A 144179-nucleotide genomic window follows, 5' to 3' on the forward strand; every position below is an offset into this window, starting at 1 on the left:
TGGTTACAGGGACACAATCCGGTGCTGGATTGGAAACCTATGTCTGTGACTAGTTGGGGTTGTCAAGGGGTACATAATGACGTTCCTTTGATGTCAATTTCCTCTTCCCCCTCTTCTGAAGTTCCTGAGTTTTTGTCGGATTTCCAGGATGTATTTGATGAGCCCAAGTCCAGTTCCCTTCCTCCACATAGGGACTGTGATTGTGCTATTAACTTGATTCCTGGCTGTAAGTTCCCTAAGGGCCGACTTTTCAATCTGTCTCTGCCAGAGCATGCCGCCATGCGGAGTTATGTTAAGGAGTCTTTGGAGAAGGGGCATATTCGGCCGTCTTCATCACCATTGGGAGCGGGATTCTTTTTTGTTGCCAAGAAGGATGGCTCCTTGAGACCCTGTATTGATTATCGCCTTCTTAGTAAGATCACGGTCAAATTCCAATACCCTTTACCTTTGCTTTCTGATTTGTTTGCTCGGATCAAGGGGGCTAGTTGGTTTACTAAGATTGACCTTCGAGGGGCATATAATCTTGTTCGTATTAAACAGGGTGACGAATGGAAAACTGCATTTAATACGCCCGAAGGCCATTTTGAATACCTTGTGATGCCTTTCGGGCTCTCTAATGCTCCTTCTGTATTTCAGTCCTTCATGCATTATATTTTCCGCAATTATCTTGATAAATTCATGATTGTGTATTTGGATGATATTTTGATTTTTTCCGATGATTGGGAGTCTCATGTGAAGCAGGTCAGGATGGTATTCCAGATCCTTCGTGATAATGCTTTATTTGTGAAGGGGTCTAAGTGCCTATTTGGAGTTCAGAAGGTCTCTTTTTTGGGTTTTATTTTTTCTCCCTCATCTATAGAAATGGATCCTGTTAAGGTCCAAGCCATTCATGACTGGATTCAACCCACATCTGTGAAGAGTCTTCAGAAATGTTTGGGCTTTGCTAATTTTTATCGCCGTTTCATTGCCAACTTTTCCAGTGTGCTCCAGTGTGCTCCAGTGTGTTCCAGTGTGCTTTTCCAGCTCGGCTGTGTTTCCTCTATTGACCTGCTTTGTTATTTTGCCTATTTCGTTTTTTTATTTGAACGATTTGACGAAGAAAGGCGCTGATGTGACGAATTGGTCCTCTGCGGCTGTTGAGGCCTTTCAGGAGCTTAAACGCCGATTTACTTCTGCCCCTGTGTTGCGTCAGCCGGATGTTTCTCTTCCTTTTCAGGTTGAGGTTGACGCTTCTGAGATTGGGGCAGGGGCCGTTTTGTCTCAGAGGAGTTCTGATGGTTCTTTGATGAAACCGTGTGCTTTTTTTTCCAGAAAGTTTTCGCTTGCGGAGCCCAATTATGATGTCGGCAATTGGGAGTTGTTGGCCATGAAGTGGGCATTTGAGGAGTGGCGACATTGGCTTGAGGGAGCCAAGCACCGCATTGTGGTCTTGACCGATCATAAGAATCTGATTTACCTCGAGTCGGCCAAGCGGTTGAACCCTAGACAGGCTCGATGGTCCCTGTTTTTCTCCCGTTTTGATTTTGTGGTCTCGTATCTTCCGGGATCTAAGAATGTTAAGGCTGATGCCCTCTCTAGGAGTTTTTTGCCTGATTCTCCTTGAGTCCTTGAGCCGGTTGGCATTCTTAGGGAAGGGGTGATTCTTTCTGCCATCTCCCCTGATTTACGGCGGGTGCTTCAGGAATTTCAGGCTGATAAACCTGACCACTGTCCTGTGGGGAAGCTGTTTGTTCCTGATAGATTGACAAGTAAGGTAATTTCTGAGGTTCATTGTTTGGTGTTGGCTGGTCATCCTGGGATTTTTGGGTACCAGAGATTTAGTTGCTAGGTCCTTTTGGTGGCCTTCCTTGTCGCGGGATGTGCGTTCTTTTGTGCAGTCCTGTGGGACTTGTGCCCGGGCGAAGCCTTGCTGTTCCCGCGCTAGTGGGTTGCTTTTGCCTTTGCCGGTCCCTGAGAGGCCCTGGACGCATATTTCCATGGATTTTATTTCGGATCTTCTTGTTTCCCAGAAAATGTCTGTTATCTGGGTGGTTTGTGACCGGTTCTCTAAAATGGTCCATTTGGTACCTTTGCCTAAATTGCCTTCCTCCTCTGATTTGGTTCCATTGTTTTTTCAGCATGTGATTCGTTCGTTTGCATGGCATTCCGGAGAATATTGTGTCTGACAGAGGTTCCCAGTTTGTTTCTAGGTTTTGGCGGGCCTTTTGTGCTAGGATGGGCATTGATTTGTCTTTTTCTTCGGCATTTCATCCTCAGACAAATGGCCAAACTGAGTGAACTAATCAGACCTTGGAAACCTATTTGAGATGCTTTGTGTCTGCTGACCAGGATGATTGGGTGGCTTTCTTGCCGTTGGCCGAGTTTGCCCTTAATATCGGGCTAGTTCGGCTACTTTGGTTTCGCCTTTCTTTTGTAATTTTGGTTTTCATCCTCGTTTTTCTTCGGGGCAGGTTGAGCCGTCTGATTGTCCAGGTGTGGATTCTGTAATGGACAGGTTACAGCAGATTTGGACTCATGTGGTAGACAATTTGACGTTGTCTCAGGAAAAGGCTCAACGTTTTGCTAACCACCGTCGGAGTGTTGGTCCCCGGCTTCGGGTGGGGGATTTAGTCTGGTTATCTTCTCGTCATGTTCCTATGAAGGTTTCTTCCCCTAAGTTCAAGCCTCGGTTTATTGGTCCATATAAGATTTCTGAGATTATCAATCCGGTATCTTTTCGTTTGGCCCTTCCAGCCTCTTTTGCCATCCATAATGTTTTCCATAGATCTTTGTTGCGGAGATATGTGGTGCCCGTTGTTCCCTCTGTTGATCCTCCTGCCCCGGTGTTGGTTGATGGGGAGTTGGAATATGTGGTGGAGAAAATTTTGGATTCTCGTTTTTCGAGGCGGAGGCTTCAGTATCTTGTCAAGTGGAAGGGTTATGGCCAGGAGGATAATTCTTGGGTTGTTGCCTCCGATGTCCATGCCGTCGATTTGGTTCGTGCTTTTCACTTGGCTCGTCCTGATCGGCCTGTGGGCTCTGGTGAGGGTTCGGTGACTCCTCCTCAAGGGGGGGGTACTTTTGTGAATTCCGCTCTTGGGCTCCCTCCGGTGGTTTTTTAGTGGTACTGCTGCTCCTTGGATTTAGTAGTCAGCAGCTGCTTCCACTGATTGTCTTTCTGGCTCGGCTATTTAGCCTGGTTCCATCCTTCAGCCTGTGCCAGTTGTCAATGGTTCCTGGTTGGATTCACATCTCTGCTTGGATTTCCCTGATATTCTGACCAGTTCAGCAAAGATAAGTCCTTGCTTTGTTCTTTTGCAGTCCACTTGTTGTGGACTTAATCTTTCTGTACTTTCTATGTTTTTTCTAGTCCAGCTTGTCAGTATGGATTTATTCAGTTAAGCTGGAAGCTCTGGGAAGCAGATTTACCCTCCACACCTATAGTCAGGTGTGGAGATTTTTGTAAACTCTGTGGTGGATTTTTCTAGTTTTTAATACTGACCGCACAGTATTCTGTCCTGTTCTTTTTATCTAGCTAGACTGTCCTCCTTTGCTACATCCTGGTTTCATTCTGCATATGTCATTTCCCTCTTCACTCACAGTCAATATTTGTGGGGGGCTGTCCTATCCTTTGGGGATTTTCTCTGAGGCAAGATAGCTTTCCTGTTTCTATCTTTAGGGGTAATTAGTTCTCCGGCGGTGACGAGGTGTCTAGGGAGTGACAGGAACATCCCACAGCTACTTCTAGTGTTGTGATAAGCTCAGGAACTGCGGTCAGTACAGGTACCACCTCCTCCAGAGCACGTCCCATGTTGCTCCTAAACCACCAGCTCATAACAGAAGACGTATGCCTTCACCTATCAGATCAGCAAAGATGAGACACCCTTCACGCGCAGAGTTCTTTCTTTCGTGAATAGTCTATACCAGTGATTTTCAACCAGTGTTCCGCGGCACACTAGCCGCGACACATGGTCGGGTGTGCCGCGGGGAAAGTTCCTCAAACGATGGTGCCCCCTTTGTTTTGTTCCCCGGCAATGCGCAGCGATGCGCAGTCATGGAATAACACATGCGCCAGCTTTGAACGCTCGCGCGACTTAATGACGTCACCGAGGCTGGCGCGTCATCCTGAGAACGGAGAGACTCTCGCCTTTGCCCGCCGCCAAGGTAATGCCCGCCAATAATGCTGTGTATAATCATTAAGTCAGCAACAGCTCATTAACAGTTAATCAGCTGTTGCTGACTATATGAGCTTTTGCCTGAGTATATGAACTGTTGGCAGAATACTCAGCATATGAGCTGGTACTTTTAGTACCTGGCAGAGGTCCTTTAAGTGTGGCAGATAATGTAATACTCTTCTATTTTAGTGTGTGGCTGCGCACACTATCTCAGCAGTGATGGAGAAGTATTTGAGAATGGAAAAGGCAAATGCCGAACAGGACCCTGGACACAATTCTAACGCAGATGAAGGCCCTAGTATGAGAGGTCGACAAAAGAAAAAAGACAAGACGGTGAGCTCAAGGCAATTCAGTGAAAGCTATCTTTCATTTGGATTTACTTTCACTGGGGATGCGACAGCACCAACACCACTGTGCTTGGTGTGTGGTGAGAAGCTATCCAATAGCGCCATGGTGCCAAGCAAGCTTAAACGCCATCTCCAAACGAAACACCCTTCCGTTCAAAACAAGCCGATGGAGTATTTTGTACGCTTACGTACAAACAATGAGAAAGGGGCAACTTTTTTGAGAAAAAGCACAAAGGTAAATGAGAGAGCCCTCAAAGCTAGCTACATTGTTGCTGAACTCATAGCTAAATCAAAAAAGTCACACACTGTGGCAGAAACATTGAGGCTGTGTGCACACGTAGCATATTTTTCGTGTTTTTTTCGCTATAAAAACGCTATAAAAAAGCGAAAAAAACGCTACCATTAAGCATCCTATGTAACAGAATGCATTCCGCATTTTTTGTGCACATGCTGCATTTTTTTCCTGAGCAGAATCGCATTCCAGAAAAAAACGCAGCATGTTCATTAAAATTGCGGAATCGTGGCGATACTGCAGCCATAGGAGTGCATTGATCTGCTTACTTCCCGCACGGGGCTGTGCACACCATGCGGGAAGCAAGCAGATTATATGCGGTTGGTACCCAGGGTGGAGGAGAGGAGACTCTCCTCCACGGACTGGGCACCATATAATTGGTTAAAAATAAAAGAATTAAAATAAAAAATAGCGATATACTCACCTTCGATGTCCCCCGCAGTCTTCCGGCCTCTCCGCTGCACACTGCCGCTTCGGTTCCTATAGCTGCTGGGCGGTGAAGGACCTGCGATGACGTCACGGTCTTGTGATTGGTCGCGAGACCGCATGTGACCGGTCACATGACCAATCACAACCGTGACGTCATCACAGGCCCTTCACCGCACAACAGCTATAGGAACGGACGCCGCTGAGGTCTGCAGGTGAGTATAACCATGTTTTTTAATTTTTTAATTATTTTTAAACATTCTATCTTTTACTATAGATGCGGCATAGGCAGCATCTGTCAGTCAGTTTTCCAAGTGATGCTACAGATCGCTTGGAAAACTCTAGCATTCTGCAAGCTAATTATGCTTGCAAAACGCTAGTTTTCTGCGGGTATATGCATGCTAATTCTGCATGCGATATACCCGCGGCAGGAGGCGCAGAATTGCCGCGGAAATTTCCGCGGCAATTCTGCAACGTGTGAACTTAGCCTAATACTGCCAGCTTGTAAAGCTATTGTAAATGAGATGCTTGGCCCTGACGCAGCCAGAGATAGCTAAAGTGCCTCTCTCTGATAACATAATTGCCAGACGGATTGATGACATGTCTGCGGATATTGAAACAGTTGTTTTGGAAAAGGTGCGGATCAGTAAGAAATTTGCCTTGCAACTTGATGAGTCGACGGATATCAGTGGACATTGTCAGCTGTTGGCCAATGTGCGTTTTGTGGATGGAGAAGCCATTAGAGAAAACTTCCTATTTTGCAAGGCACTGCCAGAAAAATCAACAGGAGAGGTAATATTCCAGGTCACATCGGAATATCTTGATAAAAGTGGGCTTACATGGGAAAACTGCACAGGTGTCTGCACTGATGGAGCCGCAGCCATGGTCGGGCGCATCAAAGGCTTTGTAAGTAGGGTTAAAGAAAGAAACCCAGATGTTCTTGTTACCCACTGTTTCTTGCACCGTGAGGCCCTCGTTGCAAAGACCTTACCAGCAGATCTAGCTCCCGTGTTGGATGATGTTGTGCGCATAGTGAACTTTGTGAAGACGCGACCTTTGAGATGTCGCTTATTTGCATCTTTGTGTACAGAAATGGGAGCGGAACATAAAATCTTATTGCTCCACACGGAGGTCAGGTGGCTGTCACGCGGCAAAGTGCTGGCCCGTGTGTATGAGTTGCGAGAGGAACTTAAAATATTTCTGACAAACGAGAGGTCCGATTATTCAAAGCTGCTTGCAAGTGATGAGTGGTGTGCAAAGCTGGCATACCTGGCTGATATATTTCAATATCTGAATGAACTAAACACACGGATGCAAGGCCGAAATGAAAACCTGCTTACAAGCACTGATAAAATGAACGGATTCCGTTTTAAAGTTGCAGCTCTGGCAGCAACATGTGCAGGGTGGCAACCTTCAGATGTTCCCGCTCACCGAGAAACTGCACGATGACAACACTGCTGCAATGTGCGAGGTGATTGGCAGACATTTGAAAACTCTTGAGGAGAAGTTATCGTTTTATTTCTCTTCATCCTTCACAGAATGCCTTGACTGGGTTAGGGACCCATACAGCTCATTATCCGTTGCTGGAAAGGACATGACTTTAAAGGAGCAAGAGGAACTCATTGAACTGAAGCAAGATCGCGGTTTAAAGCTAAAGTTTGCTGATCTTCCTTTGGACAGTTTTTGGTTATCTGTTGCCAAGGAGTTCCCCATTCTGGCCAACAAAGCTATTTTGACATTGCTCCCATTTTCGACCACATATCTATGTGAGCTGGGCTTCTCAAGCTTGACTGCGATAAAAACTAAAAACAGGGAGAGACTGAGAACTGTTGAGGAAGAGCTTCGTGTGTGTCTTTCCACCATTACTGCCAGGATATCCCTTTTGTGTTTATCGAAACAGGCCCAGGTTTCACACTGAGTGAGTATAAATACATTTAGAATCTATATTATTAACTATATGTAGAATATGTACTGTTTTAGTGTCATTTTGTGCCATTTTGGTTGGTGGTGTGCCCCGGGATTTTTTAAGTATAAAAAGTGTGCCGCGGCTCAAAAAAGGTTGAAAATCACTGGTCTATACCAGAGGTCCCCAACCTTTTTTGCACCAGGGACCGGCTTTAAGCAAGACCAGTTTTCCATGGCCCGGTGGGGGTGGGGCAGGGGCGGGGCTTTGGTCATATGGGGGTGGGGTTATGGAGGGATGGAGCTTAGTGCATACTTATCATATAATTATGACATTTATAATGAGATTGTGATTCAACTTACCATAGGTTCAGAATGAGTGGGAGCACCATGCTTGTTTCCCTGGTGCTCTGCACCATTATTGCCCCATAGCTGTGCCATATAGTGCTCTGCACCATTATTGCCCCATAGCTGTGCCATACAGTGCTCTGCACCGTTTATTATTGCCCCATAGCTGTGCCATACAGTGCTCTGCACCGTTCATAATTGCCCCATAGCTGTGCCATATAGTGCTCTGCACCGTTCATAATTGCCCCATAGCTGTGCCATACAGTGCTCTGCACCATTATTGCCCCATAGCTGTGCCATACAGTGCTCTGCACCATTATTGCCCCATAGCTGTGCCATACAGTGCTCTGCACCATTATTGCCCCATAGCTGTGCCACACAGTGCTCTGCACCATTATTGCCCCATAGCTGTGCCATACAGTGCTCTGCACCATTATTGCCCCATAGCTGTGCCATACAGTGCTCTGCACCATTATTGCCCCATAGCTGTGCCATATAGTGCTCTGCACCGTTCATTATTGCCCCATAGCTGTGCTGCTGCTGCTGCTGCAATAAAAATAATAAAACACATACTCACCTGTCTTGCTTGCAGCTCCTCGGCGCCATCTTCCCGGCGTCTCTCCGCACTGACTGATCAGGCAGAGGGCGGCGCGCACACTATATGCGTCATCGCGCCCTCTGCCTGAACAGTCAGAGCGGAGAGACGCCTGGAAGATGGAGACAGCGCCCGGCGTGTGGAACGCGGACAGGTGAATATGTAATACTTACCTGCTCCCGGTGTCCCGCTCCTTCCCCCGGACAGCTGGTCTTCGGTGCCGCAGCCTCTTCCTCTGTCAGCGGTCACCGGCACCGTCATTAGAGGAATGAATTATGCGGCTCCGCCCCTATGGGAGGTGGAGCAGCCTATTCATTTCTCTAATGAGCGGTCCCACGTGACCGCTGAACAGGGGCGCCGCGGACCGGCTGAAAAACCCCAACGGCCCGGTCCTGGTCCGCGGACCGGCGGTTGGGGACCTCTGGTCTATACGACCCCCTGGGGTTTGTAGCTCCAGTAACAATCCAAGGAAGAATTATGCTAAGAGGCTTCACTCAAGAGACGTCTGATTGGTATGATCCACTCCCAGCAGGAAAAGCAGACCTGTGGGCAGAGCGGAGGAAGTCCCTCGAAGCCTTGACTGACCTTCATGTGAAACTACCGTATGCTCCTGTGCCATCCACAGAAATCAAAACACAAAGACTTTGTATCTTCTGTGATGCATCAGTCAAAGCGATCGCAGCAGTAGCGTACCTCAAAACTATAGACGTTAACGAACAGAGCCACATCAGGTTCGTTAAGAGCCAGACAAAATTGGTGCCACTCCGCTAACACAAGATACCAAGATTGGAACTCTGTGTTGCTGTTCTCACAGTTGAGTTGGCTGAGCTTATTTCAGATGAGATGAATCTGGAGATCAAAGATGCAGAGTTCTACACCGATAGCAAGGTGGTACTGGGATACTGTATATCTGCAACGAAATGTGACACTGCTATGCCTACATCACCAACTGGGTACTGAGGATAAGATCCACCTGCCCTAATCAGTGGCACTACGTACCTACTCTCCACAATCCTGTCCAAGCCCTTTCCCAGCAAAGATGGGAAAGTGCGCAAAGTAGAGGTCAGAGTGGTCAAGCTTGGGGAGAACAAACTGTTCCTCAAGCCAGTTACTGAACTTGTGTTGTTCAACAAAGGAACCAAATAGTGGCATCCATTGACGCCAAGCGGGGAGTGTTCTGCCCATTTATGAGCAGCAGTTAAATATTCATAGTGTAGTACCAGTTACAACCCTTAGAGGTCATTAGTTACCCATTTATCCTGTTTTCTGCATACATTAGTATTTCTCCTTTAAAAGAGCAGTGTGTTCTGGTTAGAACTGCCCCCTTAGCTTCCCGGGGAAAAGAAGATATGCATACATCTTTCTCAGGCTTTCTTAGTAATGCACATGTGTTCCTGGCTCTCACTCCTTTCAATCACTCCTCCTATCCAGCGGATCCTGGTGAGAGTTGTAATGCAGTCATGTGTGTGTGTTAGAATCTGTGTATATGAGCCTTATGCAGCCTCCGTATAGCATATTGTGAAGTGAGATATATTGTGCTCTGTATTCTCCAATTTAGTGATAATGCTCTTTGCTCTGCATATAGATGCATTTCTGTATGGAGTAGGGCAGTGCTAGTAGCATTTCTGTATTATGCACCCTGTATCATTCTTTGCTGTAATGTCCCAGTTACTGATATAATTGCACCCTGTTATCATGCTGTTGTTGCTGTGATGTGCCAGTACTGATACGCTGTTTATTCTTTGCAGTTTTTACCAATATCCTCCAATATTATCATCCACCATTATCGTTCACATCACGATCTCAATAAATATAGACTTAAGAATCCATACAGTATGTTTACTGGGAAGTGGAAGAGGGTTTAGCTGTATGCTGGAATCCACACTGCATCATACATGGAGGAAGGCAGAACAGAGGCTGTGGCTCATAGATTTAGCAACTGACTGCAAAGATAGAGGTTGTGAGGGACTGGAGAAGAAGAGAATTGTTTATTTAATTTCGTGTACAAAGAGATGTCGGCCTAGCTCCACGAGGAGGAGCTATGGATCAATAACGTTGCACAGAAAGATGAGAGTGAGTAGGAGTCGGGACAACGCCGGGACAGTGGGACTGACCCCTCAAATTTGAACATTCCTGCTAAATATGGGATGGTTGAGAGCTATGGTCTAAACTTTTACACTGATGAGGGTCACTTTGTCACTGGGGGTCATGAGCTCCAGTGTTACCAGATTTGCAAGAGAGATCAGTCTGCTGCAGTAACTCACACGGTTGCCTGAGAGATCGACCTCAGAGACAATACAGAAACCTGCACTGAACTAATCAACAATGAGTCTGGTTACAGCACATCATGTGTTGTATATATAGCATGGAATAAATAATTAATATACGGTATATGTTCTGTACCTAGGTTCAGGGTTGATCAGTCCAGTGCATATAACATTGTATTATATGTGAACAAAGTATACCAAATGTAGTATACAGGAGAATACATGACTGGTATATGATATACTGTGACTAAAGACATCTGATACATGTATCGTCAAGCCAGCAGATCTGCCGTAGTCATGTTTGAGGAAAGGACACCGATCCTATAGCACTGTAGCGATAACCTCAGCACAGGCAAATAGAAACAAAAAGGATTTTGCTGCAAATGTGTTTTTATTTTAAATCTGGTACCAAATTGAAGGGACAGATATAGTCCAACTTTTGGCCTCTGGTGGGTCTTTATCTTGATAGATGCTTGTGAGGATTTTTATTGTACAGATACAGATGCAGCAATAACACAATTCAGGTGCAGGGATAGAGAAAATGGTGAGGCGACAAGAACATATCATTTCGACCCTCACAGGTGTCGAAGAAAAAACAAGGCACGAGAGATGTATTCCATAATAGAAACTAGAAATAAAATTACAAATAAACTACTGATAAAATTACAAACAAAAAAGCAGAATACAAGTATACACATGGTAAAAAACAATAGACTTACAAAATTACGAGAAACAAAGTAATGATGATTCAAAGCTTAATTGTACTCAAGTATAGGTCTGGAATAAGCCATCTAAAGGTCTGGAATAAGCCATAGGAGCCATCAAATAACATTGCATGGCAAAACAAAAAAAGGGCAAAAAATTGCAATCCCTTAATCCCTTTTTGTCCTTGGACGGAATAGTATGTCCGAGGACAGAACCCCCGCTTTGATGCGGGCTCTGGCGGTGATGTGGACATTGTCCATTTTGTTCACAGCATATTACAGGTCGTAACCTGCATATTGGTGCGTTTTCACACCATGTTTTCTATTTCATTTCCTGTAAGACCACTCATGTGGTATATGTAATCTTTTGCCCCTGTAAATTTTTCTATATAGGGAAAACAATACGCCTGCTATATGTTAGATTCAGACAGCACTATAATTCTGTCACTACGGGTAAAGGCGTACCACGCTTGATAAACCATATGTATCAGGGACGGTCACTGGGGTAATCCAGGGGTTCTAACCTTGGCTGGCATAGAAAAAGTAACGCTGCCCCCGAAGGGTGGCGATCTGCATAATTTGCTACTCAGAAGAGAAACCCGGTGGATAATGCGTACAAGGGTGCTGGACTCCACTGGTGTAAATGAAAGGGTGGAAATGTCCGTATTTCTCTAAGATCAGTTTTCTGAAAATGAGTTTCTACTTGGGTTTATTGTTTTTAATTTTAATAATATGTATAATACTCTTTTAATGTGTTGTTTTTGAGATATGCATTGTTTTGTCTTGTGTATCAGGGAAATCATGAGGGGAGGAGCTTACCTTCACACAGGATTTTAATCCACCGGCATTTCCCTTTGTTGTGTGACTCGTTGAAGCGCACTTGGTGAAATGATCATCGTCATTTCTGCACTGCTGTTCCCATTCTTCCACAGAAGATGCTTCAATAAAGTCTGAAAAATTAGCCTGGTGAGTACCATAAGTCTGTCTATATTTGATATTGAAGCCATGTCTTACCACATCTGATTGTTGATTTGTCACTTGTGATTCAATCTCTGATGTGTTGGGTTGTCTCACCCACATATAATAGACCACATGGTCAATTTCACCACAAAACTGGACTCGCAGGTGTAATAGCCCTTGATTGGATAGGACTTACCTGTCCTGGGGTGGACGACCATCTCAGAGAATTAGTGTCGTTTGAACAGGAAGAACAATTGAGGCAGGGTAATGTGCCCCGTCTTGGTGTACTCAGGAATTGTTGGGTTGTTTTTTTAAGAGTGCCACCAATGTCAGCCATGATAAGGTCATCCCTGATGTTATGAGGTCTCCTGTTGCACATAATTGAATGAGATTTAAAGGCTTCAATGGAAGGATAAGCCTTAGTTAGGAGGGGCCAGTGTCTACGGATGGTGGAGTGAATTTTGGACATGAAAGGGTTATGAGTATGTACAAAAGGAATGCTGTCATGAATCCCCAATGGCTAGGGATAGCACAGGACAAGCAAAGTATAATAAATATCGGACGAGCTCTAGGGTGATGGAACCTGGGCTGACCGCTGCCCTACGCCTGACAAACGCAACTAGAGATAGCCAGGGAGCGTGCCTACGTTGGTTCTAGATGCCACGCACCAGCCTAAGAGCTAACTAGTACTGCAGAGAAAACAAAGACCTCACTTGCCTCCAGAGGAATTAACCCCAAAGGTATAGTTGCCCCCCACATGCATTGACGGTGAAATGAGAGGAAGGCACACACATAGAGATGATGTATATAGCTTTAGCAAATAGAGGCCCGCTGAAAACTAGAAAGCAGAATGACACAAAAGGGGACTGAGCGGTCAGCAAAAAACCCTAATCAAAAAACCATCCTGAGATTACAAGAACCCATGTGCCAACTCATGGCACATGGGGAGAACCTCAGTCCACTAGAGCAACCAGCTAACATAGAGACATTCTAAGCAAGCTGGACAAAAAACCAAACAACTGAAAATCAGCACTTAGCTTATCCTGAAAGATCTGGGAGCAGGTAGGCAGGAACCAAACAGAGCACATCTGAACACATTGATAGCCGGCAAGGGAAATGACAGAAAGGCCAGGTAAAATAGGAAACACCCAGCCTCTGATGGACAGGTGGAAACCAAAGGCCGCAACCCACCAAAGTCACCCAGTACCAGCAGTAACCACCAGAGGGAGCCCACCAACAGAATCCACAACAGTACCCCCCCCCCCTTGAGGAGGGGTCACCGAACCCTCACGAGAACCCCCAGGGCGATCAGGGTGAGCTCTATGGAAGGCGCAGACCAAATCAGTCGCATGAACATCGGAGGCGACCACCCAGGAATTATCCTCCTGACCATAACCCTTCCACTTAACCAAATACTGGAGTTTGCGTCTGGAAACACGAGAATCCAAGATCTTTTCAACAACATACTCCAATTCTCCCTCCACCAGCACCGGAGCAGGAGGCTCGACCGAAGGAACAACGGGCACCTCATACCTCCGCAACAACGACCGATGGAACACATTATGAATAGCAAACGATGCTGGGAGATCCAAACGGAAAGATACAGGGTTAAGAATCTCCGAGATCCTATAAGGACCGATGAACCGAGGCTTGAACTTAGGAGAAGAGACCTTCATAGGGACAAAACGAGAAGACAACCACACCAAGTCCCCAACAAGAAGTCGGGGACCCACGCGGCGACGGCGATTAGCAAACTGCTGAGTCTTCTCCTGAGATAACTTCAAATTGTCCACCACCTGATTCCAAATCTGATGTAACCTGTCCACCACCACGTCCACTCCAGGACAATCCGAAGATTCCCCCTGACCAGAGGAAAAACGAGGATGAAACCCCGAATTACAAAAAAAAGGAGAGACCAACGTGGCAGAACTAGCCCGATTATTAAGAGCAAATTCGGCCAGTGGCAAAAAAGCAACCCAGTCATCCTGATCAGCAGAAACAAAACACCTCAAATAAGTTTCCAAGGTCTGATTAGTTCGCTCCGTCTGGCCATTCGTCTGAGGATGAAATGCAGACGAGAAAGACAAATCAATGCCCATCTTGGCACAAAACGTCCGCCAAAATCTAGACACAAACTGGGATCCCCTGTCAGAAACGATATTCTCCGGAATCCCATGCAAACGAACCACGTTCTGAAAAAACAAAGGAACCAACTCAGAGGAGGAGGGCAATTTAGGCAAGGGCACCAAATGAACCATCTTAGAAAAGCGGTCACACACAACCCAGATAACGGACATTTTCTGTGAAACCGGGAGATCAGAAATAAAATCCATGGAAATGTGCGTCCAAGGCCTCTTCGGGATGGGCAATGATAACAACAACCCACTAGCCCGTGAACAGCAAAGCTTAGCTCGAGCACACACTTCACAAGACTGCACAAAGGTACGCACATCCCTAGACAAGGAAGGCCACCAAAAAGACCTGGCCACCAAGTCTCTTGTACCAAATATTCCAGGATGACCAGCCAACACAGAAGAATGGACCTCGGAGATGACTCTACTGGTCCAATCATCCGGAACAAACAGTCTTTCTGGTGGACATCGATCCGGTTTATCCACCTGAAACTCCTGCAATGCGCGTCGCAAGTCTGGGGATACGGCGGACAATATTACCCCATCCCTAAGGATACCAGCAGGCCCAGTGTCTCCAGGAGAGTCAGGCACAAAACTCCTGGAAAGAGCATCTGCCTTCACATTCTTTGAACCTGGCAGGTATGAAACCACAAAATTGAAACGAGAAAAAAATAACGACCAACGAGCCTGTCTAGGATTCAAACGCCTGGCAGACTCAAGGTAAATGAGATTCTTGTGATCAGTCAAGACCACCACACGATGTTTAGCACCCTCAAGCCAATGACGCCACTCCTCAAATGCCCACTTCATGGCCAAAAGCTCCCGATTACCCACATCATAATTGCGCTCGGCGGGCAAGAATTTTCTAGAGAAGAAAGCACATGGCTTCATCACCGAGCCATTAGAACTTCTCTGTGACAAAACCGCCCCCGCTCCAATCTCGGAGGCATCAACCTCCACCTGAAAAGGAAGTGAAACATCTGGTTGACACAACACAGGAGCAGAAGAAAACCGGCGCTTAAGTTCCCGAAAGGCCTCCACGGCCGCAGGAGACCAATCAGCAACATCAGCACCCTTTTTAGTCAAATCAGTCAAAGGTTTAACAATACTGGAAAAATTAGCAATGAACCGACGATAAAAATTAGCAAACCCCAAGAACTTTTGAAGGCTCTTAACAGATGTAGGTTGTGTCCAGTCACAAATAGCCTGAACCTTAACGGGATCCATCTCAATAGTAGAAGGAGAAAAAATGTACCCCAAAAAAGAAATCTTCTGGACTCCGAAGAGACACTTTGAGCCCTTCACAAACAGAGAATTGGCCCGCAAAACCTGAAACACCTTCCTGACCTGTAGAACATGAGACTCCCAGTCATCAGAAAACACCAAAATATCATCCAAATACACAATCATAAACTTATCCAGATATTCACGGAAAATATTGTGCATAAAGGACTGAAAGACTGACGGAGCATTGGAGAGTCCAAAAGGCATTACCAAATACTCAAAATGGCCCTCAGGCGTATTAAATGCGGTTTTCCACTCATCACCCTGTTTTATCCGCACCAGATTATACGCCCCACGAAGATCTATTTTAGTGAACCACCTAGCCCCCTTAATGCGAGCAAACAAATCAGTAAATAATGGCAATGGATACTGGTATTTGACTGTAATCTTATTCAGAAGGCGATAATCTATACAAGGCCTCAGGGAACCATCTTTTTTTGCCACGAAAAAAAAACCTGCTCCCAGAGGGGACGAAGATGGACGAATATGTCCCTTTTCCAAGGACTCCTTAATATAATTCCGCATAGCAGTATGCTCTGGCAGTGACAGATTAAATAAACGACCCTTAGGGAACTTACTGCCAGGAATCAATTCTATAGCACAGTCACACTCTCTATGAGGAGGGAGCGAATTGAGCTTAGGCTCCTCAAAAACATCCCTATAATCCGACAAAAACGCAGGGATCTCCGAAGGAGTAGATGAAGCGATAGAAATCGGAGGTGCATCATCATGAACCCCCTGACATCCCCAGCTTAGCACAGACATTGTTTTCCAGTCCAGGACAGGATTATGAGTTTGTAACCATGGCAGACCAAGCACTAGTACATCATGTAAATTATACAGTACAAGGAAGCGAATCACCTCCTGATGAACGGGAGTAATGCGCATGGTCACTTGTGTCCAATACTGCGGTTTATTCATAGCCAATGGTGTAGAATCAATTCCCTTCAGAGGAATAGGAACTTCCAGAGGCTCTAGACTAAAACCGCAGCGTTTAGCAAATGACCAATCCATAAGACTCAGGGCAGCGCCTGAATCCACATAGGCATCGACGGAAATGGAAGACAGTGAAAAAATCAAAGTCACAGACAAAATGAACTTAGACTGCAGAGTATCAATGGCAAAAGATTTATCAACCCTTTTTGTGCGTTTAGAGCATGCTGATATAACATGAGCTGAATCACCACAATAAAAACACAATCCATTTTTCCGCCTATAATTTTGCCGTTCACTTCTGGACTGAATTCTATCACATTGCATAGTCTCAGGTGCCTGTTCAGAAGACACCGCCAACTGGTGCACGGGTTTGCGCTCCCGTAAACGCCGATCAATCTGAATGGCCATAGCCATAGACTCATTCAGACCTGTAGGCGCAGGGAACCCCACCATAATATCCTTAATGGCCTCAGAAAGACCATTTCTGAAGTTTGCAGCCAGGGCGCACTCATTCCACTGAGTAAGCACCGACCATTTCCGAAATTTCTGACAATATATTTCCGCTTCATCATGCCCCTGAGAGAGGGCTAATAAAGCCTTTTCAGCCTGAATCTCTAGGTTAGGTTCCTCATAGAGCAATCCCAATGCCAGAAAAAACGCATCCACACTGAGCAACGCAGGATCCCCTGGTGCCAATGCAAATGCCCAATTCTGAGGGTCGCCCCGTAGGAACGATATAACAATCTTGACCTGTTGAGCAGGGTCTCCAGAGGAGCGAGATTTCAAAGAGAGAAACAATTTACAATTGTTCCTGAAATTCAGGAAGGTAGATCTATCTCCAGAAAAAAACTCTGGAATAGGAATTCTAGGTTCAGACATGGGAGTGTGAACAACGAAATCCTGTATGTTTTGAACCTTTGCTGCGAGATTACTCAGGCTGGAAGCCAAACTCTGGACATCCATGATAAACAGCTAAGATCAGAGCCATTCAAGGGTTAAGAGGAGGTAAGAAGCAGCTAGACAGCAATTAAGGGCTAGGCAGCAAAACTCTGAAGGGAAAAAAAAAAAAAAAAATTTCCCTTGAACACTTCTTTTTCTCCTGCTTCAGCCCAAACAATTAACACTTTGTGGGCCGGCTATACTGTCATGAATCCCCAATGGCTAGGGATAGCACAGGACAAGCAAAGTATAATAAATATCGGACGAGCTCTAGGGTGATGGAACCTGGGCTGACCGCTGCCCTACGCCTGACAAACGCAACTAGAGATAGCCAGGGAGCGTGCCTACGTTGGTTCTAGACGCCACGCACCAGCCTAAGAGCTAACTAGTACTGCAGAGAAAACAAAGACCTCACTTGCCTCCAGAGGAATTAACCCCAAAGGTATAGTTGCCCCCCACATGTATTGACAGTGAAATGAGAGGAAGGCACACACATAGAGATGATGTATATAGCTTTAGCAAATAGAGGCCCGCTGAAAACTAGAAAGCAGAATGACACAAAAGGGGACTGAGCGGTCAGCAAAAAACCCTAATCAAAAAACCATCCTGAGATTACAAGAACCCATGTGCCAACTCATGGCACATGGGGAGAACCTCAGTCCACTAGAGCAACCAGCTAACATAGAGACATTCTAAGCAAGCTGGACAAAAAACCAAACAACTGAAAATCAGCACTTAGCTTATCCTGAAAGATCTGGGAGCAGGTAGGCAGGAACCAAACAGAGCACATCTGAACACATTGATAGCCGGCAAGGGAAATGACAGAAAGGCCAGGTAAAATAGGAAACACCCAGCCTCTGATGGACAGGTGGAAACCAAAGGCCGCAACCCACCAAAGTCACCCAGTACCAGCAGTAACCACCAGAGGGAGCCCACCAACAGAATCCACAACAGAATGCGTTCAGGTTTGTGCGTGGGAGGGTCTGGGGGTGGTGGATTCAATGCCCTCTGTGTCTCGGTTTTGAGTAGATCAGGTGGGTAGTGCCTTGCGCCATATAGCTAGCACGCCCCCTGAGGAAGGAAGCCCAGCGCTTCCGAAACGCGCGTCGGGGAGGGCTGAGTTCCACACGTGCTTGGTTCACATACCTCCGGGTAGGTAACGCTGACATGCGGTCACTATACTCTAGCTATACTGCGCATTTCCGCTTGTGATATGGTTTTAGCATATACGGTTACCATACTTTAGCTATATGGCGCATTTGCGCTTGTGATGTGTTCGCAGCATATGTGGTTCCTCATCTGCGATGTGTTTTTTCACCACCCACTTCTGTCATGCACCTGCTTTGTACTTTGGTATATGTGGTTTTAATCAATAAAGATATTCTGATTTTTCATTAGTTTGTGCTATTCATGGACTTTTTTCCACCAATTTGTTTGTGGTTCTATAAAATATACCTGGTGGAGCTGTCTTTACACGATGCACACTTCCGTTGTTAAGTCCATTTTGTGTGATCCAGAAGGGGTAGAATCAGATGAAAACCTTGTGTTGCATTCAGGAGTGCGGGCTGCAGGCACTGCCCCGGCCGGTGGCAGAAAATCCCGCACTCGTTACTTCCGTACAGTCTGTCAACGCTGCTGGGCTGAGCCGCTAGATACTCTGCTTGCTGCAGGACCTTCCGTGACGTCACGGTCACGTGATTACTCACGTGACAGCCTAAGGAAAGTATAGTGGGCCAATTCCTACGCGTTTCGGAGCTAAACGTGCTCCTTCATCAGGGTTGTAGATATATATATACCAACATCTGCAGTGTTTAAGAAGGAAAAAATGATTGTATACATGCAGCTCCTCAAAGTGACTCATGTACGTGTTTGCATATGCCGCTGCCACATTCGAACCCATTTCGGTCCCGCGGGTCTGTAGATAAAATCGCTCACAGAAAAGGAAAAAGATTTCTTGAAGAACCAGGGTTAATAGGCAATAGAGTTGTATTGAGTTGGGAATCAGATTAGACCTTGTTAAAAGTTCAGATGTAGTCAATATTCCTTTTTTTTATGAATGATAGAGGTATAGAGGTTATTGACATCTAGGGTAGCTAATAGGCTATCTGGAGGGACAGAACCCTGGTTTCTGATGTTGCTCAGGATATGGTTTGTGTCAAGAAGGTAAGAATGGCTTGTTTTGGTTGAGTGTACAAATTTTTTCCAGATAGATAAATAGTGGTGAAAGAATGGAGTCGGTAGAGGCCACGATCGGGCGTCCGGGGGGATATGTGAGAGATTTTTGTATCTATGGGAGAATTTAAAAGATGGGCGTGATGGGGTACTGGTTGGAAAGAAAGGTGGGTGTCTGTTGATTGCCTGTCTCACCAAGGGGGTAATGTTGCGGTGTGTAGTATAGAAACCCAAGGTCTGCTCATGGATGTATTTTTTCACATCTCTATTAATGAGGTCTATGAAGTCCTCAGTGGCATGGTAAGTTTGGGGAGGGTTAAAAGAACTGGTATTGCGTAGGCCCAGCCAAGTGATAGAAATCTCTGGAATAGAGGTGCCCCAAGTTGAGGGTTCTCTATTGGTAGAGGTCCATTCCTGAAGACCAAAGTTAATTTTGAGTCCAATGGTCTAGGAGAATCGTTCCGAGTCCCGTTCTAACTGAAAAAAATTTCAGTTAGGGGTGGGCAGAATGTCAATCCTTTCTGAAATATCCCCAACTCGGTAGGTGAGAGAGTGTGACTGGAAATATTCACCACCAGGGTTGGTTCCTTACCTGGGATATTGTGGCCATTCTTGCTTTGGGATTGGCAGGTGGGTCTGCTTGTGACAGTCCTCCCTGTCTGAAACCTCTCCGCTGTTTGCCTGAAAAGGACGTCTGGGGCCATGTCCAATGGATGTATCGCTTTCTGAGCTGTAGGAGTCCTGGTGTTGTTGTCTGGTGTTGGAGTGCCAGAATCTTGATCCGGACGACTCGTTCCATTGATAGACATGGTTGTTGGCGTAATCCTCTAAATACTGCACCACTCAAGGTACTCAAAACCACATTCAAGAAGTTTATTAACCCTTCAGGTGCTTCACAGGAATTAATGGAATGTGGAAGGAAAGAATAAACATTTCGCAAGGGTAACAGGAGAAAATGGAGAATACATTTTGCTTTGCAATTACTCCTGAGCATGCCAGTACCCCATATGTGGGGGAAATCTACTGTTTGGGCACACGACAGGGCTCGGAAGGGAAGGAGCGCCATTTGACTTTTTGAATGTAAAATATGCTGGAATAATTAGCGGTTGCCATGTCGCATTTGGAGAGCCCCTGATGTGCCTAAACAGTGGAACCTCCACACAAGTGACACCATTTTGAAAACTAGACCCCTTAAGGAACTTATCTAGATGTGCATTAAGCACCTTGAACCCACATCTGCTTCACAGAAGTTTATAACGTAGAGCCTTGGAAATAAAAAAGGAACATTTTCCCCAAATAAATCATTTTAGCTCCATATTTTGCATTTTCATAAGGGTAAAAGGTGAAAATGCTCCATACAATTTATTGTGCAATTTCTCCTGAGCATGCCGATACCCCACGTGTGGTAATACTACTGTTTGGGCGCATGGCAGGGCTTGGAAGGGAAGGAGCGCCATTTGACTTTTGGAATGCAAAATTGGCTGGAATCGATAGCGGAAACCATGTTGCTTTTGGAGAGCCCATGACGTGCCTAAACAGTGGAAATACTATTTTGGAAACTAGACTCCTAAATAAATTTATCTAGATGTCTGGTGAGCACTTTGAACCTCCAGGTGCTTCACAGAATTTTATATTGAGCCGTCAAAATAACAAAAAAACATTTTTACCACAAAAATGGTATTTTAGCTCCCACTTTTACCCATACCCATTATGTGGTGGAAAACTACTGTCTGGGAGCACGGCAGGGCATGAAAGGGAAGGAGTGCCATATTACAGTGCAGGTTTTGCTGCATTGGTTTGAGGGGGCCATGTCACATTAGCAGAGCCCCTGAGGTGCCAGAACAGCAGAAACCCCAGTAAGTGACCCCATTTTACAAACTACAATTCTCAATGAGTTCAGCTAGGGGTGCAGTGATCATATTGACACCACAAGTGTGTCACAGAATTTGATACCTTTGGGCAGTGAAGAAAAAATAATTACATTTTTACCACAACAAAAATGTTTTTTTTACATTTTCACACTGAGAAATGGGAACCAATGGTGCCAAAATGTGTTATAGAATTTCTTCTGAACTTGGCAATACCCCATATCTGGCTGTACAGTACTGCTTAGCCACACAGCAAGACTCTGGAGGGCGCGCTATTTGACTCTTGGAGAACAAATTATTATAGAATAGTTTCCAGACTCTATATAAAGAGCCCCTAAATGCCAGAAAAGCAGAATCCCCCCTCCAGTTACCCCAGTTTGGAAATTACACCCCTTTAGGAATTTATCTACAAGTGTAGTGATGATTTTGACTCCAGAAGTATTTTCCAGAAACAGGCACTAGTGGATGTTGCCGAGTGAAAAATGCAAACTGCCGTTGTAGTGACCAGTAAGGTGCAGTCACCAGTACGTTGTGCCCAGCCCGTGCTTCAGGATACATGCACCCATAAATTAGGTGGGCTCTCATCACTACTGAAATGCCAAACATGTGGATGATATATGTGGTTTAGGTACACTGTGGAGATCAGAAGAGAGGATGGTGTAACGGGGTCTACCGTGCTGGAGTACCTCTTTCAGTATCACCCCGTGTTTCAGGAGGTCCACTCTGCTTTAGCTGGAGTCTGAATGAAGGACGCTGGCTGGAATTCCTTGGTTATATGGACGCATATAAAAGATCACTACTTCTCCACGTATTTCCAGTGTGACCACACTTTACTCACAGGACACAGAATATATCACACAGATACAGGGGGCAGGCCAATTGAAAAGCGGCAGGCCAGACATACATTACAATAGCCTGCTGATATTTACTGTGGGAATTACAAAGGTGGGAGAGGTCAGAAGGGGGATATCTTGGTCCCTCTGCCCAGGGGCACAGCCTGTGGGCTGATGCATCTCACATGGAACCTATTATACATACATATAACTGCACAACATATTCTGGGTACTGGGGGTTCCGTAACAGGTGGCATTTGAATTTGGGAGAACAGAATTTCTTTTTGCGGGTGAGAAGCCATTTCACTTTTCCAGAGCCTTTGTGTTACCAGTAAAGTGGAAGATGACGGACCTGAGTGAGGACTTGCGGAGCTTCCGTCTGAATCTCTTATTTCAAAGATTTACATGGAAACCCCAGTGTAACTGCTCAGCGCAGCATGTGGGATAAATGTGCGCCGAGCCTTACTGCGATCTTTGGGAGGCAGAATGAAAAAATCAACAGCATGTGAAGAATTGGTTTTATTTATTTTTACGCCGTTCCTCGTGCAATATAAGTGATTAGGTGACTTTATTCTTCGGGTCAGTGTGATTACAGAGATACCAGATTTATATTGGCCTTTTTTTGGCTGCTGGGCTAATGTCACACACTAAAAGACGCTTTTAATTGCGAAAACAATTGCATCACTATGTTTTGTGAGCTATAATTTTTCCATATTTCCGCCGACAGAGTCATGTGACTTTAGATAATTTTTTACGTTTTGCCGCTTTTTTTTACAATAAAAAGTATTTTATAGAAAAAATTATTGTTTTTGCATCGCTTTATTCTGAAAGCTATACCTTTTTTGTTTTTCCGCTGTTGGAGCTGTATGGCAGCTTGTTTTTTGTGGGACAAGATGACGTTTTCATCATTTTTATTTTGATCTGACTTTTTGATTGCGTTTTATTCTACTTTTTGTTTGGTGGCATGATGAAAAAGCAAAAGTTTTTGCGCCGTTCTTTTTCAGTGTGCAAACAAGTGTGACCGTTTTATACGTTGGCTCGTTCCGGATGCGGTGATACCAAATATGTGTCCTTTTTTGGTATATATATATATATATATATATATATATATATATATATATATATGTATATATATATTGTAAGGGTTGTACTCGCTCAGGTGCGCCGGCTGAAACTCAGGAGGCACGTTCCAATAAAAGTTCACAGGGTTTATTGCTTCATAAACTACATAAAACATAAAACAAATAGCCTTTAGCCAGGGGCGGATTATATTAGGGTCAATCTGGGCGGTAGCCCAGGGCCCAGCGGTGTGGGGGGGCCCTCGGCTACCGCTCAGATTGCCCGCCACCAGTCAGGGCATTACTGCTCTGACTGGCGTATGGGCCCGGTGGGCAGAGAGGGGGCCTGCATCGGGCCCCGTCTGATCTGCTCACCAGGCCCCTACTGGCGCTGCGGCAGTTTCACCTATTGACGTGCGTGGGCAAGCCCGCACGTCAATAGTTAACAACAGCCGCCAGCCAATTTGAGGCTGGCAGGTGAAGTCGGCCGCAGGCGCAGCTCACACGTTGCCGGCGTCTGACGTCATTGTCAGTCACTGGCGAGTGCGTGCTGCTGGAGGGAGCTCGTCGCTGGAGCGCACAGGTCAGGTGAGGAGAACTCGCTTTTTTTTTTCTTTTTTTTTTGCTAACGGCAATCCGGGGGCCCCGGGCGGGCCAGAATGCTGGACACACTGGGGCAGATTGCTGGACACACTGGGGGCAAAGCTGGAGACAATGGGGCAGATTGCTGGAGTCGGACACACTGAGGGCAATGCTGGAGACACTGGGGCAGACTGCTGGACACACTGGGGGAAATGCTGGACACACTGGGGCAGATTGCTGGTGGACACACTGTCTTGGGGGCAATGCTGGAGACACTGGGGCAGATTGCTGGACACACTGTCTGGGGCAATGCTGGACACACTGGGGCAGATTGCTGGTGGACACACTGTCTGGGGGCAATGCTGGACACACTGGGGCAGATTGCTGGTGGACACACTGGGGGCAATACTGGACACACTGGGGCAGATTGCTAGACACACTGTCTGGGGGCAATGGTGGACACACTGGGGCAGATTGCTGGACACACTGTCTGGGGGCAATGTTGCACACACTGGGGCAGATTGCTGGACACACTGTCTGGGGGCAATGCTGGACACACTGGAGCAGATTTCTGGACACACTGGGGGCAATATGCTGGAGTCAGACACTGAGGCAGATTGCTGGACACGCTGGGGCAATATGCTGGACATACTGGGGCAGATTGCTGGACACACTGGGGGCAGGACTGGAGGCATGGGCAGAAAGTAGATACAGGGCATGATTGGAGACACGGGGCAGAATGAAAGACATGGGGCAGGATTGGATCATGGGGCAGGATGGATACGATGGAGACAGACGGGGCAGGCTGGGGAGATCATATGGGGTAGTATGGATACTCATGAGGGCAGGATGCGAGAACATATGGCTAGAGCCAGGAATGAGATAAACGGGGCCAGGATGGGGATTATTATTACCATAGGGGCTAATTAAGGGATATTATTACTGCAGTGATGTATTTTTTTTTTTGAGTATACTGTTTTAAATGGGGGGCGGTCCTGTTACTGTGCAGAGTGACGCTATATCGCCTTTTTTTCTTCATGTGGTGTAATGTAGGAGTTGTGAAAAATTAAGTAATGTGTTCTGCAAGCGGAGCTTGAGATAACTGTGTTATTTCCTGCAGAAACCAGTCCTGGCTGGATGAAATGATGGCGGTCTGTGCTGGATGAAAGATGAAGGACTTCACCTAGAGACATCACTGGTGAGTGAGTGTTACCTAAAGGACCTCCAAGGTGGTATTTTCCGAAATACTGCCTGTACCACGTGCCACGCCAGAGATGCAATGGGAGATTAGGGAGGTTAATAAGTGGCTCAAGAATTGGTGTAGGAAGGAGGGGTTTGGGTTCCTGCAGAACTGGGCCGACTTCTCAGTTGGCTACAGGCTCTACGCTAGGGACGGGCTGCACCTCAATGGGGAAGGTGCAGCTGTGCTGGGGGAGAAAATGGCTAGAAGGTTGGAGGAGTGTTTAAACTAGGGATTGGGGGGGAGGGTATTCAATTTATAGGAGGGGAAGATAGTGCAGATAGAGACCTGGGCACAAATAAGGAAGTTGGGGGTGGCAGTGGCATGGGGGGTGGGGTTAGAACAGTTAATAATTTAAGAAAGAATAGAGGTACAGAGAGGAACATAAAGTGCATGTATACTAATGCCAGAAGCCTCACCAACAAAATGGATGAATTAGAACTAATGTTGTTGGAGCATAATTATGACATGGTGGGGATATCTGAGACGTGGCTGGATGAGAGCCATGACTGGGTTGTTAACTTGCAGGGCTATAGCCTTTTCAGAAATGACCGTACAGATAAGCGAGGGGGTGGGGTGTGTCTATATGTAAAATCGTCCTTAAAACCCATCCTGCGTGATAATATAGGTGAATTTAATGAAAATGTAGAGTCCCTGTGGGTGGAGATAAGGGGAGGGGGAAAAAATAATAAATTACTGATAGGGGTTTGTTATAAATCTCCAAAAATAATGGAATCAATGGAGAATATCCTCGTAAAGCAAATAGATGAAGCTGCGACTCAAGGAGAAGTCATTATTATGGGGGACTTCAACTACCCTGAAATAGATTGGGGAACAGAAACCTGCAGTTCCAGCAAAGGTAATCGGTTTTTGACAACTATGAGAGACAATTACCTTTCACAACTGGTTCAGGACCCAACAAGGAGGGGGGCACTGCTAGACCTAATATTAACCAACAGGCCAGACCACATATCAAATCACAAATCACAATCACAAAATAATAAGTTTTCATGTATCCTTTAATAAGATGTGTAATAGAGGGGTTACACGGACACTAAACTTCAGGAAGGCAAATTTCCAACGAATGAGAGATGATCTTGGTGCAATTAACTGGGACGATATCCTGAGACATAAAAATACACAAAGAAAATGGGAGACGTTTATTAGCATCCTGGATAGGACCTGTGCACAGTATATACCATATGGGAATAAACATACTAGAAATAGGAGGAAACCAATATCGCTATATAGAGCTGTAAGGGGCGCAATAAGGGACAAAAAGAAAGCATTTAGAGAATTAAAGGAAGTAGGTAGTGAGGATACATTAAATAAATACAAAAAATTAAATAAATTCTGTAAAAAGCAAATCAAGGCAGCAAAGATTGAGACAGAGAGACTCATTGCCAGAGAGAGTAAAAATAATCCCAAAATATTCTTTAACTACATAAATAGTAAGAAACTAAAAAATGATAGTGTTGGCCCCCTTAAAAATAGTCTGGGTGAAATGGTGGATGAGGATGAGGAAAAAGCCAATCTGCTAAATGACTTTTTTTCATCAGTATTTACAAAAGAAAATCCCATGGCAGACAAAATGACTAGTGATAAAAATTCCCAATTAAATGTCACCTGCTTAACCCAGCAAGAAGTAAGGCGGCGTCTAAAAATCACTAAAATTGACAAATCTCCGGGCCCGGATGGGATACACCCTCGAGTACAGTAAAGGCCGGAGCAAGCCGTACCCCCTCCCCCCACGGCGTAGGCGAAGGCCTGCATGACAATGGGGGGGAGTGGGGTAGGTAAGGGGTTAATGAAAGGGGAGGGAAGGTTTAGTGGCTGAGGATTTATGGGAGTTTGGGGGGTGGGTCCATTCACTTCCCGCACTTTTGAATCGAGAGCAGTGGAGAGCAGTCATACCTGCTATGTCTGGCGTGGATTCTATCCTTGAGTCCCTCAGGGCGGCTGCAGCGTCGCATCCCCCCGGGTGGTTGCAGGCGCAGGTGGCCCGGATCATGTCGGACGGTGCGGGGCCGTCCGGCGCTGCAGCGCCGCTGGAGCGGCGTTCTCGGAGGACGCGGCTCCCCGGTCCCGGCCTGGGAGGAATCCAACTGCCAGTCGGGGCTCAGCGGCGGCTGGCAGGCCTGCACCCCGCAGTGCAGCGGGGGCGGGGCTTCGGCGCGCCGGACAGCGTGCTGGGCCTGGTGGAGCGGGAGGCCGCAGCGGTGAGGCTCCAGCCGCGCGGCCTGCCTCGGCCTCATCTGGGAGCGTGGGGGCTTCTGGCGGCGACATCAGAGCGGGCGGCCCACGGCAGGACGGATTCGGGCCGGCTCCATCTTCAGCGGCAGGTACCTCTCCTGCGTCAGGTCGGCAGGACGGCGTACTGGCGGTGGCGGCTGGCGCTGGAGTAGATCTGAGCTGGTGTGCTGCCAGCTCATCCACGCAGGCACCAGTCTCCTCGGGCAGACAGAGTCTGGCACCTTTATCCGCGGTGCCTGTATCTGGACAGGGCACCTCTGAAGACCTCCTGGGATCTCATCAGCGGTCGGATTCGGGCGGATTGTTCATGGACGCGGTGAGCCGGGGACGCTTGGATGCCAGCACTTCGGCTGGGGGGCCTACAGATCCCTCGCAGCCCGGTGAGTATATGTCTGTGTCGGGTCTGTGTACTCCTACTTTGGCATCGCCAGCTTTTGCGGGTAGTCAGGGGCTTGGTAGTGTTGAGAGGGTGGCAGGCGATGCCGGTTCTGCGGGGGTTCGTGAGCTTTTGGGTAGCGTGCAGGGTTTGTTATCTAGACTAGAGCAGGGTATGTCCGCTCAGAGACATTTAGGGGCTTGGTCGAGCCCGCTGGTGGGGGCTTTTGGGGCAGTGGAGGCTCCAGTGGTGGTTCCTGGGCCGATATCGGTTTCAGTGCAGACGGAGAAGGAAAAAGAGTGTAGGGTGCATTTAGATGACAGGGCTCACGGCGAAGTTTACGTGTGTTTTGAGGGCCCCCTAGGGGCGCATCTTAAGAAGGAAGTTAAGGAAAAGATTGCGAAGGACGAATATGTCGAAATATTTTCCTTACTTCCGTTAGAGAAATTTAACTTAGATAAGAAAAAGAAGGATGAGGGTAAGAAGGAAGATGAGGAAAAGCGGCGGTGGCGCTTGATTCCTCAGACGTTTGCTAACTGGCTGCAGGCCTTCGCCATTTTGGCTAGTGTGATTGAAGAGAAGGCACCTGAGAATCGCTCAGGTCTGTTCTGTTACTTGGATTCTATCCATGAAGCTTATAGGGTGTATGGCGGTCAGGCGTGGCTCAGGTACGATGAGCAGTTCAGACAGAGGAAAGCGGTTCGGCCGGCAATTCGCTGGGATCAGAAAGATATCGGACTTTGGTTGCGGGTGATGGCGCAGTACAAGTTCGGTCATCCCTTTCAAGGAGGGGCCGGTGGGTCCGGCCAGGGTTTTCAGTCCGGGGCCTCAGGGTCCTCAGGTTCCTCTAGCCAGGCAGGGGGTCAAAAGTTGGGTGTTTGCTGGCAGTTTAACGAAGGCCAGTGTAGATTCGGGGTCAATTGTAAGTTTAAACACTTGTGTTCCCACTGTAGCGGCTCCTCACATGGGGCTGCGAAATGTTTCAAGAAGGGTAGAGGAAAGTCAGGAGCCGGTAATACCCATGGGGGTGACACCGGTGATGTGGGAAAAGATGGTCCCTTATCTAAATAGATATCCAGATAGGGAAAAAGCGGGGTTACTGTTATCAGGTTTTCAGGAAGGTTTTGTTATTCCGGCCCCTTCGTTTGAGGTCCCTTGTGTTAGGAAGAATTTGCGGTCGGCTTTGTTGCATGGTAATGTGGTTTCTGAAAAATTGCGCAAGGAGGTTGCTTTGGGGCGGATGGCGGGCCCGTTTGAGTTACCGCCTTTTGGGGATTTGGTGGTTTCCCCTTTAGGAGTTGTGCCCAAAAAGGAAGAAGGGAAATTTCGTTTGATTCAGCATCTGTCGTATCCTAGAGGTATGTCGGTTAATGACGGCATTGACCCCGGACTTTGCTCGGTGGTTTACGCGTCTTTTGATTTGGCGGTGGAATGGGTTCAGAAAGCCGGAAGAGGGGCTCTGCTAGCTAAGACAGATATTGAATCCGCCTTTCGTTTGTTGCCGGTTCATCCAGATAGCGTTCGGCTGCTTGGTTGTTTTTGGGAGGATCGCTTTTTTGTTGATAGGTGTTTACCCATGGGGTGTTCGCTTTCTTGTGCGTTGTTTGAGGCGTTTAGCTCCTTTTTGGAGTGGGTGGTTCGTGACGTTTCGGGTTGTGATTCTGTCATTCATTATTTGGATGATTTTTTGTGCGTCGGCCCGGCTGGGTCGGACTGTTGCAGGAAGATTTTGAGAGCAATAGAACTCGTGGCGCATCGTTTTGGAGTGCCGTTGGCTCCGGGTAAAACTGAGGGCCCGAGTACGTGCTTGTCTTTTCTTGGTATCGTAATTGATACCATTCAGTGGGAGTTCAGGTTGCCCATTGACAAAGTGGTGGCTTTGCGGGAGGAGGTGCTGCGGGCTCGTCGGTTGCGGAAGTTGTCATTGAGGGAGTTGCAGTCGCTCCTTGGTAAGCTGAATTTCGCCTGTCGAGTTATGCCTATGGGCAGAGTTTTTTCTAGGCGGTTGGCTATGGCTACGGCTGGAGTTCGTGCTCCTCATCATTTTGTGCGGTTGTCGGCTGACCATAAGGACGATCTGACTGTGTGGAGTTGTTTTTTGGAGAGCTACAATGGCCGGTCGTTGTTTCAGGAGGGGGTGGTTGACAATGAGTCGTTGGAATTGTTTACTGATGCGGCCGGGGGGTCAGGTTTCGGTGCGTATTTTCAGGGACAATGGTGCGCGGCACAGTGGCCGACTTCATGGATTTCTGCCGGTTTGGTTCGGAATATCGCACTTTTGGAAATTTTTCCTATTTTGGTGGCGGTGCATTTGTGGCAACAGGTTTTTCGAAACAGGCGTGTTCGTTTCTATTGTGACAACATGGGGGTGGTTTGTGCGATAAATAATTTGTCGGCTTCGTCGCCCCCCGTGGTGCGTGTGTTGAGACAGCTGGTTTTATCGTGTTTGAGGTTGAACGCGCATGTAACGGCGACACATGTTCCTGGGGCTAATAATTCCATTGCCGACTCTCTCTCTCGTTCACAGTTCGAACGTTTTCGGTCACTGGTTCCAGATGCGGAGGCCGCGGGGTTGGAATGCCCTGCAGAACTTTGGCTTGTGGTGTTCGAGACGCGGAGGCATTGATCAAGTCGTCGTTGGCTCCTAGAACATGGGAGGCTTACAAGGCTATTTGGCTGGAGTGGGTGGAGTTGTTGCGGGCTGTCGGTTGTGGGCCGAGCGAGCAGGAGCAGACTGGGGTGTTGTTGTCCTGGTTGAGTCGTGGAGCTGCAGAGGGCTGGTCTCCTGCTAAGGTGTCTCGTGTTATGTCGGGTTTGGCATTCGGTTTTAAATTATGTGGTCAATTGGATTTAACTAAGGTTTTTCTGGTGAAACAAGCGGTGAAGGGTTTTCGGCGGCGGCCGCGGCGCATTGATGCCAGACGTCCCGTGTCTTTCAGCTTGTTGGAAAGGTTGGGCGGGGTTTTGCCTTCGGTTTGTGTGTCGGGGTTTGAATTGCGTTTATTTCGGCTAGCTTTTTCTTTAGCCTTTTTTGGGGCTTTTCGAGTGGGTGAGTTGGTTTCACCTAGCAAGAATGTGATGGGAGGTTTGTTGGCTCGTGATGTGTTTTTATCGGCAGGGTCGGTCGAGTTGTGGTTGCGGCGGTCTAAGTCCGATCAGGAAGGGAGGGGTAGCAGGATTGTGTTAGGTGCTGTTCCAGGCTCGGTGATGTGCCCTGTCGCCTGTTTAGCGAATTTTTGGGAATTGCTGCCTAGTCGTGATCGGTCGTTGTTATGCCACAGGGACGGTTCCTCGTTGTCCCGGTATCAATTTACGGCGATTTTTAGAAAGACGATTGGGTTGCTGGGCCTGGAGGTAGGCGGGTTCGCTCCTCACTCTTTCAGGATTGGGGCGGCGACTGAAGCGGCGTTGGGGGGCCTTGGGGTTCCGGTAATTCAGCGCATTGGCAGGTGGCGCTCTGATAGATATCGGAGCTACGTGCGCCCGTAAACGGAGGTGTGTCTTTGGAAGGTGGGTGGCTTGATGTCTGTTGTTTTTGGTCGTGTTGCTTTGATTTTCGTGTTGTGTTTTTCAGGTTCCTCGCCGCTGTTGGTGTGGATTTTCGGCCATTCATACGTCCATTGGGGAGCGCAGCGGGCTGACTTGCGGAACGATGGGCGGCAACTGGGTTTCGGTCGCGAGGTGGCGGTAATACGTTGGTTGGGTTTTAGGGGATTGACTTGGCGTAGAGTTTTAAAAGAAATTACCGATAGTGTTCGCCTGGACAGGGCTCCGGATGTTTTAGTATTGCACGTCGGGGGTAATGACTTGGGTGCCCGACCTTTTCGGGACTTGATAAAGGATATCAAGCAGGATTGTCTGCGTTTGTGGGTATTGTACCCCGGGTTGACTGTTATTTGGTCAGATATCGTGCCGCGCAAGCGATGGAGGAATATGAGGTCCTTGGACAGGTTGAATAAAGCCCGGATAAAGGTCAATCGGGCGGTATCGGGTTTTGTGGTCAGGAATGGAGGCGTGGCGGTTCGGCATTTTGAACTGGAGAAAGGGGAAGGGGCCTTTTGGTTGGCTGATGGGGTCCATTTGAATGCGGTGGGTATGGATTTTTGGGCCCTCGCTATTCAGGAGGGCATTGAACGGGCTATATTTTTTCGGAGTGGTGGGGTCTCGGGCCTTTGAGGTGTTCAAAGGGCCTCTCGTTGTGGCGGCTGGGGGGAGTCCTGGGAGTTGGTAATAAATTGGTTTGGGGATCCATTTTGGCTTATGGCTCCTCTGTTTTGGTGTTGGTGTCTTTTGAATCTGGTGAATGGTGGTTGGGGAGTTCCGGCAGGGGTGGCCGGATCTCCTGGGATTTTTTACCGTGAACAGGGAACCCTTGGGTGGGTTTTTTGGTGCTCCCGAGCCAGGGTTTTGAACGGCTGGGAGTAAAGTTGGTGTTACGTACGTTCACGGTATGGGTTGTCAATCACCAGATTCTTGGGGCTCCGAGGACTCCTTCTAGTCTTTAAAAATGTTATGATTGCTTTGTATTTATGTATTTATTGTTAATGTTTAATAAATAAGGCTACTGTGGCCTATATCATTCCAAAGAATTAATGATGTTGTGTCTTTATTGTTATAGGAATGATAATTGGGGGCCACGGTGGGAGAAGAGGTGGGTGGGGGTGGGTCTTGTCCTATAAGACTACCCCGTCGACGATACCAGGGTCAAGTAAAGGCCGGAGCAAGCCGTACCCCCTCCCCCCACGGCGTAGGCGAAGGCCTGCATGACAATGGGGGGGAGTGGGGTAGGTAAGGGGTTAATGAAAGGGGAGGGAAGGTTTAGTGGCTGAGGATTTATGGGAGTTTGGGGGGTGGGTCCATTCACTTCCCGCACTTTTGAATCGAGAGCAGTCCCGCCCTCCCGCCCTATTGTTGTTTTTCTGTTTTTTATAAAAAAAAAAAAAAAAAAATAATAATAAAGAAGAGATGGTTGTGTTATGTTTCTGTCCATTTATTGCAAGGGTGTTTTACTTTGGGTCATTGTGGCCGTGGCGGCTGGGGGGAGTCCTGGGAGTTGGTAATAAATTGGTTTGGGGATCCATTTTGGCTTATGGCTCCTCTGTTTTGGTGTTGGTGTCTTTTGAATCTGGTGAATGGTGGTTGGGGAGTTCCGGCAGGGGTGGCCGGATCTCCTGGGATTTTTTACCGTGAACAGGGAACCCTTGGGTGGGTTTTTTGGTGCTCCCGAGCCAGGGTTTTGAACGGCTGGGAGTAAAGTTGGTGTTACGTACGTTCACGGTATGGGTTGTCAATCACCAGATTCTTGGGGCTCCGAGGACTCCTTCTAGTCTTTAAAAATGTTATGATTGCTTTGTATTTATGTATTTATTGTTAATGTTTAATAAATAAGGCTACTGTGGCCTATATCATTCCAAAGAATTAATGATGTTGTGTCTTTATTGTTATAGGAATGATAATTGGGGGCCACGGTGGGAGAAGAGGTGGGTGGGGGTGGGTCTTGTCCTATAAGACTACCCCGTCGACGATACCAGGGTCATGCAGGAATTAAGTACAGTCAATGATAGACCATTATTTTTAATCTTTAAAGACTCCATAATAACAGGGTCTGTACCACAGGACTGTCGTATGGCAAATGTGGTGCCAATATTCAAAAAGGGGACAAAAACTGAACTCGGTAATTATAGGCCAGTAAGCTTAACCTCTACTGTGGGTAAAATCCTGGAGGGCATTCTAAGAGATGCTATACTGGAGTATCTGAAGAGGAATAACCTCATGACCCAGTATCAGCACGGGTTTACTAGGGACCATTCATGTCAGACTAATTTGATCAGCTTCTATCAAGAGGTAAGTTCCGGACTGGACCAAGGGAACCCAGTGGATGTAGTGTATATGGACTTTTCAAAAGCTTTTGATACGGTGCCACACAAAAGGTTGTTACATAAAATCAGAATAATGGGGATAGGGGAAAATATGTGTAAGTGGATTGAGAGCTGGCTCAGGGATAGGAAACAAAAGGTAGTTATTAATGGAGCACACTCGGACTGGGTCGCGGTTAGCAGTGGGGTACTACAGGGGTCAGTATTGGGCCCTCTTCTTTTTTTTTTGTTTCAATAAATTTTTATTTCAATTTCAAAAATAACACAACGTCACAATATACTCCCAACATGGGGGTTCTGGAAGCACAAAGAGCTGTGCTTATATCAACCAGTAAATATTATAGCAAAAATAGGACATTTATGCATTTTAGTTTTAGACAAGACAAAGACAAGACAGAAACATAAGGGTAAGTACGTTAGGGTTGGAGCACTATAAGGGTACCGTCACACATTGAAATTTTCATCGCTGCGACGGCACGATTCGTGACGTCGCAGCGATCGTATGGTTATCGCTCCAGCGTCGTAGACTGCGGTCACACGTTGCAATCACCCAAAAAAGAAGTCTAGCACTCAACTTCAGTAAACGTGAAAAACGTTTTATTTTGTAGCACTCGAAACGTTTCAGTCCTAACATGGACTTTCATCAGTCACGTGCCAGTGTGGGCCTGTGGGGCTCGGCAAAAAATAAGGAGATGGAGGCAATATGCCAGTATATAGCAGAGGAACCCTATGAGGCACAAATAGGGAGAATGGTAACCGCTTAGTTGTGGTATTAAAGGTCATGGATGACAAAATCACGGGTGGAATGTAGCACCTGTGGGCGGAGGTAGTGCCGATGAGAGGGAGAGGGGTGCTTCCATCAGACGCGGTATCCGCCGCTTGTCTCGTTGCAATCACGGCGCTGGAGCGATGCCGAAGTCCCCGGGTAACCAGGGTAAACATCGGGTAACTAAGCGCAGGGCCGCGCTTAGTAACCCGATGTTTACCCTGGTTACCAGCGTAAACGTAAAAAAACAAACAGTACATACTCACCCGTCGGTGTCCATCAGGTCCCTTGCTGTCTGCTTCCTGCTCTGAGTGCAGCCGTACAGTGAGAGCAGAGCGCAGCACCGCTGTGATCTGCTCTCACTTTCCGGCCGGCACTCAGAGCAGGAAGCAGACGGCAAGGGACCTGATGGACACCGACGGGTGAGTATGTACTGTTTGTTTTTTTACGTTTACGCTTGTAACCAGGGTAAACATCGGGTTACTAAGCGCGGCCCTGCGCTTAGTTACCCGATGTTTACCCTGGTTACAAGCGAAGACATCGCTGGATCGCTGTCACACACAACGATCCAGCGATGTCAGCGGGTGATCAAGCGACGAAAGAAAGTTCCAAACGATCTGCTACGACGTACGATTCTCAGCAGGGTGTCTGATCGCAGTAGCGTGTCAGACACAGCGATATCGTAACGATATCGCTAGAACGTCACGAATCGTAACGTCGTAGCGATGGAAATTTCAATGTGTGACAGTACCCTAAGTACACTTTAATGTAATTTTCCTTCATACTAATAGGCCTAGACCATTGCCGACCATGACTAATGTTTTGTTTACAACTCACTGAATGAGAAGAGAGGAAGAGAGAAAATAGAGAAAAAAAAAAAAGGGGGAGGGGTGCAGTAATTCAATCCATCTAGGGGTCACTAAAGGATGCTTCAGGGAGAAAGTGTAAGAGCAAGCGTCATTTGATCTCCAGGATTTAAGTCTAACCATGGGGACCATATTTGAAAAAAGGAGTTCCAGCTGTCAGTTCTCGTTGCTTGAATACGTTCATACATCATGATAGTGTTCATTCTATCTTTAACCTGGGATATTGAGAGCGAGGAAGTCTTCCACTTTGATGCTATGTGTATTTTGGTCGCCATTCCCATCATATTTATCAGCCTATATAAATTTTTGGAAACCCCCGGTGGTTTCAGTCCGAGCAGAAACGTCAGCGGGTTCAGTGGTATCTCTTTTCCATACATCCTATCAGCCAGTAATTTCACCTCCCGCCACAGACTCACCACCACCGGGCATGTCCACCACATGTGTCCCATGTCACCAGGAGCATCACAGCCCCTAAATACTTGTCTGATATCTGAGGGTAAATGGCATGTAGCCTCGTGGGTACCTGATATGTTCTGTGAAGTACCTTGAGGGAAGATTCAAGCATAGACACCTGATGGGAACCCTTTGATAAAGTGTCACAGCAGCGTTGCCATTCCTCCAAAGATATTTCAAACCCCAGGTCTTCCTCCCATTGCCGCATGAATCTAAGTTTTTTTTCTTCTTGTGTAGTGGCAAAGGAAGAATACAGTAAAGAAATTACCCCCCTCCCCAAGGGGTCGTTTGAACATTATTGCTCAAATCCAGTTAGCCTGAAAGGGACTTTACCTGGCACACTCGTCTTGACAAAATCAAAGATTTGATTCATGCGAAACATTTCTCTAATTGGGGGTCCATGTTTTTGGATAAATTCCTTTCTGGACAAGGCGACATTAAATGGGGAGCAAAGGTGTTTTATTGTAACTAGGCCTTTCAATATCCACCAGGAGAAGGGTCGTGGGTCGAGTCCTGGGGGAAACATTGCATTGTTGAATAACGAATTTAGTGGTGTGTTTTTGATTTGCAGCTTAGTCTTAAATCTCTCCTTTCTCCAGAGGAGCAGTGATTGGGCTGCAAAAGGTGCTATAATAGAGATATGTTGTGGGAGTTTCGCTTCAGTCCACAACAAACCTGAGAGAGAGTAGGGTTTTAATAAGTATGACTCCAGGTGGACCCATCTAGGCCTATCTACTGTTGTGCATACTCTGGTCAGCTGGGCAGATTTAAAGTAGTTTATGAAGTTAGGCAGAGAAAATCCTCCTTTTTTCCTGCTCATGAACATAATTTGTTGTTTAATCCTTGTTTTTTTCCTTTGCCAAATGAATTTAGAGATCGTGGAGTGTATGTCGCGCAAAACCCCGGAGGGTATTGATATAGGGAGGGAGCGGAATAGATATAGAAACCTTGGAAGGGAGACCATTTTAATAGCATTTATTCTTCCTAACCAAGATAGTGATAGCGATGACCAATTAGATAGATCCCTTTGAAAATTCTTTATCAGGGGGGCATAGTTCCATTTATATAACGTAGATTTATTGGTTGTAAGGTTAATCCCCAAATATTTTAAGTAATGTTCTTTTTTCTCAAAGCCGAATTGTGACACTAAGTGTGACTGCATTTCTTCTGATGTATTCATGAACAGGGCTTCCGATTTTTCAATGTTAATTTTGAGTCCTGATACTATCTCGAAGTCATAAAGTAGTGAAAATAAATTTGGGAGGGTGGTATGGGGATTGGTGAGGGACAAAAGTAAGTCGTCAGCAAATAAACTGACTTTATACTGTTCTCCTAAGTTAGTTGGACCTAATATGTCGGGGTTATTTCTTATGGCTTCAGCCAAAGGCTCCATCGCTAGTGCAAATAGAGCTGGCGAAAGTGGGCATCCCTGTCTGGTTCCTCTCATTATATTTATCGGTGTGGGATGTAAGGATCGGAGCTTAAGATATGCGGTTGGTTTATCATATAATAAAGTTAAGCAGTTGATCAATTTACGGGGTAGGCCGAACGCTGACAGTATCCTAAGGCTTTTTCTATGTCCAATGCTAAAAGCATAGTAGACTGCTGGGAATTAGTTGCTGAATGTATTATATTTAAGTTTCTTCTTATGTTGTCTGGTCCTTGTCTCCTCGGTATGAAGCCTACTTGGTCTCTATGTATGAGAGAGGGGAGCACTCTATTAATTCTGTCTGTAATGATAGATGTAAATATTTTTAAATCGACGTTGAGTAATGAAATGGGTCTATAATTTTTAGTTAGTTGGTGATCTTTTTTTGGTTTGGGGATCACTGCAACATGCGCTACATAGAATTCCGGGGGCATTTGAGTTCCGTTTAATAAAGCGTTACAGAATTTTGTAATATGCGGTATGAGAATTTCTTTAAATTTTTTATAATATGGTGCTGTAAGACCATCAGGTCCTGGTGCTTTGTCAGTTTTCAATTTTTGAATTGTATTCTTTACTTCTTCGTTTGTTATCTCTGATTGTAATAGATGGGAGGAGGATTCGTGTATCCTAGGGAGTGATAGGTGTTGCAGGAAAGACTGCAGAAGATGTGGTGGCGGGGGTTTGGGAGGAGAGTACAATTTTTGGTAGAAGTTATGAAACTCTCTATAAATAGCTTCAGGATGAGCAGAAATGCTGCCATCGTTACCTTTGATAGAGTATATAGTATTTAACCCCTTCACCCCAAAGCCTGTTTTCACCTAAGTGACACGGCCAATTTTTACAATTCTGACCACTGTCACTTTATGAGGTCATAACTCTGAAACGCTTCAACGGATCCTGGTGATTCTGACATTGTTTTCTCGTGACATATTGTACTTTATGATAGTGGTAAAACTTCTTCGATATGACTTGCATTTATTTGTGAAAAAAACAGAAATTTGTCAAAAATTATGAAAATTTTGCAATTTTCAAATTTTTCGTTTTTATGCCCTTAAATTAGAGAGTTATATCACATAATATAGTTAATAAACAACATTTCCCACATGTCTGCTTTACATCAGCACAATTTTGGAAACATAATTTTTTTTTGTTAGGGAGTTATAAGGGTTAAAAGTTGACCAGCGATTTCTCATTTTTGCAACAAAATTTGCAAAACCATTTTTTTTACGGACCACCTCACACTTGAAGTGACTTTGAGGGGTCTATATGACAGAAAATGCCCAAAAGTTACACCATTCTAAAAACTGCACCCCTCAAGGTACTCAAAACCACATTCAAAAAGTTTATTAACACTTCAGGTGCTTCACAGGAATTTTTGGAATGTTTAAAAAAAATTGAACATTTAACTTTTTTTTCACAAAATTTTTACTTCAGATCCAATTTGTTTTATTTTACCAAGGGTAACAGGAGAAATTGGACCAAAAAAGTCGTTGTACAATTTGTCCTGAGTACGCCGATACCCCACATGTTGGGGTAAACCATTGATTGGGCACATGGCAGAGCTCGGAAGGGAAGGAGCGCCATTTGACTTTTCAATGCAAAATTGGCTGGAATTGAGATCGGAACCATGTCGTGTTTGGAGAGCCCCTGATGTGCCTAAACAGTGGAAACCCCCACAAGTGACACCATTTTGGAAAGTAGACCCTCTAAGGAACTAATCTAGATGTGTGGTTAGCACTTTGAACCTCCAAGTGCTTCACAGAAGTTTATAATGTAGAGCCGTAAAAAAAAATTCATATTAATTTTCACAAAAAATGATCTTTTTGCCCCAAATTTTTTATTTTTCCAAGGGTAGCAGGATAAATTGGACCCCAAAAGTTGTTGTGCAATTTGTCCTGAGTACGCTGATACTTCATATATGGGGATAAACCACTGTTTGGGAGCATGGCAGAGCTCGGAAGGGAAGGAGCGCCATTTGACTTTTCAATGCAAAATTGGCTGGAATTGAGATCGGAACCCATGTCGTGTTTGGAGAGCCCCTGACGTGCCTAAACAGTGGAAAACCCCACAAGTGACACCATTTTGGAAAGAAGACCCCCTAAGGAACTTATCTAGATGTGTGGTGAGTAGTGTTGAGCATTCCGATACCGCAAGTATCGGCCGATACTTGCGGGTATCGGAATTCCGATACCGAGATCCGATACTTTTGTGGTATCGGGTATCGGTATCGAAACAACATTAATGTGTAAAATAAAGAATTAAAATTAAAAATATTGCTATACTCACCTCTCCGACGCAGCCTGGACCTCACCGAGGGAACCGGCAGCATTGTTCGCTTAAAATGCGCGCTTTTACTTCCTTCCGTGACGTCACGGCTTGTGATTGGTCACGTGCCGCCCATGTGGCCGCGACGCGACCAATCACAGCAAGCCGTGACGTAATTTTCAGGTCCTCAATGCCTAATTCTAGTGAGTATAGCAATATTTTTTATTTTAATTCTTTATTTTACACATTAATATGGATCCCAGGGCCTGAAGGAGAGTTTCCTCTCCTTCAGACCCTGGGAACCATCAGGAATACCGTCCGATACTTGAGTCCCATTGACTTGTATTGGTATCGGGTATCGGTATCGGATTAGATCCGATACTTTGCCGGTATCGGCCGATACTTTCCGATACCGATACTTTCAAGTATCGGACGGTATCGCTCAACACTAGTGGTGAGCACTTTTAACCCCCAATTGTTTCACTAAAGTTTAGAATGTAGCGCTGTGAAAATTAAAAAATCAATTTTTCTTTCCACAAAATGAGGTTTTAGCCCGCAATTTTTTTTTTCCCAAGGGTAACAGGAGAAATTGGACCACAAAAGTTATTGTCCAATTTGTCCAGAGTACGCTGATACCCCATACATTGGGGGGAACCACTGTTTGGGCGCACGGCAGAGCTCGGAAGGGAAGGAGCGCCGTTTGAAATGCAGACTTAGATGGATTGGTCTGCAGGTGTCATGTTGCATTTGCAGAGCCCCTGATGTACCTAAACAGTAGAAACCCCCCACAAGTGACCCCATATTGGAAACTAGACCCCCCACGGAACTTATCTAGATGTGTTGTGAGAACTTTGAACCAACAAGTGTTTCACTACAGTTTATCACGCAGAGCCGTGAAAATAAAAAATATATTTTTTTCCACGAAAATTATATTTTAGCCCCCACGTTTTTATTTTCCCAAGGGTAACAGGACAAATTGGACCCCAAAAGTTGTTGTCCAACTTGTCCTGAGAACGCTGATACCCCATATGTTGGGGGGAACCACTGTTTGGGCGCACAGGAGAACTCGGAAGGGAAGGAGCACTGTTTTAGTTTTTCAAAGCAGAATTGGCTGGAATTGAGATCAGATGCCATGTCGCGTTTGGAGAGCCCCTGATGTGCCTAAACAGTGAAAACTCCCCAATTCTAACTGAAACCCTAACCCCAACCCTAACCCCAGCCCTACCCCTAGCCCTAACCCCAACCCTAACCCTAGCCCTAACCCTAGTCCTAACCCTAGCGCTACTTTCACACTAGCGTTTTTTTGCATACGTCGCAATGCGTAGTTTTGGCGAAAAAACGCATCCTGCAAAGTCATCTGCAGGATGCGTTTTTTCCCCATAGACTAACATTAGCGACGCACTGCGACGTATTGACACACGTCGCAACCGTCGTGTGACGGTTGCGTCGTGTTGTGGCGGACCGCCGGCAGCAAAAAACGTTACTTGTAACTTTTTTTGTGCCGACGGTCCACCATTTCCAACCGCGCATGCGCGGCTGGAACTCCGCCCCCACCTCCCCGCATCTCACAATGGGGCAGCGGATGCATGGAAAAACAGCATCCGCTGCCCCCGTTGTGCGGCGCTTGCACAGTATGCGTCGGTACGTCGGGCCGACGCAGCGCGACGGCCCCGTACTGACGTTAGTGTGAAAGTAGCCTAACGGGAAAATGGAAATAAATATATTTTTTAAAATTTTATTATTTTTCCCTAACTAATGGGGTGATGAAGGGGGGTTTGATTTACTTTTATAGCGTTTTTTGGGCGGATTTTTATGGTTGGCAGCCATCACACACTAAAAGACACTTTTTATTGCAAAAAATAGTTTTTGCATCACCACATTTTGAGAGCTATAATTTTTCCATATTTTGGTCCACAGAGTCATGTGAGATCTTGTTTTTTGCGGGACGAGTTGACGTTTTTATTGGTACCATTTTCGGGTACATGACATTTTTTGATCACTTTTTATTCCGATTTTTGGGAGGCGGAATGAACAAAAACCAGCAATTCCTGAAATTCTTTTAGGGGGGGCGTTTATACCGTTCCACATTTGGTAAAAAGGATAAAGCAGTTTTATTCTTCGGGTCAGTACGATTACAGCGATACCTCATTTATGTAATTTTTTTATGTTTTGGCACTTTTACACAATAAAAACTATTTTATATAAAAAAATAATTGTTTTTGCATCGCTTTATTCTGAGGACTATAACTTTTTTATTTTTCTGCTGATGATGCTGTATGGCGGCTTTTTTTTTGCGGGACAAGATGACGTGACATGTGGAAAATTTTTTTTTTTACTTTTTTACTTTGTCCCGGGGGGGACATCACAGATCGGTGATCTGACAGTGTGCACAGCACTCTGTCAGATCACCGATCTGACAGGCACATTGCAGAGGCTTGCCGGCGCCTGCTATGAGGAATTCTCAGCAGACGCCGGCAAGCAGGGTCATCTCATGACCCGGAATGAGTCCCGCGGCCGTCTTGGATCCGGGGACTCCTTCCAGGTCATCGCGTTGCTCCGGTGGGAGAGCGCAGGGAGCCCCCGTCCCTGTGCGATCCCCCTCTATGCCGCCGTCACTATTGACATCAGAGGGGTTAAGTGCCCGCGATCGGCGATAGCGCCGATCGTGGGCATTGCTGCGGGGTGTCAGCTGTCATATACAGCTGACACCCGCACTCGATCACCGCGGCGCTCAGCGCGAGACCGCGGTGATCGATGCGCCGTACTAGTACTGCTGCTGGCACAAATGCAGTGCCGGCAGCGCAGTACTAGTACGGCGCATGTCGCGAAGGGGGTTAAAGTTTCTTTTTGACGCAATTGGCGTGCTAGTAATTTACTTGGTTTGTTTGCTTGCCTATAAAAAGAGGCTTTTGTCCATGCCAGGGCACGTTCTGTTCTATGAGTAAGGACAGCATTTAAGTGGAGTTTGACACTCTGTATCTGCTTAGTCAGATACCGTGAAGGGAGTTGTTGATTTGCTTGTTCAAGGTTTAGTAACTTATATTCTAATTTAGTTTGAAGCTCTGATCTATTTTTTTTTTTAATTGATGCTAGTTTGATTAGGGTGCCAGTGATATATTTTTTATGCGCTTGCCATATATTTCCCGGGGATGATTCCTCATTTACATTAGTTTGAAAATAAGTCTTAAGATCTTCACTGACTTTAGTAACGATCTCTGGGTCCGTCAAAAGTGATTCATTCAGTCGCCATCTAAATAGCTTTGATGAATTTATATTGAACTTAAATACTGAAAGGACCGCGTCGTGGTCTGACCAAGAGGATAGAATGTGGCGAGATAGCAAAACCCCTGGTAACGTGTTGGCCGTTGCTATTTGCATATCTATTCTCGAGTAGGTTTTATGAACATTAGAAAAAAAAGTGTATCCTTTCGCATTATCATTTATCTCTCTCCATACATCAACTAGTCTGTATTCGCTCATCAATCTACTTATCTTTCGTCTATCCCTCCTAGTAATATCCGATCGTTTTGTTGCTGTGCAGTCTAAGGGTACCGTCACACAGTGGCATTTTTATCGCTACGACGGCACGATTCGTGACGTTGTAGCGATATCGTTACGATCTCGCAGTGTCTGACACGCTACTGCGATCAGGCACCCTGCTGAGAATCGTACGTCGTAGCACATCGTTTCAAACTTTCTTTCGTCGCTTGATCACCCGCTGACATCGCTGGATCGTTGTGTGTGACAGCGATCCAGCGATGTGTTCGCTGGTAACCAGGGTAAACATCGGGTAACTAAGCGCAGGGCCGCGCTTAGTAACCCGATGTTTACCGTGGTTACCAGCATAAAAGTAAAAAAAAACAAACCGTACATACTCACCATCTGATGCCCGTCAGGTCCCTTGCCGTCTGCTTCCTGCTCTGACTGAATCCGGCCGTACAGTGAGAGCAGATCACAGCGGCGACGTCACCGCTGTGATCTGCTCTCACTTTCCGGCCGGCAGACAGTCAGAGAGGAAAGCAGACGGCAAGGGACCTGACGGGCATCAGATAGTGAGTATGTACGGTTTGTTTTTTTTTACTTTTACGCTGGTAACCACGGTAAACATCGGGTTACTAAGCGCGGCCCTGCGCTTAGTTACCCGATGTTTACCCTGGTTACCCGGGGACTTCGGCATCGCTCCAGCGCCGTGATTGCACAGTGTGACCGCAGTCTACGACGCTGGAGCGATAATCATACGATCGCTGCGACGTCACGGATCGTGCCGTCGTAGCGATGTAAATGGTACTGTGTGACGGTACCCTAAGGTTGGGTTTAGGGTGAAGTTGAAGTCGCCACACCAGATTAAATGTTGGTAAGGTACCACCGATATCTTAGATAGTATTAATTTAAATACAGTTGTTTGGGTTGTAGCGGGCATATAGCTATTTATTATGCAAATGTTTTGTCCTTGTAAATTACCTTGTAGGATTATGAATCTGCCATCGGGATCCACAATAATATTGTCGATCTGAAATGCTAAACTATTTTTAAGAAGTATAGCTACTCCTCTAGTTTTGTGCTCCCAGGTTGCTAGGTAGTAACGAGAATAACCAGGATCAAAGTATTTAGGGCTAGAAGTATTGGAGAAATGAGTTTCCTGCAGGCATATAATGTCTGGCTTATGTTTGTGATAGTCTATAAATGCTTTTCTACGCTTCATGGGTGAGTTGAATCCATGTACGTTATGAGATATAATTCTACACATTGTTACATATTACATTACCGCTAGTCGTCAGTGTTCGGCAATTTTGATGCACCATTTTGTCTGAAAGTCGGTTCCAGTCCAGGTAGAATAGTGGGGTACATTCAAGTCTGTGGAAAAACATAAGGGTATGGACAATACAGGGGGAGACAATTATACAATACAAATAACATTTAAACAGTTGGGTTAGATACCCTTTCAAGGTGATGCTCCGGGGCACCATAATAAAAGGAGTCCCGGAAATCATCCCAGTCAGGCAACATGCGTTGAGTCCCAACAGCCTGACCCTTGCTAAATATTACCCTTTTCAAATGAAAAGTTAAAATAATGAAGCAGTCTAATAGTGAACTAAATGGGTAAGTCTTATACTGCTTAGGGTTCACGGCTATACTCAACTAACCACAGCAATTCAATGCTGCTGATAAACAACTGCAGGTGCAAGTTATTGATTTAGAGCACTAATACTGTGCATCTGCGGTTCCTTGTGTAGAAATCTTTTCAATACGGGCTTATACCAAGTTCAAGTGATCCGTGTGTTCTGGCTCCTGGTTCTGGGGGTCTGAACCCACTCTCTCTGTGGACGTGTTCGCCGCTGCGGTAGGGGTGGCACGACCTCCGTAATAGGAATTCCAGCACGTTCAAGGGCTTTTTTCCCCTCCTCCAGAGATCGACATACAAACGACTCATTATTGTGAGGAAATAATAAAGAAGCCGGGAATCCCCATCGGTATTTGGTATGCATCGCTTCGCTTGTAATGCGGTGGTGATTGGTTTTAGTGACCTTCTCCTGGTAAGTGTAGCAGGAGACAGGTCTGCAAACAGCCGCACTGAATTCGGTAGTCCAGGTAAAGATGTCAATTCTCTAGTTGCTGCCAAAATTAGGTCCCTCGATTCTTCATAGTGTATTTTGAGCACCACGTCTCTGGGGAGCTCTGTTGCTCTTGATCTGCCCAAGGCTCTGTGGATCCTTGTGATATGAAGTAGTGCAGGATCGGTTTCTGGGAGTAGCGTTCTGAACAGCGCCGCTGCTGTATCTTTAAGGGCTACTGTGGACTCTGGGAGTCCTCTAATGCGTATGTTACTTATTATTATTATTATTATTTATTGTTATAGCGCCATTTATTCCATGGCGCTTTACAAGTGAGGAGGGGTATAAATAAAAAAACAAGTACAATAATCTTAAACAATACAAGTCATAACTGGTACAGGAGGAGTGAGGACCCTGCCCGCGAAGGCTCACAATCTACAAGGGATGGGTGAGAATACAGTAGGTGAGGATAGAGCTGATCGTGCAGCGGTTGGTTGATCGGTGGTTACTGCAGGTTGTAGGCTTGTCGGAAGAGGTGGGTCTTCAGATTCTTTTTGAAGATTACTTCTACGAGAACGATTCTCGTAATCCTCACATTTAATTTCTAAGTCCACTATGCGTTCAGCCGCTGTTTCCATTTTGTCTTCCAGACTGGAGGTGCGTTGTAGTATATCCTGCAGCTGCGTAGTGACATTATGCATTGCAGATTTCAGTTCTGAACGAAATGTTTCCTGCAGAGTTTTAATTAGCGTTGCCGTGGGGACAATTGCTTCACCTGCGACGCTGGGATCCTCTGTCTCTGTTCCGCTGGACACCGCTGTGTGTGAGGCAGAGGGAAAAGCTGTTGCGGCGGCCATCTTGCCCACGCTGCTGTTCATGAGGAGCTCTTCTATTGCGCGGTTTGCTGTCTGGCTCGCACTCCTGTTGTGAATTTGGATTCTGGGCTCCCCCGGTGGCCGCTTGTGGAATTGGACTTGTCATCCTCTTTCCTGTTTCACCTGGTTCCATCAGTAGTGGGTGTCGCTATTTAAGCTCATTTCTCTGGTGGTTTCTTGCCGGTCAACAATGTTATCTGATGCCTCTCAGTGCTTGTTCCTGCTTCTAGACTACTACTAGATAAGTTGGACTTTTGTCCTTGTTTTGTTTTGCCTATTTGTTCCAGTTCACAGCTGAAGTTTTGTTACTGTGTCTGGAAAGCTCTCGTTGATCAGGGATTGCTACTCTGGCGTTATGAGTTAATGCCAGAGTTTAAGGTAATCTCTGGATGGTGTTTTGTTAGTGTTTTTCTGCTGACCATGAAAGTATACTATCTGTCTTCTGCTATCTAGTAAGCGGACCTCAAATTTGCTAAGACTATTTTCCTGCTGCGTTTGTTGTTTCATCTGAACTCACCGTCATTATATGTGGGGGGCTACTGTCTTCTTTGGAATATTTCTCTAGAGGTGAGCCAGGTCTTATATTTCCCTCTGCTAGCTATTTAGGTCTTAGGCCAGAGCTGGGCATCTAGCGATAAATAGGAAATGCTACCTGGCTATTTCTAGTTGCGCGGCAGGCTTAGTTCATGGTCAGTATAGTTCCATCTTCCGAGAGCTTGTCCCTCTATAGGCTTGCTATGATCTCTGCCTGCAGAGATCATGACAGTTTGACCGGCCAATAAAGTGTTAAAGACCCAGGTTTAGAAAGGAGAGTTATAAGAAGTCTGCTGGAATTTTTTTTTTTTTTTTTTTTCCTCCAGTCTGCCTTGCTGCAGTCTTTTTTCTCTCTCTCCTCCTAATCTCTGTATGCTCTGTGTGCACCTGACAATAATGGATCTCCAGAGTGTAACTGCGGGTTTGAATAATCTCGTCACGAAAGTACAAAATTTACAAGATTTTGTGGTACATGCTCCGGTATCTGAGCCGAGAATTCCTTTGCCGGAGTTCTTCACAGGGAATAGAGCTAGCTTCCAGAATTTCCGAAATAATTGTAAGCTTTATTTGTCCCTGAAGTCTCGTTCAGCTGGAGACCCTGCTCAGCAGGTTAGGATTGTGATTTCCTTGCTCAGGGGTGACCCTCAAGATTGGGCCTTCTCATTGCCAGCAGGGGATCCTGCGTTACGCGATGTGGATGCGTTTTTTCTGGCCTTGGGCTTGCTTTATGAGGAACCTCATTTGGAACTTCAGGCAGAAAAAACTTTGATGGCACTATCTCAGGGGCAAGACGAAGCTGAAGTTTTCTGCCAAAAATTCCGTAAATGGTCTGTGCTTACTCAGTGGAATGAGTGCGCCTTGGCGGCAACTTTCAGAGAAGGTCTCTCTGATGCCATTAAGGATGTTATGGTGGGGTTCCCTTTGCCTGCAGGTCTGAATGAGTCCATGACAATGGCTATTCAGATTGATAGGCGTCTGCGGGAGCGCAAACCGGTGCACCATCTGGCGGTGTCTATGGAAAAGACGCCAGAAAGTATGCAGTGTGATAGAATTCTGTCCAGGAGCGAGCGACAGAATTTTAGACGGAAGAATGGATTGTGTTTCTATTGTGGGGATTCTACTCATGTTATATCGGCATGCTCTAGGCGTACAAAGAAGCTTGATAAGTCTGTTTCCATTGGCACCATTCAGTCTAAGTTTATTTTGTCTGTAACCCTGATTTGCTCTTTGTCATCCATTGCCACGGACGCCTATGTTGACTCTGGCGCCGCTCTGAGTCTTATGGATTGGTCCTTTGCCAATCGTTGTGGTTTTGATTTAGAGCCTTTGGAGACTCTTATTCCTCTGAAGGGGATTGACTCCACCCCATTGGCTAATAATAAACCACAATACTGGACACAAGTAACCATGCGTATCAATCCGGATCACCAGGAGATTATTCGTTTCCTGGTGCTGTATAATTTACATGACGATTTGGTACTGGGATTGCCATGGTTGCAGTCTCACAACCCAGTCTTGGACTGGAGAGCAATGTCTGTGTTGAGCTGGGGATGTAAGGGTATTCATGGGGACGTACCTTTGGTTTCTATTTCGTCGTCCATTCCCTCTGAAGTCCCTGAGTTCCTCTCTGATTATCAAGACGTCTTTGACGAACCCAAGCTTGGGTCGTTACCTCCGCACCGTGAGTGCGATTGTGCCATAGATTTGATACCGGGTTGTAAATATCCAAAGGGTCGTTTGTTTAATTTGTCTGTGCCGGAACATGCTGCTATGCGGGAATATATAAAGGAGTCTTTGGAAAAGGGACATATTCGTCCATCTTCTTCTCCCTTGGGAGCTGGGTTTTTCTTTGTCTCAAAAAAAGACGGCTCTTTGAGACCATGTATTGATTATCGGCTTCTGAATAAAATCACTGTTAAGTATCAATACCCATTGCCATTGCTTACTGATTTGTTTGCTCGTATAGAGGGTGCTAAGTGGTTCTCTAAAATTGATCTTCGTGGGGCGTATAATTTGGTGCGGATCAGGCAGGGGGATGAGTGGAAGACCGCATTTAATACGCCCGAGGGCCACTTTGAGTATTTGGTCATGCCTTTTGGTCTTTCTAATGCCCCTTCAGTTTTCCAGTCTTTTATGCATGATATTTTCCGCGATTTTCTGGATAAATTTATGATAATATATCTGGATGATATTCTGATTTTTTCTGATGACTGGGACTCTCATGTCCAGCAGGTCAGGAGAGTTTTTCAGGTTCTGCGGTCTAATTCTTTATGTGTGAAGGGGTCTAAGTGCGTTTTTGGGGTTCAGAAAATTTCCTTTTTGGGGTATATTTTTTCTCCCTCTTCCATTGAGATGGATCCCGTCAAGGTGCAAGCTATTTGTGACTGGACTCAGCCCTCCTCTCTTAAGGGTCTTCAGAGATTTTTGGGCTTTGCCAACTTTTACCGCCGATTTATTGCTGGTTTTTCGGATGTCGTTAAACCACTGACTGATTTGACCAGACAAGGCGCTGATGTTGCTAATTGGTCCCCTCATGCTGTAGAGGCCTTTCAGGAGCTTAAGCGCCGTTTTGCCTCTGCCCCTGTGTTGCGTCAGCCTGATGTGAATCTGCCTTTTCAGGTTGAGGTTGACGCTTCGGAGATCGGAGCTGGGGCAGTGTTGTCGCAGAAAGGTTCCGACTGCTCCGTCATTAGGCCTTGTGCCTTCTTTTCTCGCAAATTTTCGCCCGCAGAGCGGAATTATGATGTTGGGAATCGGGAGCTTTTGGCCATGAAGTGGGCGTTTGAGGAGTGGCGCCATTGGCTCGAGGGGGCTAGGCATCAGGTGGTGGTATTGACTGACCACAAAAATTTGATTTATCTTGAGACTGCCAGACGCCTGAATCCTAGACAGGCGCGCTGGTCTTTATTTTTTTCTCGCTTTAATTTTGTGGTGTCATACCTACCGGGTTCTAAGAATGTTAAGGCAGATGCCCTTTCTAGGAGTTTTGACCCGGACTCTCCTGGTAATTCTGAACCCACAGGTATCCTTAGGGAGGGAGTAATTTTGTCGGCCGTTTCTCCTGATCTGCGGCGGTCCTTGCAAGAGTTTCAGGCGGATAGACCGGATCGTTGTCCGCCTGATAGACTGTTTGTTCCGGATGATTGGACCAGCAGAGTCATCTCTGAGGTACATTCTTCTGCATTGGCAGGTCATCCCGGAATTTTTGGTACCAGGGATTTGGTGGCAAGATCCTTCTGGTGGCCTTCCCTGTCACGAGATGTGCGAGTCTTTGTGCAGTCATGTGACGTTTGTGCTCGGGCCAAGTCTTGTAGTTCTCGGGCTAGCGGACTGCTGTTGCCCTTGCCTATTCCTAAGAGGCCTTGGACACACATCTCGATGGATTTTATTTCAGATCTGCCTGTTTCCCAGAAGATGTCTGTCATCTGGGTGGTCTGTGACCGTTTCTCTAAAATGGTCCATTTGGTTCCTCTGCCCAAGTTGCCTTCTTCTTCTGAGTTGGTTCCTCTGTTTTTTCAGAATGTTGTCCGATTGCACGGTATTCCTGAGAATATTGTTTCTGACAGAGGTACCCAATTTGTGTCTAGATTTTGGCGGGCATTCTGTGCTAGGATGGGCATAGATTTGTCTTTTTCATCTGCTTTTCACCCTCAGACTAATGGCCAGACCGAGCGGACTAATCAGACCCTTGAGACATATCTGAGGTGTTTTGTCTCTGCTGACCAGGATGATTGGGTTGCTTTTTTGCCATTGGCAGAGTTCGCCCTCAATAATCGGGCCAGTTCTTCCACCTTGGTGTCCCCGTTTTTCTGTAATTCGGGGTTTCACCCTCGATTTTCCTCCGGTCAGGTGGAATCCTCGGATTGTCCTGGAGTGGATGCGGTGGTGGAGAGATTGCATCACATCTGGGGGCAGGTTATGGACAATTTGAAGTTGTCCCAGGAGAAGACTCAGCGTTTTGCCAACCGTCATCGTCGTGTTGGTTCTCGGCTTTGTGTTGGAGATTTAGTGTGGTTGTCTTCTCGTTTTGTCCCTATGAGGGTCTCTTCTCCTAAGTTTAAACCTCGGTTCATCGGCCCTTATAGAATATTGGAGATTCTTAATCCTGTTTCTTTCCGTTTGGACCTCCCTGCGTCCTTTTCCATTCATAACGTTTTTCATCGGTCGTTATTGCGCAGGTATGAGGTACCTGTTGTACCTTCAGTTGAGCCTCCTGCTCCGGTGTTGGTTGAGGGTGAGTTGGAGTACGTTGTGGAGAAAATTTTGGACTCTCGTGTTTCCAGACGGAGACTCCAGTATCTGGTTAACTGGAAGGGTTACGGCCAGGAGGATAATTCTTGGGTCAATGCATCTGATGTTCATGCTTCTGATCTTGTTCGTGCCTTCCATAGGGCTCATCCTGGTCGCCCTGGTGGATCTGGTGAGGGTTCGGTGCCCCCTCCTTGAGGGGGGGGTACTGTTGTGAATTTGGATTCTGGGCTCCCCCGGTGGCCGCTTGTGGAATTGGACTTGTCATCCTCTTTCCTGTTTCACCTGGTTCCATCAGTAGTGGGTGTCGCTATTTAAGCTCATTTCTCTGGTGGTTTCTTGCCGGTCAACAATGTTATCTGATGCCTCTCAGTGCTTGTTCCTGCTTCTAGACTACTACTAGATAAGTTGGACTTTTGTCCTTGTTTTGTTTTGCCTATTTGTTCCAGTTCACAGCTGAAGTTTTGTTACTGTGTCTGGAAAGCTCTCGTTGATCAGGGATTGCTACTCTGGCGTTATGAGTTAATGCCAGAGTTTAAGGTAATCTCTGGATGGTGTTTTGTTAGTGTTTTTCTGCTGACCATGAAAGTATACTATCTGTCTTCTGCTATCTAGTAAGCGGACCTCAAATTTGCTAAGACTATTTTCCTGCTGCGTTTGTTGTTTCATCTGAACTCACCGTCATTATATGTGGGGGGCTACTGTCTTCTTTGGAATATTTCTCTAGAGGTGAGCCAGGTCTTATATTTCCCTCTGCTAGCTATTTAGGTCTTAGGCCAGAGCTGGGCATCTAGCGATAAATAGGAAATGCTACCTGGCTATTTCTAGTTGCGCGGCAGGCTTAGTTCATGGTCAGTATAGTTCCATCTTCCGAGAGCTTGTCCCTCTATAGGCTTGCTATGATCTCTGCCTGCAGAGATCATGACACACTCCCCTTCTTCGGCATATTCGTCCCTGCAGCTCTCGGTAGTGAGTACTTGCCGTGCCAATGGTTTTCGCCGTGGTTTCGGTGCTTTTTAGGGTGTTAGTGGCTATTTGGGAAGCGGAGCTCAGCCTGCCATGTCCGACTCGGCTAAGGTCCGCGCATGCGCGCGGTGCCCTCTTCTTTTTAACATATTTATTAATGACCTTGTAGGGGCATTCAGAGTAGAATTTCAATATTTGCAGATGACACTAAACTCTGCAGGGTAATCAAAACAGGGGAGGACAATTTTATATTACAGGATGATTTATGTAAACTAGAAGCTTGGGCTGATAAATGGCAAATGAGCTTTAATGGGGATAAATGTAAGGTCATGCACTTGGGTAGAAGTAATAAGATGTGCTTAATTCTAAAACTCTGGGCAAAACCGTCAATGAAAAAGACCTGGGTGTCATGATCTCTGCAGGCAGAGATCACAGCAAGCCTATAGAGGGACAAGCTCTCGGAAGATGGAACTATACTGACCATGAACTAAGCCTGCCGCGCAACTAGAAATAGCCAGGTAGCATTTCCTATTTATAGCTAGATGCCCAGCTCTGGCCTAAGACCTAAATAGCTAGCAGAGGGAAATATAAGACCTGGCTCACCTCTAGAGAAATATTCCAAAGAAGACAGTAGCCCCCCACATATAATGACGATGAGTTCAGATGAAACAACAAACGCAGCAGGAAAATAGTCTTAGCAAATTTGAGGTCCGCTTACTAGATAGCAGAAGACAGATAGTATACTTTCATGGTCAGCAGAAAAACACTAACAAAACACCATCCAGAGATTACCTTAAACTCTGGCATTAACTCATAACGCCAGAGTAGCAATCCCTGATCAACGAGAGCTTTCCAGACACAGTAACAAAACTTCAGCTGTGAACTGGAACAAATAGGCAAAACAAAACATGGACAAAAGTCCAACTTATCTAGTAGTAGTCTAGAAGCAGGAACAAGCACTGAGAGGCATCAGATAACATTGTTGACCGGCAAGAAACCACCAGAGAAATGAGCTTAAATAGCGACACCCACTACTGATGGAACCAGGTGAAACAGGAAAGAGGATGACAAGTCCAATTCCACAAGCGGCCACCGGGGGAGCCCAAAATCCAAATTCACAACAGTACCCCCCCCTCAAGGAGGGGGCACCGAACCCTCACCAGATCCACCAGGGCGACCAGGATGAGCCCTATGGAAGGCACGAACAAGATCAGAAGCATGAACATCAGATGCATTGACCCAAGAATTATCCTCCTGGCCGTAACCCTTCCAGTTGACCAGATACTGGAGTCTCCGTCTGGAAACACGAGAGTCCAAAATTTTCTCCACAACGTACTCCAACTCACCCTCAACCAACACCGGAGCAGGAGGCTCAACTGAAGGTACCACAGGTACCTCATACCTGCGCAATAACGACCGATGAAAAACGTTATGAATGGAAAAGGACGCAGGGAGGTCCAAACGGAAAGAAACAGGATTAAGAATCTCCAATATTCTATAAGGGCCGATGAACCGAGGTTTAAACTTAGGAGAAGAGACCCTCATAGGGACAAAACGAGAAGACAACCACACCAAATCTCCAACACAAAGCCGAGAACCAACACGACGATGACGGTTGGCAAAACGCTGAGTCTTCTCCTGGGACAACTTCAAATTGTCCATAACCTGCCCCCAGATGTGATGCAATCTGTCCACCACCGCATCCACTCCAGGACAATCCGAGGATTCCACCTGACCGGAGGAAAATCGAGGGTGAAACCCCGAATTACAGAAAAACGGGGACACCAAGGTGGAAGAGCTGGCCCGATTATTGAGGGCGAACTCTGCCAAAGGCAAAAAAGCAACCCAATCATCCTGGTCAGCAGAGACAAAACACCTCAGATATGTCTCCAGGGTCTGATTAGTCCGCTCGGTCTGGCCATTAGTCTGAGGGTGAAAAGCAGATGAAAAAGACAAATCTATGCCCATCCTAGCACAGAATGCCCGCCAAAATCTAGACACAAATTGGGTACCTCTGTCAGAAACAATATTCTCAGGAATACCGTGCAATCGGACAACATTCTGAAAAAACAGAGGAACCAACTCAGAAGAAGAAGGCAACTTGGGCAGAGGAACCAAATGGACCATTTTAGAGAAACGGTCACAGACCACCCAGATGACAGACATCTTCTGGGAAACAGGCAGATCTGAAATAAAATCCATCGAGATGTGTGTCCAAGGCCTCTTAGGAATAGGCAAGGGCAACAGCAGTCCGCTAGCCCGAGAACTACAAGACTTGGCCCGAGCACAAACGTCACATGACTGCACAAAGAGTCGCACATCTCGTGACAGGGAAGGCCACCAGAAGGATCTTGCCACCAAATCCCTGGTACCAAAAATTCCAGGATGACCTGCCAATGCAGAAGAATGTACCTCAGAGATGACTCTGCTGGTCCAATCATCCGGAACAAACAGTCTATCAGGCGGACAACGATCCGGTCTATCTGCCTGAAACTCTTGCAAGGACCGCCGCAGATCAGGAGAAACGGCCGACAAAATTACTCCCTCCCTAAGGATACCTGTGGGTTCAGAATTACCAGGAGAGTCCGGGTCAAAACTCCTAGAAAGGGCATCTGCCTTAACATTCTTAGAACCCGGTAGGTATGACACCACAAAATTAAAGCGAGAAAAAAATAAAGACCAGCGCGCCTGTCTAGGATTCAGGCGTCTGGCAGTCTCAAGATAAATCAAATTTTTGTGGTCAGTCAATACCACCACCTGATGCCTAGCCCCCTCGAGCCAATGGCGCCACACCTCAAACGCCCACTTCATGGCCAAAAGCTCCCGATTCCCAACATCATAATTCCGCTCTGCGGGCGAAAATTTGCGAGAAAAGAAGGCACAAGGTCTAATGACGGAGCAGTCGGAACCTTTCTGCGACAACACTGCCCCAGCTCCGATCTCCGAAGCGTCAACCTCAACCTGAAAAGGCAGATTCACATCAGGCTGACGCAACACAGGGGCAGAGGCAAAACGGCGCTTAAGCTCCTGAAAGGCCTCTACAGCATGAGGGGACCAATTAGCAACATCAGCGCCTTGTCTGGTCAAATCAGTCAGTGGTTTAACGACATCCGAAAAACCAGCAATAAATCGGCGGTAAAAGTTGGCAAAGCCCAAAAATCTCTGAAGACCCTTAAGAGAGGAGGGCTGAGTCCAGTCACAAATAGCTTGCACCTTGACGGGATCCATCTCAATGGAAGAGGGAGAAAAAATATACCCCAAAAAGGAAATTTTCTGGACCCCAAAAACGCACTTAGACCCCTTCACACATAAAGAATTAGACCGCAGAACCTGAAAAACTCTCCTGACCTGCTGGACATGAGAGTCCCAGTCATCAGAAAAAATCAGAATATCATCCAGATATATTATCATAAATTTATCCAGAAAATCGCGGAAAATATCATGCATAAAAGACTGGAAAACTGAAGGGGCATTAGAAAGACCAAAAGGCATGACCAAATACTCAAAGTGGCCCTCGGGCGTATTAAATGCGGTCTTCCACTCATCCCCCTGCCTGATCCGCACCAAATTATACGCCCCACGAAGATCAATTTTAGAGAACCACTTAGCACCCTCTATACGAGCAAACAAATCAGTAAGCAATGGCAATGGGTATTGATACTTAACAGTGATCTTATTCAGAAGCCGATAATCAATACATGGTCTCAAAGAGCCGTCTTTTTTTGAGACAAAGAAAAACCCAGCTCCCAAGGGAGAAGAAGATGGACGAATATGTCCCTTTTCCAAAGACTCCTTTATATATTCCCGCATAGCAGCATGTTCCGGCACAGACAGATTAAACAAACGACCCTTGGGATATTTACAACCCGGTATCAAATCTATGGCACAATCGCACTCACGGTGCGGAGGTAACGACCCAAGCTTGGGTTCGTCAAAGACGTCTTGATAATCAGAGAGGAACTCAGGGACTTCAGAGGGAATGGACGACGAAATAGAAACCAAAGGTAAGTCCCCATGAATACCCTTACATCCCCAGCTCAACACAGACATTGCTCTCCAGTCCAAGACTGGGTTGTGAGACTGCAACCATGGCAATCCCAGTACCAAATCGTCATGTAAATTATACAGCACCAGGAAACGAATAATCTCCTGGTGATCCGGATTGATACGCATGGTTACTTGTGTCCAGTATTGTGGTTTATTATTAGCCAATGGGGTGGAGTCAATCCCCTTCAGAGGAATAAGAGTCTCCAAAGGCTCTAAATCAAAACCACAACGATTGGCAAAGGACCAATCCATAAGACTCAGAGCGGCGCCAGAGTCAACATAGGCGTCCGTGGCAATGGATGACAAAGAGCAAATCAGGGTTACAGACAAAATAAACTTAGACTGAATGGTGCCAATGGAAACAGACTTATCAAGCTTCTTTGTACGCCTAGAGCATGCTGATATAACATGAGTAGAATCCCCACAATAGAAACACAATCCATTCTTCCGTCTAAAATTCTGTCGCTCGCTCCTGGACAGAATTCTATCACACTGCATACTTTCTGGCGTCTTTTCCATAGACACCGCCAGATGGTGCACCGGTTTGCGCTCCCGCAAACGCCTATCAATCTGAATAGCCATTGTCATGGACTCATTCAGACCTGCAGGCACAGGGAACCCCACCATAACATCCTTAACGGCATCAGAGAGACCTTCTCTGAAAGTTGCCGCCAAGGCGCACTCATTCCACTGAGTAAGCACAGACCATTTACGGAATTTTTGGCAGAAAACTTCAGCTTCGTCTTGCCCCTGAGATAGTGCCATCAAAGTTTTTTCTGCCTGAAGTTCCAAATGAGGTTCCTCATAAAGCAAGCCCAAGGCCAGAAAAAACGCATCCACATCGCGTAACGCAGGATCCCCTGCTGGCAATGAGAAGGCCCAATCTTGAGGGTCACCCCTGAGCAAGGAAATCACAATCCTAACCTGCTGAGCAGGGTCTCCAGCTGAACGAGACTTCAGGGACAAATAAAGCTTACAATTATTTCGGAAATTCTGGAAGCTAGCTCTATTCCCTGTGAAGAACTCCGGCAAAGGAATTCTCGGCTCAGATACCGGAGCATGTACCACAAAATCTTGTAAATTTTGTACTTTCGTGATGAGATTATTCAAACCCGCAGTTACACTCTGGAGATCCATTATTGTCAGGTGCACACAGAGCATACAGAGATTAGGAGGAGAGAGAGAAAAAAGACTGCAGCAAGGCAGAGTGGAGGAAAAAAAAAAAAAATTCCAGCAGACTTCTTATAACTCTCCTTTCTCAACCTGGGTTTTTAACACTTTAGGGGCCGGTCAAACTGTCATGATCTCTGCAGGCAGAGATCACAGCAAGCCTATAGAGGGACAAGCTCTCGGAAGATGGAACTATACTGACCATGAACTAAGCCTGCCGCGCAACTAGAAATAGCCAGGTAGCATTTCCTATTTATAGCTAGATGCCCAGCTCTGGCCTAAGACCTAAATAGCTAGCAGAGGGAAATATAAGACCTGGCTCACCTCTAGAGAAATATTCCAAAGAAGACAGTAGCCCCCCACATATAATGACGATGAGTTCAGATGAAACAACAAACGCAGCAGGAAAATAGTCTTAGCAAATTTGAGGTCCGCTTACTAGATAGCAGAAGACAGATAGTATACTTTCATGGTCAGCAGAAAAACACTAACAAAACACCATCCAGAGATTACCTTAAACTCTGGCATTAACTCATAACGCCAGAGTAGCAATCCCTGATCAACGAGAGCTTTCCAGACACAGTAACAAAACTTCAGCTGTGAACTGGAACAAATAGGCAAAACAAAACATGGACAAAAGTCCAACTTATCTAGTAGTAGTCTAGAAGCAGGAACAAGCACTGAGAGGCATCAGATAACATTGTTGACCGGCAAGAAACCACCAGAGAAATGAGCTTAAATAGCGACACCCACTACTGATGGAACCAGGTGAAACAGGAAAGAGGATGACAAGTCCAATTCCACAAGCGGCCACCGGGGGAGCCCAAAATCCAAATTCACAACACCTGGGTGTATGGGTGGATGACAAACTCATATTCAGTGGCCAGTGTCAGGCAGCTGCTACAAAGGCAAATAAAATAATGGGATTCATTAAAAGAGGCATAGATGCTCATGAGGAGAACATAATTTTACCTCTATACAAGTCACTAGTTCGACCACACTTAGAATACTGTTTACAGTTCTGGTCTCCGGTGTATAAGAAAGACGTAGCTGAACTAGAGCGGGTGCAGAGAAGAGCGACCAAGGTTATTAGAGGACTGGGGGGTCTGCAATACCAAGATAGGTTATTACACTTGGGGCTATTTAGTTTGGAAAAACGAAGGCTAAGGGGTGATCTTACGTTAATGTATAAATATATGAGGGGACAGTACAAAGACCTTTCTGATGATCTTTTTAATCATAGACCTGAGACAGGGACAAGGGGGCATCCTCTACGTCTTGAGGAAAAAAGGTTTAAGCATAATAGCAGACGTGGATTCTTTACTGTAAGAGCAGTGAGACTATGGAACTCTCTGCCGTATGATGTTGTAATGAGTGATTCATTACTTAAATTTAAGAGGGGACTGGATACCTTTCTGGAAAAGTATAATGTTACAGGGTATATACACTAGATTCGCCTTGATAGGGCGTTGATCCAGGGAACTAGTCTGATTGCCGTATGTGGAGTGGGGAAGGAATTTTTTTCCCCAAGGTGGAGCTTACTCTGTGCCACATGGGTTTTTTTTGCCTTCCTGTGGATCAACATGTTAGGGCATGTTAGGTTAGGCTATGGGTTGAACTAGATGGACTTAAAGTCTTCCTTCAACCTTAATAACTATGTAACTATGTATAGATAAAAAGAAAAGGAACAGCACACTTTCTACTTATCTTCGGGTGCACGGCCCCCAGGATACTAGTCCATATATCCAGGTTAGTTAATAATTAGAAAAAACGAGGCAGCACTCCATCTTTGCAGTGTTTAGACGTGCAGGATTTTAATCAACCCACTGGTCTGGGCGACGTTTCGGCTCAGACTGAGCCTTTCTCAAGCAATGGGTGTTACAAACAGGTATCAATTTATAGTACTCCCAATAATAATTATAGCCAAAGAGAATATGTAAATCATACAGTAAGTACTTCATATATTGTGCAGATCCAAGTACATGTGCAGATCAGTTCATAGTCATGAACCGATATTATAAGGTGCTTATATATAAAGTGCACTGTGCTCTGTGCTCATATTATTTCACATTTAAAATCCCCATATTCGGTTCCCTTTTCAGAATGTATCCAGCTAATACAACTTCATATTTCTTATGTACATACTTGGACGGTGATGAGCTCATGTGCCGCATGTAGGACGCCATTCCCCGTATTCAGCGTCTGCTAGTACCTCCTGCGCATGTCCAAGCGCGTCATTGGTATAGTTACTGCGCATGTCAAGATACACACTGGAAGTAGTGGATTGCCGACCAATTAGACATTGTAACTCTTGCGCTTAAGCGTCTAATACCTCCGTATCATGGCGCTGCGCTTGTGTAAAAACACTAATAATAATCATCTTACTTGTGGCATACTATTTTGGCCATATATTGGACTTAGTGCCCATACGGATCCATTGTATCTGTGATCTATTCAGTCACCTGCACACTATCCTATGTATTTTATACATTACTTGTGCTGGGGCATATTTTGGAGATATCTATATTTCAATATTTCAATTACCTTTATATGGGTGTTTTACACTACCCTGTCAACCCGGACAACACCTTTTTCAGGCTGTTTCCGGGCGCCACATAGCGTCCAGATGTCCCCGCTAGCCCCTCCGGGTCAACAGTTACAGACCGGACAGCTAAAAGGTAGTACAACCCTATCTACTCATTCCTCATAAATCCAGCCCCAACATAATCAAGCAATAGAATTAATGTGAAAAAATTATTGAGATATTTTGTATTGAGAAAACAATGGAAATCCTCCAAGGCCCTTTGAGTACCTGTCCATAGGAGGAAGACGTCGTCTATGTATCTCCACCACGCCAAAACATGTTGGAAGTGGTGGGACACATAGACGAAGTCCTCCTCCAGCACCTCCATTACCAAATTAGCATATGCGGGGGCCATATTGGCCCCCATTGCAGTTCCACGTTTTTGCGCAAAAAACATATCCCCAAAAAGAAAATAGTTACGTTTTAATATTATTTCCAACAACCTTAATAAAAAGGTCCTGCCTTCTGCTGTAAATTTTGCCATATCCAATTTCTTATCCACCGCCCGTAACCCCCTATCATGGTCAATAGATGTATACAGGGATACTACGTCAAAAGACGCTAAAATAATAATAATGGTTTACTTGGAAATTTATTTCCTTGATTTTAATATATTTTTTATTGGTTCCCTATATTTTAACTGTTTTAGGTACTGCTCATTATGTGGGAGAACATGGTCGCAAGAGGACGGAGAATTTTGACATGAAATTAACTGATAATAAATTCATAAAAAAGATCTTCAGAGAATTAAAAAAATTTATTTAAAAATTTATTTAAAAATTTATTTAGATATGGTGGATTGCTGACACAATTTATTGATATGAAATAAAAAAAATTTTCACATTAATTCTATTGCTTGATTATGTTGGGGCTGGATTTATGAGGAATGAGTAGATAGGGTTGTACTACCTTTTAGCTGTCCGGTCTGTAACTGTTGACCCGGAGGGGCTAGCGGGGACATCTGGACGCTATGTAGCGCCCGGAAACAGCCTGAAAAAGGTGTTGTCCGGGTTGACAGGGTAGTGTAAAACACCCATATAAAGGTAATTGAAATATTGAAATATAGATATCTCCAAAATATGCCCCAGCACAAGTAATGTATAAAATACATAGGATAGTGTGCAGGTGACTGAATAGATCACAGATACAATGGATCCGTATGGGCACTAAGTCCAATATATGGCCAAAATAGTATGCCACAAGTAAGATGATTATTATTAGTGTTTTTACACAAGCGCAGCGCCATGATACGGAGGTATTAGACGCTTAAGCGCAAGAGTTACAATGTCTAATTGGTCGGCAATCCACTACTTCCAGTGTGTATCTTGACATGCGCAGTAACTATACCAATGACGCGCTTGGACATGCGCAGTAGGTACTAGCAGACGCTGAATACGGGGAATGGCGTCCTACATGCGGCACATGAGCTCATCACCGTCCAAGTATGTACATAAGAAATATGAAGTTGTATTAGCTGGATACATTCTGAAAAGGGAACCGAATATGGGGATTTTAAATGTGAAATAATATGAGCACAGAGCACAGTGCACTTTATATATAAGCACCTTATAATATCGGTTCATGACTATGAACTGATCTGCACATGTACTTGGATCTGCACAATATATGAAGTACTTACTGTATGATTTACATATTCTCTTTGGCTATAATTATTATTGGGAGTACTATAAATTGATACCTGTTTGTAACACCCATTGCTTGAGAAAGGCTCAGTCTGAGCCGAAACGTCGCCCAGACCAGTGGGTTGATTAAAATCCTGCACGTCTAAACACTGCAAAGATGGAGTGCTGCCTCGTTTATGTAACTATGTAACTATACACTGTATACTATATACAGAGGTCCTGTGTATAATGTCACCAGTGATCGCTGTATAACCTCTACACAGACACTGCATACTAAGTACAGATCTCCTGTGAATACTGGCACTTATGGTGATAGTATTGTGGTTTTTTTTTATTACTGATCAGTATTGTAGTATTCAGTCACTATGTGGTGGTAATATGTGGTCTGGAAATGGTGTAGCGGTATTTGTTCCTTGTATGTGACATTATTCGATCACTGTGGCTTTAATATGTGGTCTGGTCATGGTGCGGTGGTACTTGTTCCTTGTATTTGATATTGGTCATTTTAAAAATTGAAAAATAAATCATAATATACCTAAATTGTATTGCATATTTTAACAAATATTTAATAGGTTACAGTAGAGTAGGGCCCGGCCAAAAGTGTCTACCGTGTTATGGTGGCGGCTTACAAAATCTTTGTAACATGACACACATGACCCCGTCGCATGACCCCGTCACATAACCCCGTCATATGACCGGGGGGGGCCCACAGTGTCTGAACAGCCCGGGGCCCTGGCTACCCATAATCCACCCCTGCCTTTAGCTCAGGAAAAGAAAATACAAGTGTTCAGTCCTTCAGGCTCAGTCCTGGAGCCTTAACACACTGTGGGGCTTTCACCTCCACACACACCTCCTGTGTTAAGCATTAGCCTTTATTTTATAGATCTAACCACACCCAAAAACCTATCACATGATTAGACATGTGGTTGTGACACACCACAGGTCCTGAAACACAAATAGATGGGTATGGTTATGCCCCTTACCCAGGGGTGAGGTATATGGGTAGCCAGGCGCTCCCATCTCTCATAGCTACCCGTAACCAGGACCCAAGTATACTAAACAATTCCTTATTGCTTTATGTGCATTAAAGAAAACACTCCGGGTTACATCACAGCAACAAGCCACCTATGTGACACATACCTCCCGTCGACTATACAACCTTTAGCCACGCTACAATATATATATATATATAGAGAGAGAGAGAGAGAGAGAGAGTCCACAAAGTCAGAGGCAGCACACCATTGCAAATGAGTTCAAAAAGTGTTCAAGTTTAATAGCCCATCATGGCGACGTTTCAGCTCATGGAGAGCCTTTCTCAAGCAAGGTAATGGTGTACAAACATGGTATTTATCATACAGACAATTGAAGCATACTTAATAGTATTTGTGCAAAAAGGTTATAACAGCTCATGAGAGACAGTTTACATAAAGTGCAAATAGTGGCCAAAGATAAGTGCAAGTGTAATAAAGTGCAGTGCAATAATATACAAACATAAGATAACACACAGTAAACGATTCAATGTTAATTAGCAATCTACACTCAGCTGTATTTCATGAATCATTTCATGGCTCACCCCATCCTGCAATCACATATGCATGCCGAATACGGGGTGAGCCTTTTTGCACAAATACTATTAAGTATGCTTCAATTGTCTGTATGATAAATACCATGTTTGTACACCATTACCTTGCTTGAGAAAGGCTCTCCATGAGCTGAAATGTCGCCATGATGGGCTATCAAACTTGAACACTTTTTGAACTCATTTGCAATGGTGTGCTGCCTCTGACTTTTTGGACTCTCATTATAAGGTTTGGTACATGCCCAAGGGGCGTTGCACCCAGAATTTGTTTTTTCTGTGCTGCTCTCACTTTTTGCTATATATATATATATATATATATATATATATATATATATATATATATATATATATACACCAAAACAGGGAACTATTTGGGTGGATGAGTGGACCATCTTACCTAGGAGGCCTGGCACCCATTGGTGAGCATTGTGCTGTTCCAATTTTTCTATCTATATATCTATATCTATATCTATATATCTATCTATATATAAAAACTTGGAGGCTAAAAAATCTTTTTTGTGGAAACATTTTTTTTTTTATTTTCACAACTCTGCATTATAAACGTCTGTGAAGCACTTGGGCATTCAAAGTTCTCACCACACATCTAGATAAGTTCCTTGGGGGCTCTAGTTTCCAAAATGGGGTCACTTGTGGGGGGTTTCTACTGTTTAGGTACATCAGGGTCTCTGCAAACGCAACATAATGCCCGCAGACCTTTCTATCAAAGTCTGCATTCCAAAATGGCATTCCTTCCCTTCCGAGCTCTGCCATGCGCTCAAACAGTGGTCCCCCCCCACACATGGGGTATCAGCGTACACAGGACAAATTGGACAACAACTTTTGGGGTCCAATTTCTCTTGTTACCCTTGTCAAAATAAAAATTTGGGGGCTTAAAAATCTTTTTTGTGGAAAAAAATGTTTAATTTTATTTTCACGACTCTGCATTATAAACTTCTGTGTGAAGCACTTGGGCATTCAAAGTTCTCACCACACATCTAGATAAGTTCCTTGAGGGATCTAGTTTCCAAAATGGGGTCACTTGTGGGGGGTTTCTACTGTTTAGGTACATCGGGGGCTCTGCAAACCCAACATAACGCCCGCAGACCATTCTATCAAAGTCTGCATTCCAAAACGGCGCTCCTTCCCTTCCGAGCTCTGCCGTGCACCCAAACAGTGGTCCTTCCCCACACATGGGGTATCAGTGTACTCAGGACAAATTGGACAACAACTATTGGGGTCCAATTTCTCTTGTACCCTTGTGAAAATAAAAACTTGGGGGCTAAAAAATCTTTTTTGTGGAAAAAAAAAATATTTTTTATTTTCACGACTCTGCATTATAGACTGTGAAGCAGTTGGGCTTTCAAAGTTCTCACCACACATCTAGATAAGTTCCTTGGGGGGTCTAGTTTCCAAAATGGGGTCACTTTTGGGGGGTTTTCTACTGTTTAGGTACATCAGGGGCTCTGCAAACGCAACATAACGCCCGCAGACCATTCTATCAAAGTCTGCATTCCAAAACGGCGCTCCGTCCCTTCCGAGCTCTGCCATGCGCCCAAACAGTGGTTTACCCCAACATATGGGATATCAGCCTACTCAGCATAAATTGAACAATAAATTTTGGGGTCCAATTTCTCCTGTTACCCTTGAGAAAATAAAAAATTGCAGGCTAAAAAAATCATTTTTGAGAAAAAAAAAAAGGATTTTTTATTTTCACGGCTCTATTTTATAAATTTCTGTGAAGCACTTGGGGGTTTAAAGTGCTCACCACACATCTAGATAAGTTCCTTAAGTGGTCTTGTTTCCAAAATGGGGTCATTTGTGGGGGGTTTCTACTGTTTAGGCACATCAGGGGCTCTCCAAACGCGACATGGCGTCCGATCTCAATTCTAGCCAATTCTACATCGAAAAAGTAAAATGGCACTCCTTCTCTTCCAAGCTCTGCAGTGCGCCCAAACAGTGGTTTACCCCCACATATTGGGTATCAATGTACTCAGGAGAAATTGCACAACAACTTTTGTGGTCTAATTTCTCCTGTTACCCTTGTGAAAATAAAAATTTGGGGGCAAAAAGATCATTTTTGTAGAAAAAATGCGATTTTTTATTTTCACGGCTCTACGTTATAAACTTCTGAGAAGCACCTGGGGGTTTAAAGTGCTCACCACACATCTAGTTAAGTTCCTTAAGGGGTCTAGTTTCCAAAATGGGGTCACTTGTGGGGGGTTTCCACTGTTTAGGCACATCAGGGGCTCTCCAAACAAGACATGGCGTCCAATCTCAATTCCAGCCAATTCTGCATTGAAAAAGTAAAACGGCACTCCTTCTCTTCCAAGCTCTGTGGTGCGCCCAAACAGTGGTTTACCCCCACATATGGGGCATCAACCTACTCAGGAGAAATTGCACAACAACTTTGGTGGTCTAATTTCTCCTGTTACCCTTGTGAAAATAAGAATTTGTGGGCGAAAAGATCATTTTTGTGTAAACAAATGCGATTTTTTATTTTCACGGCTCTACTTTATAAACTTCTGTGAAGAACTTGGGGGCTCAAAGTGCTCCCCACACATCTAGATAAGTTCCTTAAGGGGTCTAGTTTGCAAAATGGTGTCACTTGTGGGGGGTTTCCACTGTTTAGGCACATCAGGGGCTCTCTAAACGTGACATGGCATCCGATCTCAATTCCAGCCAATTCTGCATTGAAAAAGTCAAACGGCGCTCCTTCTCTTTCAAGCTCTGCGGTGCGCCCAAACAGTGGTTTACCCCCACATATGGGGTATCGGCGTATTCAGGAGAAATTGCTCAACAACATTTATGGTTAAATTTCTGTTTTTACACTTGTGAAAATAAAAAAAATTGTTCTGAAGTAAAATGTTTGCAAAAAAAATTTAAATGTTCATTTTTGCCTTCCACATTGTTTCAGTTCCTGTGAAGCACGTAAAGGGTTAATAAACTTCTTGAATGTGGTTTTGAGCACCTTGAGGGGTGCAGTTTTTAGAATGGTGTCACACTCGGTTATTTTCTATCATATAGACCCCTCAAAATGACTTCAAATGTGATGTGGTCCCTAAAAAAAATGGTGTTGTAAAAATGAGAAATTTCTGGTCAACTTTTAACCCTTATAACTCCCTAACAAAAAAAATTTTGTTTCCAAAATTGTGCTGATGTAAAGTAGACATGTGGGAAATGTTATTTCTTAACTATTTTTTGTGACATATCTCTCTGATTTAAGGGCATAAAAATAAAAAGTTTGAAAATTGCAACATTTTTATTTTTTTTGCCATATTTCCATTTTTTTCATAAATAATCGCAAGTAATATCGAAGAAATGTTACCACTAACATGAAGTACAATATGTCACGAAAAAACAGTCTCAGAATCAGCAAGATCTGTTGAAGCGTTCCAGAGTTATAACCTCATAAAGTGACAGTGGTCAGAATTGTAAAAATTGGCCTGGTCATTAAAGGGCACCTGTCACCCCCAAAATGGCTGGTGAGGTAAGCTCACCGGCATCAGGGGCTTATCTACAGCATTCTGTAATGCTGTAGATAAGCCGCCGATGTTACCTGAAAGAGGAGAAAAAGACGTTAGATTATACTCACCCAGGGGCGGTCCCGCTCTGGTCCGCGTCCGACGGGTGTCTCCGGTCCGCTCCGGCGCCTCCCATCTTCGTTCCATGACGTCCTCTTCGGGTCTTCGCGCCGCGGCTCCGGCGCAGGCGTACTTTGTCTGCCCTATTGAGGGCAGAGCAAAGTACTGCATTGCGCAGGCGCCGGGCCTCTCTGACCTTTCCGGCGCCTGCGCACTGCAGTACTTTGCTCTGCCCTCAACAGGGCAGACAAAGTACGCCTGCGCCGGAGCCACGGCGTAAAGACCCGAAGAGGACGCCATGGAATGAAGATGGGAGGCGCCGGAGCGGACCGGAGACACCCATCGGACGCGGACCAGAGCGGGACCGCCCCTGGGTGAGTATAATCTAACGTCTTTTTCTCCTCTTTCAGGTAACATTGGGGGCTTATCTACAGCATTACAGAATACTGTAGATAAGCCCCTGATGCCGGTGAGCTTACCTCACCAGCCATTTTGGGGGTGACAGGTTCCCTTTAAGTACCAAATTGGCCTGGTCATTAAGTACCAAACTGGCTCAGTCACTAAGGGGTTAAACACTGCAGATGTTGGTGTATATATATATATATATATATATATATATATATATATATCGATGATATCTTTTGCATCTGGCATGGTCCACTTGACTCTCTCAATGACTTTTTTTACGGTCCTCAATTCCATCTGACCCAAACTACAATTCACACTCAACCACAGTAGCCATAGGAACCCATTCCTAGATACACTAGTGTACATGGACCGTCAAGCCACCTTTCAACAGATCTCTACACTAAACCCACCAACCGTAATAGTTTCCTCCTGTATTCTAGTTGCCATCCCAAATCCACTAGGAACAGCCTACCATGGTCCCAATACCAAAGAGTAGCCAGGATCATCAGTGACAAAACCATCTTGCCTACCCACCTGATTTACTCAAAACCGAGACACAGAAGGCATTGAATCCACCACCCACGGACCCTCCCACACAAAAACCTGAGCGCACTCCTTTTTTACATACTCATCACCCTTTCATGTCCAAAATTCATTCCTCCATCCGTAGACACTGGCCCCTCCTAACTAAGGCTTATCCATCCATTGAAGCCTTTAAATCTCAGGCAATTATGTGCGACAGGAGACCTCATAACATCAGGAATGACCTTATCAGGGCTGATATTGGTGGCATTCTTTAAATAAACAAACAAAAAATTCCTGACTACACCAAGAGGGGGCACATTTGCCTGCCTCAATTGTACTGCTTTTTCAAACGTCATTAATTCTCTGAGATGGTCGTCCACCCCAGGACAGGTAAGTCCTATCCAATCAAAAGCTATTACACCTGCAAGTCCAGTTTTGTGGTTTATGTGGTGAAATGTCCATGTGGTCTATTATATGTGGGGGAGATAACCCAACACATCAGAGATAGAATCGCAAGTCACAAATCCACAATCAGATGTGGTAAGACATGGTTTCCCTTACCATTCTATTTCTCTAATGCCAGGCATACTATCTCACATCTCAGATTTCAAATCATCGAACAGATACCAAGGCCACGACGTGGTGAGAACCATATCAAGATCCTTCAACAAAGAGATTCCTTTTTGGATACATACCCTACAGACACTTTCCCCCAAATGTTTGAACCGCAAACTCAATTTGTTGATCTAATCTCTCATTTTCTTCACAAAGTAGGGTGCCTCTATCCATATTACCTTGCAACCCTCCATTCAGGTGAGTAGTTCCCCTTTCCCGTTTCCCCTTTCCCTCTTACCCCCCTGCTTCCCTTCCTTCTCTCCTCTCCTTGTTTTGTCGTTACCTCTCTTTGATCCCTTTGTTTCTACCCCATGGACCCAGGTAATCCAGGGCTCCATGACTCTATATACATATTACTCTGCTTATTTTTCCTATGAGCACTAAATCCCCTTTCCTACAACAGGTGTCCTTTGCAATCAGAATATCCTTTATACCATTCCGTGAACCTTGCCAACAGGTAATATGGGCTACATGTTTCCCTACCTAATTTAAACATATCCAGTCACACTGATCCTGATAGTTTCTTGTACCCCTTTCCCTTTAAGGGATTGTATTTTTTGCCCTCTTTTGTTTTGCCATGCAATGTTACTTGATGGCTCCTATGGCTTATTCCAGACCTTTAGGTGGCTTATTCCAGACCTATACATACCGTATATACTCGAGTATAAGCCGACCCGAGTATAAGCCGTCCCCCCTAATTTTGCCACAAAAAACTGGGAAAACTTATTGACTCGAGTATAAGCCTAGGGTGGAAAATGCAGCAGCTACCGGTAAATGTCAAAAATAAAAATAGATACCAATAAAAGTAAAATTAATTGAGACATCAGTAGGTTAAGTGTTTTTGAATATCCATATTGAATCAGGAGACCCATATAATGCTCCATACAGTTCATGATGGGCCCCATAAGATGCTCCATACAAAATATGCCCCATATAATGCTGCATAAAGGTTGATGGTCCCATAAGATGCTCTGCACATTATACCCCAAGAGATACTCCACACATTATGCCCCATAAGATGCTCCATACATTATGGAAAAAAACACCAGAACACAGGCAGGGATGCTTACCTGTTCAAGGCCTCCAACAATTGCACTACCCAGGGTGCACCAGGCCCAAATGAAGATAGCGAAAACACAGGTGCAAATAATACCGATGCAGCCAACCTACAATCAGGAATTGGCTGCTTGGAGCACCCGTGCAAAAAAATAGTCTGTATGTGGCATGTTCACACAGGTAAGCATCCCTGCCTGTGTTCTGGTGTTTTTTTGTTTAGTTTAGTGGAGGGTTTCCTCCAATGGTGTTTTTTTTTAGATTAGGACTGCCAAGATACAAGGACCCTTGACGTGGGTTGGCAGCTTCAATATTGTGGCCATAATATCAACCAATACCTTGCATACATTGTTATGTTTTTGGTGCACTGTACAATTTTCCAGGGTGCGCCTGGGCCCTAGATGGCTCTGTACACTGTGGCCTCTGTTCACACAGGTTGCATCATGGTTAGCCCGCTATATATATGGCGTCATTAATAGGCTTTTCACCATATACTTTGCATTCCTGTGTGAACATGCCACATACAGACTATTTTTTTGCACGGGTGCTCCAAGCAGCCAATTCCTGATTGTAGGTTGGCTGCATCGGTATTATTTGCACCTGTGTTTTCGCTATCTTCATTTGGGCCTGGTGCACCCTGGGTAGTGCAATTGTTGGAGGCCTTGAACAGGTAAGCATCCCTGCCTGTGTTCTGGTGTTTTTTTGTTTAGTTTAGTGGAGGGTTTCCTCCAATGGTGTGTTTTTTTTCCATACATTATGGCCCCATACGATGCTCCATACATTATGGCCCCATACGATGCTCCACACATTGTGGCCCCATAAGATGCTCCATACATTATGGCCCCATAAGATACTCCATACATTGTGGCCCCATATGATGCTCCATACATTGTGGCCCCATGAGATGCTCCATACATTATGGCCCCATACGATGCTCCATACATTATGGCCCCATACGATGCTCCATACATTGTGGCCCCATATGATGCTCCATACATTGTGGCCCCATATGATGCTCCAAACATTGTGGCCCCATATGATGCTCCATACATTGTGGCCCCATATGATGCTCCATACATTGTGGCCCCATATGATGCTCCATACATTATGGCGCCATACGATACTCCATACATTGTGGCCCCATAAGATGCTCCACACACTTGCCCCATATGCTGTTGCTGCGATTAAAATAAAAAAAATCACATACTCACCTCTCTTCGCTCAGGCCCCCGGCACTTGCGATAGTCACCTTCCTCGTTCCACGTGCCGCTCTGTCTTCCATCCTTTGCACTGACTGTTCAGGCAGAGGGCGGCACGCACACTAATCGCGTCATCGCGCCCTCTGACCTAAACAGTAAGTGCAGAGGATGGCAGACAGAGCAGCGCGCAGCGGTGGAATGAGAAAGGTGACTATCGCGCAATGCTCACCTCCCACGATATACTCACCTGCTCCCAGCGCGGTACCTGGCAGCGTCTCACCGTCAGATGGTCTTCGGAAGCCGGCGGCATCTTCCTATGTTCAGCTGTTACATACCGCTCATTAAAGTAATGAATATGCGTCCATATTCATTACTTTAATGAGCAGTACCACGTGACCACTGAACACAGGAAGAGCTGCCTGGAGACCATCGGACATGCAGGAACCGCGCCAGGAGCAGGTGAGTATGTTACCGCGCCGCTTCCCCGCCAACTCCCCCCCCTGCTGACAATGACTCGAGTATAAGCTGAGAGGGTCACTTTCAGCCCAAAAAAGTGAGCTGAATATCTAGGCTTATACTCGAGTATATACGGTAACTAAAATTAAGCTTTGACTCATCATTACTTTGCTTCTTGTAATCTTGTATTTTATTTATCTGTTTTTTTTTGTTTGTAATTTTATCTGTAGTTTATTTGTAATTTTATTTGTAGCTTCTATTATGGAATTGGTCTCTCATACCTTGTTTTTTCTTTAACAGAGACTATATGAATAAGACCCTGTGAGGGTCGAAACGTTATGTTCTTGTTGCCTCACCATTTTCTCTATCCCTGCACCTGAATTGTGTTATTGCTGTATCTGTATGTGTACAATAAAATTTTCTCAAGCCTCTATTAATAGTATGCGGTGATTGAACATTCCTCTACTACGGGGATTGCCATCTCACTTCACCTGCACCATGGAACTCTCCAGGCAAGAGTGCTCACCACTAGCGTTGAGCGAAACGGATCGGACAAATTCAAAAATCGCCGACTTTCGGCAAAGTCGGGTTTCATGAAACCCAACCCGATCCTAGTGTGGGATCGGCCATGAGGTCGGCGATCTTTGCGCCAAAGTCGCATTTCGTATGACGCGTTCAGCGCCATTTCTCAGCCAATGAAGGAGGACGCAGAGTGTGGGCAGCGTGATGACATAGGTCTCGGTCCCCACCATCTTAGAGAAGGGCATGACAGTGATTGGCTTGCTTTCTGTGGCGTCACAGGGGCTATAAAGGGGCGTGCACGCCGACCGCCATCTTACTTCTGCCGATCTCAGCATTGGGAGAGGTTGCTGCAGCTTCGTCAGAAGAAGGGATATAGTTAGGGAGGGAAGATTAACCCCCAAACCGCTTGTGCTGTAGTGATTTCCACTGTCCAACACCACCTTTTTTTGCAGGGACAGTGGAGGCTATTTTTTTGTGCATCAGCTCTGTAGCTTATTAGGCTGCCTTATAAGGCTCCCTGATAGCTGCTGTGCAAACCAACTGCTTTTTTAAAAGCAAAAATCCTGTTGCTGCTTTCTGCAGTTATTTTGTTTATTTGTCCACACTTTTGTGTGCAGCAGTCCTTTTTGTTGCTGCCATACTTGTCCTGAGATCATTGTAGGGAGATTAAAATTGTACTACAGTCCTTGGATTTTTTCAGATATCTTCCAGCCACTTTCTGCCACTTACATTGTGTTGTGTTACACACTGGGCCTGAGTTGTGGTGCAGTCTCCCCCCCAAAAAAGGGAGATTCAAATTGTCACAAAGTGGATATATGTCAGTTCTGTTAGTTTGTCGTATATCAGCCAGCCACGTTCTGCCACTTACATTGTGTTGTGTTATACACTGGGCCTGAGTTGTGGTGCAGTCTCCCCCCAAAAAAGGAGATTCAAATTGTCACAAACTGGATATACGTCAGTTCTGTTAGTTTGTCGTATATCAGCCAGCTACGTTCTGCCACTTACATTGTGTTGTGTTATACACTGGGCCTGAGTTGTGGTGCAGTCTCCCCCCCAAAAAAAGGTTGTTTCAAATTGTCACAAGGTGGATATACATCAGTTCTGTTAAGGCCCCGTCTCACATAGCGAGATCGCTAGCGAGATCGCTGCTGAGTCACAAGTTTTGTGACGCAACAGCGACCTCAGTAGCGATCTCGCTATGTGTGACACGTACCAGGGACCAGGCCCCTGCTGTGAGATCGCTGGTCGTGTCGGAATGGCCTGGGCCGTTTTTTGGTCGTTGAGGTCCCGCTGACATCGCTGAATCGGTGTGTGTGACACCGATCCAGCGATGTCTTCACTGGTAACCAGGGTAAACATCGGGTTACTAAGCGCAGGGCCGCGCTTAGTAACCCGATGTTTACCCTGGTTACCAGCGTAAATGTAAAAAAAAAAAAACAGTACATACTCACCATCTGATGTCCGTCAGGTCCCTTGCCGTCTGCTTCCCACACTGACTGAGCGCCGCAAAGTGAAAGTACAGCACAGCGGTGACGTCACCGCTGCGCTCTGCTCTCACTGTACGGCGGCACTCAGTCAGAGCGGGAAGCAGACGGCAAGGGACCTGACGGACATCAGATGGTGAGTATGTACTGTTTGTTTTTTTTGGTAACCAGGGTAAACATCGTGTTACTAAGCGCGGCCCTGCGCTTAGTAACCCGATGTTTACCCTGGTTACCCGGGTGCTGCAGGGGGACTTCGGCATCGTTGAAGACAGTTTCAACGATGCCGAAGTCGTTCCCCTGATCGTTGGTCGCTGGAGAGAGCTGTCTGTGTGACAGCTCCCCAGCGACCACACAGTGACTTACCAACGATCACGGCCAGGTCGTATCGCTGGTCGTGATCGTTGGTAAATCGCTATGTGTGACGGGGCCTTTAGTTTGTCGTATATCAGCCAGTCACGTTCTGCCACTTACATTGTGTTGTGTTATACACTGGGCCTGAGTTTTGGTTCAGTCTCCCCAAAATAAAAAGGGAGATTTAAATTCTCAACAAGTTTATATACACCTTCTACCTTGTTTTACAGTACCATATAACGGTTGTTATTTTGGTTACATTTTCCCAACAATGAGGAAGTCTGGTGGAAGAGGCCGTGGGCGGTCGTTGCCAGCTGGTACTGATGTTGGTGGTGGAGCATCTGGTGGTAGTGGGAAAAGCAAAATAGCACCTAAGGCTGGAGGTGTTGAGCCAGCGTCATCATCTGGCTACACAAGGCCTCGAAGGCTCCCTTACCTTGGAGTAGGAAAACCGCTTTTAAAGCCGGAGCAGCAGGAAAAAGTTTTGGCTTTCCTTGCTGACTCAGCCTCTAGCTCTTTCGCCTCCTCTTCAGAAAGTTCAAAATATAAAAGCAGCGAGTCGTCAGTGGATGCTCCCGGTCAGGAACAAGACGTTTCCTTGTGTCCGTCACCCAAACCAAAAGTGAAGGATGCGTCAGGCGACACCACAGGTTACTCCATGGAGCTCTTTACACATACCGTGCCTGGGTTAGAAAGGGAAATTGTTAACTGCCCATTACAAGATGAATCGGACATGGAGTGCACTGATGCACAGCCACAGCTAGATTATTATGCTGTTTCATTGACTCAGATCACTACATTGCCCTCGCAGTGTACTGAGCCAGAATCTGACCCTGATGAGACTATGGTGCCCCGTCACGAATGATATAGTACCTTACACGGTGACACAGAAAAAGGTGCACATGACATTGAAGAGGAAGTGATAGATGACCCAGTTGTTGACCCAGATTGGCAGCCATTGGGGGAAGAGGGTGCCGCTGCCAGTAGCTCAGAAGCGGAGGAGGTTGATCCGCAGCAGCCATCTACATCGCAACAGCTGTCATCTGGCAGGCCCGTATCAGGCCAAAAACGTGTGTCAAAAACAAAAACAGTTTTAGGACAGCGAGGCCATTCGGTGAAAATAGCACAGCGTGCAATGCCTGAAAAGGTATTCGATAGTAGGAAGAGTGCAGTGTGGCAATTTTTTAACCAAGATCTGAATGATCAGTCAAAAGTTATCTGTAAGAAATGCTCAAAGACCTTTAGCAGAGGGAAGAATCTTCAAAATTTAAATACAACGTGCATGCGTAGACATTTAACCAGCATGTACTTGCAAGCCTGGACTAACTACCAAACGTCACGTACCATTGGTGCTTCCCTCACTGTAAGCCCACTGGTTAGGACACCACCAGCAGCAAATGTGGAGGTATCGTTGCAACGCCAAAGCAGTCAGGGAATCACAAGGTTATTGGTAGGAAACACTGTATGTAGGCCAACATCAAGAATACCATCACCAACCCTCTCTCAATCCGCCATGTCCACCACCACCACCACCGCTAGTTCCACCATATGCAGCTCTCCAGTCCAGCTCACCCTACAAGAGACCCTCATTAGGAAAAGAAAGTACTCCTCCTCTCATCCGCGTAAACAGGGTTTGAACGCCCACATTGCTAGACTAATCTCGTTAGAGATGATGCCCTACCGGCTGGTTGAAAGCGAAGCTTTCAAAGACCTGATGGCCTACGCAGTACCACGCTATGACCTACCCAGTCGGCACTTCTTTGCGAGAAAAGCCATCCCAGCCCTCCACCAGCATGTCAAAGACCGCATTGTCCATGCACTGAGGCAATCAGTCAGTGGAAAGGTGCACCTCACAAAAGATGCATGGACCAGTAGGCATGGCCAGGGACGTTACGTGTCCATCACGGCGCACTGGGTTAATGTGGTGGATGCAGGGTCCACAGGGGACAGCCATAGTGGGACAGTTCTGCCTAGCCCATGGTCTAGGAAACAATTGGCTGCAGGCGTTCGCCACCCCTCCTCCTCCTCCTCCTCCAGAAGCAAAAAAATCGTCCACAGAGTGCAGTCACACGACCACTCCATCCGCAGCTGCCAGTGTTGCACACGAGGTGTCCCATTATCGAACAGCTAGTGGTAAGCGTCAGCAGGCTGTGTTACAAATGAAGTGTTTGGGCGACAACAGACACATCGCGGAAATACTGGCCGAGTACTTGCAGCAAGAAACTCAGTCATGGCTGGGCAGTGTACATCTTGAGGCAGGCAAGGTAGTCTATGATAACGGAAGGAATTTTATGGCTGCCATAACCCTTTCAGAACTGAAACACATACCTTGCCTGGCTCACACCTTGAACCTGGTGGTGCAGTGCTTCCTGAAAAATTATTTGGGGTTACCAGCCCTGCTCCTGAAGGTGCGGAGACTTTGCTCGCACATCCGCCGGTCGCCCGTACACTCCAGCCGTATGCTGAACCATCAGTGATCGCTGAATCTTCCCCAGCACCACCTAATAATCGATGTTGCAACAAGGTGGAACTCCACACTGCACATGCTTCAGAGGCTGTGCGAAAAGAGGCGTGCTGTAATTTATTTGTGGTAGGATACACATTTACGGGCAGGCACTTGGATGGCAGACATGGAGTTGTCTGGTATGCAGTGGTCGAAGCTACAAGACCTCTGTCAAGTCCTTCAGTGTTTTGAGGAATGCGCACGGCTGGTAAGTGCAGACGACGCCATCATAAGCATGAGCATCCCACTAATGCGTAAGCTGATGCAAAGTTTGACGCACATTAAGGAGCAGGCGTCTGCAGCCGAAGAGGAGGGAAGCCTTGATGACAGTCAGCCATTGTTAGCTCAGGGAACTCTCCTGGACAAGGTGGCAGATGAAGAGGAGGAGGATGATGGGGATGAATATTTATGGAAGGAGGATGCTTCTCAGGGGGCAATAGAAACTGGTGGCGTTGCAAGGTCAGGTACAGGGTTTTTGCGGGACACAAATGATGTTGATTTGCAAGAAAGTGCTCCTCAACCCAGCACAAGCAGTGAATTGACACCTGGAACATTGGCCCACATGGCTAAGTATGCCTTGCGTATCCTAAAAAAGGACCCCCGCATTATCAAAATGAAGACCTTTGAGGATTAGTGGTTGGCCTGCCTCCTGGATTCACAATATAAAGGAAAATTACAAAATATCATGCCACATGAGAACCTTGAGCAAATATTGGCTACCAAACAAGCAACTCTTGGAGACCGTTTGGTTCAGGCATTCCCAGCACACAGCGGCGGTGATGGTTCTCACACGAGCCATAGTGGGCAACATGGCAGAGGTGTTAGAGGTGCACAAATCCGAAGTGGCGTTGGACAGAGGGGTTTTATGACCAGGTTGTGAAGTGATTTCGCAACGACCGCTGACACGACAGGTACTGCTGCATCGATTCAAAGTGACAGGAGACAGCATTTTTCCAGTATGGTTATGAACTACTTTTCCGCCCTTATCGATGTTCTCCCTCACTGGTCATTCCCATTTGATTACTGGGCATCTAAAATAGACACCTGGCCTGAATTGGCAGAATATGCATTACAGGAGCTTGCATGCCCTGCTGCTAGTGTGTTATCAGAAAGAGTACTCAGTGCTGCTGGTTCAATACTGACCGAAAAAAGTACACGTCTGGCTACCCGAAATGTTGATGATCTAACCTTCATGAAAAATGAACCAATCATGGGCGCATGCGCGGACTCCGGCAGTGACGGACATGTTGTGCTGAGCTCCGCCGCCCGACAGACCCCACTCAACCCGTTTTAGCGACCAGAGCACGGTAAAAGTTTCACCGTCGGGGACAATATACCTCAGAGATCGGGGAAGCTCGTGATGCCGATGAAGGGTATCGCAGCACAGTCGGCGGGCCGCACTATTACGGACCTCTTCATGAGAGATACTCCTTCCAAAATGGCCGCCGCAACAAATCCATCAACAGCCTCTGCAGCGCTTAGCGATGGTGACAGAGCGGGACGACATCTCCACGCACACTGAAGCGGTGATATCAACCGCAGCCCTTACGAGGTCCCTGCAGGAAACCTTTTGGGAGGAACTTACCTCGGCCATGCAAAGCATTTCATCTCAGCTGCAGGATATTGCGCAACGCACTAACAACCTAGAAGGTTAGAAGGTTGGAGGAGTGTTTAAACTAGGAGTGTTTAAACTAGGGATTGGGGGGGAGGGTATTCATTTTATAGGAGGGGAAGATAGTGCAGATAGAGACCTGGGCACAAATAAGGAAGTTGGGGGTGGCGGTGGCATGGGGGTGGGGTTAGAACAGTTAGTAATTTAAGAAAGAATAGAGGTACAGAGAGTAACATCAAGTGCATGTATACTAATGCCAGAAGCCTCGCCAACAAAATGGATGAATTAGAACTAATGTTGTTGGAGCATAATTATGACATGGTGGGGATATCTGAGACGTGGCTGGATGAGAGCCATGACTGGGCTGTTAACTTGCAGGGCTATAGCCTGTTCAGAAATGACCGTACAGATAAGCGAGGAGGAGGGGTGTGTCTATATGTAAAATTTTCCTTAAAACCCATCCTGCGTGATAATATAGGTGAATTTAATGAAAATGTAGAGTCCCTGTGGGTGGAGATAAGGGGAGGGGGAAAAAATAATAAATTACTGATAGGGATTTGTTATAAATCTCCAAAAATAATGGAAGCAATGGAGAATATCCTCGTAAAGCAAATAGATGAAGCTGCGACTCAAGGAGAAGTCATTATTATGGGGGACTTCAACTACCCTGAAATAGATTGGGGAACAGAAAACTGCAGTTCCAGCAAAGGTAATCGGTTTTTGACAACTATGAGAGACAATTACCTTTCACAACTGGTTCAGGACCCAACAAGGAGGGGGGCACTGCTAGACCTAATATTAACCAACAGGCCAGACCGCATATCAAATATAAGGGTTGGGGGTCACTTGGGGAATAGTGATCACAAAATAATAAGTTTTCATGTAACCTTTAATAAGATGGGTAGTGGGGGGGTGACAAGGACACTAAACTTCAGGAGGGCAAATTTCCAACGGATGAGAGAGGATCTTGGTGCAATTAACTGGGACGATATCCTGAGACACAAAAATACACAAAGAAAATGGGAGACGTTTATTAGCATCCTGGATAGGACCTGTGCACAGTATATACCGTATGGGAATAAACATACTAGAAATAGGAGGAAACCAATATGGCTAAATAGAGCTGTAAGGGGCGCAATAAGGGACAAAAAGAAAGCATTTAGAGAATTAAAGGAAGTAGGTAGTGAGGAGGCATTAAATAAATACAAAAAATTTAATAAATTCTGTAAAAAGCAAATCAAGGCAGCAAAGATTGAGACAGAGAGACTCATTGCCAGAGAGAGTAAAAATAATCCCAAAATATTCTTTAACTATATAAATAGTAAGAAACTAAAAAATGACAGTGTTGGCCCCCTTAAAAATAATCTGGGGGAAATGGTGGATGAGGATGAGGAAAAAGCCAATATGCTAAATGACTTTTTTTCATCAGTATTTACAAAAGAAAATCCCTTGGCAGACAAAATGACTAGTGATAAAAATTCCCCATTAAATGTCACCTGCTTAACCCAGCAGGAAGTACAGCGGCGTCTAAAAATAACTAAAATTGACAAATCTCCGGGCCCTAATGGGATACACCCCCGAGTACTGCAGGAACTAAGTACAGTCATTGATAGACCATTATTTTTAATCTTTAAAGACTCCATAATAACAGGGTCTGTACCACAGGACTGGCGTATAGCAAATGTGGTGCCAATATTCAAAAAAGGGGCAAAAACTGAACTCGGTAATTATAGGCCAGTAAGCTTAACCTCTACTGTGGGTAAAATCCTGGAGGGCATTCTAAGGGATACTATACTGGAGTATCTGAAGAGGAATAACCTTATGACCCAGTATCAGCACGGGTTTACTAGGGACCGTTCATGTCAGACTAATTTGATCAGCTTCTATGAAGAGGTAAGTTCCGGACTGGACCAAGGGAACCCAGTGGACGTAGTGTATATGGACTTTTCCAAAGCTTTTGATACGGTGCCACACAAAAGGTTGTTACATAAAATGAGAGTAATGGGGATAGGGGAAAATATGTGTAAGTGGGTTGAGAGCTGGCTCAGGGATAGGAAACAAAGGGTGGTTATTAATGGATGGAGCACACTCGGACTGGGTTGCGGTTAGCAGTGGGGTACCACAGGGGTCAGTATTGGGCCCTCTTCTTTTTAACATATTTATTAATGACCTTGTAGGGGGCATTCAGAGTAGAATTTCAATATTAGCAGATGACACTAAACTCTGCAGCGTAATCAATACAGGGGAGGACAATTTTATATTACAGGATGATTTATGTAAACTAGAAGCTTGGGCTGATAAATGGCAAATGAGCTTTAATGGGGATAAATGTAAGGTCATGCACTTGGGTAGAAGTAATAAGATGTATAACTATGTGCTTAATTCTAAAACTCTGGGCAAAACCATCAATGAAAAAGACCTGGGTGTATGGGTGGATGACAAACTCATATTCAGTGGCCAGTGTCAGGCAGCTGCTACAAAGGCAAATAAAATAATGGGATGTATTAAAAGAGGCATAGATGCTCATGAGGAGAACATAATTTTACCTCTATACAAGTCACTAGTTCAACCACACTTAGAATACTGTGCACAGTTCTGGTCTCCGGTGTATAAGAAAGACATAGCTGAACTGGAGCGGGTGCAGAGAAGAGCGACCAAGGTTATTAGAGGACTGGGGGGTCTGCAATACCAAGATAGGTTATTACACTTGGGGCTATTTAGTTTGGAAAAACGAAGACTAAGGGGTGATCTTATTTTAATGTATAAATATATGAGGGGACAGTACAAAGACCTTTCTGATGATCTTTTTAATCATAGACCTGAGACAGGAACAAGGGGGCATCCTCTACGTCTGGAGGAAAGAAGGTTTAAGCATAATAACAGACGCGGATTCTTTACTGTAAGAGCAGTGAGACTATGGAACTCTCTGCCGTATGATGTTGTAATGAGTGATTCATTAATTAAATTTAAGAGGGGACTGGATACCTTTCTGGAAAAGTATAATGTTACAGAGTATATACACTAGATTCCTTGATAAGGCGTTGATCCAGGGAACTAGTCTGATTGCCGTATGTGGAGTCGGGAAGGAATTTTTTTCCCCATGGTGGAGTTACTCTTTGCCACATGGGTTTTTTTTGCCTTCCTCTGGATCACATGTTAGGGCATGTTAGGTTAGGCTATGGGTTGAACTAGATGGACTTACAGTCTTCCTTCAACCTTAATAACTATGTAACTATGTAACTATGTAACCTGGAGGAGAAAATGGACGTTCTCTCAGATGCACTGGAGGAGGACCAGGAGACCGTTAGGCTTCATACAGATCGTATTGCTGAGCTTGAACTAAGATGCGAGGACTACGAGAATAGATCTCGAAGGAGCAACATACGGATACGAGGGCTTCCTGAACATGTTGTTGCTCTTAAAGATACAGCGACAGCCCTCTTTGTGGCCCTACTACCGGATTTGGACCCGAATTTGCTCCATATCACCAGAATACACAGGGCTCTGGGTAAGCCACGATCTAATGATATGCCCAGAGATGTAATACTAAAGATGCACTACGAAGAGACTCGTGATCAGATCCTACTGGCAGCTAGAGACCACCCTATTTTACCTGGCCTACCAGACTCAGTACACATCTATGCTGACATTGCGCCCACCACACTAGCCAGAAGAAGGGCCCTCAGATCGATCACGGCTTCCTTGCAGGCAGCCCAAGTTAAATACAGGTGGGGCTTTCCGTTCGCCCTTATTTTCACATTTAAATCTCAAATGTATATTTGCTGGTCCCTGGAAGAAGGAACTCAGGCCCTGAATAAAGCCGGGATCCCACTTTCTACTGAAATCTCTTCCCTCCCACAGACAAAACCCAGACCAGCAAGAGAATGGAAGAACTCCCCTAGGACAAGAAGCCAAAATACTCGGGTCACCTGACTTGCATAGTCTATGATTTAGCTTACTTAGAATGTTCTGCGCATTGTCAGGCATTGTTGTCGGGCCAGTAAACTGTTTTGCCCTGTTCCGAAACTAGGTTACCTACCAAATATCGAATGCAACTAAGTTTTCTAACAGTTAATGCTCGGTCTATTTACAGTTGATTTAATTGTTACTATCTTATCATGCACTCCCTTTCCTATCCCCCTCTTCCCCCTCCTCACTTTCCCCCCTCCCTTCCTTCTTCCCCCTCTAACCCCTCCCCTTTTTTTTCCCTTCTTTCTTTCTATCTCCTTCCTCCTATAATGTCAACCCTACTTAGTTTAAGGGTTGGGGTTCTCGGGGTTGCAACATGCTGCCCAACCTTGGCGAAATTTGGTATTCCACCTAATATGGGATTCCAGATCGCCGTTCCTCATGGGCTCATAGCCCTTTTGAAAATTTATTCTATGTTACTTGTCGACGTCTTTCCCCTGTTTGTCTCTATCCTTTTGTCTTCCCATAGAGATTGTTACTGTGATGGTGAATGTGTGGGGCGAGGTTGGGAGGAGAACGCTGAATCGCCTTTTATTAGCAATATTCACTTAATCAAACATGTGTAGAGTTCTCTCTCACAATGTGCGGGGATTTAACTCACCTTTAAAACGTAAGAAAGCCTTCCTCGACTATCGGAAACACAATCCAGATATAATCTGCCTCCAGGAAACCCATTTTACCAATTCCTCTCACCCCAAATACCTTGATACCCATTACTCGAAATTTTTCCTTTCAACTTGGGACCGCAAACCGAGAGGCGTGGCTATTCTTATTAAAAATAACTTCCCATTCCAACCTGTTAGTACGTACTCAGATCCTGAGGGCAGGTTCATCATCCTGTTGGGAACCATGCAGGGTTTAAATATATGCATTGTTAATAGCTATCTACCTGCTGTTGCTCAAACCTATGTTTTACGTTTAATCTTATCAAAGCTTGCTTCGCTCACATATCATCACCTTGTATGGTGTGGTGACTTTAATCTTACCTTAAACCCGCCACTTGACAGCAGCTCACAGAAACGATCAGACTTATTGAAAACTGACAGGAAAAAAATTCTCCAAATGCTGAAGGAAAATTGTTTGGCGGATGTCTGGAGAGAACTAAATGGTCCCCAGAGGGGATATACATATTTCTCCTCTGCACAAAAGTCCTACTCCAGAATAGACATGCACCTTACCTCTTCCAAAACACTCCCTTCGGTCCTTTATTCCCGACATATAATATCATCCTGGTCAGACCACGATGCCGTCCTATCCGTGTTTAACTTTAATACTACCACTTCAAGGCTGTTTAAGTGGAGAATGAACGAGTCCCTTCTAACGGACCCATCCATTATATCTACAGTAAAAGATGAGCTAAACCTATATTTCCAAACTAACAATACTAATGAAGTGTCTCCTTGAACGGTGTGGATGGCACATAAAAAATTCATAACTGGGTCATTGATCAAAATTGCTTCTAATAAGAAAAAGCAAAGGTCTGAACTGCAATTGCGACTAGAAAATAAGCTCTCAAAATTAGAACAGGCAAACCAAAATCTCTCATCACTTTATTTAATTAAGCAAATCCGTGAAACTAAGTTACAACTTAATACTATTTTAACAAATAGATCAGAAAGGGCTTTGACATGGACTAAATCTACCTTCCACAAATACGCTAACAAACTAAGCAGCATGCTGGCCTGCAAACTCAGAAATAGAGAGCTTTTGAATAATGTCTCCTCCATTAAAGACCCAACAGGTCGAATTACCGCCCATCCGGATGTTATCTATAAAACGTTCCAACAATACTACCAAAACCTCTACTCTCTTCCGCAACTCCCATCCCCGTTACGCCTCCAGAACTTTCTTAAAGACCTGACACTCCCTAGGATACCGGACGCGGACATTGAGCAACTCCAACTGCCAATTAATTCGGATGAAATAAAAGCAATAATTAAAAATTAAAAAAAAAATAAAGCCCCTGGGCCTGATGGGCTCACAGCGCTATATTACAAAAAATTTGGCATACTCATACCTCATATACAAAGTTTCTGTAACGCTCTATTAACCGGAGCTCAAATGCCATCTGAATTTTATACTGCCCATGTAACTGTAATTCCAAAACCGAAGAAAGATCACCTCTACCCCAAAAATTACAGGCCCATCACATTGTTAAACGTAGATTTAAAAATATTTACTTCCATTATCACGGTCAGACTAAATAAAATACTACCCGCTTTAATCCACCGAGATCAGGTAGGTTTTATTCCCAAAAGGCAGGGCCCTGACAATATCAGGAGGAACCTTAATTTAATACATTTAGCTAATCATTCTAACCAACCCCTGCTTCTACTAGCACTTGATATAGAGAAGGCCTTTGACTCAGTCTCTTGGTCCTATCTATTCGAAGTCCTCTCTGAGTTTGGTTTTCCGGGCAGTATTGTCTCGTGCCTTAAACTACTATATGATTACCCCACGGCCTACCTGAAACTACCATCAAACCAGCCTATTCCTGTTGACATATGGCGTGGTACAAGGCAGGGGGTGTCCGTTGTCACCGGCTCTGTTTGCTCTAGCCATGGAGCCCTTGGCCGAGGCTATTAGAGCTAACCCCAACATCAGCGGACCCAGAATTAGGGGAGAACAATATAAGGTTAGCCTCTTCGCGGATGATCTACTATTGTCCCTGGTCAATCCCACCATTACCCTCCCAAACCTCTTCGCTGTCCTCCATGAGTTGGAGCTAATCAGGCGTTAATTTAACCCCCCATAGGTCGACTCTATTTAAATGGAACTATGCCCCCTTAATACGCAATTTTAAATCTGACCTGGCTAGATGGTCCAACATGACTCTATCCTGGCTTGGTAGGCTGCACGCCATTAAGATGGTCTCTCTGCCACGATTCTTGTATATTTTCCGCTCCCTGCCCATCCCTCTACCTTCCAGAAAGCTACAAGATATCCACAGCATGATTTCTAAATTTATATGTCAGGGGAAAAGGCCCAGGATTCGGCTAAAAACCATGTTCATCAATAGAAGACTAGGTGGTATGTCTCTGCCCAACTTTACTTTATACTATAGGGTGGCTCAACTGGCCCAGCTAATGAGTGCCAACGCAGACAAAAATAGTGAACCTAGGTGGGTGGGACTCGAATCTTCTTTTCTGACACCATTCACCCTACCGGGTCTCATGTGGTCATTGCAGAAGCCCCCGAAATGACTCTATGCCACAGCTCCATTCTCAGCCCATTCTCTGATGCTATGGAGGAAAGAAAGGTTTAAACACTGTTTACAATCTGAAACTTCCTTAATGACTCACCTCTTTTATAACCCTTCTTTTCCACCGGGATTAGATCCTCGTCCCTTCCATTGGTGGGAGTCTAAAGGTTTAGCCACTCTCAAACATCTTACCACGCCATTTAATATTCTACTCACTAAACAAGAATTTATGCAAAAGTTTACCCCACCAGTCTTTGAAATATTACATATTAACCAGATCTTCCACTTCGCTGAGCAAATCTTACGACATGGAGTCTCTCACTGTCCTACCAGTTATGAGCAAAAATGCCTAAACGACCCCTTGGGTAGGGGTGCTATCTCTCTAATATATTCGTCCTTAAATACTGTACCAGGGGATAAAAAGCTCAAATATATGACAATTGGAGAGGGATTTCAATATGACAATGTCTCTGGAGGACTGGCAAAAATGTTGTTGTTCTCTTTACAAGGGTTGCCCCCAAACCTCCCTTGTAGAGACATCCATTAGGCTCCTACATAGGACATATCAGGTTCTGAACAAATTACATACCATTTACCCAAACCAATCGGATCGATGTTTCAGGGGGTGTGGAGCTCTGGGTGACTTGAGGCACACATGGTGGGATTGTCCAATTGTTTCTGCTTTATGGCTAAAGATTAAATCTATAGTGGAGGGTTTGTTCAGGAGAGCGATCCATCTAGACCCAACTGTATTCCTTCTGGGAGCCAGGTACCCTGGTTATTCCAACAAACTTCATAACCTAGTCAATCAGCTGTTCTTGGCCACAAAGCTACATATCGCAACGAGATGGAAAACAACTACCCTCTCTCTTTCAATAGTAATTGACAAGATGAATACTATCATGCTGTACGAAAGAATTAAAGCTACAAGAGATGACTCATGGGAAACCTTCTATCAAGTTTGGAAACCATGGATTGAAAGGGACTCCAATAGTAACCTTAGCCAAGTCTTAACGCTATCACTCTGAGGACAATATGAAGTTTGGTAATCTTCCTCAGGCTTGTCCTTTACCCCCATTCATTGACAGTGTTATGATGCAGTGTAAGATCTCTTATCCCCCCCCCCCCTTCCTCTCGTTTTCTTAACCTTTTGTCTTTGTCCTTTTAATGTATAAAACTGTTAAAGTTATTCTGAAATATGATTACATTTGTTCATTTTCCCCTGCGTGGGACCTTGTTACGAGAATTTCTTGGTCTTTGAAAATAAAAACTTATTGAAACTAAAATGAACCAATCATGGATTTCAAATTATTTGGCCCCACCTTCCCCTGCTGACACGTAGCTTGCCTGAAAAATGTCTTGCTTTTGGCCTCCTCTTACTGACTTCTCCAATTTCTCCATTTGCAGCTGCTGAATGTCCACCATAGGCCATTGTTATACCTCCCTATATGAGCTGACTCCCCCCACAGGGCCGTGGTCACCACCTGGTGCAAGCACCCGTGCGAGTGCCGTTTGCCTGGACAGGTGGGTGTGCCCACTCTTGGGCGGCGGCACTGGCACAGGGTCCCTCATAGTACAATGAAGTGTCTCTGACGGTGGTGGTGGACAACCAACGTCAGACACACCGTCGTAATATGAGGGGCCCTGTGCCAGTACCACCGCCCAGGAGAGTGTTCCCCCCAGCTCGAACAGTGCTCTACCACTTGCAATACTTACCTCTCCCTGCTCCACCACTGTGTAGTCTGTGCAGTTAAATCCTTCAATGGCACTGCCAATACAAATTTGTTGAAATGATAGATGATAGTTAAAATATACAGGGGCCCTGGCCTCCATTTAGACCGGTTAATACTTTGCGCCTACTACCACTGTCTGCTACTCATCAGAGGAGCCCACCCCTGTACCTAGCTATACCACCTGTTTATTTATGAAAACATTTTTGGCAGACATTCAGCCTACTTACTTATTTGGGCCTACTCACTGTGTCAGCCACTCCTTACAGTTGTCCTCCGCTAAACAAAGCAATGCCGCCAGTTTAGTCCTGTTACAAATTTTGAACTGCATTTAGCCTACTTACTTATTTGGGCCTACTCACTGTGTCAGCCTCTCATTACAGTTGTCCTCCACTGAACAAAGCAATGCCGTCTGGTTAGTCCTGTTACCAATTTTGAACTGCATTTAGCCTACTTACTTATTTGGGCCTACTCACTGTGTCAGCCACTCCTTACAGTTGTCCTCCACTGAACAAAGCAATGCCGCCTGGTTAGTCCTGTTACCAATGTTGAACTGCATTTAGCCTACTTACTTATTTGGGCCTACTCACTGTGTCAGCCACTCCTTACAGTTGTCCTCCGCTGAACAAAGCAATGCCACCTGGTTATTCCTGTTACCAATTTTGAAATGGATTTAGCCCACTTTATTATTTGGTCCTATATCTGTGTTTCCTCCTCATCCTGCCCATTGCCCAGCCACTGCTAGATGAGTCTGCTGGTACATTGACCCAGACCACTACATTCCCCTTGCTCTCTACACAGCCAGAATCTGACCCTGCTGAAAGTCAGGTTCCCCTTCCCGCATACTATACCATCTTACACGGGGACAAAGAGGAAGGTGCAGATGAAAGTGCAGGTTCCTTCATCAGGTGTGGGGGAATACTCATTGGCGACGTCACTGGCACAGGGCCCCTCATAGTACGCAAAAGTGTCTCTGCCGGTGGGAGGCGCCACCCGCCGTCAAACACACCGCCGTACTATGAGGAGCCCTGTGCCAGTGCCAACGAGTGGGCCCCCACTGCTTGCTCAGGATCACAGCACTTGCAAAGTTTAAATACTTACCTCTCCCTTGTCCACCGCCGTGACGTATTCCGCGTTTCCTGGGCCCATGAAAAACTTGAGCCAGCCCTACCCCCCTACAACTTTAGCCAAATGACCCCCAGTTTTCAATGCCTAACTATTATTATAAAGTAAATTAAGATTGACAAGCTTCAGTAATAAGAATTAATGTTTTTGGCATTAAAATGGGCACTGTAGGTGTTTTCCTGCCGACTTTGATTCCCCATTGACTTGCATTGGGTTTCGTGTTTCAGTCGGCCCCCGACTTTACGCAATAATCGGCCGATTTTACCCGACCCGACTTTTGACAAAGTCGGGTTTCGCGAAACCCGACTCGATCCGAAAAAAGTAAAAGTCGCTCAACTCTACTCGCCACACTACCTGTCTGGGTCTTTATGAAGGACATCTGTAGTGTGATTAAAATAGAGAGAATTCAGAATAGAGAGGACTACATCAAAGAGGCCTACAACATCCTGTCAAACCCCAAACATTATTGTATTTTAAATACTAATCCATTTCCCTCCACTCAAACCAAATATTAAAAATTGACTTCTACCGCCTGACTTCTGGATATGGGATGGAGCCCACTCCTTCTTAAAACCACCATAACTACTGTAAACCTAGGTACTAAAATAAATACACAAAACACATTATTTTGGTTGTCAAAATGGCCACAGCTTTTATTCAAATCACAGGATTAAATAATCACAGTAGGAGTCAGGTGGAGTGCTAGTACATAGGGATTCACAAGCACTGCGATATCCCCAGCTGTCTGACATACAGCACCAGGACAGACAGCCATAAAGGGGTGGCACGCACTGGCTTGCCATTCAAGCAGAGCCAGTAAACTTTCAGGGCACCAATGACCCTATTATCCTTACTCCTGTGCTTAACCACTGTGCCCACCCCTGATTGATGTTACCATTACAACGTCCTTGAGGCTGTCCACCAAAGCCGAGCCTGCTCACCACCATGAGGTTTTACATCCTCTATTAGTTAAAATGAGTCCACCTTAACTTGTCTGCAACTTCCACCTGACTCCTAAACCGCCACCAGCGAGGCCATTTGACACCTTGAATGGACTCGACCCCCATCACCCATGCCTAATAAAGTCATCAACCAGTTCTGCATGCTATGGAAAGACTGTGCAAAATTCCAGGACTACAGATTAATTTTAACAATGCAACACTACCAAATTATGATCGATAATACGGTAACTACAGCAAAATAACAGCCGCTAAACATCCTGCAATGTGGATCCTATAATGGGTAATGCAGAAACTAAACCATAATAAAGGGGTAGCCACAGTCTGACTACCTGTATAATGATATCTGTCATGCCTCAAAAACTATTATACCGCATGTATTGTAGCCAGCTCTAATAACTCACTAATTCACAGATTTTAGTTCTAGAAACCACCACTAGATACAGTTGCTGGGCTGTGTAGTAACCAGTTCTTAAACCCACTTACTATTACTACCCAAAAAGTGATGTGTGTATATAAAGAGAAAGATATTATAAACAAGGAGTAATTAAAAGCCATACACAATATAATATCAACATTATAACCGATCATTAAATAATTTAAACAATTTCTGTAATATTTGGACATAGTAAATGAAATAAGCCTATAGCAGAAAAGTCTACAAAGGCATTATTAATAACCTTGCCACGCCATTGTTAATTGCTTTACAGGCACTTGATAACAAATACCATTAACCCTCTCCAACTGGCACAAAGGCATTGGGAATAGGCACATCGCCCTTCGTGTTAATGCGCTTGATTTCTTCACCCATAGCCGCTCCCACTGGCTCAAGGGCATCGGGATGCACTTTATTACTTTTCCCTTAGTCACTCCCACTGACTCCAGGGCACCCATATTAGGTAAATTGCTCTTCAGTTTAATGCCCCAGATTACTGCATTGTCCAGAAGACAAACTTGGAAGAAACAGGAGTTGGTCAATATAAAGTCAAAATCTGTGCCTCAGCATTATCAAGTCACATGAATAAAGAGCGTCCTTGAAGCTACAGATTGTATTAAAATGCATGCCTACTTTTTTTTTTTAGCTATTGTTCCTAGCTCATAGGACCCAATTTAATTTGTAGGCATGTAGAATATGATTGCCATGTCCACAGGGACTTTACCCTAACTGGGTCTTGTAAGATATAAATGCTTCTGGAGACCAGGGGGCCATACCGTGATGGTCACTCCTCCACACCAGGGGGCCATACCAAAGATGTACACCCCTACATCCAGGGGCCATACCCGGGATGTTTACTCCTCCACACAAAGGGTCATGCTATGATGAATATCCCCCTAAACAGAGGGTCCATACCTGAGATGGTTACCCCTACTGACCAAATCATAATTAGCTTCAAGGACCCACTAAAAAAGAAACAAGTGCTTTTTTTTTAATACACACCTTTATTAAAACAAAGATACAATAACCCAACAAAGCATAAATAACCTTAGCTCACTGGGAGGAGTCCTTGAAGCTCATAAGATCTGGCGATTACCAAACATAAAGTGAACATAAAATGTACCAACAATTACTCCCAGCCGTTACCCCACTGGCTCGGGAGAACCATAACCACAGGGTTCCAATGTTCACTTGAACTTCCTGAGGATCCGACAAACCCTTGCCAAAACTCCCCTCCACATTTCACCAGATCCAGAACCATATTTAATACCAAAAGGAAGAATCCATATCCCATTGGATCCCCCAGACCAATTTGCAACCAACTTCAAGGACCCCCCCAACTGCCCGGCTCCAGGTAATCCACTCAGTCTGTGCTATCCACCATCTTAGGTAATATAAAATTAAGCACTCGGTGGATATACACCATTCCTGCAAATATATGAAGGGGACAATATAAGAATTAAAACAGCATACAATAAAACATCAAAGCATAAAGAACATTAACATGCTGGGATAAGTCCTTGAAGCTCATAAGATCTGGCGATTACCAAACAAAAAGTGAACATAAAATGTACCAACAATTACTCCCAGCCGTTACACCACCAGCTCGGGAGCACCACAACCACAGGGTTCCAATGTTCACTTGAACTTCCTGAGGATTCAACAAACCCTTGCTGAAAATCCCCTCTACCATTCACCAGATCAAGAACCAAATTAAATTCCAAAAAGAGGAATCCATATCCCAATGGATCCCCCAGACCAATTTATAACCAACTTCAAGGACCCACCCAACTGCACAAGATGTGGGATAAGTGAAGATGAAAACGCCATGTAAGTTTACAACCAAGGTATATTACAGGTTGATACTGGAAAATGTCCCATCATAAGGTCAGACAAATTCGATGATGGGCAATGCTGTGTTATATGCTGTAACAATAAAGAAGCCGCCCGCTCCTCTACAGCAGTTACAGACAGGCTCTCTAATCACCAGCAGCACATACATCGTAAGAAAATATAATATGTAGGTCTAGTATAAGCTGCATGCAGCCATAAGTGTACGTGCAGAAAACTGCAAGGTCTGTGTCCCCAGTCAGTAACACTACCTACATACAATAGACAGGGCTGAAAACTGGGCCCATGATGTGTTCTCCAGATCAAGGTGCAGCATCACACTAGGAGTGCCCACTCACTGCCCGCCATGTGCTGAGTTATTAGTGCCCACTCACTGCCCCCGCCATGTGTTGAGCTATTAGGCCATGTTCACACTTCGCGGTTTTTACCGCGGATCCGCGGCGATTTTGATGCTGCGGGTCCGCAGCAGTTTCCATAGCGTTTACATTAACATGTAAACCCTATGGAAACCGCAAACCGCAGTGCACATGCTGCGGGAAAAAACGCTCAGAAACACAGCGGTTTACAACCCGCAGCATGTCACTTCTTTGTGCAGAATCGCTGCGATTCTGCACCCATAGGAATGCATTGATCCGCTTACTTCCCGCATGGGGCTGTGCCCACGTTGCGGGAAGTAAGCGGATAATGTGCGGTTGCTACCCGGGGTGGAGGAGAGGAGACTCTCCTCCAGGCCCTGGGAAGCATGAATAGTGTAAAAAAAAAAGAATTAAAATAAAAAATAATGCTATAGTCACCTCTCAGCGCTGCACGCGGCCGTCCCCGGTCTCAGTTGCTGTGCGAACAGGACCTGCGGTGACGTCACGGTCACATGACCGTGATGACGCCGCGGTCACATGACCGTGACGTCACGAAGGTCCTTCCCGGCACAGCATCTTTGGAACCAGACCGCCGAGTGCAGCGCCGAGGAGATCCGGACATCAGAGGGTGAGTATAGCCAATTTTTATTATTTTTAACATTACTATTGATGCTGCATATTGCAGCATATGCAGCATCAATAGTATAGGCGGAAACCCGCAGCGGAAACCGCGGAACAAACCGCGATAAATCTGCAGGGATAACCGCAGCGGGTTTGCCCTGCAGATGTATCAAATCCGCTGCGGGAGAACCCGCAGAGGTCACACGCAAAGTGCGCACATAGCCTTAGTGTCCACTCACAGCCCGCCATATGCTGCGTTATTAGTGCTCCACTCACCACCACGCCTGTGCTGAAGTACTCCCTGAATAATTATTGACACCTGATAAAATATATATATAGTAAGGCTCCAGGTAATGCACTCGCTTGTGCTATCCACCATCTTAGATATACAGAAAAAGGGGGGGTGGATATATCAGGCAGGACAGCATGCAACATAATAGGACTAAAGGCTGCCATATCTCCAGAAATAAAGCACGGATTTGGAAGTCATGCACAGATTATATGTGCAGCAAGGAAAATAACCTGGAGACCCAGGATCTAACATGCACTCAAAGTCTGTATACATGATAAGCATGCTGCACAGAGATGGAGCCTTTACTCATATATCACATATATACACTCACCGGCCACTTTATTAGGTACACCATGCTAGTAACGGGTTGGACCCCCTTTTGCCTTCAGAACTGCCTCAATTCTTCGTGGCATAGATTCAACAAGGTGCTGGAAGCATTCCTCAGAGATTTTGGTCCATATTGGCATGATGGCATCACACAGTTGCCGCAGATTTGTCGGCTGCACATCCCAAAGATGCTCCATACAAGACAGGATGGATCCATGCTTTCATGTTGTTTACGCCAAATTCTGACCCTACCATCCGAATGTCGCAGCAGAAATCGAGACTCATCAGACCAAGCAACGTTTTTCCAATCTTCTACTGTCCAATTTCGATGAGCTTGTACAAATTGTAGCCTCAGTTTCCTGTTCTTAGCTGAAAGGAGTGGTACCCGGTGTGGTCTTCTGCTGCTGTAGCCCATCTGCCTCAAAGTTCGACGCACTGTGCGTTCAGAGATGCTCTTAGGCCTACCTTGGTTGTAACGGGTGGCGATTTGAGTCACTGTTGCCTTTCTATCAGCTCGAACCAGTCTGCCCATTCTCCTCTGACCTCTGGCATCAACAAGGCATTTCCGCCCACAGAACTGCCGCTCACTGAATTTTTTTTCTTTTTCGGACCATTCTCTGTAAACCCTAGAGATGGTTGTGCGTGAAAATCCCAGTAGATCAGCAGTTTCTGAAATACTCAGACCAGCCCTTCTGGCACCAACAACCATGCCACGTTCAAAGGCACTCAAATCACCTTTCTTCCCCATACTGATGCTCGGTTTGAACTGCAGGAGATTGTCTTGACCATGTCTACATGCCTAAATGCACTGAGTTGCCGCCATGTGATTGGCTGATTAGAAATTAAGTGTTAACAAGAAGTTGGACAGGTGTACCTAATAAAGTGGCCAGTGAGTGTATATATATATATATATATATATATATATATATATATATATATAGTGAGAATAACCTGTTATGCTGGATCTGTACACCCAGCATCATCAGACTGACTGTACTGTAGCAGAGATGAGGCCACATACAGGTCACCAGACTCCATAAATGCGAAGGGGGGGAATCAGCACACTGCCAGGCAGCATGCAATGCACAGACATGAAGTGCAGGCTCTTACCTATATATATATATATATATATATATATATATATATATATATATATATATATATATATATATATACGGTATATATATACCATCCCATTACTGCTCCCTCTCACCAGTGACTAGTCCCTGTTAGTGATGGGCAGTCCGGCTCTTTTTGGTGATCCGGCTCTCATGGCTCCGCTCACCAAAAAGAGCCGGCTCTTTCGGCTCGTGAACCGGCTCTTTTTGTATCCTAAGTGAATCCCTATTCAATATCTATTCAGGCGTCCGAAACTCCGCCCACCTACCGCAGAAACCCCGCCCACTTCTTAGAGCCAATTAAATTGAAGAGTGGGCGGGGTTTTGCTCAGGTGGGCGGAGTTACGCCTCCCGAAGACCAGGATTTTACGCCCAGTGAGAGCCATTCAGGAATTTTAGTGGCTCTCACTGGTGTGACGGCTCCCATCGTTCACAGCTCTTTGTGTCGGCTCGTTCGTGAACGACACATCACTAGTCCCTGTAACTGCCCAGCTCCACACTAGCAATAGCAGACACTGTATGTGTCAATGCTCTGACCTATCATACAGATACCCAAAACTCATGAAGACTCTGTATAATACAGCAGAAATGTGATACAGCAGCCATGTCTGTATGGAGGTCACACAGGAGCTGTCTCTGCAGTGTGTGAGGCAACGTGTAACAGACCCATGAAGGAACATGGCAGCTACATGAATATCTGAGGTAATATTGCTCCCAAATAAGATGTAAGAGCTGATACTACACTAATACATGATGAATATGGAGTAGTATATCAGCCATATCTGCAGGGAGGTACACATGAGGGAACATGAAGGCTACATGAATTTCTGAGGTAAAATTGATCCCATATATGATGTAGGAGCTGATACTACACTAATACATGATGTGTGAGGTGAATGTACTCCTATCAGCTATAATGTGAGGTGATAACCCCAGTATTATACTCCCTGAAACTGCAGACATGTTTCCTTAAGTTGTCCACTACAATAAACATTTTTTTTTTCATAACTCTTGCTATTATGTGCCACTGAAAACATCCACTGTCTTTATTTTAGCAATATTGCCTTTTATCATGCTGTAGCAGCACATCTTCAGTGCTGGATCCAGCTCTCATGGGGTTAATCGACAACTTCCTTTCTCTTGACTTACTGTGCTCTAATACTACAAGTTTCATGATGCATTGCACTCACCTGTAACTCTGCACCTGTTGTGCTGGGTTTTCCATGGTTACAGGTACATAATCCAGTGCTGGATTGGAAATCTATGTCTGTGACTAGTTGGGGTTGTCAAGGAATACAAAGTGATGTTCCTTTGATGTCAATTTCCTCTTCCCCCTCTTCTGAAGTTCCTGAGTTTTTGTCGGATTTCCAGGATGTATTTGATTAGCCCAAGTCCAGCTCCCTTCCTCCTCATAGGGACTGCGATTGTGCTATTAACTTGATTCCTGGCTGTAAGTTCCCTACATGCCAGAGCATGCCGACATGCGGAGTTATGTCAAGGAGTCTTTGGAGAAGGGGCATATTCGCCTGTCTTCGTCACCGTTGGGAGCTGGATTCTTCTTTGTTGCCAAGAAGGATGGCTCCTTGAGACCCTGTATAGATTATCGCCTTCTCAATAAGATCACGGTCAAATTCCAATACCCTTTACCTTTGCTTTCTGATTTGTTTGCTCGGATTAAGGGGGCTAGTTGGTTTACTAAGATTGACCTTCGAGGGGCGTATAATCTTGTTCTTATTACACAAGGTGACGAATGGAAAACAGCATTTAATACGCCCGAAGGCCATTTTGAATACCTTGTGATGCCATTCGGGCTCTCTAATGCTCCATCTGTGTTTCAGTCCTTTATGCATGATATCTTCTGGAATTATCTTGATAAATTCATGATTGTATATTTGGATGATATTTTGTTTTTTTCCGATGATTGGGAGTCTCATGGGAAACAGGTCAGGATGGTATTTCAGATCCTTCGTGCTAATGCTTTGTTTGTGAAGGGGTCTAAGTGCCTTTTTGGAGTTCAGAAGGTTTCTTTTTTGGGTTTAATTTTTTCTCCCTCGGCTATAGAAATGGATCCTGTTAAGGTCCAGGCCATTCATGATTGGATTCAACCCACATCTGTGAAGAGTCTTCAGAAATTTTTGGGCTTTGCTAATTTTTATCGCCGTTTCATTGCTAACTTTTCCAGTGTGGTTAAGCCCCTGACCGATTTAATGAAGGAAGGCGCTGATGTGATGAATTGGTCCTCTGCGGCTGTTGAGGCCTTTCAGGAGCTTAAATGACGTTTTACTTCTGCCCCTGTGTTGCGTCAGCCGGATGTTTCTCTTCCTTTTCAGGTTGATGTTGACGCTTCTGAGATTGGGGCAGGGGCCGTTTTGTCTCAGAGAAGTTCTGATGGTTCTTTGATGAAACCGTGTGCCTACTTCTCCAGAAAGTTTTTGCGGCAATCGGGAGTTGTTGGCTATGAAGTAGGCATTCGAGGAGTGGCGACATTGGCTTCAGGGAGCCAAGCATCGCGTTGTGGTCTTGACCGATCATAAGAATCTGATTTACCTCGAGTCTGCCAAGCGGTTGAATCCTAGACAAGCTCGATGGTCCCTGTTTTTCTCCCGTTTTGATTTTGTGGTCTCGTATCTTCCGGGATCTAAGAATGTGAAGGCTGATGCCCTCTCTAGGAGTTATTTGCCTGATTCTCTGGGAGTCCTTGAGCCGGTTGGTATTCTCAAGGAGGGGGTGATTCTTTCTGCCATCTCCCCTGATTTACGGCGGGTGCTTCGGGAGTTTCAGGCTGATAAACCTGACCGCTGTCCAGTGGGGAAACTGTTTGTTCCTGATAGATGGACTAGTAAGGTAATTTTTGAGGTTCATTGTTCGGTGTTGGCTGGTCATCCTGGGATTTTTGGTACCAGAGATTTGGTTGCTAGGTCCTTTTGGTGGCCTACCTTGTCGTGGGATGTGCGTTCTTTTGTGCAGTCCTGTGGGACTTGTGCCCGGGCCAAGCCTTGCTGTTCCCGTGCTAGTGGGTTGCTTTTGCCTTTGCCGGTCCCTGAGAGGCCCTGGACGCATATTTCCATGGATTTTATTTCGGATCTTCCTTTTTCCCAGAAGATGTCTGTTATCTGGGTGGTTTGTGACCGGTTTTCTAAGATGGTCCATTTGGTACCTTTGCCTAAGTTGCCTTCCTCCTCTGATTTGGTTCCATTGTTTTTTCAGCATGTGGTTCGTTGATTGGCATTCCGGAGAATATTGTGTCTGACAGAGGTTCCCAGTTTGTTTCTAGGTTTTGGCGGTCCTTTTGTGCTAGAATGGGCATTGATTTGTCTTTTTCTTCAGCATTTCATCCTCAGACAAATGGCCAAACTGAGCGAACCAATCAGACCTTGGAAACCTATTTGAGATGCTTTGTGTCTGCTGATCAGGATGATTGGGTGGCTTTCTTGCCGTTGGCCGAGTTTGCCCTTAATAATCGGGCTAGTTCGGCTACCTTGGTTTCGCCTTTTTTTTGTAATTTTGATTTTCATCCTCGTTTTTCTTCAGGGCAGGTTGAGCCTTCTGACTGTCCTGGTGTGGATTCTGTGGTGGACAGGTTACAGCAGATTTGGACTCATGTGGTGGACAATTTGACGTTGTCTCAGGAAAAGGCTCAACGTTTTGCTAACCGTCGTCGGTGTGTTGGTCCCCGGCTTCGTGTTCGTATTTAGTCTGGTTGTCTTCTTGTCATGTTCCTATGAAGGTTTCTTCCCCTAAGTTCAAGCCTCGCTTTATTGGTCCTTATAAGATTTCTGAAATTATCAATCCGGTATCTTTTCGTTTGGCCCTTCCAGCTTCTTTTTCCATCCATAATGTTTTCCATAGATCTTTTTGTTGCGGAGATATGTGGTGCCCGTGGTTCCCTCTGTTGATCCTCCTGCTCCGGTGTTGGTTGAGGGGGAGTTGGAATATGTGGTGGAGAAGATTTTGGATTCTCGTTTTTCGAGGCGGAAGCTTCAGTATCTGGTCAAGTGGAAGGGTTATGGCCAGGAGGATAATTCTTGGGTTGTTGCCTCCGATGTCCATGCTGCCGATTTGGTTCGTGCTTTTCACTTGGCTCGTCCTGATCGGCCTGGGGGCTCTGGTGAGGGTTCGGTGACCCCTCAAGGGGGCGGTACTGTTGTGAATTCCGTTCTTGGGCTCCCTCCGGTGGTTGTAAATGGCACTTTTGTGAATTCTGCCCTTGGGCTCCCTTTGGTGGTTTTGAGTGGAACTGCTGCTCCTTGGGTTTAGCATTAGCAGCTGCTTCCACTGATCGTCTCTCCTGGCTCTGCTATTTAGCCTGGCTCTAGTCTTCAGCCAGTGCCAGCTGTCAATGTTTCTTGGTTGGATTCAGATCTCTCCTTGGATTTCTCTGATTGCCTGTCCATTTCAGCAAAGTCCTTGCTTGTTCTTTTGTTGTCCACTTGCTGTGGGCTTAATCGCTCAGCTCATGTTATGTTTTTCCTTGTCCAGCTTTTCAGTATGATATATTCAGCTTAGCTGGAAGCTCTGGGGAAGCAAATTTGCCCTCCACACCGTGAGTCGGTGTGGAGATTATTTTTGTAAACTCTGCGTGGATTTTTTAGCTTTTAATACTGACCGCACAGTATCCTTTCCTGTTCTGTCTATCTAGGTAGTTTTTGGCCTCCTTTGCTAAATCCTGTTTTCATTCTGTGTATGTCATTTCCCTCTCCACTCACAGTTAATATTTGTGGGGGGCTATCTTTCCTTTGGGGGTTTTCTCTGAGGCAAGATAGCTTTCTGTTTCCATCTTTAGAGGTAGTTAGTTCTCAGGCTGTGACGAGGTGTCTAGGGAGTGACAGGAACATCCCACGGCTACTTCTAGTGTTGGTGTTAGGATTAGAAACTGCGGTCAGTACAGATACCACGTCCTCAGAGCTTGTCCCATGTTGCTTCTTAACCACCAGGTCATAACACTGGTCTCACTTTATGGCAAAAAGCTGCGTGGGAACTTTCTCACACAGCAATGCCATAAAGTGAGACTAGGGACTATTTTTTCACAGGGGCGTAGGAATACATTGTGGGGAATACATTGTGGAAGGATACCTTCCTCCCCTCATTGTGTTCCTGGAGCCCCTGGAGAGCGGTCGCATCAGCTGATGCTCCTGCTCTCCACGGGAGATCGTCGAGGGACACTCGTTTTAATTGGATTTCTGCGGATCAGGGAGTATATTGTTTGTTTATTATTTTAATATTTTTTACAGATGACACAGGCTTCGGGGAACAAAGTGACAAGTGATGGTGAATATGTAATCTATGTTATATGTACTGTATGTCTATATGTATGTTGTATGTATGTACTGTATGTATGTACTGTATGTGGCATGTCGCATGATGTCACATGCTGCATGTCGTCACATGTCGCATGTCGTCGCATGGCGCATGTTGTCACAAGTCGCATGCTGCATGTCACATGCTGCATGTTGCATGATGTCACATGGCTCATTTCGTCGCATGGTGCATGTCGTCACATGTCGCATGGCGCCGCATGGTGCATGTCATCGCATGCCCTGTATGTGTGTTCTATGTATGTATATACTGTATATGTGTGTTTTTTTTTTTACATTCAATACATTAGCCGGATGATGGGACTACTACTGTCCCATCATTGGCTAATGTGTCACTGACTGTCACTGTAGCAGGCAGAGCCCGATGGGACTTGTAGTCCCATCGGACGATGCCTGCACAGAGATGACGACGCCACACACCAGCACCTTCGGTTTCACCGCGCAGACCCCCGCCGTCGCACAGGCCACCACCACGGCAACGGCCGCCGCCACGGCACCGGCCGCCACTGACGCACCGGCTGCCGCCACCGCACCGGCCGCCGCCGCCGCACCGGCCGCCGCAACTGCACCGGCCACCGCACCGGCCGCCACCACGGCACCGTCTGGAAATTGTAGTCGGCGGAAATTAGCGGTGGCTGCAGCCTGGGCGTCACGTGACCCGGACTCAGCCGCCGCCATAGCGCCGCTCACAGGCAAAAACGGCAACATAAGTTATTTATAAAATTCATCAGGGGCCCCGGGGGATACATTGGGGGGTTAACTGAATGTAGTAGACAACCCTGTTGTGAACTCTGTTTTCAGGCTCCCTCTTGTGGTCACTGGTGGTATGGTGTGACTTTTGCTTTGGGCTCCCCCTGGTGGCTTTGTTTGTTATCCTGCTGGTCTCTGGCTATCAGCTGGTTTGTTATCCTCTGGGAGGTTCCTATATAGCTCTGTTTTACTTCCACTTGTTGCCGGCTGTCGATGTAATCAGTGCTACTCAGATTCCTTCTGACTACCTTGCTCCCAGTCCATCCAGGACAAGCTAAGTTTTGTTTGCTCATTTTTTGATCAGCAGTGTTTATCATGTTTTCTTGTCCAGCTTGCTAAAATGTGATTCCCTCGTTTGCTGGATGCTCTAGTGGACTGAGTTTCTCCCCACACACCATTAGTTGGTGCGTGGGTTCTTGAAATCTCAGGATGGATATTTTGTAAGGGTTTTATATTGATCGCATAGACCCCTGCTCTATTTTCTGCTTTCTAGTACTATTGGGCCTCTTTTGCTGAATCTGATTTCATCCCTACGTATGTGCCTTCTTCTTACTTCACCGTTAATATTTGTTGGGGGCTTCTATATCTTTGGGGATTATTTCTCTGGAGGCAAGCGAGGTCTTTCTTTCTCTTTAGGGGTAGCTAGTTCCTCAGGCTGGCTCGAAACGTCTAGGAATTTTTTAGGCACGTTCACCGGCTACCTCTAGTTGTGTTGGATAGGTTCAGATTTGCGATCAGTCCAGTTACCATCTCCCTAGAGCTTGTCCTTAGTTTATTCACTTGCTGGTCTATTCGTGATCCTCAGCCACTAAGGATCATAACACAACCCCTTTAATGTTTCCTCATGTCCATCCTGTGAGAGAAAGAGGGAGAGCCAGAGTTGCCTCCCCTTTTTACGCCCCACCCTCCTCACAGTAATACACCAGGCACAAACATCTAAACTTCCTCTTAAAGCAACAACACTCCTGTTTAAAATCTACACCGCAATACAAACAAAAGCTGCAGGAGTTCTCGGTCCACCCATCCCCAAGTCATGTCCACCTCCGTCTAGTCTCCGGTGGTTTCTTTATTAGAATGCTAACTAAAAAAGAAAATACATTTTCTATCAATTACAGAGCCCAACACTCCCTTCATGTATCACCCAGCAGAAATCCACAAAAATCTACAAAACTCACCAGGGAGACCCATCATGTTTGGGATTGGCTCGCTAACAAGCAACTTGTCATTTTATCATGACAATATTTTACAGTCTTAGGTACATGAACTGCCCAGCCATTTAAAAGACTTAGCCCACCTTATTCAAATACTAAAGGATATTTCATGGGAACAATCTTTTATTCTTGTTACTCTTAATGTGTCATCCCTGTATACAAACATGAAACACCACATTGAGCTACACTGCTTAAACCCTTCCTAACAGACTAGTACTGTTCCTGCAAAGAGCAGTACTAGTATGGCGCACTGATCGCGCGGCCTCACGCTGAACGCCACGTCGATCGGGTGCGGGTGTCAGCTGTATGTGACAGCTGACACCCCGCAGTAAGGTCCACGATCAGTGATAGCACCGATCGATGGCATTTAACCCCTCTGATGTCGCTGCACACATCGCGATGCGATCGCGATGTCCTGATGATATTCATGGAGACCCCGCCGCAAGATGGCCGCGAGGTGCCGTGTCAGTGCCTACTCAAAGCAGGACCTGAGACGCCTCCTCCCTGCCAGTCAGATCCTGGTCTAATGCCATGCAGTGCAAAATACATTGCAGAGTATCAGATCAGCAATCTGATGTTATACAGTACTCTCCCATACTGGGACAATATAAAAATGAAAAAAAAAAAAATTAAAAAGTTTAAACATTTTTGTAAAAAATCCCAAAATAAAGGAAATTTTTTTTTCCAATAAATACATTTATGTAAATAAAAAAAACAATAAAAGTACACATATATTCAGTATTGCTGCGTCCGCTCTATAACACTGTCCCACTAGTTAACCCCTTTAGTGAACACAGTAAAAAAAAAAGAAGCAAAAAACAATGCTTTATTAATATACCGCTGAACAAAAAGTGCAATAAAATGCAAACAAAAAGACAAATGTAACTAAAAATGGTACAACTGAAAACATCACCTTGTCCCGCAAAAAAACAAGCTATCAGCAGTCATAGCTCTTAGAATAAAGCAATGCAAAAACAATTATTTTTTCTATAAAAGTTTTTATTGTGTAAAAGTGCCAAAAAAGAAAAAAATATAAATTGGGTATCGCTATAATCGTACTGACCCGAAGAATAAAGCTGCCTTACCAATTTAACCACACGCAGAATGGTATAAAAGGAAAAAACAAAAAGCAATTTCTGAATTGCAGGTTTTTGTTCATTCTGTCTCCCAAAAATCGGAATAGAATATGATCAAAAAATGACATGTGCCTAAAAATGGTATCAATAAAAACATCAGCTCGTCCAGCAAAAAAAAAGTCACAACATGACTCTGTCGGACAAAATATGGAAAAATTATAGCTCTCAAAATATGGTGATGCAAAAACTAGTTTTCACAATAAAAAGCGTTTTTTTAATGTGTGACAGCAGCCAAACATAAAAACCCAGCTATGAATCTGGTATCGCTGTAATTGCACTGACCGGAAGAATAAAGTCACCTAATCACTTATCCTGTATGAGGCATGGCATAAAAAAATAAATAAAGCCAATTCTTCACATGCTGTTGATTTTTTCATTCTGCCTCCCAAAGGTCGCAGTAAAGTTTGGAGCACATTTATCCTGGGCTCTACGCTTACACAAGGGTTTCTGTGTAAATCTCTGAAATACGTGATTCTGACAGAATCCTCGGTGGAAGATTCCCTATAATGATGCACAAAGAGGCCTGTGAGCACCATAGGACCTGTGATCCGGTGGTATCTGTCTTTTTAGGATTGCATAAAAGTGCCGTCGGCTACAGTTTTGTGTACTTCTGAAAAGGACACCACTGTTATGATCCTCAGTGGCTTAGGATCACAAATCTAACCAGCTAAGTCAGAGATAATAGGACGAGCTCTGGGGATGTGGTAACTGGACTGACCGCAAACCTGATCCTAACCGCACACACTATAGGTAGCCGTGGAACGTTTCCTGAAATCCTAGACGTCTCTTCACGGCCTGAGAAACTGACTACCCCTAAAGAGAAAGTAAGACCTCACTTGCCTCAGAGAAATAACCCCAAAGATATAGGAAGCCCCCCACAAATAATAACGGTGAGTTAAGAGGAAAAGACAAACGCAGAGATGAAACAGGTTAAGCAAATGAGGCCCGCTAACACTAGGTAGCAGAAAATAGCAAGGGATCTGTGCGGTCAGTAAAAAACCCTATGGAAAAATATCCACGCAGAGAATGCGAGAACCCCCACACCAACTAACGATGTGGGGGGAGCAACTCAGCACCCCAGAGCTACCAGCAAGCAGAGATATCACATATTAGCAAGCTGGACAAAACTCATAACATTCTAGGAAACATATTGAACTCAGATGAGCAAGAATAAGCAAACAGAACTTAGCTTCTCTTGGAGAGACTGATAACGGATGTAGACAGGAGGAATCAGAATAGCACTGAATACAACGACAACAGGCAAGGAATGAAGGACCAGGTGAATTAAATAGGAAACCTGACTAGCAGATGACGAGACAGCTGATCCCAGCCAGAAACCTGCAGAATAACAAAAAGAGCCACCAGGGGGAGCCCAAAGAGAGAACTCACACAGTACCACTCACGACCACAGGAGGGAGCCCGGAAACAGAGTTCACAACAGTACCCCCCCCTTGAGGAGGGGTCACCGAACCCTCACCAGAACCCCCAGGGCGATCAGGGTGAGACACATGGAAGGCACGAACCAAATCGGCCGCATGAACATCAGAGGCGACAACCCAGGAATTATCCTCCTGACCATAGCCCTTCCACTTAACCAAATACTGAAGCCTCCGTCTTGAAATACGAGAATCCAAGATCTCCACCACGTATTCCAATTCTCCCTCAACCAGCATCGGAGCAGGAGGCTCAACAGAAGGAACCACAGGCACCACATACCTCCGCAACAAAGACCTATGGAACACATTATGGATGGTAAACGATGCCGGGAGGTCCAAACGAAATGACACAGGGTTGAGGATTTCCAAAATTTTATAAGGACCGATAAAACGAGGTTTAAACTTAGGAGAAGAAACCTTCATAGGAACATAACGAGAAGACAACCACACCAAATCCCCCACACGAAGTTGGGGACCCACACAGCGATGACGGTTAGCAAAGCGCTGAGCCTTCTCTTGTGACAACGTCAAATTGTCCACCACATGGTTCCAAATCTGCTGCAACCTATCCACCACAGAATCCACCCCAGGACAATCAGAAGACTCAACCTGACCCGAGGAAAAACGAGGATGAAAACCAGAATTACAAAAAAAAGGCGAAACCAAAGTAGCCGAACTAGCCCGGTTATTAAGGGCAAACTCGGCCAATGGCAAAAAAGTCACCCAATCATCCTGGTCAGCAGAAACAAAACATCTCAAATAAGTTTCTAAGGTCTGATTAGTTAGCTCGGTTTGGCCATTCGTCTGAGGATGGAAGGCCGACGAAAAAGATAAATCAATGCCCGTCTTAGCACAAAAGGAACGCCAAAATCTGGACACAAACTGGGATCCTCTGTCAGACACAATGTTTTCAGGGATGCCGTGCAGACGAACCACATTCTGAAAAAATAGCGGAACCAAATCGGAGGAGGAAGGACACTTAGGCAAGGGCACCAAATGGACCATTTTAGAAAAACGATCACAAACCACCCAGATGACAGACATTCTCTGAGAGACCGGAAGATCCGAAATAAAATCCATGGAAATATGCGTCCAAGGCCTCTTAGGAACCGGCAAAGGCAAAAGCAACCCACTGGCACGAGAACAGCAAGGCTTAGCACGAGCACAAATCCCACAGGACTGCACAAAGGAACGCACATCCCGCGACAAAGAAGGCCACCAGAAAGATCTAGCCACCAAATCTCTGGTGCCAAAAATCCCAGGATGACCCGCCAACACCGAAGAATGGACCTCGGAAATAACTCTGCTGGTCCATCTATCTGGGACAAACAGTCTCTCTGATGGACAACGGTCAGGTCTATCCGCCTGAAATTCCTGTAACACCCGTCGCAAATCTGGGGAAATGGCAGACAAAATTACCCCCTCTTTGAGAATACCAGCCGGCTCAGAAACTCCAGGGGAGTCAGGCACAAAACTCCTAGAAAGAGCATCAGCCTTCACGTTCTTCGAACCAGGAAGGTACGAGACCACGAAATCGAAACGTGAGAAAAACAACGACCAACGAGCCTGTCTAGGATTCAACCGCTTGGCCGACTCAAGATAAATCAAATTTTTATGATCAGTCAAGACCACCACACGATGCTTAGCTCCCTCTAGCCAGTGTCGCCACTCCTCAAATGCCCACTTCATTGCCAACAACTCCCGATTACCAACATCATAATTTCGCTCAGCCGGCGAAAATTTTCTTGAAGAGAAGGCACATGGCTTCATCACAGAGCAATCAGAGCTTCTCTGTGACAAAACAGCCCCTGCTCCAATTTCAGAAGCATCAACCTCGACCTGGAAGGGAAGAGAGACATCTGGCTGACATAAAACTGGAGCCAAAGAAAACCGGCGCTTCAGCTCCTGAAAGGCCTCAATGGCCGCAGGAGACCAGTTAGTCACATCAGAACCCTTCTTGGTCAAATCCGTCAAAGGTTTAACCACACCAGAAAAATTAGCAATGAAGCGACGGTAAAAATTAGCAAAACCCAAGAACTTCTGAAGACTCTTAACCGATGTAGGTTGAGTCCAATCATGAATAGCCTGGACCTTGACTGGGTCCATCTCAATAGAAGGAGAAAAAATAAAGCCCAAAAAGGAAACTTTCTGGACTCCGAAGAGACATTTGGAACCCTTCACAAATAAGGTATTGGCACGCAGGACCTGAAATACCATCCTGACCTGCTTCACATGGGATTCCCAATCATCTGAAAAGACCAAAATATCATCCAGATACACAATCATAAATTTATCCAGATATTCTCGTAAGATATCGTGCATGAAGGACTGAAACACAGAAGGGGCATTAGAAAGTCCTAAAGGCATCACCAAGTACTCAAAATGGCCTTCGGGCGTATTAAATGCTGTTTTCCATTCATCGCCCTGCTTTATACGCACAAGATTATACGCACCGCGAAGATCTATCTTGGTGAACCAACTAGACCCCCTAATCCGAGCAAACAGATCAGACAACAACGGTAAGGGATACTGGAATTTGACCGTGATCTTATTTAGAAGGTGATAATCTATACAGGGTCTCAACGAACCATCCTTCTTGGCCACAAAAAAGAATCCCGCACCAAGAGGGGACGAGGAGGGGTGAATATGTCCCTTCTCCAAAGACTCTTTTACATAGCTCCGCATAGCGGCATGCTCTGGTACAGACAAATTAAACAGTCATCCCTTAGGGAACTTACTACCAGGAATCAAATTTATAGCACAATCACAATCCCTATGAGGAGGTAGGGCACTGAATTTGGGCTCATGAAATACATCCTGGTAGTCCGACAAAAACTCAGGGACTTCAGAAGGAGTAGAGGAAGCACTTGATACCAAGGGAGCATCGCCATGAATTCCCTGGCAACCCCAACTCAACACAGACATTGCTTTCCAATCCAGGACTGGATTATGAGCCTGCAACCATGGCAGACCCAACACGACAACGTCATGCAAATTATATAACACAAGAAAGCGAATCACCTCCTGATGTGCAGGAGTCATACACATGGTCACTTGAGTCCAGTATTGAGGTTTATTCTTGGCCAATGGTGTAGCATCAATTCCCGTCAATGGAATAGGGAACTGTAATGGCTCAAGGATAAAACCACAGCGCTTGGCAAATGACAAATCCATCAGATTCAGGGCAGCACCTGAATCTACAAACGCCATAACAGAGTAAGATGACAGAGAGCAAATCAAAGTAACAGACAAAATGAATTTAGGCTGTACAGTACCAATGGTGACAGATTTAGCGAAGTTTTTTGTGCGCTTAGAGCATGCTGAGATAACATGAGCTGAATCACCACAGTAAAAGCACAACCCATTCTGACGTCTATGATTTTGCCGTTCAATTCTGGTCAGAATCCTATCTCATTGCATAGACTCAGGTTTCTGTTCAGAAAACACCACCAGATGGTGCGCAGGTTTGCGCTCCCGCAAACGCCGATCAATCTGAATGGCCAAAGCCATTGACTCATTCAGACTCGCAGGCATGGGGAACCCCACCATAATATTTTTAAGGGCTTCAGAAAGACCTTTTCTGAAAATTGCCGCCAGGGCACACTCATTCCATTGAGTAAGCACTGACCATTTCCTACATTTCTGACAATAGACCTCCGCTTCATCCTGACCCTGAGAGAGGGCCAGCAAAGCTTTTTCTGCCTGGTCCTCAAGATTAGGTTCCTCATAAAGCAATCCAAGCGCCAGAAAAAACGCATCCACATTAAGCAATGCAGGATCTCCTGGCGCCAGTGAGAAAGCCCAATCGTGTGGGTCGCCACGTAACAAGGAAATAATAATTTTAACTTGCTGAGCAGGATCACCCGAGGAACGAGGTCTCAAAGAAAGGAATAACTTGCTATTATACTTAAAATTCAAAAACCTAGATCTATCACCAGAAAACAGCTCAGGAATAGGTATTTTAGGCTCTAACCTAGGACTATGAATAACATAATCCTGAATGCTTTGTACTCTTGCAGTAAGATGATCCACACTAGAAGTCAAACTCTGAATATCCATGTCTACAGCTAAATTCAGAGCCACCCAGAGATTAAGGGGAGGAGAGAAGCAGGACACACTGCAGAGCAGAAAAAAAAAAAAAATTGAACTCAGGATTTCTCTTATCCCACTTTTGCGATGCATTTAACACTTTTGGGCCTGTTGTACTGTTATGATCCTCAGTGGCTTAGGATCACAAATCTAACCAGCTAAGTCAGAGATAATAGGACGAGCTCTGGGGATGTGGTAACTGGACTGACCGCAAACCTGATCCTGACCGCACACACTATAGGTAGCCGTGGAACGTTTACTGAAATCCTAGACGTCTCTTCACGGCCTGAGAAACTGACTACCCCTAAAGAGAAAGTAAGACCTCACTTGCCTCAGAGAAATAACCCCAAAGATATAGGAAGCCCCCCACAAATAATAACAGTGAGTTAAGAGGAAAAGACAAACGCAGAGATGAAACAGGTTAAGCAAATGAGGCCCGCTAACACTAGATAGCAGAAAATAGCAAGGGATCTGTGCGGTCAGTAAAAAACCCTATACAAAAATATCCACGCAGAGAATGCGAGAACCCCCACACCAACTAACGATGTGGGGGGAGCAACTCAGCACCCCAGAGCTACCAGAAAGCAGAGATATCACATATTAGCAAGCTGGAAAAATCTCATAATATTCTAGGAAACATATTGAACTCAGATGAGCAAGAATAAGCAAACAGAACTTAGCTTCTCTTGGAGAGACTGATAACGGATGTAGACAGGAGGAATCAGAATAGCACTGAATACAACGACAACAGGCAAGGAATGAAGGACCAGGTGAATTAAATAGGAAACCTGACTAGCAGATGACGAGACAGCTGATCCCAGCCAGAAACCTGCAGAATAACAAAAAGAGCCACCAGGGGGAGCCCAAAGAGAGAACTCACACAGTACCACTCACGACCACAGGAGGGAGCCCGGAAACAGAGTTCACAACACACCACTGAACAAGAGGCCAGACGGAGTTCCCAATGACTCTTCTGCCTCATTACAGTGAATGGATCCATCGAGGTTTTCATCTGTCATGCCACTCGGAGATTTAGAAGGAAACCCCGATGTAAGTACTCAGCGTAAAACGCCAGAAAAATGTGACCATAAATGCCATGTAAAATGTTCCCAATAAAAGCTTCAATTCAATCCACAAAAAAGCAAGCCCTCACTCAGATCTGTCATCTGTTAACAGAAATACAGGGGGCTTCCACATTACTGGTAGCTTTGGAAAAGAGAAATGGCTCCTCGCCCCCCCAAAAGAAATTCAGCAAATTCTCTGCTCCCAAATCCAATTGCTCCCTATGGTATCAATATAATCACTGCACTGCATTCATTGAGAGGTTTAGTTTGTAAAACGGGGCCCCATATCGGGGGTTCTGCTGTGTTGGCACCTCAGGGGCTCTTACCAATGTAAAATGGCACCCTCAAACAAGTGCAGAAAAATCTGTGCCTCAAAAGTAGTTTGCGACCACATATGAGCTATCGGTGAACTCAGGAGAAATTGCACAACAAATTGTATGGAGCAATTTCTCCTTTTTACCCTTATGAAAAAGCAAAATTTGGAGCTAAAAAAGATTTATCTGGGAAAAATGTAATTTATTTTCAGAGCTTAACGTTATAAACTTTTGTGAAGCACCTGTGAGTTCAAGGTGCTCAATACACATCTAGATAAGTTCTCTAAGGGGTCTAGTTTCCAAAATGGTGTCACTTGTGGGGTGGGGGGGGGGTGTTCCACTGTTTAGGCACATTAGGGTCTCTCCAAAGGGGACATGGCATTTGCAAATTATTCCAGCAAATTTTACATTCAAAAAGGCGCTCCTTACTTTCTGAGCCCTGACGTGTGCCCAAACAGTAGATTTCCTCCACATATGGGGTACTTACATGCTCAGGAAAAATTGCACAACAAATTGTATGGTCCATTTTCTACTGTTACCCTTGTGAAAGCTAAAAAAAATAGGTCTAAAGGAAAAATTTTGTGAAAAAAGTTTAAATGTAAATTTTTTCCTTCTACATTCCAAAAATTCCTGTGAAGCAACTGAAGGGTTAATAAACTTCTTGAATGTGGTTTTGAGTACCTTGAGGGGTGCAGTTTTTAGAATGGTGTCACTCTTGGGTATTTTCTGTCATATAGGCCCCTCAAAGTCACTTCAAAAGTGAGGTGGTATCTAAAAAAAAATGGTTTTGCAAATTTTGTTGTAAAAATTTGAAATTGCTGGTGAAATTTTAACCCTTATAACTTCCAAACAAAAAGTATATATATTTAAAAAATTATGCTGATGTACAGTAGACATGTGGGAAATATTTATTAACTATTTTTTGTGACATGATTGATTTAAGGGCATAACAATTAAACGTTTGAAAATTGTGAAATTTTCAAAATTTCCCATTTTTTTCACAAATAAACGCAAGTCATATCAAAGAAATGTAACCACCATCAGGAAGTACAATATGTCACGAGAAAACAGTCTCAGAATCAGTGGGATCCATTGAAGCGTTCTAGAGTTTTGACCTCATAAAGTGACAGTGGTCAGAATTGTAAAAATTGGCCTGGTCAGGAAGGTGAAAACAGGTTTCGGGGCGAAGGGGTTTTCTTCTCAAGTAAGATGTAAGAATAAATGCGAGACATCAGTCCTTCCTATTGGCCAGTTTCAAATTTATACCGCATTATAATTATTTTACCTTCCAGAATGGCATATACCATCAACCCTGCGGCACAGCAATGAGGACGAGGGTTGCACTAAGTTATGCTAACCTATTCAAGAGGTTTTTTGAAAACCGTTAGATATAGATATATATATATATATATATATATATATATATATATATATATATATATCGATCTAAATATTTTACCAACATCAAACTTTATAAACGGTTCTTCGATGTTTTTTTATCATATAGAAAGGAGATTGCAAAGATTTACACCACTTCCTCAAATAAATGAATGGGAATAATTGGGAAGCTTCTCTTACTCCCAAAATTGATTGCAATAGCATCAATTTTTTTTTAAAATCTAACCATTTCACATGAGGACACTTGTTTTATCACTAAAAGACGTAGATGCAAGCAGCTACATTCAATTCACCAGTGGGCATCATAAATCGCTTGATAATATACCATTGAATTCAAGGGGTAAGGGTAAAGGAGAGTCAACACACCATTAATGTAATAGTGGGATGCAGTCTTGTGTCTCGCACGGAACAGCTGAGGGGGCGGCTTGAATACAAATCAGGAAAGAGAGGATTCCAGAGAGACAATATGAATAAGTGAAAATCCATATTTATTGATTTATTTTAAAATGGATCAAATGTTCACCACATCCAGCAGCTAACATAGTAAACCTACACGCTTCAGCTGTTGACAGTTAAGTCATGGTTTTAACATGCTAGTGAAGCAGTTATAATGAATCACCTGATCTTGTTGAGGATCGAACATACTGGGAAAAAGGGGAAGAAAACGTATAAGGAAAATTAGTTAAAAAAATGTGTTAAAAGATAAATTTTTATTGTTCAATCTCTGTTTATTAACCCCTATTAACAATTCTGACCAGCCACTCACAGCAAAATGACAATAAAGTTAAGAAAAAAAACCCATATGACATTTGTGATCCATGCTGTGACGTTGCACCAATGAAAGCAGTCACAGTGGGTGGGGTCATCACGTCACGTCACCTGATTAACCCCTATGGTGCTGAATGGCTGAACAATAGCTTCTAGCCAATCAGCGCCAAAGGGGTTAATCTAAAATAGGGATCACTGCCCTGCACGCCATCTTTGTCTCAGATTTGGCATGCAGAGCGGTTCTCCAAGCTCCTCTGTGTACCTTGGGAGAAAGAATCCATTGATAGCAGTGTGATCTCCCCTGCGATCTCCAGCTTCCATCTTCAGCGTCCAGCTTCAGCTTCCTGCTCTGTGCTCTCTGCTTTTTGCTGCGATCTACCAGCTGTGTGACTTCTTTGATCTCAGCAGCAGCACCTCCCCCACCCCTTTCCCAGTCCCCCATCTCTGTTCCAGTCCCCCCTTCCCACACCCCTCCAATTGAATTTTTAGCTCACTTTTTTCGTTTTTTTTTCCTGTGCAGAGCATTTGTGCTCTTCCTGTGTCCACAGCGCTCTGATCAGTATCGCTGCTGATCAGAGACTGCGCCAGAGGACTTTTTAGCTAGTTAGCGAAGTGGAAATTGCAGTCTAAGTGACGTCTGATTTTAGTAGTTTTAGATGTAGATTAGATGACGTCACAGCGTTAGTGACAACTGGTCTTGTTTTTAGAGAAAAAAAAAATTGTACAGAGTAATTTAGTGGTAGTGAGGTAGCGTGTTAGTGTAGCTGGCGTCACAGCGTTAGTGACGACCGGTCATCTTTTAGAAAAAAAAAATTGTACAGAGTAGTTTTATAGGAAGAGAGGTAGCGTCTTTTTTTTTTTTGCATAAAAAAATCTGCTATCGCCGATAATCTCTAGTGCATTAGGGGAGCGTACGTCACACTGTCAGTGGCGTTCGCTTTTCTTTTGTAAAAAGAATAATTAGTTGCGTCATCTAAGTTTTAGCGAGTGCATTAGGGGAGCGAACGTCACACTGTTAGTGACGTTAGTTTTTCTTTTGCAAAAAAAGATTTAGTTGCGTAGAGTAAATTTATACTTTTTTTATTCAAACTTATTTTTTTACATCTTATTTTTATTTATTTTTTCTTGTTTCTTCTACATTTTTTTCTCTGTTTTGTTATAATAAATAATACCCTATACACAAGCCCCACACATTACACATGTAAAAGCACCACTTAAATACATATCCCCAGGGTTTGGAAAAAAAAATGGCCCATTCGTCAACAAGGCGCTATTCACCAGAGGCTTACGACTTCCTTGCGTCCGACACGGATTCAGCCAGTGAGGAAGACCCCACATTCCTCTATTCCTCCTCCTCATCTAGTGAGGAAGGACCCCCAACAAGGCACCCTAGGACCCAGGCAACTCCTGCAGCACTCGATCTCATATGGATTGCACCCAACCCGAAAATTATCAGCCCGTCATTCCGGATTTCAGCAGCAGCTCAGGAATCCAATATGACACCACTGGCCTCACTGAAATTGACTTCTGCAAATTCTTTTTCAGTGATGAAATAATAAATCTTATGGTGGCCCAGACAAACCTGTATGCTCAACAATTTTTCACCCAAAATCTCATCGCCAGATGGACCCCCGTAAATGCAGCAGAGATGATGACATTTTGGGGAATTGTGCTGCACATGAGCATAATCCGAAAGCCAAAGCTTCGGCAATACTGGAGTACTGATATTCTCTACAGTACACTGGTATTCCACATGGCCATGAAAAGGACACAATTTGAAGGTATCCAAAAATATTTGCATTATAGTGATAATGCACAGTGTCCTCCCCGAGACAATCCAAACTTTGGTCGTCTTTATAAAATTCAACCAGTGATTGAACACTTCAGCTGAAAATTTGCTGAGGCGTACATACCCTAGAGGGACATCGCTGTTGATGAATCTCTTGTTCACTTCAAAGGGAGGCTAAAATTCTGACAATACCTGCCCAGTAAGAGGTCCAGGTATGGAATAAAGCTGTACAAACTGTGTGAGCATACCTCAGGGTACACCCACAGATTTTGGGTCTACGAGAGGAAGGATACCGAGATTATAACCTCCCTGAATGCCCCCCTGTCCTGGGGGTGAGTGGGAAAATTGTGTGGGAATTGCTGCACCCACTGCTAGATAAGAGTTATCACCTCCACATTAATAACTTTTACTAACTTTTACACCAGCATCCCACTCTCCAAGGCTAGAGGTACAGCTGCATGTGGCACAGTGCAAAAAAAATCAGGAAGGCCTCCCTAAGCCGATATATTTGGCAAACACTGAGAAAAAGTGAAAGCAGAGCCCAATTCAGTGACAACATGCTGGTGGTCAAGTATAATGACAAAATGGATGTCCTTATCCTGACCACCATACACCGTGACAACAGTTCCCTTGTCACTGTTCGTGGGACCACAACACAAGTCCCAAAGCCAGATTGTGTCCTGGATTATAATCGGTACATGGGGGATGTAGATCTCTCAGATCAGGTCCTCCAACCATACAGTGCCTTGCGAAATGCCATTGTATGGTACAAAAAATTGGCCGTGCACATTGTACAGATGGCACTGTACAATGCTTTTGTGCTGTTACGATCTGCAGGCAACACGGTAACCTTCCTTCAGTTTCCACAGGAAGTCATCAAGTCCCTAATGTTTGGCACTCAGGGAGGTGAAGGTCCCAGTACTTCTGAATCTGATAGTGCCCATATTGTCCCAGATCAACATTTCCCAGGACAGGTTCCCCAAACAGAGAGGACAGGACGATCACAAAAACAGTGCATAGTATGCTCCAAGAGGAGAATCCGAAAGGACACAATTTACCATTGTGAAACCTGCCCTGAGAGACCTGGCCTTTGCATTAAGGATGGATTCAAAGCGTACCACACGTCCACAAATTAATAAAATTAGTTTATACCCTGTTGACACAACACACTTATTATCTGGTGCACCCCGCCCATCTTACACATACCACTACATTAAAAATTCATACACCAGCAAAACTAAAAGAATTATAATCAATACTATAAAACTATGCCTCTAGATAAATTCCTTCATTTGTAGTTTCCAAAATGGGGCTACTTGTGGAGGATTTCCACTGTTTAGGCACATCAGGAGCTCTGCAAATGCAACATGACGCACGCAGACCATTCCATCAAAGTCTGCAATCCAAAACTTCACTTACTACATTCCGAAATCTGCTGTGCTTCCAAACAGTGTTTTTTCCCAACATATGGGCTATTGGCATACTCAGGAGAAATTGCACAACAACTTTAGTGGTTCATTTTCTCTTTAACACTTGTGAAAATAAAAAAATTGTTGCTAAAAGATCATTTTTGGGTAAAAAATAGGATAGGAGTGGTGGAAACTGACCTGTATGTCAAGCCCACTGATAAGAACAGCTACTTTTGTAGCATCCCCAAAATCGAAGGTGAGCTAAGCCCACCAGCATCAGGAGCTTATCTATAGCATTCTGGAATGCTGTATATAAGCCCCCGATGTATCCTGAAAGATGGGAAAAAGAGGTTATATTATACTCACCTGGGTGGGCGGTCCGATCCGATGGGCCTCTCTGACCTTTCCCGGCGCCTGCGCACTGCAGTACTTTGCTCTGCCCTCAACAGGGAAGACAAAGCACTCCTGCGCCGGAGCCGCAGCATGAAGACAAGAAGAGGACGTCATCATAAGAAGATGGGAGGCGCTGGACCGGATCGCGACGCCCATCGGACCGGACCGCCCCTGGACGAGTATAATCTAACCTCTTTTTTTCCATCTTTCAGGATACATCGGGGGCTTATCTACAGCATTCCAGAATGCTGTAAATAAGCCCCTGATGCCGGTGGGCTTAGCTCACCTTCGATTTTGGGGGTGACAGGTTCCCTTTAATAAATAACATTACCCACGTGTCTACTTTACATGAGCACAATTTTGGGAAAAAAAATTTTTTTGCTAGGAAGTAATAAGGAATATCCTACAACTTAGTATGTGAACAGGTGAATGTCTAACTGCTTACCTAAAGAAAACACCTAAAACGTAAATATCTATATTAAATATACCAATGCTAAAAAAACCCTAACCTCGACGCGTTGTGGCAGTCTCATTTTTTGCTATGACTTCTGATCATAAATCCAGTATCAATCTCTCCTGATGAACCTTCTGAGGGGAAACGCGTCGAGAGCCTGTTTAGAGCTTTCCTTCCTCATCTAAGGATTGTTGTCAACATGATGCCCAGCTGCCTGCATGTTTGTTGCACATAATAGCAGATGAGTATGATTTACCTTGGAGCTTTATTTACTAGTACACTGATGAATAATGGGGTAAACCATCATATACCTTTACATGTGTGGTAGTATCTATGCATTCTCATCATGCAGGCTATGACTGTGCATTTATTGGAATATTTATGAGGGTCACTGTGTGACAGTACCAATTTACATTTTGTTTGTTATAGGTTTATGTTACTGTATACTTGGGGATTACTATATCTGCTAATCCCCAAATTCATGTGGTGTGAGTGACTTAAGGTACCGTCTCACAAAACGATTTACCAACGATCACGACCAGCGATACGACCTGGCCGTGATCGTTGGTAAGTCGTTGTGTGGTCGCTGGGGAGCTGTCACACAGACAGCTCTCCAGCGACCAACGATGCCGAGGTCCCCGGGTAACCAGGGTAAACATCGGGTTACTAAGCGCAGGGCCGCGCTTAGTAACCCGATGTTTACCCTGGTTACCAAAAAACAGTACATACTCACATTCCGGTGTCCGTCAGGTCCCTTGCCATCTGCTTCCCGCACTGACTGACTGCCGGCCGTAAAGTGAAAGCAGAGCACAGCGGTGACGTCACCGCTGTGCTCTGCTTTCACTTTACGGCCGGCAGTCAGTCAGTGCGGGAAGCAGACGGCAAGGGACCTGACGGACACCGGAATGTGAGTATGTACTGTTTGTTTTTTTTTACATTTACGATGGTAACCAGGGTAAACATCGGGTTACTAAGCGCGGCCCTGCGCTTAGTAACCCGATGTTTAACCTGATTACCAGTGAAGACATCGCTGAATCCGTGTCACACACCGATTCAGCGATGTCTGCGGGACCTCAACGATCAAAAAAAGGTCCAGGCCATTCCGACACGACCAGCGATCTCACAGCAGGGGCCTGGTCGCTGGTACGTGTCAAACATAGCGAGATCGCTACTGAGGTCGCTGTTGCGTCACAAAACTTGTGACTCAGCAGCGATCTCGCTAGCGACCTCGCTTAGTGTGACGGGGGCTTTAGGCTGATTGCACCTTCTCCTGCTTATATATATTTACCTACTGATATATTTGTGATCTTGTATATACCCTATATTCACAGCATTTTATATTATACAGAATTACAGGCCATCTGGCCCCCTGTTTCTGACTATCTGCTTCATAGGGTTATAACAGGAGATAGGGTCAGCCATCGTACGAGCGGGGGCACCATTCTCGAATTTTCTTAGGGTGCCAACCTCCGCACCTAGGTCCAGACAGCAATTACACCTAGGGCTAGGTCACTCTTTTCTGCACATCGGCTGTCAGTATGTATACCCAAGAATATTTTCACTATTACTTCTATATCAAAGGTACTGACAATAGTTTTGAGGTATTTTTCTGGGCATACCCCTGTATACCCTTATTATGGCAGGGGTCGTTTTAGTATTCCAATGTTTTGGTTACTAATTATGTAGATAGCTGAGCTTCAATCTATTATTCTCAGCATCCCTTGTCTTATTTTGGGCCCAGGCTATCAGGCAATTTTTTCAATAAGGAACGATCCCCTTTTTAGGGTTTTTCTTAGCATTGGTTTATTTAATAAAGATATTTACGTTTTAGGTGTTTTTCTTTAGGTAAGTAGGAAGTTATAAGGGTTAAAATTTACCAGCGATTTCTCATTTTTACAACAAAATTTACAAAACCATTTTTTTTTTTAGGGACCACCTCACATTTGAAGTCAATTTGAGGGGTCTATATGGCTAAAAATACCCAAAAGTGACACCATTCTAAAAACTGCACCAATCAAGATGCTCAAAACCATATTCAAGAAGTTTATTAACCCTTCAGGTGTTTCACAGCAGCAGAAGCAACACAAGGAAAAAAATGAACATTTAACTTTTTAGTCACAAAAATGAACTTTTAGCAACAATTTTTTCTATTTTCCCCAAGGGGAAAAGGAGAAACTGGACCCCAAAAGTTATTGTACAATTTGTCCTGAGTACGCCGATACCACATATGTGGGGAAGGGGGGGGGGGGGGAATCACTGTTTGGTCGCATGACAGGGCTCGGAAGGGAAGGAGCGCCATTTGACTTTTTGAATGAAAAATTAGCTCCAATCGTTAGCAGACACCATGTCGCGTTTAGAGAGCCCTTGTGTGCCTAAACATTGGAGCTCCCCCACAAGTGACAGCATTTTGGAAACTAGACCCCCCAAGGAACTTATCTAGATGCATAGTGAGCACTTTCAACCCCCAAGTGTTTCACAGAAGTTTATAACGCAGAGCCGTGAAAATAAAAAATAATTTTTCTTTCCTCAAAAATTATTTTTTAGCCCGCAATTTTTTATTTTTACAAGGGTAACAGGCGAAATTGGACCCCAAAAGAAGTTGTCCAGAGTACGCCGATACCCCATATGTGGGGGTAAACCACTGTTTGGGCACATGGCAGAGCTCGGAAGGGAAGTAGTGATGTTTTGGAATGCAGTCTTTGCAAACGTAACATGACACCCGCAGACCATTACATCAGAGTCCCTGATGAGCCTAAACAGTAGAAACCCCCCACAACTGACCCCATTTTGGAAACTAGATCCCCCAGGGAACTTATCTAGATGTGTGGTAAGCATTCTGAACCCCCAAGTGCTTCACAGAAGTTTATAACGCAGAGCCGTGAAAACAAAAAAAACATTTTTTTCCCACAAAAAATTTTTTAGCCCCCATTTTTTTATTTTTCCAAGGGTCACAGGAGAAATTAGACCCCCAAAGTTGTTCAATTTTTCCTGAGTACGCTTATGCTCCATATGTTTGGGTAAACCACTGTTTGGGCGGACGTCGGGGCTCGGAAGGGAGGGAGCACCATTTGACTTTTTGAATGCAAGATCGGCTGGAATCAATGGTGACTAGTGTTGAGCGATACTTTCCGATATCGGAAAGTATCGGTATCGGAAAGTATCGGCCGATACCGTCAAAATATCGGATCTAATCCGATACCGATACCCGATCCCAATGCAAGTCAATGGGACGAAAATATCGGAATTAAAATAAACCCTTTATAAACTTGTAGGTTCATTCTACATGAAGGAAAACAACTAAGAATAATGTAGGATGTATTGGGGGACGTGGCGGAGACATTAAAGGCACAGAGGTTTAGCCCAATGTAATAGAATAGCAGGTTTTTGGTTTTTTTAATGACGTTCGGCGGTAGAAAGATTTTGACTATGTTAATTTTTTTTAAATTTTGTCAGATATTGATGTTTCACTACTTCCACGCCCTTCACCTTCTTTTTTACTTCTCCCACACTTTCTTCTTCATTATCCTCATCATCAGCTTCTTTGACATCAACTTCTTCACCTTATTCATCTTCTTCTTCATCTTCTACCTATTATTTTTTTTCTTACATTGTTCATCTTCTTTTTATTTTACTATTATCTTCATCATATTCTACTTCTTCATCATATTCTTATTTGTGACAGGCATTCCCGTAGTTGTTATCTGAAAAAGTTTAAAGATTACACCTTCCGTTCTGCCTGTCACAAAAGAGTTACATTTGTCCGCGTTCAGTTTGGCCTGCAGCATCAGGCTTTATCCAGGGGCACCACGAGGAGGAACGGACTCACCCCCATACACTGCTTAGTCTTCTTCTGCTTATAATTTAGATAATATTTTTTGCTCTGATATTTAGTGTTATGCTTAATGTTCTTCTGCTCTTTGTTCTGCAGCCTCTTGTTCTTCTGCTTCTCGGTCTTCCAGGTCGTCGTCGTCTCCAGGGTCGTCGTCTCCGGGGTCGTCATCATCGGGGTGGTCTTCAGGGTCGTCGTCTCCGGGGTCATCGTCATCGGGGTGGTCTTCGGGGTCATCGTCTCCAGGGTCGTCGTCATCACGGTGGTTGTCGTCTCTGGTGTCGTCGTCATCTTAGGGGTGGTCTTCCGGGTCATCGTGTTTAGTCTCTTGAACTTGGAAATGTAGCAGAAGGTACAAGAAGGCTGAGAAAATGCAGAGAACCAGCTGATGGAACTGGAACTCGGATGGCTACCCGAAGGTCCAAGAGCCAATGGAACTACCGAGGACCAGCTGACGTTACTGGAACCCGGTTACTAAGCAGGAGGTACCCGTGCCTGAAAGCACTACCAAGGACCACCTGACGTTGGTGGAACTCGGATACCCAGAGGGAGGCACCTAAGCCAAAGGCTCTGCCCGGAACCAGCTGACGGTACTGGAACCAGGATGGGGAGCAGAAGGTACAAGAGCAAAAGACACTGCCGAGAACCAGCTGACGGTGCTGGAACCCGGATGGGTAGCCGAAGGTCCAAGAGCCAATGGAACTACCGAAGACCAGCTGACGTTACTGGAACCCGGTTACTAAGCAGGAGGTACCCGTGCCTGAAAGCACTACCAAGGACCACCTGACGTTGGTGGAACTCGGATACCCAGAGGGAGGCACCTAAGCCAAAGGCTCTGCCCGGAACAAGCTGACGGTACTGGAACCAGGATGGGGAGCAGAAGGTACAAGAGCAAGTGTCTGCGTGGCTTTTGCAGGACACGATGCCGGCTGCACAGCAGGGGAACAGCTGGCGGTGCTGAACCCCACTGACACATTGGCTGGTGTTTTTCTCTGTGCAGCTAGCAGTACCGGGCCCCAACTGGCGGTGTTAGAGCCCGGGGTGAGCAGGAGGAGGAGATGGAGCAGAGTGTAGGCCGAAGCCTGCACTGGCGGCAGCTTTGGGTCTGTTGTGCCTGCGTGGCTGTTGCAGGACACGTTGCCGGCTGCACAGCAGGGGAACAGCTGGCGGTGCTGAACCCCACTGACACATTGGCTGGTGTTTGGCTCTGTGCAGCTAGCAGTACCGGGCCCCAACTGGCGGTGTTGGAGCCCGGGCTCTGCAGGGGGAGCAGAGTGTAGGCCGAAGCCTACTTGAACCAATTTCAAAGGTAACCTTTAACCCCCCCTCAGGGGTTACAAAGTAGAAGAGCCACAGCTTATGCAGCAGTAGTGCTGCACAAGTCAAAGGTTGCTCTTTTAATTTTGCTCCTTGCACACGCTGAATGAAACACGTATAACATTTAGCCCTTTATACAGTCAAACTGTGTTGGAGGCGCGAGTTCCCTTTGTAATGAGACGCAGCACAGATGTCAAGAATCCCACCTTGGTGCTGGGTGCAGCCTCCTGAGCGTTGTTATTTGCTGTACAGGAGTCTGCGCTGTCGTGTTATCCCCTGGCCTAGCGCTGTTAGCGCTGCCCATCTTCTGACCTCATGTAATGTCGGCCGCTGCGGTTCGCGATGACCATGAATCCCAGCCCCGCGGTGTCTTAACATTGTTAAAAGACTGCGGGGCTGTGATTCATGGCCTGGCGCAGCACATATGTTCGCCTCTCGCACTCGGGTCCTTACACCCGCTGCAGACTGTGCGGCGTCAGCTGATCCCTTATCGCATGCCACGGCCATGAAGCCGCACAGTCTGAAGAAGGCGGAAGGAGATGAGGGACAGGCGAACTGATGCACTGCTCATGCCCATCAATCACACCCTCGCAGTCCCAAGAAATAAGACACCGAGGGGCGTTGTGTGGGTCAGGGCGGCCGCAGAGGCGCAGGCAGCCAAACAATGATGCCAGAAGACGGGCAGCGCTACCAAGGGGGTTGCAGCGTGTCATTACAAAGGAAAGTCACACCCCCGGGACGGTTAAATGGTCACACAGAGGACACATTTCAGACGTGTTTTCAGTTCCGCATGTGCGAGGAGAATACGTTTATGAGCCACCTTGCACACATGCAGCATTACCGCTGTACAAGGTGGCCTTAAAAACGTACAAACGCCTGGGGGAGGGGGGACAGGTTCCCTTCAATTTCAGTTCTTGTGTCTGCGTGGCTTTTGCAGGACACGATGCCGGCTGCACAGCAGGGGAACAGCTGGCGGTGCTGAACCCCACTGACACATTGGCTGGTGTTTTTCTCTGTGCAGCTAGCAGTACCGGGCCCCAACTGGCGGTGTTAGAGCCCGGGGTGAGCAGGAGGAGGAGATGGAGCAGAGTGTAGGCCGAAGCCTGCACTGGCGGCAGCTTTGGGTCTGTTGTGCCTGCGTGGCTGTTGCAGGACACGTTGCCGGCTGCACAGCAGGGGAACAGCTGGCGGTGCTGAACCCCACTGACACATTGGCTGGTGTTTGGCTCTGTGCAGCTAGCAGTACCGGGCCCCAACTGGCGGTGTTGGAGCCCGGGCTCTGCAGGGGGAGCAGAGTGTAGGCCGAAGCCTACTTGAACCAATTTCAAAGGTAACCTTTAACCCCCCCTCAGGGGTTACAAAGTAGAAGAGCCACAGCTTATGCAGCAGTAGTGCTGCACAAGTCAAAGGTTGCTCTTTTAATTTTGCTCCTTGCACACGCTGAATGAAACACGTATAACATTTAGCCCTTTATACAGTCAAACTGTGTTGGAGGCGCGAGTTCCCTTTGTAATGAGACGCAGCACAGATGTCAAGAATCCCACCTTGGTGCTGGGTGCAGCCTCCTGAGCGTTGTTATTTGCTGTACAGGAGTCTGCGCTGTCGTGTTATCCCCTGGCCTAGCGCTGTTAGCGCTGCCCATCTTCTGACCTCATGTAATGTCGGCCGCTGCGGTTCGCGATGACCATGAATCCCAGCCCCGCGGTGTCTTAACATTGTTAAAACACTGCGGGGCTGTGATTCATGGCCTGGCGCAGCACATATGTTCGCCTCTCGCACTCGGGTCCTTACACCCGCTGCAGACTGTGCGGCGTCAGCTGATCCCTTATCGCATGCCACGGCCATGAAGCCGCACAGTCTGAAGAAGGCGGAAGGAGATGAGGGACAGGCGAACTGATGCACTGCTCATGCCCATCAATCACACCCTCGCAGTCCCAAGAAATAAGACACCGAGGGGCGTTGTGTGGGTCAGGGCGGCCGCAGAGGCGCAGGCAGCCAAACAATGATGCCAGAAGACAGGCAGCGCTACCAAGGGGGTTGCAGCGTGTCATTACAAAGGAAAGTCACACCCCCGGGACGGTTAAATGGTCACACAGAGGACACATTTCAGACGTGTTTTCAGTTCCGCATGTGCGAGGAGAATACGTTTATGAGCCACCTTGCACACATGCAGCATTACCGCTGTACAAGGTGGCCTTAAAAACGTACAAACGCCTGGGGGAGGGGGGACAGGTTCCCTTCAATTTCAGTTCTTGTGTCTGCGTGGCTTTTGCAGGACACGATGCCGGCTGCACAGCAGGGGAACAGCTGGCGGTGCTGAACCCCACTGACACATTGGCTGGTGTTTTTCTCTGTGCAGCTAGCAGTACCGGGCCCCAACTGGCGGTGTTAGAGCCCGGGGTGAGCAGGAGGAGGAGATGGAGCAGAGTGTAGGCCGAAGCCTGCACTGGCGGCAGCTTTGGGTCTGTTGTGCCTGCGTGGCTGTTGCAGGACACGTTGCCGGCTGCACAGCAGGGGAACAGCTGGCGGTGCTGAACCCCACTGACACATTGGCTGGTGTTTGGCTCTGTGCAGCTAGCAGTACCGGGCCCCAACTGGCGGTGTTGGAGCCCGGGCTCTGCAGGGGGAGCAGAGTGTAGGCCGAAGCCTACTTGAACCAATTTCAAAGGTAACCTTTAACCCCCCCTCAGGGGTTACAAAGTAGAAGAGCCACAGCTTATGCAGCAGTAGTGCTGCACAAGTCAAAGGTTGCTCTTTTAATTTTGCTCCTTGCACACGCTGAATGAAACACGTATAACATTTAGCCCTTTATACAGTCAAACTGTGTTGGAGGCGCGAGTTCCCTTTGTAATGAGACGCAGCACAGATGTCAAGAATCCCACCTTGGTGCTGGGTGCAGCCTCCTGAGCGTTGTTATTTGCTGTACAGGAGTCTGCGCTGTCGTGTTATCCCCTGGCCTAGCGCTGTTAGCGCTGCCCATCTTCTGACCTCATGTAATGTCGGCCGCTGCGGTTCGCGATGACCATGAATCCCAGCCCCGCGGTGTCTTAACATTGTTAAAACACTGCGGGGCTGTGCTTCATGGCCTGGCGCAGCACATATGTTCGCCTCTCGCACTCGGGTCCTTACACCTGCTGCAGACTGTGCGGCGTCAGCTGATCCCTTATCGCATGCCACGGCCATGAAGCCGCACAGTCTGAAGAAGGCGGAAGGAGATGAGGGACAGGCGAACTGATGCACTGCTCATGCCCATCAATCACACCCTCGCAGTCCCAAGAAATAAGACACCGAGGGGCGTTGTGTGGGTCAGGGCGGCCGCAGAGGCGCAGGCAGCCAAACAATGATGCCAGAAGACGGGCAGCGCTACCAAGGGGGTTGCAGCGTGTCATTACAAAGGAAAGTCACAGCCCCGGGACGGTTAAATGGTCACACAGAGGACACATTTCAGACGTGTTTTCAGTTCCGCATGTGCGAGGAGAATACGTTTATGAGCCACCTTGCACACATGCAGCATTACCGCTGTACAAGGTGGCCTTAAAAATGTACAAACGCCTGGGGGAGGGGGGACAGGTTCCCTTCAATTTCAGTTCTTGTGTCTGCGTGGCTTTTGCAGGACACGATGCCGGCTGCACAGCAGGGGAACAGCTGGCGGTGCTGAACCCCACTGACACATTGGCTGGTGTTTTTCTCTGTGCAGCTAGCAGTACCGGGCCCCAACTGGCGGTGTTAGAGCCCGGGGTGAGCAGGAGGAGGAGATGGAGCAGAGTGTAGGCCGAAGCCTGCACTGGCGGCAGCTTTGGGTCTGTTGTGCCTGCGTGGCTGTTGCAGGACATGTTGCCGGCTGCACAGCAGGGGAACAGCTGGTGGTGCTGAACCCCACTGACACATTGGCTGGTGTTTGGCTCTGTGCAGCTAGCAGTACCAGGCCCCAACTGGCGGTGTTGGAGCCCGGGCTCTGCAGGGGGAGCAGAGTGTAGGCCGAAGCCTACTTGAACCAATTTCAAAGGTAACCTTTAACCCCCCCTCAGGGGTTACAAAGTAGAAGAGCCACAGCTTATGCAGCAGTAGTGCTGCACAAGTCAAAGGTTGCTCTTTTAATTTTGCTCCTTGCACACGCTGAAAGGAACACGTATAACATTTAGGCCCTTACACAATCAAACTGATTTTGAGGCGTGAGTTCCCTTCGTAAAGAGACGCAGTACAGCTGGCAAAAATGCCACCTTGGTGCTTTGCGCGGCCTCCTGAGCATCGTTATTTGTTGCACAGGTGTCTGCGCTGTCGTGTTATCCCTTGGCCTTGCGCTGTTAGTGCTGCCCGTCCTCTGACATCATTTGATGTCGGCCGGTGCGGTTCGCGATGCCCATGAATCCCAGCCCCGCAGTGTCTTGACATAGTTAAAACACTGCGGGGCTGGGATTCATGGCCTGGCGCAGTACATATGTTCGCCTCTCGCTTGGGTTCTTACACCTGCTTCAGACTATGTGGCATCAGCTGATCCCTTATCGCATGCCACGGCCATGAAGCCGCACAGTCCGAAGAAGGCGGAAGGAGATGAGGGACAGGCGAAGAAATGCACCGTTCATGCCCGTCAATCACACCCTCGCAGTCAAAATAAATAAGACACCGAGGGGCGTTGTGTGGGGCAAGGCGGCCACAGAGGCGCACCCAGCCAAACAATGATGCCAGAAGACGGGCAGCGTTACCAAGGAGCTTGTTGCGTGTCAATACAAAGGAAAATCACACCTGAGGGACGTTTTAATGGTCACAGAGGACACATTTTAGACGTGTTCAGTTCCACGAGTGCAAGGAGAATACGTTTCTGAGCCACCTTGCACACATGCAGCATTACTGCTGTACAAGGTGGCTGTAAAACATAGAAACACCTGGGGGAGGGTGGACAGGTTCCCTTCAATTTCAGTTCTTGTGTCTGCGTGGCGGTCGCAGGACACGTTGCCGGCTACACAGCAGGGGAAAAGCTGGCGGTGCTGAACCCCACTGACACATTGGCTGGTGTTTTTGTCTGTGCAGCTGGCAGTACCGGGCCCCAACTGGCGGTGTTAGAGCCCGGGGTCAGCAGGAGGAGGAGATGGAGCAGAGTGTTGGCCGAAGCCTGCACTGGCGGCAGCTTTGGGTCTGTTGTGCCTGCGTGGCTTTTGCAGGACACGATGCCGGCTGCACAGCAGGGGAACAGCTGGCGGTGCTGAACCCCACTGACACATTGGCTGGTGTTTGGCTCTGTGCAGCCAGCACATCTGGGCCCCAACTGGCGGTGTTAGAGCCCAGGGTCAGCAGGAGGAGGAGAGGGAGCAGAGTGTAGGCCGAAGCCTGCACTGGAGCAAGTTGAAAGGGAAACTTTAACCCCCCCCCCAGGCGTTTGTAGCTGAAAGAGCCATCGTGTACAGCACTAATGCTGGAAAAGGTAAACTTAGCTCTTTTAATTATGGTCCTTGCACATGCTGAACCTAACACTTATAAAAAGTGTCCCCTCCTACCGTGATACCGTCCGGTAGGTGGAACTTTCCTTTGTGATGTGACGCAGCACAGCCGTCATTCTTACCCTCTTGGCGCCGTGCGCCGCCTCCTCAGCGTTGTTTGAATCAGTCCCGGAGCCTGCGCTGTTAGGTTAGCCCTTGGCCATGCACACATTTTGCGCTGCCCGTCTTCTGACATCATTTGGTGTCAGGCTGGCTGCGCCTGTGCGGCCGCGCTGGCCAAGAGCCCGCCTCGTACTGTCTTCTGATTTAATCCCACTGGGGGCCTGAGATCCATGGACATGCGCAGTGCATATCTGAACCTCCACCTCTCACTCATCTCCCTACGGCTTCTTCTGACTGTGCGGTGTCACGGCCGTGGCATGCTATTAGGGACCAGCTGACACCGCACAGTTTGAATAAGCCGTAGGGAGATTCTCTTCGCTCAGGCCCCCGGCACTTGCGATAGTCACCTTCCTCGTTCCACGTGCCGCTCTGTCTTCCATCCTTTGCACTGACTGTTCAGGCAGAGGGCGGCACGCACACTAATCGCGTCATCGCGCCCTCTGACCTAAACAGTAAGTGCAGAGGATGGCAGACAGAGCAGCGCGCAGCGGTGGAATGAGAAAGGTGACTATCGCGCAATGCTCACCTCCCACGATATACTCACCTGCTCCCAGCGCGGTACCTGGCAGCGTCTCACCGTCAGATGGTCTTCGGAAGCCGGCGGCATCTTCCTATGTTCAGCTGTTACATACCGCTCATTAAAGTAATGAATATGCGTCCATATTCATTACTTTAATGAGCAGTACCACGTGACCACTGAACACAGGAAGAGCTGCCTGGAGACCATCGGACATGCAGGAACCGCGCCAGGAGCAGGTGAGTATGTTACCGCGCCGCTTCCCCGCCAACTCCCCCCCCTGCTGGCAATGACTCGAGTATAAGCTGAGAGGGTCACTTTCAGCCCAAAATAGTGAGCTGAATATCTAGGCTTATACTCGAGTATATACGGTAACTAAAATTAAGCTTTGACTCATCATTACTTTGCTTCTTGTAATCTTGTATTTTATTTATCTGTTTTTTTTTGTTTGTAATTTTATCTGTAGTTTATTTGTAATTTTATTTGTAGCTTCTATTATGGAATTGGTCTCTCATACCTTGTTTTTTCTTTAACAGAGACTATATGAATAAGACCCTGTGAGGGTCGAAACGTTATGTTCTTGTTGCCTCACCATTTTCTCTATCCCTGCACCTGAATTGTGTTATTGCTGTATCTGTATGTGTACAATAAAATTTTCTCAAGCCTCTATTAATAGTATGCGGTGATTGAACATTCCTCTACTACGGGGATTGACATCTCACTTCACCTGCACCATGGAACTCTCCAGGCAAGAGTGCTCACCACTAGCGTTGAGCGAAACGGATCGGACAAATTCAAAAATCGCCGACTTTCGGCAAAGTCGGGTTTCATGAAACCCAACCCGATCCTAGTGTGGGATCGGCCATGAGGTCGGCGATCTTTGCGCCAAAGTCGCATTTCGTATGACGCGTTCAGCGCCATTTCTCAGCCAATGAAGGAGGACGCAGAGTGTGGGCAGCGTGATGACATAGGTCTCGGTCCCCACCATCTTAGAGAAGGGCATGACAGTGATTGGCTTGCTTTCTGTGGCGTCACAGGGGCTATAAAGGGGCGTGCACGCCGACCGCCATCTTACTTCTGCCGATCTCAGCATTGGGAGAGGTTGCTGCAGCTTCGTCAGAAGAAGGGATATAGTTAGGGAGGGAAGATTAACCCCCAAACCGCTTGTGCTGTAGTGATTTCCACTGTCCAACACCACCTTTTTTTGCAGGGACAGTGGAGGCTATTTTTTTGTGCATCAGCTCTGTAGCTTATTAGGCTGCCTTATAAGGCTCCCTGATAGCTGCTGTGCAAACCAACTGCTTTTTTAAAAGCAAAAATCCTGTTGCTGCTTTCTGCAGTTATCTTGTTTATTTGTCCACACTTTTGTGTGCAGCAGTCCTTTTTGTTGCTGCCATACTTGTCCTGAGATCATTGTAGGGAGATTAAAATTGTACTACAGTCCTTGGATTTTTTCAGATATCTTCCAGCCACTTTCTGCCACTTACATTGTGTTGTGTTACACACTGGGCCTGAGTTGTGGTGCAGTCTCCCCCCCAAAAAAGGGAGATTCAAATTGTCACAAAGTGGATATATGTCAGTTCTGTTAGTTTGTCGTATATCAGCCAGCCACGTTCTGCCACTTACATTGTGTTGTGTTATACACTGGGCCTGAGTTGTGGTGCAGTCTCCCCCCAAAAAAGGAGATTCAAATTGTCACAAACTGGATATACGTCAGTTCTGTTAGTTTGTCGTATATCAGCCAGCTACGTTCTGCCACTTACATTGTGTTGTGTTATACACTGGGCCTGAGTTGTGGTGCAGTCTCCCCCCCAAAAAAGGTTGTTTCAAATTGTCACAAGGTGGATATACATCAGTTCTGTTAAGGCCCCGTCTCACATAGCGAGATCGCTAGCGAGATCGCTGCTGAGTCACAAGTTTTGTGACGCAACAGCGACCTCAGTAGCGATCTCGCTATGTGTGACACGTACCAGGGACCAGGCCCCTGCTGTGAGATCGCTGGTCGTGTCGGAATGGCCTGGGCCGTTTTTTGGTCGTTGAGGTCCCGCTGACATCGCTGAATCGGTGTGTGTGACACCGATCCAGCGATGTCTTCACTGGTAACCAGGGTAAACATCGGGTTACTAAGCGCAGGGCCGCGCTTAGTAACCCGATGTTTACCCTGGTTACCAGCGTAAATGTAAAAAAAAAAAAAAACAGTACATACTCACCATCTGATGTCCGTCAGGTCCCTTGCCGTCTGCTTCCCACACTGACTGAGCGCCGCAAAGTGAAAGTACAGCACAGCGGTGACGTCACCGCTGCGCTCTGCTCTCACTGTACGGCGGCACTCAGTCAGAGCGGGAAGCAGACGGCAAGGGACCTGACGGACATCAGATGGTGAGTATGTACTGTTTGTTTTTTTTGGTAACCAGGGTAAACATCGTGTTACTAAGCGCGGCCCTGCGCTTAGTAACCCGATGTTTACCCTGGTTACCCGGGTGCTGCAGGGGGACTTCGGCATCGTTGAAGACAGTTTCAACGATGCCGAAGTCGTTCCCCTGATCGTTGGTCGCTGGAGAGAGCTGTCTGTGTGACAGCTCCCCAGCGACCACACAGTGACTTACCAACGATCACGGCCAGGTCGTATCGCTGGTCGTGATCGTTGGTAAATCGCTATGTGTGACGGGGCCTTTAGTTTGTCGTATATCAGCCAGTCACGTTCTGCCACTTACATTGTGTTGTGTTATACACTGGGCCTGAGTTTTGGTTCAGTCTCCCCAAAATAAAAAGGGAGATTTAAATTCTCAACAAGTTTATATACACCTTCTACCTTGTTTTACAGTACCATATAACGGTTGTTATTTTGGTTACATTTTCCCAACAATGAGGAAGTCTGGTGGAAGAGGCCGTGGGCGGTCGTTGCCAGCTGGTACTGATGTTGGTGGTGGAGCATCTGGTGGTAGTGGGAAAAGCAAAATAGCACCTAAGGCTGGAGGTGTTGAGCCAGCGTCATCATCTGGCTACACAAGGCCTCGAAGGCTCCCTTACCTTGGAGTAGGAAAACCGCTTTTAAAGCCGGAGCAGCAGGAAAAAGTTTTGGCTTTCCTTGCTGACTCAGCCTCTAGCTCTTTCGCCTCCTCTTCAGAAAGTTCAAAATATAAAAGCAGCGAGTCGTCAGTGGATGCTCCCGGTCAGGAACAAGACGTTTCCTTGTGTCCGTCACCCAAACCAAAAGTGAAGGATGCGTCAGGCGACACCACAGGTTACTCCATGGAGCTCTTTACACATACCGTGCCTGGGTTAGAAAGGGAAATTGTTAACTGCCCATTACAAGATGAATCGGACATGGAGTGCACTGATGCACAGCCACAGCTAGATTATTATGCTGTTTCATTGACTCAGATCACTACATTGCCCTCGCAGTGTACTGAGCCAGAATCTGACCCTGATGAGACTATGGTGCCCCGTCACGAATGATATAGTACCTTACACGGTGACACAGAAAAAGGTGCACATGACATTGAAGAGGAAGTGATAGATGACCCAGTTGTTGACCCAGATTGGCAGCCATTGGGGGAAGAGGGTGCCGCTGCCAGTAGCTCAGAAGCGGAGGAGGTTGATCCGCAGCAGCCATCTACATCGCAACAGCTGTCATCTGGCAGGCCCGTATCAGGCCAAAAACGTGTGTCAAAAACAAAAACAGTTTTAGGACAGCGAGGCCATTCGGTGAAAATAGCACAGCGTGCAATGCCTGAAAAGGTATTCGATAGTAGGAAGAGTGCAGTGTGGCAATTTTTTAACCAAGATCTGAATGATCAGTCAAAAGTTATCTGTAAGAAATGCTCAAAGACCTTTAGCAGAGGGAAGAATCTTCAAAATTTAAATACAACGTGCATGCGTAGACATTTAACCAGCATGTACTTGCAAGCCTGGACTAACTACCAAACGTCACGTACCGTTGGTGCTTCCCTCACTGTAAGCCCACTGGTTAGGACACCACCAGCAGCAAATGTGGAGGTATCGTTGCAACGCCAAAGCAGTCAGGGAATCACAAGGTTATTGGTAGGAAACACTGTATGTAGGCCAACATCAAGAATACCATCACCAACCCTCTCTCAATCCGCCATGTCCACCACCACCACCACCGCTAGTTCCACCATATGCAGCTCTCCAGTCCAGCTCACCCTACAAGAGACCCTCATTAGGAAAAGAAAGTACTCCTCCTCTCATCCGCGTAAACAGGGTTTGAACGCCCACATTGCTAGACTAATCTCGTTAGAGATGATGCCCTACCGGCTGGTTGAAAGCGAAGCTTTCAAAGACCTGATGGCCTACGCAGTACCACGCTATGACCTACCCAGTCGGCACTTCTTTGCGAGAAAAGCCATCCCAGCCCTCCACCAGCATGTCAAAGACCGCATTGTCCATGCACTGAGGCAATCAGTCAGTGGAAAGGTGCACCTCACAAAAGATGCATGGACCAGTAGGCATGGCCAGGGACGTTACGTGTCCATCACGGCGCACTGGGTTAATGTGGTGGATGCAGGGTCCACAGGGGACAGCCATAGTGGGACAGTTCTGCCTAGCCCATGGTCTAGGAAACAATTGGCTGCAGGCGTTCGCCACCCCTCCTCCTCCTCCAGAAGCAAAAAAATCGTCCACAGAGTGCAGTCACACGACCACTCCATCCGCAGCTGCCAGTGTTGCACACGAGGTGTCCCATTATCGAACAGCTAGTGGTAAGCGTCAGCAGGCTGTGTTACAAATGAAGTGTTTGGGCGACAACAGACACATCGCGGAAATACTGGCCGAGTACTTGCAGCAAGAAACTCAGTCATGGCTGGGCAGTGTACATCTTGAGGCAGGCAAGGTAGTCTATGATAACGGAAGGAATTTTATGGCTGCCATAACCCTTTCAGAACTGAAACACATACCTTGCCTGGCTCACACCTTGAACCTGGTGGTGCAGTGCTTCCTGAAAAATTATTTGGGGTTACCAGCCCTGCTCCTGAAGGTGCGGAGACTTTGCTCGCACATCCGCCGGTCGCCCGTACACTCCAGCCGTATGCTGAACCATCAGTGATCGCTGAATCTTCCCCAGCACCACCTAATAATCGATGTTGCAACAAGGTGGAACTCCACACTGCACATGCTTCAGAGGCTGTGCGAAAAGAGGCGTGCTGTAATTTATTTGTGGTAGGATACACATTTACGGGCAGGCACTTGGATGGCAGACATGGAGTTGTCTGGTATGCAGTGGTCGAAGCTACAAGACCTCTGTCAAGTCCTTCAGTGTTTTGAGGAATGCGCACGGCTGGTAAGTGCAGACGACGCCATCATAAGCATGAGCATCCCACTAATGCGTAAGCTGATGCAAAGTTTGACGCACATTAAGGAGCAGGCGTCTGCAGCCGAAGAGGAGGGAAGCCTTGATGACAGTCAGCCATTGTTAGCTCAGGGAACTCTCCTGGACAAGGTGGCAGATGAAGAGGAGGAGGATGATGGGGATGAATATTTATGGAAGGAGGATGCTTCTCAGGGGGCAATAGAAACTGGTGGCGTTGCAAGGTCAGGTACAGGGTTTTTGCGGGACACAAATGATGTTGATTTGCAAGAAAGTGCTCCTCAACCCAGCACAAGCAGTGAATTGACACCTGGAACATTGGCCCACATGGCTAAGTATGCCTTGCGTATCCTAAAAAAGGACCCCCGCATTATCAAAATGAAGACCTTTGAGGATTAGTGGTTGGCCTGCCTCCTGGATTCACAATATAAAGGAAAATTACAAAATATCATGCCACATGAGAACCTTGAGCAAATATTGGCTACCAAACAAGCAACTCTTGGAGACCGTTTGGTTCAGGCATTCCCAGCACACAGCGGCGGTGATGGTTCTCACACGAGCCATAGTGGGCAACATGGCAGAGGTGTTAGAGGTGCACAAATCCGAAGTGGCGTTGGACAGAGGGGTTTTATGACCAGGTTGTGAAGTGATTTCGCAACGACCGCTGACACGACAGGTACTGCTGCATCGATTCAAAGTGACAGGAGACAGCATTTTTCCAGTATGGTTATGAACTACTTTTCCGCCTTTATCGATGTTCTCCCTCACTGGTCATTCCCATTTGATTACTGGGCATCTAAAATAGACACCTGGCCTGAATTGGCAGAATATGCATTACAGGAGCTTGCATGCCCTGCTGCTAGTGTGCTATCAGAAAGAGTACTCAGTGCTGCTGGTTCAATACTGACCGAAAAAAGTACACGTCTGGCTACCCGAAATGTTGATGATCTAACCTTCATGAAAAATGAACCAATCATGGGCGCATGCGCGGACTCCGGCAGTGACGGACATGTTGTGCTGAGCTCCGCCGCCCGACAGACCCCACTCAACCCGTTTTAGCGACCAGAGCACGGTAAAAGTTTCACCGTCGGGGACAATATACCTCAGAGATCGGGGAAGCTCGTGATGCCGATGAAGGGTATCGCAGCACAGTCGGCGGGCCGCACTATTACGGACCTCTTCATGAGAGATACTCCTTCCAAAATGGCCGCCGCAACAAATCCATCAACAGCCTCTGCAGCGCTTAGCGATGGTGACAGAGCGGGACGACATCTCCACGCACACTGAAGCGGTGATATCAACCGCAGCCCTTACGAGGTCCCTGCAGGAAACCTTTTGGGAGGAACTTACCTCGGCCATGCAAAGCATTTCATCTCAGCTGCAGGATATTGCGCAACGCACTAACAACCTAGAAGGTTAGAAGGTTGGAGGAGTGTTTAAACTAGGAGTGTTTAAACTAGGGATTGGGGGGGAGGGTATTCATTTTATAGGAGGGGAAGATAGTGCAGATAGAGACCTGGGCACAAATAAGGAAGTTGGGGGTGGCGGTGGCATGGGGGTGGGGTTAGAACAGTTAGTAATTTAAGAAAGAATAGAGGTACAGAGAGTAACATCAAGTGCATGTATACTAATGCCAGAAGCCTCGCCAACAAAATGGATGAATTAGAACTAATGTTGTTGGAGCATAATTATGACATGGTGGGGATATCTGAGACGTGGCTGGATGAGAGCCATGACTGGGCTGTTAACTTGCAGGGCTATAGCCTGTTCAGAAATGACCGTACAGATAAGCGAGGGGGAGGGGTGTGTCTATATGTAAAATTTTCCTTAAAACCCATCCTGCGTGATAATATAGGTGAATTTAATGAAAATGTAGAGTCCCTGTGGGTGGAGATAAGGGGAGGGGGAAAAATAATAAATTACTGATAGGGATTTGTTATAAATCTCCAAAAATAATGGAAGCAATGGAGAATATCCTCGTAAAGCAAATAGATGAAGCTGCGACTCAAGGAGAAGTCATTATTATGGGGGACTTCAACTACCCTGAAATAGATTGGGGAACAGAAAACTGCAGTTCCAGCAAAGGTAATCGGTTTTTGACAACTATGAGAGACAATTACCTTTCACAACTGGTTCAGGACCCAACAAGGAGGGGGGCACTGCTAGACCTAATATTAACCAACAGGCCAGACCGCATATCAAATATAAGGGTTGGGGGTCACTTGGGGAATAGTGATCACAAAATAATAAGTTTTCATGTAACCTTTAATAAGATGGGTAGTGGGGGGGTGACAAGGACACTAAACTTCAGGAGGGCAAATTTCCAACGGATGAGAGAGGATCTTGGTGCAATTAACTGGGACGATATCCTGAGACACAAAAATACACAAAGAAAATGGGAGACGTTTATTAGCATCCTGGATAGGACCTGTGCACAGTATATACCGTATGGGAATAAACATACTAGAAATAGGAGGAAACCAATATGGCTAAATAGAGCTGTAAGGGGCGCAATAAGGGACAAAAAGAAAGCATTTAGAGAATTAAAGGAAGTAGGTAGTGAGGAGGCATTAAATAAATACAAAAAATTTAATAAATTCTGTAAAAAGCAAATCAAGGCAGCAAAGATTGAGACAGAGAGACTCATTGCCAGAGAGAGTAAAAATAATCCCAAAATATTCTTTAACTATATAAATAGTAAGAAACTAAAAAATGACAGTGTTGGCCCCCTTAAAAATAATCTGGGGGAAATGGTGGATGAGGATGAGGAAAAAGCCAATATGCTAAATGACTTTTTTTCATCAGTATTTACAAAAGAAAATCCCTTGGCAGACAAAATGACTAGTGATAAAAATTCCCCATTAAATGTCACCTGCTTAACCCAGCAGGAAGTACAGCGGCATCTAAAAATAACTAAAATTGACAAATCTCCGGGCCCTAATGGGATACACCCCCGAGTACTGCAGGAACTAAGTACAGTCATTGATAGACCATTATTTTTAATCTTTAAAGACTCCATAATAACAGGGTCTGTACCACAGGACTGGCGTATAGCAAATGTGGTGCCAATATTCAAAAAAGGGGCAAAAACTGAACTCGGTAATTATAGGCCAGTAAGCTTAACCTCTACTGTGGGTAAAATCCTGGAGGGCATTCTAAGGGATACTATACTGGAGTATCTGAAGAGGAATAACCTTATGACCCAGTATCAGCACGGGTTTACTAGGGACCGTTCATGTCAGACTAATTTGATCAGCTTCTATGAAGAGGTAAGTTCCGGACTGGACCAAGGGAACCCAGTGGACGTAGTGTATATGGACTTTTCCAAAGCTTTTGATACGGTGCCACACAAAAGGTTGTTACATAAAATGAGAGTAATGGGGATAGGGGAAAATATGTGTAAGTGGGTTGAGAGCTGGCTCAGGGATAGGAAACAAAGGGTGGTTATTAATGGATGGAGCACACTCGGACTGGGTTGCGGTTAGCAATGGGGTACCACAGGGGTCAGTATTGGGCCCTCTTCTTTTTAACATATTTATTAATGACCTTGTAGGGGGCATTCAGAGTAGAATTTCAATATTAGCAGATGACACTAAACTCTGCAGCGTAATCAATACAGGGGAGGACAATTTTATATTACAGGATGATTTATGTAAACTAGAAGCTTGGGCTGATAAATGGCAAATGAGCTTTAATGGGGATAAATGTAAGGTCATGCACTTGGGTAGAAGTAATAAGATGTATAACTATGTGCTTAATTCTAAAACTCTGGGCAAAACCATCAATGAAAAAGACCTGGGTGTATGGGTGGATGACAAACTCATATTCAGTGGCCAGTGTCAGGCAGCTGCTACAAAGGCAAATAAAATAATGGGATGTATTTAAAGAGGCATAGATGCTCATGAGGAGAACATAATTTTACCTCTATACAAGTCACTAGTTCAACCACACTTAGAATACTGTGCACAGTTCTGGTCTCCGGTGTATAAGAAAGACATAGCTGAACTGGAGCGGGTGCAGAGAAGAGCGACCAAGGTTATTAGAGGACTGGGGGGTCTGCAATACCAAGATAGGTTATTACACTTGGGGCTATTTAGTTTGGAAAAACGAAGACTAAGGGGTGATCTTATTTTAATGTATAAATATATGAGGGGACAGTACAAAGACCTTTCTGATGATCTTTTTAATCATAGACCTGAGACAGGAACAAGGGGGCATCCTCTACGTCTGGAGGAAAGAAGGTTTAAGCATAATAACAGACGCGGATTCTTTACTGTAAGAGCAGTGAGACTATGGAACTCTCTGCCGTATGATGTTGTAATGAGTGATTCATTAATTAAATTTAAGAGGGGACTGGATACCTTTCTGGAAAAGTATAATGTTACAGAGTATATACACTAGATTCCTTGATAAGGCGTTGATCCAGGGAACTAGTCTGATTGCCGTATGTGGAGTCGGGAAGGAATTTTTTTCCCCATGGTGGAGTTACTCTTTGCCACATGGTTTTTTTTTGCCTTCCTCTGGATCACATGTTAGGGCATGTTAGGTTAGGCTATGGGTTGAACTAGATGGACTTACAGTCTTCCTTCAACCTTAATAACTATGTAACTATGTAACTATGTAACCTGGAGGAGAAAATGGACGTTCTCTCAGATGCACTGGAGGAGGACCAGGAGACCGTTAGGCTTCATACAGATCGTATTGCTGAGCTTGAACTAAGATGCGAGGACTACGAGAATAGATCTCGAAGGAGCAACATACGGATACGAGGGCTTCCTGAACATGTTGTTGCTCTTAAAGATACAGCGACAGCCCTCTTTGTGGCCCTACTACCGGATTTGGACCCGAATTTGCTCCATATCACCAGAATACACAGGGCTCTGGGTAAGCCACGATCTAATGATATGCCCAGAGATGTAATACTAAAGATGCACTACGAAGAGACTCGTGATCAGATCCTACTGGCAGCTAGAGACCACCCTATTTTACCTGGCCTACCAGACTCAGTACACATCTATGCTGATATTGCGCCCACCACACTAGCCAGAAGAAGGGCCCTCAGATCGATCACGGCTTCCTTGCAGGCAGCCCAAGTTAAATACAGGTGGGGCTTTCCGTTCGCCCTTATTTTCACATTTAAATCTCAAATGTATATTTGCCGGTCCCTGGAAGAAGGAACTCAGGCCCTGAATAAAGCCGGGATCCCACTTTCTACTGAAATCTCTTCCCTCCCACAGACAAAACCCAGACCAGCAAGAGAATGGAAGAACTCCCCTAGGACAAGAAGCCAAAATACTCGGGTCACCTGACTTGCATAGTCTATGATTTAGCTTACTTAGAATGTTCTGCGCATTGTCAGGCATTGTTGTCGGGCCAGTAAACTGTTTTGCCCTGTTCCGAAACTAGGTTACCTACCAAATATCGAATGCAACTAAGTTTTCTAACAGTTAATGCTCGGTCTATTTACAGTTGATTTAATTGTTACTATCTTATCATGCACTCCCTTTCCTATCCCCCTCTTCCCCCTCCTCACTTTCCCCCCTCCCTTCCTTCTTCCCCCTCTAACCCCTCCCCTTTTTTTTCCCTTCTTTCTTTCTATCTCCTTCCTCCTATAATGTCAACCCTACTTAGTTTAAGGGTTGGGGTTCTCGGGGTTGCAACATGCTGCCCAACCTTGGCGAAATTTGGTATTCCACCTAATATGGGATTCCAGATCGCCGTTCCTCATGGGCTCATAGCCCTTTTGAAAATGTATTCTATGTTACTTGTCGACGTCTTTCCCCTGTTTGTCTCTATCCTTTTGTCTTCCCATAGAGATTGTTACTGTGATGGTGAATGTGTGGGGCGAGGTTGGGAGGAGAACGCTGAATCGCCTTTTATTAGCAATATTCACTTAATCAAACATGTGTAGAGTTCTCTCTCACAATGTGCGGGGATTTAACTCACCTTTAAAACGTAAGAAAGCCTTCCTCGACTATCGGAAACACAATCCAGATATAATCTGCCTCCAGGAAACCCATTTTACCAATTCCTCTCACCCCAAATACCTTGATACCCATTACTCGAAATTTTTCCTTTCAACTTGGGACCGCAAACCGAGAGGCGTGGCTATTCTTATTAAAAATAACTTCCCATTCCAACCTGTTAGTACGTACTCAGATCCTGAGGGCAGGTTCATCATCCTGTTGGGAACCATGCAGGGTTTAAATATATGCATTGTTAATAGCTATCTACCTGCTGTTGCTCAAACCTATGTTTTACGTTTAATCTTATCAAAGCTTGCTTCGCTCACATATCATCACCTTGTATGGTGTGGTGACTTTAATCTTACCTTAAACCCGCCACTTGACAGCAGCTCACAGAAACGATCAGACTTATTGAAAACTGACAGGAAAAAAATTCTCCAAATGCTGAAGGAAAATTGTTTGGCGGATGTCTGGAGAGAACTAAATGGTCCCCAGAGGGGATATACATATTTCTCCTCTGCACAAAAGTCCTACTCCAGAATAGACATGCACCTTACCTCTTCCAAAACACTCCCTTCGGTCCTTTATTCCCGACATATAATATCATCCTGGTCAGACCACGATGCCGTCCTATCCGTGTTTAACTTTAATACTACCACTTCAAGGCTGTTTAAGTGGAGAATGAACGAGTCCCTTCTAACGGACCCATCCATTATATCTACAGTAAAAGATGAGCTAAACCTATATTTCCAAACTAACAATACTAATGAAGTGTCTCCTTGAACGGTGTGGATGGCACATAAAAAATTCATAACTGGGTCATTGATCAAAATTGCTTCTAATAAGAAAAAGCAAAGGTCTGAACTGCAATTGCGACTAGAAAATAAGCTCTCAAAATTAGAACAGGCAAACCAAAATCTCTCATCACTTTATTTAATTAAGCAAATCCGTGAAACTAAGTTACAACTTAATACTATTTTAACAAATAGATCAGAAAGGGCTTTGACATGGACTAAATCTACCTTCCACAAATACGCTAACAAACTAAGCAGCATGCTGGCCTGCAAACTCAGAAATAGAGAGCTTTTGAATAATGTCTCCTCCATTAAAGACCCAACAGGTCGAATTACCGCCCATCCGGATGTTATCTATAAAACGTTCCAACAATACTACCAAAACCTCTACTCTCTTCCGCAACTCCCATCCCCGTTACGCCTCCAGAACTTTCTTAAAGACCTGACACTCCCTAGGATACCGGACGCGGACATTGAGCAACTCCAACTGCCAATTAATTCGGATGAAATAAAAGCAATAATTAAAAATTAAAAAAAAAATAAAGCCCCTGGGCCTGATGGGCTCTCAGCGCTATATTACAAAAAATTTGGCATACTCATACCTCATATACAAAGTTTCTGTAACGCTCTATTAACCGGAGCTCAAATGCCATCTGAATTTTATACTGCCCATGTAACTGTAATTCCAAAACCGAAGAAAGATCACCTCTACCCCAAAAATTACAGGCCCATCACATTGTTAAACGTAGATTTAAAAATATTTACTTCCATTATCACGGTCAGACTAAATAAAATACTACCCGCTTTAATCCACCGAGATCAGGTAGGTTTTATTCCCAAAAGGCAGGGCCCTGACAATATCAGGAGGAACCTTAATTTAATACATTTAGCTAATCATTCTAACCAACCCCTGCTTCTACTAGCACTTGATATAGAGAAGGCCTTTGACTCAGTCTCTTGGTCCTATCTATTCGAAGTCCTCTCTGAGTTTGGTTTTCCGGGCAGTATTGTCTCGTGCCTTAAACTACTATATGATTACCTCACGGCCTACCTGAAACTACCATCAAACCAGCCTATTCCTGTTGACATATGGCGTGGTACAAGGCAGGGGGTGTCCGTTGTCACCGGCTCTGTTTGCTCTAGCCATGGAGCCCTTGGCTGAGGCTATTAGAGCTAACCCCAACATCAGCGGACCCAGAATTAGGGGAGAACAATATAAGGTTAGCCTCTTCGCGGATGATCTACTATTGTCCCTGGTCAATCCCACCATTACCCTCCCAAACCTCTTCGCTGTCCTCCATGAGTTGGAGCTAATCAGGCGTTAATTTAACCCCCCATAGGTCGACTCTATTTAAATGGAACTATGCCCCCTTAATACGCAATTTTAAATCTGACCTGGCTAGATGGTCCAACATGACTCTATCCTGGCTTGGTAGGCTGCACGCCATTAAGATGGTCTCTCTGCCACGATTCTTGTATATTTTCCGCTCCCTGCCCATCCCTCTACCTTCCAGAAAGCTACAAGATATCCACAGCATGATTTCTAAATTTATATGTCAGGGGAAAAGGCCCAGGATTCGGCTAAAAACCATGTTCATCAATAGAAGACTAGGTGGTATGTCTCTGCCCAACTTTACTTTATACTATAGGGTGGCTCAACTGGCCCAGCTAATGAGTGCCAACGCAGACAAAAATAGTGAACCTAGGTGGGTGGGACTCGAATCTTCTTTTCTGACACCATTCACCCTACCGGGTCTCATGTGGTCATTGCAGAAGCCCCCGAAATGACTCTATGCCACAGCTCCATTCTCAGCCCATTCTCTGATGCTATGGAGGAAAGAAAGGTTTAAACACTGTTTACAATCTGAAACTTCCTTAATGACTCACCTCTTTTATAACCCTTCTTTTCCACCGGGATTAGATCCTCGTCCCTTCCATTGGTGGGAGTCTAAAGGTTTAGCCACTCTCAAACATCTTACCACGCCATTTAATATTCTACTCACTAAACAAGAATTTATGCAAAAGTTTACCCCACCAGTCTTTGAAATATTACATATTAACCAGATCTTCCACTTCGCTGAGCAAATCTTACGACATGGAGTCTCTCACTGTCCTACCAGTTATGAGCAACAATGCCTAAACGACCCCTTGGGTAGGGGTGCTATCTCTCTAATATATTCGTCCTTAAATACTGTACCAGGGGATAAAAAGCTCAAATATATGACAATTGGAGAGGGATTTCAATATGACAATGTCTCTGGAGGACTGGCAAAAATGTTGTTGTTCTCTTTACAAGGGTTGCCCCCAAACCTCCCTTGTAGAGACATCCATTAGGCTCCTACATAGGACATATCAGGTTTTGAACAAATTACATACCATTTACCCAAACCAATCGGATCGATGTTTCAGGGGGTGTGGAGCTCTGGGTGACTTGAGGCACACATGGTGGGATTGTCCAATTGTTTCTGCTTTATGGCTAAAGATTAAATCTATAGTGGAGGGTTTGTTCAGGAGAGCGATCCATCTAGACCCAACTGTATTCATTCTGGGAGCCAGGTACCCTGGTTATTCCAACAAACTTCATAACCTAGTCAATCAGCTGTTCTTGGCCACAAAGCTACATATCGCAACGAGATGGAAAACAACTACCCTCTCTCTTTCAATAGTAATTGACAAGATGAATACTATCATGCTGTACGAAAGAATTAAAGCTACAAGAGATGACTCATGGGAAACCTTCTATCAAGTTTGGAAACCATGGATCGAAAGGGACTCCAATAGTAACCTTAGCCAAGTCTTAACGCTATCACTCTGAGGACAATATGAAGTTTGGTAATCTTCCTCAGGCTTGTCCTTTACCCCCATTCATTGACAGTGTTATGATGCAGTGTAAGATCTCTTATCCCCCCCCCTTCCTCTCGTTTTCTTAACCTTTTGTCTTTGTCCTTTTAATGTATAAAACTGTTAAAGTTATTCTGAAATATGATTACATTTGTTCATTTTCCCCTGCGTGGGACCTTGTTACGAGAATTTCTTGGTCTTTGAAAATAAAAACTTATTGAAACTAAAATGAACCAATCATGGATTTCAAATTATTTGGCCCCACCTTCCCCTGCTGACACGTAGCTTGCCTGAAAAATGTCTTGCTTTTGGCCTCCTCTTACTGACTTCTCCAATTTCTCCATTTGCAGCTGCTGAATGTCCACCATAGGCCATTGTTATACCTCCCTATATGAGCTGACTCCCCCCACAGGGCCGTGGTCACCACCTGGTGCAAGCACCCGTGCGAGTGCCGTTTGCCTGGACAGGTGGGTGTGCCCACTCTTGGGCGGCGGCACTGGCACAGGGTCCCTCATAGTACAATGAAGTGTCTCTGACGGTGGTGGTGGACAACCAACGTCAGACACACCGTCGTAATATGAGGGGCCCTGTGCCAGTACCACCGCCCACGAGAGTGTTCCCCCCAGCTCGAACAGTGCTCTACCACTTGCAATACTTACCTCTCCCTGCTCCACCACTGTGTAGTCTGTGCAGTTAAATCCTTCAATGGCACTGCCAATACAAATTTGTTGAAATGATAGATGATAGTTAAAATATACAGGGGCCCTGGCCTCCATTTAGACCGGTTAATACTTTGCGCCTACTACCACTGTCTGCTACTCATCAGAGGAGCCCACCCCTGTACCTAGCTATACCACCTGTTTATTTATGAAAACATTTTTGGCAGACATTCAGCCTACTTACTTATTTGGGCCTACTCACTGTGTCAGCCACTCCTTACAGTTGTCCTCCGCTAAACAAAGCAATGCCGCCAGTTTAGTCCTGTTACAAATTTTGAACTGCATTTAGCCTACTTACTTATTTGGGCCTACTCACTGTGTCAGCCTCTCATTACAGTTGTCCTCCACTGAACAAAGCAATGCCGTCTGGTTAGTCCTGTTACCAATTTTGAACTGCATTTAGCCTACTTACTTATTTGGGCCTACTCACTGTGTCAGCCACTCCTTACAGTTGTCCTCCACTGAACAAAGCAATGCCGCCTGGTTAGTCCTGTTACCAATGTTGAACTGCATTTAGCCTACTTACTTATTTGGGCCTACTCACTGTGTCAGCCACTCCTTACAGTTGTCCTCCGCTGAACAAAGCAATGCCACCTGGTTATTCCTGTTACCAATTTTGAAATGGATTTAGCCCACTTTATTATTTGGTCCTATATCTGTGTTTCCTCCTCATCCTGCCCATTGCCCAGCCACTGCTAGATGAGTCTGCTGGTACATTGACCCAGACCACTACATTCCCCTTGCTCTCTACACAGCCAGAATCTGACCCTGCTGAAAGTCAGGTTCCCCTTCCCGCATACTATACCATCTTACACGGGGACAAAGAGGAAGGTGCAGATGAAAGTGCAGGTTCCTTCATCAGGTGTGGGGGAATACTCATTGGCGACGTCACTGGCACAGGGCCCCTCATAGTACGCAAAAGTGTCTCTGCCGGTGGGAGGCGCCACCCGCCGTCAAACACACCGCCGTACTATGAGGAGCCCTGTGCCAGTGCCAACGAGTGGGCCCCCACTGCTTGCTCAGGATCACAGCACTTGCAAAGTTTAAATACTTACCTCTCCCTTGTCCACCGCCGTGACGTATTCCGCGTTTCCTGGGCCCATGAAAAACTTGAGCCAGCCCTACCCCCCTACAACTTTAGCCAAATGACCCCCAGTTTTCAATGCCTAACTATTATTATAAAGTAAATTAAGATTGACAAGCTTCAGTAATAAGAATTAATGTTTTTGGCATTAAAATGGGCACTGTAGGTGTTTTCCTGCCGACTTTGATTCCCCATTGACTTGCATTGGGTTTCGTGTTTCAGTCGGCCCCCGACTTTACGCAATAATCGGCCGATTTTACCCGACCCGACTTTTGACAAAGTCGGGTTTCGCGAAACCCGACTCGATCCGAAAAAAGTAAAAGTCGCTCAACTCTACTCGCCACACTACCTGTCTGGGTCTTTATGAAGGACATCTGTAGTGTGATTAAAATAGAGAGAATTCAGAATAGAGAGGACTACATCAAAGAGGCCTACAACATCCTGTCAAACCCCAAACATTATTGTATTTTAAATACTAATCCATTTCCCTCCACTCAAACCAAATATTAAAAATTGACTTCTACCGCCTGACTTCTGGATATGGGATGGAGCCCACTCCTTCTTAAAACCACCATAACTACTGTAAACCTAGGTACTAAAATAAATACACAAAACACATTATTTTGGTTGTCAAAATGGCCACAGCTTTTATTCAAATCACAGGATTAAATAATCACAGTAGGAGTCAGGTGGAGTGCTAGTACATAGGGATTCACAAGCACTGCGATATCCCCAGCTGTCTGACATACAGCACCAGGACAGACAGCCATAAAGGGGTGGCACGCACTGGCTTGCCATTCAAGCAGAGCCAGTAAACTTTCAGGGCACCAATGACCCTATTATCCTTACTCCTGTGCTTAACCACTGTGCCCACCCCTGATTGATGTTACCATTACAACGTCCTTGAGGCTGTCCACCAAAGCCGAGCCTGCTCACCACCATGAGGTTTTACATCCTCTATTAGTTAAAATGAGTCCACCTTAACTTGTCTGCAACTTCCACCTGACTCCTAAACCGCCACCAGCGAGGCCATTTGACACCTTGAATGGACTCGACCCCCATCACCCATGCCTAATAAAGTCATCAACCAGTTCTGCATGCTATGGAAAGACTGTGCAAAATTCCAGGACTACAGAAACTATTATACCGCATGTATTGTAGCCAGCTCTAATAACTCACTAATTCACAGATTTTAGTTCTAGAAACCACCACTAGATACAGTTGCTGGGCTGTGTAGTAACCAATTCTTAAACCCACTTACTATTACTACCCAAAAAGTGATGTGTGTATATAAAGAGAAAGATATTATAAACAAGGAGTAATTAAAAGCCATACACAATATAATATCAACATTATAACCGATCATTAAATAATTTAAACAATTTCTGTAATATTTGGACATAGTAAATGAAATAAGCCTATAGCAGAAAAGTCTACAAAGGCATTATTAATAACCTTGCCACGCCATTGTTAATTGCTTTACAGGCACTTGATAACAAATACCATTAACCCTCTCCAACTGGCACAAAGGCATTGGGAATAGGCACATCGCCCTTCGTGTTAATGCGCTTGATTTCTTCACCCATAGCCGCTCCCACTGGCTCAAGGGCATCGGGATGCACTTTATTACTTTTCCCTTAGTCACTCCCACTGACTCCAGGGCACCCATATTAGGTAAATTGCTCTTCAGTTTAATGCCCCAGATTACTGCATTGTCCAGAAGACAAACTTGGAAGAAACAGGAGTTGGTCAATATAAAGTCAAAATCTGTGCCTCAGCATTATCAAGTCACATGAATAAAGAGCGTCCTTGAAGCTACAGATTGTATTAAAATGCATGCCTACTTT

At 45.6% G+C, this 144179-nt stretch overlaps 1 long non-coding RNA gene across 1 annotated transcript; it reads left to right on the plus strand.

The window, feature by feature from the left end:
• Positions 1-11959: 11959 nt before the first annotated feature.
• On the plus strand, positions 11960-70744 carry LOC143818172 (uncharacterized). The gene is made up of 4 exons (XR_013224360.1): positions 11960-12001; positions 67640-67848; positions 68054-68107; positions 70659-70744. It is a non-coding gene; the product is annotated as an uncharacterized LOC143818172 (long non-coding RNA).
• Positions 70745-144179: the final 73435 nt, after the last annotated feature.

Source organism: Ranitomeya variabilis, chromosome 3, assembly GCF_051348905.1.
Source record: "Ranitomeya variabilis isolate aRanVar5 chromosome 3, aRanVar5.hap1, whole genome shotgun sequence".
NCBI classification, from domain to species: Eukaryota; Metazoa; Chordata; class Amphibia; order Anura; family Dendrobatidae; genus Ranitomeya; species Ranitomeya variabilis.